Source organism: Mus musculus, chromosome 4 (assembly GCF_000001635.26).
Source record: "Mus musculus strain C57BL/6J chromosome 4, GRCm38.p6 C57BL/6J".
Classification (NCBI taxonomy): Eukaryota; Metazoa; Chordata; class Mammalia; order Rodentia; family Muridae; genus Mus; species Mus musculus.
In genome coordinates this window covers 92,468,710-92,612,888 of record NC_000070.6, presented here as the reverse complement: position 1 = coordinate 92,612,888, position 144,179 = coordinate 92,468,710, and the positions used below count along the sequence as shown (strand labels likewise).

The window sequence follows — 144,179 nt, the reverse complement described above, 5'->3', positions numbered from 1 at the left end:
ATCTGACAGGCTTTTTATGAAGCAGGAATTATGATGGACTTGCTTTTCTTGTCTTGTCAGAGCTTGGCAGTAAAAGTAAACTTCCCTGCATCTGTTTGACTTTCTGGACAGCATTTTGTCTGTAGATGAATTTAGGGCATTTTCTTTGCCCAGTGGCTATCTTGCCACAATTGAAGGAACTCTATATGGAGGTTTTTAGAAACTCATATCTTCTTTCAAATTTAATTGGGTGATGGCAGGAGCTGATATTTCTCAGCATTACAAATTTTATTAAATTAATAAAAACAACTTTAAATGCCATATTCTGAGAGGCTCTGTGGTTCTTGAAGACCATCTATCTATTTATAGTATATTTGAACAAGCAGACATTGCCTGTTTCTAGCTATTTATTATCTATTCAACCTAAGATGTATATCTTTGTAATAATCTAGACTAGTATCTGACCTGATTATGAGATTGACTGTCTGACCAGTAAATTTGCATTTCTCAACCATCCCTAACAGTTTACAGTAGCACTTGTTAAAAGGAATGGGATTAAACATTTCATTTTCAAATGAGCTGCAAAGCAGAACCTTTATACAAGAATTTAAAGAGTATATATATATTATATTGTAACAAAATTAAACTTAGATTTTATGTCAATATACAAATATTCATACTAATGAAAATCCTAAACCTATATTAATGTATAATAATCCCTATTGATGTAAACAAAAATAACCTATTTGAGAATATTGATAGCTCTAAATAGAATAGATTCAATTATCTACACTTTTATTCTGTTATTTCTATATGATAATTCTATACTTATCCACTTTTCTTCTCAACTCCTCTTTATCTAAATTAGGAGGAAAGACAGAGAAAGGGAAAGGAAAGAAAAAAAATCCTAAGTCTAAGTAAGCTCCCATTTTGGTTCTTCCCTGACTAAGACCATAACAATTTGTTACATTCTCCTAATGACAACAATCTAATACCCATTGAGTGACCAAAAATCAACTATCCAATCTCTTGGTAATGGAGCATAGTTGTGTTGCTTTGTTTTGTTTTGTTGTTGTTTTTTAATAATTGCTTCCTGCTGATTTTGAACATTCCTTTTTAGGGACTCAAAGAAATATGAAAAATAGTCTTAAGAAAACTAGTGCTAGCATTTGTTCTCTAATCACTACATACTGGGAAAGATTAGGCTTAAATCAAGCTTCGACTGGATCAGTTTGCAAGGTTTGAACTTCTGTGTCAGCAGCCCTCCCTGAAGTTATTCTGGAAGCATGTCTCCTGAGAAATGGTATTCAAGCAGTCTGAGGCAGGATCAGGTGTCCCAACATTCCTAAGGGTAGATCTTGTCCACGCCGCTTTCTTTGTTTGAATTTCCTGTGTGCATATCAGATACCACAATTATTCTATATTTCTATAAAGACATTTTTATAGAGTGTACAATGTTCATAGATCCAATAAAGATGATTTTGTACTCTTTGATTTGAGCAGGTGAAAGGCATCTCCCTTTCTTTAAAAGTTAGTTTGGATATAGAGTCTAGGTTAGCATCTGTAGTTTTTGGAAGATTGCAAGGTGTCTCTCCAGGCTCTTCTAGCTTTTAGAGTCTCGATTCAGAAGTTAGTTATATTTCCGATAATTCTGCTTTGTATGTTACTTGCCTTTTTCCCTTGCTGCTTTTAATATTCTTTCTTTGTGCTGTAGATGTTGTGTTTTGGATAGTATGTGGTAGGAGTCTTTTCTCTTCTGGTCCAGTCTAACTGGTGTTCTCTAACCTTCTTGTATGCTTATAGGCATCACTTCCTTTAGGTTGAAAGTTTGCTTCAATGATTTTATTCAAAATATATCTGAGCCTTGGAGCTGGAACTCATCATCTTCTATTCCTATTATTCTTAGGTTAGGTCTTTTGGTGGTATCCCTCATTTCCTGGATGTGTTGTGTCAAGAAGTTTTTAGCTTTAACATTTCCTCTGACTGATATATCAATTTTTTCTGTTGTCTCTTCTATGACTTAGATTCTCTCTTTCATCTCCTACATTGTGTTGGTGATGCTTACATCTCTTGTTCTTCGTCTCTTCCCTAGGATTTCCATCTCTAGCTTTACCTCAGTTTGTGTTTTCTTTATTAATTCTATTTCTACTTTAAGTTCTTGCATGGTTTTATTTATTTCCTTCAACTATTTAATATATCTTCCTGTATATCTTTAAAAGATTTGTTTCCTCTTTCAAGATGTCTACCTGTTTTATTTATTTTTTCTGTATTTTAATAGATTTTTTCATGTACTATTTAAAATCTACTTTTCTTCTTTTTCTTCCTTCTTCTTCTTCTTCTTCTTCTTCTTCTTCTTCTTCTTCTTCTTCTTCTTCTTCTTCTTCTTCTTCTTCTTCTTCTTCTTTTCTCCTCCTTCTCCTTCTCTTTCTCCTTCTTCTCTGGCTCCTTCTACTTCATTTAAGATCCAGCCTTTCATTGCCTCCCTTCTATGTTGCCCCCTCCCACAGTCCCTCACAGCCTTCAACCTCCTCTCTGTCTCTAAAAAGATGCCCCCCCACATCAGGCCTTCTCCCTCCCTGGGGCCTCAAGTATTTCAAGGATTAGGCACATCTTCATTAAAGACAGAAGAGGCAGTCTCCTGCTATATATAAGTCTGGGGTCCAGGACCTGCTCTTGTATGCTGTCTGATTGGTTGCTCAGTGTCTGGAAGCTCTCAGGGGTATTGGTTAGTTGAAACTGCTGGAGCTAGGATCACTGCCATAGACAAACTCTTATCCAAACTAATCAAAAGAAAGACAGACAGTGTCCAAATTAGCAAAATTAGAAATGAAAAGGGAGATATAACAATAGATACTGAGGAAATTCAAATAATCATTATGTCTTCCTTAAAAGCCTCTAATTCACAAAATTGGAAAATCTTAATGAAATGGATAATTTTGTATGCAGATACAACTTACCAAAGCTAAACAAGTATCAGGTAAACTATTTAAACATCCCTATAAACCCTAAATAAACTGAAGCACTCATTAGATCTTTCAAACAATAGAAGCCTAGAGTTTAGTGCAGAGTTTCAATGATTGACTAATATCTATACTCTTTAAACTATTTCACAAAATAGAAATAGAAAGAAAATTGCCAAACTTATTCTACAAAGTGACAGTTACCCTGATACTTAAACCACAAAAAGACTCAAAAAAGAAAGAGAACTTCAGGCCAGCTTAGCTTATGAACACTGATGCAAAAATATTCAACAAAATACTTGCAAAACTGAGTCCTGGAAGACATCCAAAACATCATCCATCATGATCAAGTAGGCTTCATCTGAGGGAAGCAGGGATATTTCAATATATGGAAATCCTTCCATGTAGTCCACCATATAAACAACTGAAAGAAAAAAATAATCTCATAGATGTTGAAAAGCGTTTGACAATCTAATATCCCTTTATGTAAAACCTATTAGAGATATCAGAGATATAGGTAGGGCACATACTTAAACATAATCAAAGCAATATACAGCAAGCCAAAAGCCAACATCAAGCTAAATGGGGAGACACTTAAACTTATTATACTAAAATCCTCTGTCTATTAAATATAGCACTCAAATTTCTAATCAGAGAAATAAGACAACAAAAGGAGATCAAGGGTGTACGAATTGGAAAGAAAAAAGTTAAGGTATCACTATTTATGCATGGTATGATATTATACATAAGCAACCCCCAAATTCTACCAGAGAACTTCTAAAGCTGATAAAAACCTTCAATAAAGTGTCTGGACATAAAACTAACTGAAAGAAATCAGTAGACCTCCTTTATACAAATGATAAATGGGCCAAGAAAGAAATTAGGAACAAAACACACTTTATAATAGCCACAAATAATAAAAAAAAAGTATCTTGGTGTAACTCTAACCAAGAAAGTGAAAGATCTTTGTGACAAGAACTTCAAGTCCTTTAAGAAAGAAATCTAAGAATGTATTAGGAGATAGAAAGATTCCCTATACTCTTGGATAGGGAGGAGTAGCATAATGAAAATGGCTGTCTTACCAAAAGCAATCTACAGATTCAGTGCAATCCCCATCAAAATTACAGCATAATTTTTATAGACCTTGAAAGAACAATTCTCAACTTCATGTGGAAAAATAATAAAGCAAGTTAGCCCCAAACAATCCTGAACAATAAAAGAACTCTGGCCTCCCATTACCATTCCTGACCTCAAGCTGTACTACAGAGCAAGAGTATTAAACGCTGTATGGTATCAGTTCAGAAACAGGCATGTTGATCAATGGAATCAAATTGAAGATCCAAAAATGAACCCACATATTTACAGACACTTGATTTTTTTTATTTTTATAAAGAAGTCAAAACCATATAATGGAAAATAGAAAGCATCTTTTACAAATGGTACTGGTCTCACAGGATAACTATATGTAGAAGAAAGAAAATAGATACATATTTATCACTGTGCACAAAACTCAAGTCAATGTGGATCAAGGACCCCAACACAAAAAGGATACACTCAATATTGTATAAGAAGAATTGGGGAAATAGTCTTGAATGTATTGGTACAGGAGTCAATTTTCTGAACAGAATATCATTCTGTAAGGCCAAGAATACTGTCAACAGGAGAAAATGGCAGACTACACACTGGAAAAGTGTCTTCAGGACTATTATCCAAAATTTATAAAGAATTACAGAAGGTAGAGACCAATGACCCAAATAATCCAATTAAAAAATGTTGCACAGAGATAAACAGAGAATTATCAACAGAATAATCACTAATGTCTGAGGGATACTTAAAGAAATGTTCAAAGTCCTTAGTTATCAGGGAAATTCAAATCAAAACAACTCTGAGATTTCACCTCATACAAGTCAGAATAGCTAAGATCAAAAACTCAACTGCTAGCACACACTAGCACACGGAGGGCCAGGGGAACACTCCTCTGTTGCTGGTGGGAATATAAACTTGTACAACCACTTCAGAAATCAATTTGGTAGTTTCTCAGAAAATTAGGAATAGTTCTATCTGAAGACCAGTCTGTACTGATCCTGAGCATATACCAAAAAGATGCTGAACCATCCTACAAAGACGCTTGCTCAACTATGTTCATAGCAGCTTCATTCTTAATTGTCAGAAACTGGAAACAATCTAGATGTCCCTCAGCTGACGAATGGATTAAAAAATAGTGGTACATCTACACAATGGAATACTATTTTACTAATAAAAACAAAGACACCATGAATTTTCTAGGCAAATGACTTGACCTTGAGATCATCCTGAGTGAAATAATCTGGTCTGAAAATGACATGCTGGCATGTATTCCCTTTTATGTGGGTATTAGCCATAAAATATAGGGTGCCCATGCTACATTCTATAGACCCAAAGAACATAAATAATAAGTAAGGCACAACAGAGGATGTTTGAATCTCACTTAGAAGGAGGAATAAAATAGTCATAAGAGAAAGATAGAGGAAGGGAACTGAGTGGAAAAGTGAATGGGAAGGAGAATGGGGTTTTTAGGGCTGGATATAGGAAGGGACAGGAGGGATGGCCAAATGTCCATGAGAATAATGTAAATCAGCAACTGATGAGGGTGGTGAGTTAGGGGAATCTCTAATAAGAGACAGAAACCTTTCTAAAATTCATTGTATCTTAGCACTTGTGCTATTTGTCTCATAATTTTGGAAAATATAAAGTCAACAAAGCACATTTGAACCATCTTTAGGAGATAACATATCTTCCTTTTATTCTATGAACATTTCCTTCAAAGTCCTGTTATGTCATTCAATGGTACTTTAATATACGACTATAGCCTATACTCAGAAGAGGCTTTATGCCATAAAGTCCATAAAAGTATTGTATTTTTGTCGGGTCAGATTGACCTTGGTGGGGACAGAATGGCATGTTTCCTATCTGTGAGACAGGGCCAGCGGCATGGACCTCCATGAGTGTGAGTGGCTGTTGTGGGTCTAGGGCTTGTCTGTATAATAATGTACACATTTTACATTATTCTTTGAAGAAATGTCCTTCCTGCTAACTTTAATGACTCCATGATAATCAGAGACAGCATGAATTCAGGAGGTGAAGGTGTGGTTAATGTTTCAGCCCAATGGTGAACTCTCGGACCTTCAGGACAGTCTTTAAGGCTGTGGATAAGAACTCTAAATTCATGAGTTAAAAAATATTTAAATTCTCAACTATGCAAAACACATGGATACAATATGAATTATGAAAGCCTTCAAGAATCTCAAGGAACAGAAGCAAAATGAGCTTGCAACTTGTCAGCAAACAAGTCAGAAAGATACTAAGCAAGGAGATAAAGAGCTTTAGGGAGTGATGACTGCTGGAGATCCCATCCAGCTAAGATTTTGTTTGTACTTACAAAAGGAGGCAGATTCCTGTGTTCAGGGTAGGCCTGGAACAGAGCAAAGTCAGGACCAGGTGTGGTAGAAATGGTAATTTCAGGACTGGTTCCCACTCAGCAAGTTTATAGTCTGTGATCAACAGAGGCATCCAGATCTCTGAATTCTTTTGCAAATTTAAAAGCAAATGTGTGCTTGCTATTTCCTAAGAATTAAGGGACAAGGGTCACAGAATGCTGATTCATACTACAATGAAAAGGGAATCTGAAACAAATGACTGGATTGATATGTAGAACAAAAGGCTAGGCTTATGATCCACAAAAGATGAACTATCCAGATAATTTTTCAGAATACGAGGAGAGAACGGCTTGGAGAGCTCTCTTTGAGCATGAGAGAGACAGAGAGAGAGACACAGAGAGAGACAGAGAGAGAGACAGAGAGAGAGACAGAGAGAAAAAGAGATAGACACAGACACAGAGACACAGACACACAGAGACAGAGACACAGAGACAGAGACACTGAGACACAGAGAGACAGAGACACAGAGAGAGACAGAGACAGAGACAGAGACAGAGACAGAGACAGAGACAGAGACAGAGACAGAGACAAAGACAAAGACAAAGACAGAATGAGCTTGATCTAGAGGTCTCCCAAGAAAGCAATTCAGAGAGAAAGCAGAACAGAGAAAAGGCAGACTGGAAATCAGTCTCAAGCAGAATATAAACCACCAAAAAGGGCCCACAATTGTTTCTCTGCTCCCAGGCACCCACTCCTCAGAATGCCTCTCTAAGCCAAAGGTGGTCCTGGCATATTTTAGTGGACATATATGTCTGAACATCATTAGTTTTAATCTGTAAAGGCATCTACAATATATCCATCATCTCTAATAAATGTGCAATCTCAGAACCACACCTCCTCAGATCTTAAGTCAAAAGCCCATTCGAACTTTGAATTTCTATCAATTTTATGATATATCAACATGTGTACATATCTCAATTCTTTAAACTCTAAAAAATAGTACATATAATCCACTCTTTTGCATTTTAACTAAGTATCAATAAGCAGAATCTGATTTATTAATTAATATACTGTATCGCTATGGTTTTCCATTCTAATTCTGTGGATCTTTTTCATCTGGAACCCCCTTTTCTGCTGTTGTAGGTTCCAGATTCTCTCATCTCTGTTCTATGGTCTATAATCTAGCATCTAATTTCTCATTCTCTTTCTTTATTTTAATTTTATTTTCATTTACTTTAAAATTTATATAAAATTATAATAATTATTTTATGGTGGTAAGTATATCTAGATTCTTCATAATCTAGATGGCTTGTGTCTCCCTTTTTAATAGAGGACAGAAGTTTGTCTGGCATGCCCCTAACCCTCAGTACAGTTGTCCTGGGAAGTATTGAGGGTAGATGCAGTATATTGAGAAAGCATAGTCTGAGAGACCATATTGAAGCCTCAGCTCTAACCCCTGTGGGTTTTGTTGAATGGGAGCAGATTCTTTTAATAATGTGTGCCTCTGATTACTAGAAATTTTCTTTTTCCTTGGATTATGTCTAATACAATGTTTGGGTTTTAACATTTCTATATTAACTTCAAAAACATTTTAACATTATTTGTGAGATCTCTTAAAAAAGAACATCTTCGCCAGGCTTTGGTGTCGCACACCCTTAATCCCAGCTCTTGGGAGGCAGAGGCAGGTGGATTTCTGAGTTTGAGGCCAGCCTGGTCTACAGAGTGAGTTCCAGGACAGCCATGGCTATACAGAGAAATCCTGTCTCTAAAAACCAACCAAACAAACAAACATAAAAGAAGCTCTTCATTGGAGCATTGGGAGATAATGTAGTTTGAAGATACTCAGAAAAATTGAACTAACTTTGAAATAGAAGGGCAGAATCAATATTCTTCTAGTCCTCTTAGATTTGTTTCTATACTTTTTGTTTCCCAGTGTCTTCTGCCTTTTTTGGATTGTTTTCATCCTTTTGTAGAAATGGATTGAAATCATAATCAATGTATACAAAATGCAAATAAATATGCTCACCTAAAAACAGGGCAATGTATTTAGAAACAGCATAAGTTCAATAGTCACAAGATAAAAAAAATGCATATATACATAAAATTTTGCATGTATGTATAAGGTTTCCTATTATGAACAACTAGGTATTAATTACTATAAATTCTGTATTTTACAGCCAACATTTAGAACAAAGTTGAAGTTTATGTGTTAGAACATGAAAATAGGAATATAGGTGACATTTTCTCATATATGCTGAATAGTTACATCATTGAAAAATATGCATTATCTGAACTCTACAAAAATGTGGGCCATTCATAAGTTGTGCTCTAGGGTTTATGTTGACTGTCCAGTAGTATAAAGTACTACCTGATGCTAAGAGACTTTTTCTTCTGTAATTTAACATGAGAGGGAAATGTCCCATCGTGAAGATAGAATTTTAAAATTGATTTTTCAAAATATTGCCTTAAAGACAAATTCTAGCTTTTAAATTAGTTGGCTTAATAATTGCTTAGTTTGGCTTGATCTTTTGTATACAATTATAGTAAGTGCTTTCTCTTAACAAAATACCTGGATATTTGAGGACAAGTGAGATGGCTGCCAAACCTGATGGCCTAGGTTATATCTTATTAATGTTGATCTCTTTATTTATACAAAACAGAGAAAAAGAGGTATTTTGGATCATTTCTCAATTTAATCTTTTAGCATAATATATTAGTATTTGAGAAAATACTGGAAAATCACTTTGGATGGGCTAGATACTAGTGACATTAACATTTATTTTACAATGCTTTTGGTTTCTGTACTGAAAACATAGCTTATTCCCTTTGGAAAAGTGATTTTTAGTTGTGGAACTTATTGTCAGGTTGAAAATGTGTCTGATAGACAGAAAAGACGTGCAAAACGTAGAAAGCAAGAAAAGCATGTCTTAAAACACTCTTCATCATTTCCTTGCTGAGACTAGCAATTCTAGGACAAGGGAAGTGAGTCTGGAATGGAGTTGACAAATATATAATGGCTCCTCAGTTCTCACCATTCCATTTCGCAGGACCCAGAATCAGGCTTATTTTTGAGAATGAATCACTTGAAAGAAGGCCATCAGCTAAGAAGCTTAAACTTACAATTCTCAGCAAGGAAAGAAACACAGGCCATGGTGTCAAACCTAACACTGTAACTTAAAGCAAACTTACCTTCAAATTACACCCATAGGTTTAAAATTTGAAAGAGGTTTTGCTTCCTTTAATTTTTTGTTTGTTTGTTTGTTAGCTTTTAATGTAACTGGTAACACTAAAATATATTTATATACAGAACAATTTTGTTAACATTGCTTTTAATGAAACACTCCAAAAGCTATGTCCCATTCACCTGTTTCCCATCACATTGCCCAATGGCAGAGAAACAAATGCCTAGTACCTCTGGGACTAACCTTGTCTAGAAGGAACAGAAATATAAACACAGAAGGGTTTTTTTTTTAATATAAAAAGAAAAAACGTACTATGTGACCTTTATATTTTCTCTGAGGTCCTTCAGATGTGGCCTCATGGGTATACTTTTCTCCTATTACTGCAACTGACCAATTATAAGTCAGGTATGATGTAGAACAAACTAGACCTAGGCCATGGTAATGGTAGATCATTTGAATATGTTAACTATAGCATAGTAGAAAGAGTTAAGGATCATGTGAATATAGCTAGGGTATCTTTAAACTTTTATATGTAAAAGCCTTTAAGACCTGGGACTTGTGTTCCATTTCCTCAGAGCTGGGACCACATTTGTTTCATTCTGAGTAACGTAACATAGACCCAGAAAAGACAAATATGGTTTCTCTCATGTATGGATAGTAGCATCGAATCTTTCTACATGTGTCTTATTTGTATGTGTGTGTGTGTGTGTGTGTGTGTGTGTGTGTGTGTGTGTGTGTGTGTGTGTGTGTATGTACACTGATATGTACATATATATGTGTGTATACACTACCATGAAAATACATGGTCATCCACATTCATTTCTGCTTTATTCACTACACACACACACACACACACACACACACACACACACACACACACACACACACAAACACATTCTAAGTTAAACAGAATTATCCTACAACACGTTTACAATGCCCCTATTTCACACCCAAAGTTAACAGATTAAAAAATCTTAACACCATATATAAGATATTTTGGGGAGTTTTGAGCCAGTGAGTATATATTCTCTCTAAACTATAAAGATGATTTCAATTGCTGTTGATTAGGCTCCAGAATTTTATGGTGAGACCATATCAGTGAAGATACCATATTCTCAAATCATGGAATGCTATAAAATTAAGCTTTTATGACCCAAAAGATTTATTTTATTTGGATTGCTCTTTTAGGGCTGTAACATGGATGAAAACAACTAGAGAAGAAATGCCATCTTCAGTAATACTCAGCTATAAATTCTTTAATGTACCAATAATGATCAGCCTGGATAGACATGCTTACTTGTCCAATAGTGGCACCAACATCATGCAAGTGACCGTCTACTTTCTTTTCTGAATTGGGAAAGAATCATGTCGCATCCACCCTGACCAGCAGGAAAGACACAACACCACATTGTCCTTCTTCAAGCAGGTTTATTTAATTTTGTAGAACTGATAGTCATCTAGGCAAATACATATAAATACTAAAGTAAACATAATGGCAATAGTTTACATAAGACTAGTACACAGACAAATGTGAGGAAATGTGAGGTCACTCTTGTGTAGGTTTTGAGCAGAGAAAGATAACTAACCACAACTCATGTAAGTACAGGCAAACCTAATTAAACATAGATGTTTACACACACACACACACACACACACACACACACACACACACACATACACCCACATGACATGAAAATAGGAGGAGAGTTTTCATAAGAAGTATTTTGTGGGACATGGAAGGGAATAGAAGAACACAATGCAGGGAGAAAATGTGTGTATTTGTGTGTGTGTGTGTGTGTGTGTCTGTGTGTTAATAACATGTAATAACTTTTATAAATTAGTGATAAATGTTAAAAGAAAACCTGCAAATAAACATCAAACAGAAATAAAGTGAAGAAAATGAACATTTCACTTGCCAAAGAGTCCATCAAAATTGATTATTACCTTTTTCATTTGCCTAGTTTAAAATCTTTAAGAATCTTCACTCACAAATGTGCTTCAATTCTTCTTAATGAACATCACTGAAACAGGAGTCATCAGCCTTTACAGCTATCAGCCCTAGTCACTGAATTGTTAAAATAGCCAGATGATGAAAGTCTGTCTATAGGCAATGCTGGAAATATTTAGTGTAGTCTGGGTTAAGGTAATGATTGTTATAATGATTGGAAAAGTTCCAAAATGAGATTCACTGTCTAGCCAGAGAACAGACACATTTGGAGAGTGTTTCTTATATCAGGGCAGAGGCAGAGTGTTTCCTACATTCTGAAAATCCAAATTGTATTTTCTTTTTTTTTTTTTTTTTTACATTTTTTTTAAAGATTTATTTATTTATTATATGTAAGTACACTGTAGCTGTCTTCAGACACGCCAGAAGAGGGCGTCAGATTTCATTACAGATGGTTGTGAGCCACCATGTGGTTGCTGGGATTTGAACTCTGGACCTTCGGAAGAGCAGTCGGGTGCTCTTACCCACTGAGCCATCTCACCAGCCAAATTGTATTTTCTCTTATGATACTCACACAGATAAGCATCTTTGTTGAAATAGTAGCAAACATTATCAATGCTTTGTAGACTTGCTTACTACTAGGTACTATGATTCTTTGTTGGGAAATGTACATAGAGTATAAAGATGGGATTATATTCAAATATACTTAAAAGGGGGAATTCTCAAAAAAACTAATAATAATTTTACCATATGACTTGACTATACCACGTATCCCTCACTAATCTACACATCCTATTACATAGAAACTTGTTCTGCCATGTACATTGCTAATCTATCCACAATAGCAAGTAAATGGATACAACCTATGAGTTCCAACTGATGAATGATTAAAATGTAGCAATATACCTAATGGGATTATATTAAGCTATAAAGAATTTATAAAATTACCAATATTATACTGAGTGAGGTAATCCAGAGAGACAATTATCACATGTTCTCTCTTATTTTAGCTCCTAGCTCTAAAGTTTTACTTTAGATTATATAAACTGACATAACTGTAGAAGTCAGAAAATGAGAGAGGGAGAGAGCAGGAGCTCTCATTCATAGAGATGGACTGGTTCTATTTTGTTTTAAGTTTCTGTGTAAAACAAAGTGAAAGCACCTTTTGACAGAAAAAGTTTATTTCATCTTACAAATTATAGTATCTCACTGAAAGAAGACAAGATAATAACTCAAGGCCAGAGCTCAATGTGGATAGTAAAGCAAAGGACATGTAGGAGAAGACTTGCTTCTTGAGAATCTTGCTCTGGTACCTTTCTCTAAAACCCGGGACCCATAGCCAAGGATCGCATGACCCACACAATAGGATTGTCCACACTACACCAATCATTAATCAAAAAATGCCCACAAATGTACCTACAGATCTTCCATTCCTCAATTAAATTGCTTTTTTCTATCTAACTATTGTTTGAGTAAAATTGAAATAAAATATTATCCAAACAACATGGAGATGCAAAGGGAGAGGGGAGAAGGAGAAATTAATATAACTAAACCATAAGGGAACACATAAGCATGTGAGTAATTCAGGAAGATTTTAGTGAATATGTAAAGAGCAGATGAAATCCTATGTGAATGTGTATTGTTGATATGGCCATGGACCAATGTCTAATACCTATTGGAATAGCCAAGCTTTCTCCATATGGACTAGCTCAGAAAAGTAGCAAAACCTCCCTCTGTTTGAGTGCAAATAAATACAATGTGTCCAGAAACTATTAACTGCAGTTTCTCCCTCTCAGATACTTACACTCTAACTGCATGCATAAAGTTCCTACTGGGTCTAGATACACTTACTCTATGCTCTCTATAATACCCAAGTTAAGACTATGTTTGCCACACTAGTTGATATTTCTCTATCAGAGTGTGTTGGGCCCATATAATCTTAACATTTCTGTGCATGGGTCTATCTTAACTTCATTACTTTCTGAATCTATTGAAATCAGGAACACAAACTTCACAGGTCATGGTGATATTATATTTATTGAAATACTTATTATATGTATGTGTATACACACACACACACACACACACACACACACACACACACACAGTTTAAAGGCAGTAATGCAACAAAGGTTTTAATGCTGTTTCCAAGAACTATAGACTACTTAGGATAAATTTAAGTACAAAAAAAAAAAAAAAAAAGCAGAGAAATGTCTTTTCTAGTTGCTGGTGAGGATTTTCCCTGGTTTCCTGTGAGAAGTTGAAGTTAAACCCTATTATCCTCTTAGCCATACACTTAAGACATACAACTTAGATGAATTGAGTTGGATATTGTGTGGTGGCCTTCTTCTTGAAAACTGGATCTGATAGTACGCATAGTTTCTGTTTAAGCTGCCAAAGGAGTAAAGCAACCAGTAGTATCCTACAAAACAATACATTGCAGTGGTGATATTTTTAATCTTATGAGTAACAGGCAGCTCTCTAGACCTAATATTTCCTCAGTGGGAAGAAATTTGTGCCCCGTACTGCAAACTGAGGCAACATAGGTACATGGTGGCAGAGAGGTGAGATAGTGTCTAAAGGGGTCTCTAACCTCAGAGGAAGAACAACAATATCAACCAACCAGACTTCCCAGAGCTCCCAGGGACTAAACCACCCACCAAAGAGTACCCATGGAGAGATCCATGACTCCAGCTGCACAGATAGCAGAGAAATGCCTTGTCGGGCTCAATGGGAGGAGAGGCCCTTGGTCCTGTGAAGACTCAATGCCCCAGTGTAGGGGAATGCCAGGGCAACGAGGTTGACATGAGTGGGTGGGTGGGGGAACACCCTCACAGAAGCAAAAGGAGGGGGTATGGAATAGGGGGTTTTCAGGGAAGGGGAATCAGTAAAGGGGATAAGAGTTGAAATGTAAATAAAGAAAAATATTGACTAAATAAAAGAAATATGTCATGAAATAACTTTTGTTTAATTACAATATGTTTTGTAGTCAATAATACTTTAGAATCTTGTCAATAATTACCATTAATGTATTACATTTACCAATGATAAAGATATATCAAGATAGTGATGAAGAAAATAATAGAGTTATGACAAGTGTTTCAACAACTGTGTTGAAATGCTGATCTGATTTAGAATCTATATGTATGTCTTTTACAGTAAAATGCTATCTGATATTTCTTGGAAGTTCTGTAGGATACTAGCAATATATCAGTATATGTTCATTCAAAAAAAATTCTCCCTAAGTAATGCATTTCTGGAACTTGTTAGATGGAATGAATATCAATAGAAAACAACAAAAATATCTTTACCTTTCATGTATTTATACTGCCCAATTAAAACCTAAGCATGAATGTCATAATTCCTTCTTTGGACGGAACAAAGTACATGCCATGTTCCATAGCTACTACATTGAAATATAATTTCAACATAACAAAGAACAGTTCCAAACTAGCAACTTTTCAACCAGGCTGCTCGGTTGTTTTCTGTCCATTCACTCTGTTTAAATCTATGGGAACTATCTTGTCCCATGACTTCAAATGACCTATATGTAATATGAAAGCAATATTTACTTATCTCCACGTCTACTCTAGGAGAATCTAAACTAGGACATTCAGTGTATCAAATTGTTTTAGTAAAAGATAAATAAAGCCTCTGTAAGAACCCAGGTCCTGTGAAAACACTTCACATCTACCAGATTCTATACACTTACATCAAAGTAGCTGATATCCCTACAACAATTCTGCCAAATAATTTAATATATATATATATATGAGGAATTCACTACACAGAGAGGGGACATATGTTTACATTTACATGATTCCAAAATGGTGTTTCTGGAATTTTAATCCTAAAGTTTTTATTTAAATATTTTAAGGAACATTAATAAATTAGGTTAACTCATTTATGGATGAATTAGACAATTAATGAGCCTTACAATCACAGAGCACACAGGCCAATGAGACAGATGAGCAAATTACACAGAATGAAAGTCAGTAAGAAGCAAAAGACATAATAATAATAATAATAATAATAATAATAATAATAATAATAATACAACTTAGGACAAGTTGCCAATACTTTGCTCAGAACTTTCATATATATATATTACCATATACAAGTAATTATTTGTTTTTTTTTATCTTTTACATTGTTTCTGAATATCAAGATAAATTCTTTTCTTATTATTCTATCACGATCTCTAAATTTATCCCTTACCCACAAATAATCTTTCTGGTTGCCCCTGCCCTAGGTTTTAACAACTTAAGGAAGACTGTATCATCCATACCCTTACCAGTAGCCAATCTTATTCTGTGCCCTTCAACTGCTTTCTCAGAGCTCAGTTTCCAGATTTCATCCTAACTTTGAAACTTCTTTGTGCCTTTACTTACATATATCTAATGTTTTCACTCTGAATACAATTTTCCTTTGAATTTTCATTTTATATTTATTTACATAGAAAAACATGTTTTTTGGCTCCTTTTAAAAAGACCTCTGAGATACTCTAGCTAAGGCTAGTTTAACTGCATAGCCAGGATCTCTAATATATGCACGTATATAATCATTGTAGTAATACACTACCAGGATTTTACATAATTTTATATTCCAAGGTGTACATCAATAAATTAGAAACATACATACAGTTTACTTAGCACACTGTATTTTCCTAAGATATAACTTCCAGAAAATAAATACCTACTAAGCAGGTATAAGTAGATGGGTGATGCACTATGCTACATACTTTCAATAAATCTCTATAAAATAGAACATATTCATTAATATGGAACATGAAATCTTCTCTTATTTCTTGTCAGCTCATTACATGAAGTAGGTATGTTAACGGTTTCCAAATTCAGGTGAACCTTAGAGATAGATTCACATGCCCAAATACTCAATCATTATCAATTTTGTTTGCATATTCCTTCTTATTTATTAACCTTTAAATTTTTACACTGGTATACTATTAAAGAGTAATCATACAAAGTAAATCTTCTCAAAGTTATATTTTTCTCTGATTGCTTTCTTTTTTGTATCTCCCTATGCTCACTTCTTTCTCATGTCTCCTTCCCCTGTAGCCTTGCTATCAATAATAGAGAAGGATTCACTTGAATCACAGACCAATTTTGATTGATGTTCTCAATGAAATAAATATACGTTTATATTTATAGGACATTATATATCTGTTACACACACATACAAACACACACACATACACACCACACAAATCGCAAATAACTTTTCATTAAAATGAGTTTTTAAGACATAACTGGAACATCAGTGTTATTCTCTATAACTTTTAACCCAGTAACTATTAAGTAGGTTTTCTGGAAATACTTCAGAAACATCACTTTAATTGTATATGATAAAAATTTATTGCCAATATGGTAATAAAAGTTATTAAGAGTAAGAGTTAGTAAGAGTAAATATTAAGTAATTAACCAGTAAATGAAATTAGGGTGCATCCCTCTTAAAATGTATTTTAACTATTGGGAGTGGTGGATGAACATTTTGATTTGTGTATACAGGAGTCCATGTGCTCACAAAGTCCAGAAGAGCATTGTCAGGTCCCCAAGAGCTACAGACACATGGCATATACACTGTGTGGATGCAGGGAACAAAACCCAGGTCCTTGTAAGAGCAGCAAAATCATTCAAATCTTGTGCCATCTCTCTAGCTCTCTGCTAGAAATCTCACTGTAAACTTTCTGCTCTGAGGAGCAGGATTGAAAGTGGTAATCTAAACGAAACAACTTTATCAATATGGAGATGACTCATCAAATAATTACTTTCATTGTACTATTGTTATTGTGATAGGAGCATCAGAAGAAATAAGGAGGAATGACTATGTATATTCTAAACAGTTTTGCATTCAGCTCCATGCAAGAAGTTTTTGATTAATAAATACAATTTTTTTGCAGATTCTTAAACTACATGCTAAGTTTTTTTTAATAATACAAGAATAGCATATAAAACAAGGGTCATATGAAATTTCATTGTACTATTGTTATTGTGGTAGGGGCATCAGAATAAATAAGGAGGAATGACTATGTATATTCTAAACAGTTTTGCATTCAGCTCCACGCAAGAAGTTTTTGATTAATAAATACAAATTTTTTTCAGATTCTTAAACTACATGCTAAGTTTTTTTTTAATAATACAAGAATAGCATATTAAACAAGGGTCATATGAAATTATGGGATTCTTTTGTCTTCAGTTGATATATTTGCCTAACAGTTCTTGATGACTTTATTTATAATAAAAGTTCTGAAAACACTGCGAAATCTAAATCTCACAAACATCTCATTCCAACTAAGCATATATCCTCTTTTTCTCTAAGCTATGAAACAGTTCAGTGATTCAGATCATGTTCTTATCATTAATAGAGGGAATTGCTTTGGCATATAGCTAAAAAAAATTAAGACAAAAAAGTCTTTTTCAAGTTACGCTTTTCTCTGGAGTAATTTAATACTTAGTCACAATATGACAGGTCCTTAATTTTTTCATGTGTGAAAAAAGTCTCATTCTGAGCACAAAAATTACAGATTTCATTTTTAAAAAAGAACGAAGCCTCTGAAAGCATATCAATATCATTATACTTCCAGAAATTATGATGGCAGGATGTATACAAATTAAATAAATTACAGTGATGGCTAAATAAATATAGTTAACTATTTTTAATAGAAAATCTACATCTATATCAAAGGTGAACAATGTTTAAACACTATTTCATTGAAAATATAATGATGAGGGAAATATCATGTCCAAGACAAAAATGTGAGAAAATACCAGGAAGGGCAGCTATTTTGAGACTAACATGAGGCATTTTTAACTGAATCAGTAGAGGAAAATTCCAGGTAAATCTTCATAAAATGGCAGACACCGAACTTAAAGAGTTTCCTAAATCATAAAATGCTTGCTCTCTGCCTGATGAAGCAGGTAATGCTGGTTTGATTTAGTTGTTCAATTCTAAGCATAGCCATAGATTTCACTATGGATTTCAACAGAATATTTTAAGTCATTTTGCTCATATTGTTTCAGATTTGTCCATCTTTTACAGCTGTCCCTTGTGTGGAATTTCTTGAGCCACTGAAGCTAAGAATTCCTGTTGAAATCTGTAGTGAGAGATTATTGTCATAATTTTCTGAAATTCATGCAATGAAGAAAATGTTCTTATGGGAAGGTCAGAGAAACTTCTCTAAGGACTTTTTTTTTCATGTGAATATGAAGTAGGAAGGTCCCCCTTGCTCTTTTTATTTAGCTATGCAGAGGCTATCTCTCCCTGCTGACCTGACACAGACCCAGCCAACACCATCCATAATGAAAATCAATGCCACCAAGTCACTAAACAATTACTCTGTCTTTAAAATGCACAAGTCTTCAAAAACAAGGATTTGGAGACTGATTAATTTGTCTTTTGTCTTGGAGTTTGCACTAGTTGCATTATTTAAGAAGTCCTGTGCCCTCGAACACTAAAACAGGATTAGGGTTTTGAGAATCATGGACCCCCATGAAAGGCAGTTTCTGACATAGCAAAAGGCAACTAAAAGTTTTGTTCTGTATCTATAATACTCAGGCAATTGTGCTTCAATTGAAAGACAACCCATTCTTGGAAATGTATCTGTATGCATGATTCTATCAGAATAATGAATTTTAACCCTTGTTGATTTTTTTTAAACAATCGTGTCTACACTACTGCATGACTATGTTTAATATTACCACAATGTTAATAATGTATGGGTATTCATATCCACTCTTTCACTTATTTCATTTGAAGAGTACAGACAAGTATTTTAAATCATTAATCTATTGCTTTCAATTCTTAACTCTTACATAATTATTTGATTAGTTACATTAATGTTCAGAAAAAAATGCCCAAGGCTCTGTTTTTCTTTCTGCATAAAACATTTAAATTAGTGAAATTATTTTGTCAGAAAAAATGCATATGTAGCATAGGCTGAGATGATGAATTTCCCTGAAAACAGAGATCAGAAAATAGATCTCAAAGGAGTCACTGGCAAAAATTTCTGCATGTAGTGAGGTAAGAAACCGCAGGAGGAAGACAGAGTGATTTTAGAGGTAAATCAGTATGTCTGTATTGGTGAAATATACAGATAATGTTATTGGAAAATGCAGGAGTATTTTTCCAGGTTTCTAAATATCAATTTGAATGATACAATTCTCTTATATTTGTTAATATAAAATTTAATTGTATTGCAGCTGATTCTTGCCCTACGGATGAATTCACACTCTGAAATTGTGTTTTATAGTGAATAAATAAGTTCAGAATAAATGATCAGTCTTGTTTGCCTAAGATGGAATAAGTATTTATATCATCTTTGTTTTGAACAAACATGTGTGGAAAAGGAAAAGATAACATACTTAGAGACTTGCCTCTATACTCACACCTCAAATAAATTGTTGGAAAGTTGGCAATAGCTTGTCTTTAAGCATCTTCAGTTTTAGAAAGAATCTTTCAATTTTAGTTAGCACTTTGAAATATTTTCCTGATTTCTGATGCTATGCAAGATTTCTAAGTGTATACAAGGTATCTTGTCACACTGGGAGATCAATCACTGACATTTTTGATACTTGTTCAGAAAAAAAATTAAACATATAATAACACTTATATCACTCTTAAAGCAGCCCATTGTTATTGGTGTTTATAGATAATCTGATAATTCGAATTAATAGATAAGCATAGTCATTATTAGACAGCTAAAATTAACTTAAGGTCACATACTCTTTAAGTAGCAAAGTCTACAAGTATATGTGTCATGACTCTTTGATATTAATTTATATTAGCTGTGTTACCACTGGATTTCAAACACTTGTGGAAAAACAAAAATTAAAAAACAAACAAACAAACAAACAAAACATTTACTTTGTTACTTCTCTGAGACTTGTTGATTCCAGCAGAGAATTATAAGGAATGAATACCCAGTAAGACAAGCTAACCAATGGGAGTGGGGGCGATCATCTCTACAAAAGACGCATAATTTGAGTGTTGCTAGTATTTCATCCCTACCACTCCTGTCTGGAACTGAAAACAAGTACTGTCTGCAGAACATGTTTCATCTTATAGTTATAGATTAGACCGTGAAAACATCACATTCTCATGTAAGATGCAGAAGATAAGTGGTCATGGAAGACAGACATGTGCTCTACATTTGTGGTAGCTGATGCCAGACTTTGGGTTCACAGTAGATTTTTGATTTATTCACTTATTTTGACTGCCTGGGCAATGGCTTTTAAAGATAAAAAAGCACATGGTGGTTTATAATATTTGAAGTACATTCAACAGTAATTACTTAAAGAAATCCTTGTGAAAATTATTTGTAGACTGCGGATTTGATATTGCTTCTGGAGACCAAGTCGCAAGCAAGATTCTCTAACCTTGTTTCCTAAAAACTTCCAATGGTTCTGGAACTCTTTGCTGTTCTTTCTTGAAATTCTTTCTCTGTAGATAATAGTCATTTCTAGGAGCTAAATCTCCTGTTGCACAGATCATGAGAAATGTTAATTTAATAACTTTCTTCCTATGTCCTTATTATGTATTTGTGCAATTAAGCAATAACTGATCAAAAATACTTCTAGATGTAAATTTATCCTAAAGTTTGTAATATACCTATGTTCTAGATTGCTTTACCCCAAGTGACCAGATATATTAGTGAAAATAAAACATGGTGAGAATATGTGTTGGTTAGATCCCTTATCTTGGAGTTGTAGCCAAAAGAATTTTTATCTAAGTTTTCCCCAGAATAATGTATGGCATTCTAATATTTCATGGTGACATATTGAATTGAATAAATATTTTAAAAACTTTAAAAAACAAATTTAACTTATGAATTTCTGTGCTCAGCTAACTGATGTCTGGCTTTTCCAGTACTACATTATGTACTTCCAGATCCAATGTACTTTTATGTACACTTGACTTAATGTAAATTTTTGGGCCTACCACACAATTCAACATAGAGTAGATAAAAGTTTAATGTGTGAATGTCTAAATAAATACATTAAAATAAATAAATAAATAGCCTTAACTTTTCTGTGCTTTTTAGAACATGCAGTTGGATTATGTAAAATTAAAGTAAAAGAAAATAAGCAGAAATTTTTAGTGTTATCAAGAAATTTCTTTGTGATTTTATAAGGATAAATTCCTACTTCAGGAATGAAAACTGTAGTATTTATGTGATTTCTAGTATATTTGCTTTTTAATGTTTATCAAAGACAAATCATGAAATAGATTTTGAAAAATATTAATTCAATATGTTAAATCTTATTTTCTCATTTTTCTTTTACTTCTTTTCTATGTTTATGTATTTGTTGTATGTTTGGTGTGTGTGTGTCTGTGTGTATGTGTGTGAGTGCGTGAGCATGCACATATGTTTTGTGTGGTATGTGTGTTTTATATGCTGTGTTGTATTTTGTGTGTGGGTAGTGAACTCATTGTGCATGGTGGGGTGTATATGTATACTGTATAGTATCTTGTATGTGGTATATGTAGCAAGCATCTATATATGGTAAATTTGTGCTACGTACATTATGTGTTATGTTTTAATTGGATGTATATACCATGTGTGCTGTTTTTATGGTGTGTGTTTGTGGTTGTGTGAGGTGGTGAGTGTAATAAATATAATGTTTTGTGTGTCTGAGGGATGTGGAGAATGTTAAGAGTTATTTTTATGTTTTCCTGTGTGACCATAAATGGAAACAGAAGGTTGATAACCACTATTACTTTCCTTTTTTTTTTTTTTTCATTTTACTTATCTATGTTTACAGTCCAGGATTTATTCCCTTCCTGATCTACCATCTGACTGCTCCACATCCCATACCTCCTCCCCTCTTGTCTTCATAAGGATGTCTCCACCCTCCATGACCCACTCCACCAGATCTCCATACACCGTAAGTCCTCTAGTATCTTGAGGGGTAGGTCCATCTTACCTGACTAGTCAGTTCTCTCCCTTATTTTTGAGATAAGTTCTTTCATGAACCTATAACTCATGGATTCCTATAGGATTCATAGACAAGCTCCCAGAATATATACTCCTGGTGCCAGGATTACATCTATAGACCACCACACAGAATTAGCTATGATTTTGCATGAGTGCTAAGCACTTGAATTCAGGTCCTCGTGATTGTACACCAAGTGCTGTAACCATAGAGCCATCTTCTCAGCCCAATAACTTTGAAATCTTCTTATAATTTATATAGGAATCCTGTCTTACTTTCTAATTTGTAGGTATGTTTTAGGTAATTACTCAAAAGGTACACAATTATAAACATGAAGTATTAATTTTTACTTAACTTTTTGTAATATATTGTCACAATATATTGTAAAACAATTCCAAGCTAACAAAAGAAATTAAGAAAATTAGATACTTAGCCATAATAAAGCAAGAATTATGTGACTACATGTGCATGTGTGTGGTGTGTGTGTGTGTGTGTGTGTGTGTGTGTGTGTGTGTGTGTGTGTGTGTTTGTGATTGAATGCATGTGATAATAGTGGACTTGTGCATAAAAACGTAGGGGAGTCATGGACATTTTATTATCTAGGTACTTAATTGAAGAGTCTTATACATGAAGAATACCAGGAGCCAAACAGTGAAACTAAAGAATCCCTTACTGCATTTATTTCTTAAATACTTTAAATATCGTAGTTGTGGTATATTAAATATGATAAGTAGGTATAACTTACTCTATTGCATTGAACTGAAGAGCAAATCTCAAAGAAATGAACAGGCCATGCATTAAATTTGTGTAGAAAATTTCATAGCATTTTTATGAGATTTCACAGATCCCTTCTGTATTAGTTAGTGTTCTCTAGAGTCACAGAACTTATGGGTAGTCTCTATATAGTAAAGGAATTTGTTGATGACTTACACTCTGCAGCAGTCCAACTCCCAACAATGGTCAACAACAGCTGTGAATGGAAGGAAGTCTAAGGATCTAACAGTTGCTCAGTCCTACATGGCAAGCAGGCAAAGGAGAGAGAGAGAGAGAGTCTTCCTTCTTCCAATGCCCTTATGTAGGTCTCCAGCAGAAGGTGTAGCCCATATTAAAAGTGTGTAACACCACACCTTTAATCCCAGATGACCTTGAACTCAGAGATCTCCCTGTCTTAATCTTCTGGAATTCATAGCCACTATGCCGCAAGACTTCCATATCAAGATCCAGGTCAGAAACTTCTATCTCCCATCCTCCAGATTTGGATCACTGGTGAGCCTTCCAATTCTGGATTGTAGTTCATTTCAGAAATAGTCAAGATGATGACCAGGAATAGCCACTACACCTTATTTTTCTACATCATTCTCTTTTTAAATGACAGTGAATGGGATTTGTAGAATAGTTATAAAAATTCATGTAGTCATACCAATTTACTCCATCTATTTCTTTTTTTCTGAGCCCCCAATTTCTGATTTTATTTTATTTTTAATTTTTTTATAAGCCAAATGTGGTCAAGAAAGAAAATATCTTTGGCATTGTTACTTATTGCTAATGTATGTAGCAATGGTCATAGAATATGTAAATGCAAAGAGAAGAAAGAAAAAATTAACACAACATAGAAAAGACATCTTAACAAACAATGGATGAATCTCTTTCCACATTGATTATCCATAAAAATTTTGAGATAAAACCAAAAATCAGGTCTAAGAAAGAGCATGAAGCACATTTAAAAATAAATTAGATTAATATATAGTCATCTAAACTGGGAGAAAATGCTCTTTTTTCACTAATTGAAATATGCATAATAAAAGCCAAGGCTATAGACTAATGATGTAAAATAGTCTGAATATTACGGCAAATAGTTTAAATAGTTCAGAAAATTCTTCTTGTAAAAAAGTATAACTTTTGAAAAATATTCACTCCCTGTAAAGTACCATCCTTAAATTCAGTAATTAGTATTGAAAACACAAGTATCCCATCAGTATTTTGAAGTGAGCATTTATAATAGCTGTTTATTTACAGTACCAAGTTCAAATAGGTCTCTTTTTTTTCTGAAATAAGTTTTAATCAGTATTAAAATCTCCATATCTCAAGGCACCATGTTTACTATTGAAGACACACACACAATTGATACACACACACACACACACACACACACACACACACACACACACACACACACACATATATATATATATATATATATATATATATATATATATATATATATATATATTATGTTTCAGTTTACAGTGACAGAAGGTTATACACACATTTCAAGTCATTCTAATTTATGGTACAGATTCCTTTCTCATTTCTGTCTTTCATTTTTTATTGAAAATAGATTCTGCTGTCATATAATACATCCTGACCACAATTTTCTCTTCCTCTACTAGGTCTCTCCCACTGTCCCTCTTCCTCAGATCCACTACCCTTCTTGTTTCCCTTCAAAAAGGAGTAGGCCTCCAAGAGAAAACCACCAAACACAGCAAAACACAGACTCCTTTCTTAACAGAAATATTATAGGTAAGAAGGTATTTAATCCCACTGAGAAGTAGAAATGGCTTTCAGGGGAAATAATGCACAAACTGAGGGATGAATTTACTCTGTAGTACCTACCACCAACAAAAACTAATATAAACAAACCTTTCTAAAACACAAATATTTTACTAATTATTCAATAATTTAAAGAACTATTTTGTTGGTGGTCATTTTGCTCATTTTCCTTATTGGCAATAATTTAATAATTTTAGAGAAATCATCTTCCAAAACATTTAATAAGAGGATCAGTGTCAATTTCAAAACATGAACTAAATCATTGTAAAATCTCTAATAATCCAGCTGCCATGTCAGTCCACATAATATTGTCCTTCCAATGAAAAAATCATTTGAATCATCAATGTCCACCATGACAATGTGATCCATGCAGCTTTGAACTGATCCAGCATTCCTGTAGCTATGCCTGTGAAAATTTACTATCTCAGTTAGTGGTCCAGTACTGGATAGTAATTATTATGTTAACCACATATGAACATTGCCAGTGCCAATGATCAAGTTTGGTATTTTTAACAATATATATTTCTTTAAGTTTTATTTTAATTACTTCTTATTAAGAAATAAGAATATCTTTATTATTTTACTGCTTTAATTTTCAGTTTTAAATGATATTATGTCTTAACTACTAAATAACAGTAATTCCAGTGACAGAATTGGTCAATTCCAGGAAAGGAATTGGTGACTTTCTTCTGATTTATCCTAGCTTTGCTTTCTTTTCTTTCTGTCTTTCTTTCTTTCTCTCTTTCTTTCTTTCTTTCTTTCTTTCTTTCTTTCTTTCTTTCTTTCTTTCTTTCTTTCTTTCTTTCCTTCTCTCTCTCTCTCTCTCTCTCTCTCTCTCTCTCTCTCTCTCTCTCTTTCTCTTTCTTTCTTTCAAGCTCCTTTCTTGGATTGTTTTTGTGACAAAACAGAAGCACACAGAACATATGCCACTAAACATGATGTGGAAAAGAGATGAAAATCATTTATATTAATGGTTGACTGGTTGACACATTAACAACATTCATGAGAAACCTGACTCTGGAGGCCACAGCTAGTCTGTGTTCTATCAAACACTACTCAAAACATTCATACTCTGAAGCACATCCTAGATCAAATAAATGGGATCATGTAAATATCAGAGAGGTGATTTCTGATCATTTGACATTTTTATATTATCATGTCTGGTATTAAAATAAATTTGCAACCAGTTTTGGAAATGAACTTAATCGCTATTAGCCTATTTCAGTTCCACTGATACATCAGCAGAGCCAAAACTATTCTGTTTACCCAACAGGAAGAGAGTCAGGCTTCTGCTTACAGCACTTGTCTGTGTCCTCTGCTTCATGGTAAGAGCTGGCAGATGTGACAGACAGTGCTACACAGATGGGAGCCACTTATTTCTCCACGGCTGACATCTTTCAAATGTAAAGCTGTCATTCTATGCCAGGAGCAGGATTACTACTAAAATTAATATACTGAATGATATGTATAACAGAGGGTTTTGTTTTAGAGTAAATGGCATTTCTGAATCACAAAAATATAGGTATTAAAAAAGTTCATATAATAAAGTATCCATAAAATTTGAACAAGCATCAATCTTATCTAATAAAACTATTATAAACCTGGTATATCCTCTTGCTAAAAGGTAAAATATTCTGTTACAGTAATATATAACCAAAATTACTAATGAATGCTTGTAAATACTGCATACAGATCTTCAAAAAAATTATAGTTGTATTACTGAAAAGAATGCCCTTACTTTCACTTTATAAATTCATGTTTTGCTGAAGTTGATATTGAATACAAGTTACCCTCAAATACAATTAAACATAAGATGGAAAATTGAGTACCAAATGTCCTAAATGGTCCATAATTGCACAACTGACTTGGTGTTAAGTGTTAACAATAGATAATCTCTTGCTATTCAATGTACCAAGGACTATTACCCATTCATATAGAATTTTCAATCCTTAGATAATATTCTTTCTTTGCCAATTATTCATTATGCTCCTCATGCTCTTTATGATTTATTCTGTATTTTATTATGACTTGATATCTTATGGCTTGGGAGTGTATGGAGGGCCAGGTCATTTCTAGGTTGATGAATTTATTGTTATCAGATAACTTGCTGGAAACATCAAGTCAGATGTTTGAACCTGATCCTTAGTGTGTCAGGTAAGAGTTCAAAAGATGAAAGGTTGGAACTAGTATGACATGGATGAGAGATATGATTTAATGAGAAGCCCTTAGTTAATTACTTGTCACATCTAGGTAAAGGCTTAAGGTCACTCCATGGGAACCCTGCATACTCGTGAGAATGGCTTGTTGCAAAAGCAAGGCTGACACTGAATTGCTGCTCCCTGACTTCCTGTTTTACCATGTGGCTTCATCTTTCTGTTGTGACATCTGCCTTCAGCCCTATAGTGTGTTCTAAAATATTTTCATCAAAGTATGTGAAAACATTGAATGTTATTATGTAAAATCATATTATGGGCAATCATATTATGGAAATTATCACACCGCAGTGATAACCAATAAATCTTATAGGGGAAAATTAGATATCTATTAATGAGGAAATATTTGGGTTTTGACTTTGAAAGTGGGATCCACATTTACTTTGCAAATATTATGGCAACTTGAAGTCCCTGATAGAATGCAACACAGAAGAATCTCATAAAGGTTGCTTTTCCCTCCTTCCCTCCTTCCCTCCTTCCCTCCTTCCTTCCTTCCCTCCTTCCCTCCCTCCCTCTCTCTCTTCCCCCTTCCCTTCCCTTCCCTTCCCTTCCCTTCCCTTCCCTTCCCTTCCCTTCCCTTCCCTTCCCCTCCATTCCCTTTTCTCTTCTCTTCTTCTTCCTCTTCTCTTCTCTTCTCTTCTCTTCTCTTCTCTTCTCTTCTCTTCTCTTCTCTTCTCTTCTCTTCTCTTCTTCCTCTTCTCTTCATCTCCTCTCCTCTCCTCTCCCTTCTCCTCTCCTCCCCTCTTCCCTCTCCTTCCTCCCCTCCCCTCCCCTCCCCTCTCCTCCCCTCTTCCCTCTCCTTCCTCCCCTCCCCTCCCCTCTCCTCCTCCTCCTCCTCTTCCTCCTCCTCCTCCTCCTCCTCCTCCTCCTCCTCCTCTTCTTCTTCTTCTTCTTCTTCTTCTTCTTCTCTCTCTCTCTCTCTCTCTCTCTCTCTCTCTCTCTCTCTCTCTTTTTGTTCTTCTATTTAGGATATCAAACCCAGTATCTAGGAATTGAAAAGCAAGCACTCTATGTCTGGGTTATCTCAGATTTTTTTCATTATTTCACATTTCTGATGATAGCTTTGCACTTTCTATTTAAGTCAGTCTGGCTTTGAGATGCATATTTGGCTTTCTGTCTTTCTTTCTTTCTTTCTTTCTTTCTTTCTCTCTCTCTCTCTCTCTCTCTCTCTCTCTCTCTCTTTCTTTCTTTCTTTCTTTCTTTCTTTCTTTCTTTCTTTCTTATTTCTTTTGTTTGTTTTTGTCCTGCCTTAAACTGCCAAGTAGTAGGATTTGAGGATTGAAGAAACAGGTGTTTGGTTTGGTTTAGTTTGGTTTTGAGACAGGTTTTCTCTGTATAGCCCTGGCTTTCCTGGAACTCATTTTGTAGAACAGCCTGGCCTCGAACTCAGAAATCCACCTGCTTCTGCCTCCTGAGTGCTGGGATTAAAAGCATGTGCCACCACACCCAGATTTTTTAATTTTTTTTTTAAACAGTTTTAGCTACGATGTACTCTTTTGAAAAAAAAACACCTTTATTTTAGGTATAATAAAGGGTTTAGTATCCATTTTATTCTTTTCTAAAAATCATGTTTTACAGTTTCATACCAAATATAACCAGCAGCAATTAGAAAATCCAGAATCATGGCCTTCTGTATCTTCTTGGCTTCTCCAAGAAGCAGTGCACTTAGTAAACAAAGTTAAAACACCTGTGCTTCACATGGAAAAAGTATTGGCATCAACCTTTTATAAATGTGTGTTATTGAGAACTGCTGTAGCTAAATGTCTTCACCAACATTGGACCCTAAAATCCCCTGTAAATATACCTGTATGTGGTGATGGTTTAGAGGTGTTGTTAAATCCACTTCCATCAATCCATTAATGATCTCATAGAAAAGCTTGGAGGAATCAGTCTCCTCTACTATGTTCCTTTGCCTTGTAAAGCTCCAGCCTTCAACTTTTATTTGTCTTTCTATTTCTTAGTTTTTGCCATGTGCAAAGGGCCTTATAAAATGGCAGGCACTGTCAGGTTTGGAATTCTCAGAATCTACTGTGCACTGAGATAAATATCTTTCTTTATTATGTTATTCAGTCTCAAGTACACAAATGAACTAATATAAAATCATGTGTACTTTACACTATATTTTGATGTGAGTCTGAAACTGATAAAAAAATAAATGTATTAACTAAAATGTTAATATGACTCTTAGTTAGTTTAGTTTGGGAAGTAAAAACCACTAGAAAAATTTGAATATTGAGGAACTATTTCTTTAGGCTATATAATTTTAAAAATTATATTAGTTGAAATATGTATATATCACACACTAAGAGAAAGATCTTTTCCATAAGGGAAACATGTTGAAATACTCTTTTATCTGCTGAAGTGTTGTTTAATCTACAAACGTTTTTCTAATAGTTTTATAACTGAAATATAATTAATTACTTGTGTGTAGACATGAACGTAACAAAAATATGTTACATAAATAGGTGACAAATAGATGTTTTACTCCATATACAATCTAATAATATTTGATTACACTATTATCAAAGAAATGCCACAAGAATCAAATTGGAAATACCAAGATATGTGGCCCTGAGATGTGTCCCTCTTACTGCATATGAGCAGTTTCATGAAGTTATTTACTTTGACTTCATGTCCAGCTGCTCATGTGTGTGTGAAACAATGTCTCATAAAATAAGAGTGGTTAGTTTATAAATATTCATTGTGCAAGAGTACCTACTTACACTCATTTCCATAAAGTAGAGCCTTACTTGTTATCTGTGTTAAACCTTTGCTAGAAATGTTGTCTCTTTGACTGGGACACAGCTCAAGTCTTCCTTGGCTCTGAAAGCTGCAAACTTTGAGTCATTTGTCATTTTTACCAATTAAAATGAGGAGGTTTTCCAAATTAAAAGGGCTGCCACCCTTTAAGTGCATGTTTAATAATTCATGCAAGAAACAGGACTATGCCTTCCCTGCTGGAATGAACAAATTTCCTCAGAGATAGCTTTAGTGTTATGTCCACATAATGCTCTAGGATTGCAGTCTAAATCATATGAGAATAACCGCATTAGAATTACCATGATACATCATTCGAATGCACAGGCCTACACTATAATGTTGCTGTTGGAGCAATCTAATAAAACGAGTGGGTCTCAGAACTAGAAGTGTGTGAGAATGGCCTTGAAGACGGCCAAGATAAACATTGTTAGAGAGGGAGAGGTATTTGCTGTGGATTCGTAACTATACAACACATGGCCATTCTAAGAAATACATAGAAATAATCTGCAACTGCAAGAAAAGATTGATCATATATATATTAGTTTTTGTCTATACAATGGAATTTAATTCAAAAGTCTTGGAATACTGAAAGCATATCATTTTGCACTTAATGCAATTGGCCTTCTTTCATTTGAATCAGAAATGAGTAAGATGTAGCATCTCTTCATATTTGGCTGGAACGGATGGCAGGTTGTAAGAGGATGGTCCATCTTCTGCGGTTATAAAAGATTTTCTTTTCTTTTTTTTCTTTTTATTATTTTTTAATTAGGTATTTTCCTCATTTACATTTCCAATGCTATCCCAAAAGTCTCCCACACTCTCCCCCCCCAACACACACTCTCCTAACCACCTACTCTCACTTTTTAGCCCTGGCGTTCCCCTGTACTGGGGCATATAAAGTTTGCATGTCCAATGGGTCTCTCTTTCCAGTGAAGGCCGACTAGGCCATTTTTTGATACATATGCAGCTAGAGACAAGAGCTCCGGGGTACTGGTTAGTTCATAATGTTGTTCCACCTATAGGGTTGCAGATCCCTTTAGCTCCTTGGGTAATTTCTCTAGCTCCTCCATTGAAGGCCCTGTGATCCATCCAATAGCTGACTGTGAGTATCCACTTATGTGTTTGCTAGGCCCCTCGCATAGTCTCACAAGAGACAGCTATATCAGGGTCCTTTCAGCAAAATCTTGATAGTGTAGGCAATCTTGCTCACAGGGAATATCTGTTCACAGGAAATGCTTACAAGTACACAATTGAACTGTTATAGAAGAAGACAAAGACAAAAGGATTCTATGTTGTTAAAGAGGAAACATTAAACAAAGTTTTTTGTTTTTACCCTGGAAAAGTAGATCAAGACTTTTCTCACATGTATGTGACATGAATGCTTGAGTTATTAAAATGTGTAGCTCTTTGTACTATGACTTTCAGACAAGTTCCTCAATATCTGATTTAGCTCATTCTCAACAGTTCCATTTGAAATTTTAGAAAATAATGTGCCTATATGTCATTATTTAATATTGAAAGCACTTACATAAGCACCCCCCAAGTTGTCATTTTTTTAAAAGTCACGTTTTGCTATCATTTCTTCTAAAACTTTCAATGTCAGATCTCTTTCTCCAATCTATTTATTTTAAAACTAGCTCTAGAAAAATTCTGAACTTTCTGTTTTCTTTAGAATGAAAAATCCCACTCAACTTCTCTGTCTTTCCTGGCAAGGTGTTTTTCACTTTCAGATCTGGTCCTTTCCGTTCAGAACACTCATTCTCACACTGCCTATTAGACAACTACTTGTCCTTCATTCTGTATAGATATAATTAAACTTGGGATCCATTTTCTCATTTAGAACATTAAAATTAGGTTCACCAGGTATTCATCCTCAAAGCTCCGATGAAACTTTTCTAGTTTCACTAGCCACAATGGTGTTTCAATATACTAGGGTTTTTTTTTTCCTCAGTTTGGTCTAAAAACTCTATTAACATTTAAGGGAAGATTGGAAAATGTGTTGTGGTATGCCCAGAGTTTAGAAAAATACTCATTACATAAGGAAGATAATTACTAAGCAACAAACAGTAATAAAACTGCATATTGTCAGTAGTTGCAACAAAAAAAAATTATTTTGTGTACATTTTCCCCAAATTTTGGCCAGTTACAACAACTCTCCATTCATGGATGAAAGCGCTGCGAGAACCATCTTGTCTCCAATACTTTAGAGGTATGGGATGTGGAACAGTAGGAGGGTGGATCAGGGTGCGGGTGAGGGGGGGGAATAAAATATGGAGTGTAAGAAATAAATTAATGTAAAATAAAAAAGAAATTCTTAGACCTATTTATCAATTATTTGCTTACTGTAATTAAATGTCTAGTCTAATGAAACCGTAAAACATTTCACCAGTGCTAGTTATGAGAAGCCCATTCTTTTCTTCAAGCAGAACTTAGAACTTCCCAAGAAGTCTCCATGTGCTCCAAGTTTGTCTCATAGCACACCATGATTTGGAATGTACTAAAACCTATTTTCTTCTCCATTGTTGACAGCTTTCAGCTGCTTTTGAACACTCTAGGTCTGAATACTTTAAAGTTGATTCCCTTGTTAGATACAGGGATGTTGGGATAGTTGTGTCCATTCTGTATTTAAAGAGAAATGTTTTATTGAGAAATTCTAAGTATTCCTTCAATGTAAAGAGCTCACTCATAGACCTCACCTCATGTTCTTATGGATTCAAATCCCCCGAGGGCTGAGCATCACTGTAGGATCTTCTGCACAATTGATTGCCTTGATACTCATCTAATTATCTCACATATTTAGCAACCTCTGGTTCTTAGGAAATAGTCCAGCTTCATCTTAGATTTCAACTCTATTATCAATCTTTCTGGTGAAGGATGGGTATGAGGAATAAAGACATATAAGAGTTACCTTGTTCTCAATAATTCTAATATTTCTGAATCATCATATCCATGTGTATACCTCACTGTGAAGGAGAGGCTTGAATATTATATGATGAGTGCTTAGTTTCTGCCTGATAATTTGGTAGGATGTTCTTTTTCAACTCATTTGGATATATGATATCTATTGTGTTTGTTTATTATGGTAGCATAAAAGCATATATAATATTATTATATTTTTTCTTCTAAAGACACTAGGATTTTTAGCAAAGGGAATTCAAAATCTGCACTTGATATTGTTTGTTGTGAATATGTATCAGGTCTATAAATTAAGCAGGGTACCTAGGAATCCTGCATGTGGCTTGGTATATAGGGATGCTTTAATGGAATTACAGAAAATATATGGAAGGAAATTTTCAGCAAAGTTCAGCATATTGAATAGACAAAATCAATCTACCATAATTAACAATTCCAAGCTTTGCATTGAAACAGTAACTAGATATAACACATAGTCTAAAGATAAAATCATTAATAAAAATTAGTCCTTAAAATTTCGTTTTTTTTCATTCATTTCAAGTTAACTTAATGCAATGAGACTGCAATTACAACTGCATTTTTATGTAACTAAGTTTTATAGTAGAAACCCTGTTTGTTTATTTGTTTTGTAAATAATGATCACTTTTGATGTATCATTAAAATTTAGTTGAAAAATTCTAAGAATTGTTTTAATAATTACTCTCTTATTTAAAGTTTAAAGAGAAAATATTTTTACAATAAAATTATTAAAATATTTTATTGTCTTTATGTATAAGTTAGTATTCGGTTTAAACAAAAAAAAATTGAAGTACAACAGGAGAGGGGAGAGCGACATTAGTTCTCACGGTCCAGGTTCAACTGGGTCTCCCCCCAAAATTATATTTCGTTCCTCAGATAGTAAGGTCCTTTTATCATTACCATTAATTTAAAACATTTCTGTTTACATTTAATCACTACATGTACTGTTCTTAGTGGGGATGTTCAAAAGTCACTTAATTTTCTTTTAGCATATTTTAATATGAAATTCCAAAAAATCTGAATGTTTTACTACAAGCATGCATATGAATGAAAACAGACACTTGAATTCTAACTCATTTGTTCTGCAAAGCAATAGAAGTCACCACATAAGGAACTACAGAGTTAGTGTGGGTTTCTTTTCTCCCGAAAATTTTAGCTGACAACATAAGGTGAAGAAAAAGTCCTAGTAATTCCCAGGTACAATATCTATGAAATATGATTTGAAATAAATGTTTGATCGGGCTTTCTTAAAAATTAAATCCCCTTTGATAAACAAAAATCATGCTAAAGTAACTAATAATTAATATTTCCTATATTTCCAAGTATCTAATATCAAGCTTTTAAAATATGCTCTCATCTGTCAACATTGTGTGGCCTCTTCATCCTCTGGGAAAATGGTATTTTACATTCATAGTTTGTTCAACACATCTCTCCACATCATTTTTATTCCTTGTTTCATTGTTGAAGGTATCTGTTGAGTATTCGACTCTCATCATTCAAACACACACACTTCTGCATGTATAATAAGTATAAGCCGACTGCTAACATGTTTGATTTACAAATATCTTCAGCAGGCCTCGAGGTATCACAGAAAACATTCCCCCTCCATGCTTCTGCCCTTTCATTACTCATAACTTAATGGAGAAAACAGATTGATCTGTTGTCTGACAATTTGTCATCCTCTGCAGGCTGCTGGTGTCAATCAGGGCTAGGGGACAGACATTCATCAGAACAACCTGAACCTTGTCATTAAAAGTGGATGTGAACTTCCTGTGAAGGTGATATGAAATCAGAAGAGGAAGAGAAAGGGCAGCAAACAGGAGGCCCGCAAGGCCACTTCAATGTAACTCTAGCTACTGAAGGAAGGCAGCAGTCTTTTGTTCAAATCCATGATTCTAGAGGAAAAAAGAAAGAAAGAGAGAGAGAGAGAGAGAGAGAGAGAGAGAGAGAGAGAGAGAGAGAGAGAGAGAGAAATGATGTTTGAGATCTGTGTAATGAGTAACAACATCATTACTTCACCAGGCTAGATGAAGAGGCAAATGAATTATATTTCTAAATTTATTGTTTGGACACTCAGCTAGCATTCAGTGTTGAGGATGAAACAGCACAACTATAAAACTATATATACACCAGGGGAAAGAGGCAGGAGAATTGTTGGTATTTGTCTGAGATGTATTCTTCTCAGACAAGAAAATGCCATTTTATAAGCATATTTTTATTTTTATTGGGTATGTTAATAAGCCCAATCATTTTTCGGTTTTGATAGTCAATAAAATTGTAAGTTCATGGTGCGACAAGCATGTGACATCTGTTAGAAAGAAAAAATTACTGTCATAGAAAAGGTTGCTCACAGCCATCCATTGGACTGAGCACAGGGTCCCTAATGAAGGAGCTAGAAAAAGGACCCAAGGAGCTGAAGGCGTTTACAGTCCCACAGGAGAAACAACAATATGAACTAACCAGTACCCCCAGAGATCACAGGTACTAAACCACCAACCAAAGAATTTACATGGTGGGACTTATGGCTCCAGATGCATATGTAGCAAGAATGGCCTAGTGGGTCATCAATTGGAGGGGAGGCCCTTTGTTCTGTGAAAGCTCTAAGCCCCAGTGTGGGGGAATGCAAGGGCCAGGAAGTGGAAGTGTGTGGGTTGGTGAGCAGGGGGACAGGGTAGGACATAGGGAGGGGGACTTTCTGAGGGGAAATCAGGAAAGGGGCTAACATTTGAAATGTAAATAAAGAAAATATCTAATAAAAAAAGAAAAGGATGACAGAGAAGTCTCTTGCAGCATTTTTATGAAAACAATAAATGAAAATATACTATATTTTGACCAATTTTAAAGAGAAAAATGAATTTAGAACACTGATAAAATAAAAATTCAGATTTTATATTAATTTAATTTCAGTTATAGGTATCATACTTTAAAAGTCTATTGGAATGATTACTCTAAAATTCAAGAAGAATGGCAGTTTAAAGAAATTCAAAGGTTTCTATTATTACTTTATTTATAATTAGGAAAAAACTAAAATAACACTAAGCAGAAGCTTTACTTTGACCGTATTAAGAAAATAATCTCTCTGTGTAGGTATATACTAAAATATAGTTTTGTACTATAAAAATGATGAATGTTTAAGGGCTAAAGAATCTTTTTTTATTAATGCAGGAAGCCAATTAATATGACTTTCAGTAATTGTTACTTCTTGCACCAGGCTGAACCTAAGTTCAGTACAGACCTTAACGAGTAAGAAGAATAGCATGTGAGCAACAGGAAAATTCAGTCTCAGTGGCCTGCATGCATGCTAAAAATACAAAATTCAAGAACTTGTTTCTTTCCAGGATCTCCACTATTTTTTTTACATCCTCCATATTTTGATTGAATCGGAGACCTAACATGTCTCCCAAATGACAGTCTGTCCTGTACCTGGATGTAAGCTATGTATTTGTATAGGATGCCTCATTAAAATTTCTCAATCACCATTGGCAATCCTTCTATTGGCAGAAAGGAAGAATCCTGGTCCTACTCTGGATGTTCAGAATTGTATATGAGTAAAATTAATAATATATGTGAGGATATTCAGTGTGATTCAGTTAAATCTAATTATGTGTAACTCTGAATATGCTTATATAGATTAGGTAATCAGCAAAATCATTATCTAAATATGACTCATGGTTGTGTATATAGGTGACTACATTTTGTGTTAGGAATGGCCTCCTAATAAACTACCACATTCTATTTGTGGCTTAATAAGCATGCTAGAGAATATCATAGGTTGTTTATTTTCTCCCTAAAAGACTTTTTAAAAAAAATATAACTTTGATGTAGTCAACACAATTGGTAAGAAATGTATAAAACAATACATTTAATAATAAATTCTTTATCACTAATTTATTACCATCCATGGGTTGAGCCTGGATAATGGTTCACAATCCTACATATATAAAAGTGCTTTTGTTGATGTCTACCTGTCAAAACTTAGTAGACAACTCTGGGCCTCTGAAACACAAACCCACTGGGAATTATTTAATTTTCATCCATTCTTTTCTTCTTTTTCTTCCTGTCTGGAGATGTAACTACTTCCTTCTTCATTTATTCTGACCATAAGGATCCACTCTTGGAAGTGTACAAAACAAGAGGGCTACTAAACTAGATATTGACCCTTCAAGATTATGAAACAAATACTGCTCTCTTCACCTCAGAACTGAGATTTCAGGTTTTTGTTCAGATATCTGAAACACACTAACACAGACCCCAGGAAGAATCGCAATGTTAATTTTGAGGATTGTAGACAATCATTTTTATGTGGCATAAATGCAGACTAATCTTGTGTGGTTGTTTCCATCCTTGATATTTTCCTAGAATCCATTGTCGCTACTACTTACTTGGTTTGTTTGTTTTTTTTTTTTTTTTCTATATTTATTTAAAAAGGCATGCCATAATTTGACCTGATTAATTGAAAACTGCTTTTGTTTTTCAAATTTTCAGATTTCACAGTCAATTCATAATCTATGTACTCAGGGCAAATGTCTGTGACGTCAGCATGTGATATTTGATGCATATTTACATCTGTGTCTCTGCTCATGACCTACTCCCTGAAGCAAATTACAAAATCTAAAATTTCCAATTCCCCCAAGTGATCACTAAAACTCTAACTTCCGTTCCTCTATGTCTTGGAGCTGGCCATGAGGACCAGAAAACAGTTTTATTTCAGACGGCTCCCTTTCCCTTTCTGGGAGGAAGAGATTTTGAACAGAACCCAAGAAGAATCTCAACATATAGGTCTTACTTTCTTTCTTGACCTAGTCTTTTAACATTATCTATTAATATTTCAACATGTTTTTTTTCTGTTTCATTTATTCCACTTCAGTGATGTCCTTCCTCATAATAACCCCATAGAATAGAAGTCAGGGCACTCCAGGGAAATGAAAGGTAGAAGTTGCTGAAAAGTAATGTTTTTAGTGGTGACATGGAAGTTTATTCATCTTTGTACATAGCTAAGCTAATAGCTTCATCTCTATAGTTTGTAATATCCATTAATTTTTCTAAAAGTGGAGGTCAATGTTTTTTGCTGGATTCGGTGAGTCACTCAAAAAAAATTCTTGAATCCACTCAGAGGACTATCAAAGTATTTATTCATAGCCAGTTGGTCAGAAACATACGTAGAACCATTATTTAGGTGCCATTATTGCTGATTTGACATCTAACATGGCAAGGATGCAGAATTGTAGAGTGAAATTTTAACTGTAAGATTAATGTCATCTCTAAATATGGTACTAGACTGATTGGATTAGAAAGCCCAGATGCTGTCCACATTTTATATACCACTTGATTAATGCATGACTCACTGATGGTGATTAAATTATGGGTCATAGAAACAGAGTTTCTGGGCACTCAGAGAGTCATGATCACAACCTGAGCATCTATATTCCATATTATGTTTTGTTCTCTGAGCAATTTCCTAACAATATGCCCACAAGCAAGAAAGTGTTTTAGAAGTATTTTGACACAAATTTTTCACTTTTTTTTATTACATTTTTAAATACCACCCCCTCCCCTTCTTCTCAAGATCAGGGAGGCCTCCCATTTATATCAACCAGCCTTGGCATATTAAGTTGCAGTAAGTCTAGGCTTGTCTTCTTCTACTGAGGCTGGAAACATAGCCCAATTAAGGGAAAGGGATCCAAAGGCAGACAATGTAGTGAAAGACAGCCCTTGCTTCTGCTGTTCTACATAAAGACCCAGCTGCACAACTGTTACATGTGTGCAGAGGGCCTAGGTGTATCCACACATGCTCTTTTGTTTGCACTTTAGTCTCTATGAGTTCCTATGCCCAGATTAATTGATTCTTCACATTTTCTTGTGTTCTTGACCCATTTGACTCCCACAGTCTTTCCTCCCCCTCTAACAGGATTCCTCACACTCCACTTAATGATTGTCTCTGGGCTTCTGCATCAGTTTTCATCAGTTACTACGTGAAGCCTCTCTGATAGCATTTATGGTAGGCTACCATATGCACATATAGCAGAATAACATCTATAGTGTCAAGTGTATGGCTCCAGTCTTAGCATGGGTCTCAAGTTGGACCAGTCATTGTTTGGCCCTTCTCACAAAATCTGTTCCATCTTTTACCCGATGCATACCTTATAGGCATTTGTGCATCTAAGGTTTTATGGGTTGGTTGGTGGCCTAATCACTCCATTTTAAGTCTTACCTATTTACAAGAGGTGGGTGGTTCAAATTCCATATCCCACATTGCTAGGAGCCTTTGCTAGGGTCACCTTTATAGTTTTCTGGGAGTTTCCATTGTTCTAAGTTTCTATCTTATCCCAGAGAAACCCCTTCAATCCAGTTGTCACACACTGTATATTCTTCCACCGTCTTCCACCATGTCATCCTTCCTGTTCCAAGCCCCACTCACTTTCTCATCCAGTCCCTCCTCCCATCTGCACCTGATTTAACCTTTTCCCTTTTTCATTGAAATTATTGAATTCTCTCTTTGTCCCATTTTTACTTAGCTCCTTTGGGTATGAGGTTTTTGTTTATTTTATTTTCTATTGGTTATTTTATTTATTTTCATTTCCCAAGTTACTCTCTGAAAACATCCTCCCCCACCCCTTCCACCTGCTTCTATGAGGGTGCTCCCCCACCCACCCACCCACTCACTCACACCTGCCTCACCATCCTAGCATTCCCCTATGTTATGTCAGAAGACTTCATAGGACCAACGGCCTCCCCTACCATTGATTCCAAATAAGGCCATTCTCTGCTTATATATGCAGCTGTAGCCATGGGTCCCTCCTATGTCCTCTTTGGTTGGTGGTTTAGTCCCTGAGAGCTCTGTACTTGAAAGATCATGTTAAACTTTTCTTCCTTGCTTGTGCTATGTGTTCAACAATATTCTCTTACCTGTACAAGGGTTTTGTTTCTCTTGACTGAATTTTCACTGTACTTCATCTAACTTTTTTCTCATATATCTAAAACATGCTTTACTAATTCTCATTTGAAATAATCATAACCAACAAGGAAAACAGCCAAAGACGGCTTTGGTCCTCCCCCATCTGCTAGCCACTGGGAAATTTCCTGATCCAGGCGACCTTAAACTACATCAATAATTGTGTTGAATGATGACCATTCTGTCTTGCCACCCTCATCCCCCCACATAAACCTTGATTTCCATTACAATATCTAAATATTCACAGGAAGATGTCTACCTAATTTATAAATACAAATGTCATCAGATTATTTTCAACTTTCCTCCATTTATTTCAACTGGAAAATATGGACTGTCCAATATCTTCTTCTAGGAGAACCCTGTAGAACTCTGGCTTCTTTGGGTGGCTTCTCAGAGAGAAACTATGTCCACATATATTTGTGTTCAAAAGCTTCAGCTCTCTTCTTCCTCTCTAGGTATAGTCACTTAGGAGCCGAAGACTTCAAATGATAGCTCTCAAAATTTTATCTCCAGATATATTTATTTTGATATGACTTCCAGGTGTCAATTATCAAATGCAACACTTCATTTGACTTAAATGTTTACCTTTCCTTTCAAACTTAGTATAACCAAACATACAATTTGCAAATTCTTCTTTCCAAACACATTCTTTTCATAGTATTCACAGTTCTGAAAAGGACAGCCTCTTTACTACAATTTCTAAGTCAACTACATTTGGGAATATGATCATTTTTTTCATATCCAAATCCCAAATATCCTTTCCCTGAATTATTATTTCTGTCTCTGTCATATATATATGACATATATATATATGTATATATATGTATGTATGTATATATGTACATATATGTGTGTATGCTTGTGTGTATAAGTATATATCTATGTATAAGTATAAATCTATATCTACATCTATATTTGTATCTATACTCTTCTTATGTGTCATTCTGAATATGATCATCTACAGGTAGATACTGTTTTTGGTTCCTGCTTATTTTCTGTCTTTATATTTGTTGTCTAAATATTCATGTTGCCAGAGTGTATACATGTTCCTAACTAAGACCTAAATAACCTAACTAAGACCTAAATCATCACCTTTTTCCTGCCTTTTTTTCGATAAGTTTTCTGCTGTTTTTCTCCTCTGCTTTGTTCAGATACCCAGTCTCTTTACCAGCAAGAGCTTCCTAAGACTTCTTCTTTGACAACCACATATCATTTCAGATTTGGCCTCTTACATTTTTCTATGATGCAGAGATCTAAGAAATAACTTTCTTTTTTGATTCTAAGACTCTTGGCAATATTGTATAATCAAGAAAATAAACTTTGCATTTCTTCCTATAATTCTGGCACTCAAATTTTAGCACTGTATGTAATAGTGAAATAATAAATTACTGAGTGTGTAAGGAGCTGAAGATATTTTTACCATGTTGCTTGAAGGACTTGCCTTTTTTAGTGTTTTGAATACATTGCCTCTCACTCTTTGTGTGCGTGTGTGTGCACATGCACATGTGTATGGTACACACATGTTTATTTCTATGTGAATGTAGGTACACACATGTGCCACAAAAATGAGCACAGACATCAGAAGACAACGCTGGGTATAGGGTTCCAACCTTCAACTTTGTGTCTCTCATGTTAACTGCTGGGTACCAGGATATCAAGTTTTTGTAAGTGTTTCTGTCTCTACATTTTATTTCCTTCTGGGAGAGGAATATAATTACAAACAATGAATTTCTACTTCATCAAGATTTGATATATGTTTACCATCCAAACTCAGGGTGTCAACCTTGTATAGAAAGCACTTTACCAAATAAATTGCCTTTCTTGTTCCTTATAAAATCTTTTTAAAATATGGCGTTGTAGATATTTCCATCACCTCTAAGACACAGTTTTCTACTTTCCCACTTTTCTTGGAGAAATTCTTCTGTTTCTTCTTCTTAATCAACCGAAGGAAATTTCTTTCTTCACCTTATACTGAAATTTAACTCTTACATTTCTAATCAATGATTTTCATTCATCCTGAATCACAAATGAGCATATGTTACTCTTTAATAAACATTTTGAGGTTTGACGATAAAATCAAATTGTCTCTTCAGAGAAACCGTATCTAAATCTTCATACTTTTAGAGGTTTTCTCTAACATTAGAAAGTATAATTCCACCAGGATATTATTACTGCTAGAGTAGTATGCAAAATTTAGGATAAGTAATTTGGTGCATGGTGTTATGCTTATACTAGAAACTCAACTGATTATTTATTCTATGTATACTTGTATCCATATCAACTAGGTTGTGTTCAATTTCAGATCTACTGGAAAAACATAGTCAAATACTACTTTATAGTGCTCTTAGTATATAACGTGAGAAAAGTGAAACAGTCATTTTATAACAAATAGCATATTTTTGGTAGCCAATTTGCTGGGTTCCCCTCCCCCCAAATGTTTCAAGAGAAAAAGCACCCACCTTGTAATGTCCCAACAACTCTTGTCTCAAATTGATATTAAGGAGAAATACTTGAAGAGGAGTCACCTTCTTCTACTTTCTATTTGTATCAGCAGATTCTAACACCAAACAATCTTTGAAAGAAAGTCAAGGCATGAAAATCATGAATTCAAGGGCGTTTCCACTACACAATTTGTTTAAGCCCATCCTGGGCAACAAAAAGACAAAAATTGAGCTGTGTGTGTGTGTGTGTGTGTGTGTGTGTGTGTGTGTGTGTGTCTGTCTGTCTGCCTTCCTGCCTGTCTATCTGCCTGCCTGCCTACTTCACTATTTATGTACCTGGCTATCTACCTAGCTCTCTCCCTCTTCCCTTCCCCTCCCTTCAACCCTCCCCCCTTCCTGGTTAACTAGCTATTATGTATCATACCTTTTATGTAGCAATCAACTCTATCTCAAAATAGCTGGTAACTGTTAGCTAAATACCATCTGTCTATCTTTAAAAAAAAAAAAAAAAAAAAAAACAAATGTTAAAGTTTAGGCAAATATAACTCATTTACATCACAGTTTCACTTTGCCAGTAATATTATGCTTACACTTATACTGTAATTCCATCAAATTCTTTCTTTCGTAATTGAATAAATTCCTATTTATATTTCTTGTAAGACAGTGCATTTGATGATAAATATATATATCAAGAATTGGCATTAATTAATGGGTTTCTAAGTATGTTCATGCCTCTGTTAAAATGCCTACACTATTCTATGGTATGTTATGAATGCATCTCCATCTCTGTACTTCAGCATACCCAAGCTCCCTGACTCCTAAAATCTGAATCTAAATTTCTTCAATAAAACTTCAAAGAACTATATGTGCTTTCCTCTATATATTATTTTTAAATTGTGCTATTAATATCATATATGTGCAGGATGTTTGTAAGAGCACACATGTATCACAGAATATAACTTTATAGACTCAGGTCTATCTTTATAACTTTATTTGCATTCCAGGGCTTGAAATTCGGACATGTGATTCATACATAAGTGCTTTCAACCACAGAGCCATGTCCCTTGGCCAGATAGCTATTTTATCATAACTTTTATAGAGAGATTTCTCATGTAACTGTGAACTCTGAGGATGGGGAAATATACCCTGTGGGAAGCCACATGTGCCGTTGCAGGGTGGCGCTGGCTACCATTGCCCACCACGCATACATAGGCAGTAAAGTTTTTTGCCAAGATGAGATTTTGAGAATTAACCAATCAGATGAGAGACAAGTTAACCAATCAGATGAGAGACAAGTTAACCAATCAGAAGAGAGAAAAGTTAACCAATCAGATGAGAGAGAAGTTAACCAATCAGATGAGAGACATGTTAACCAATCAGATGTGAGACATGCAAATGAGGGGGTAAGCATAACCTATGCATAACCAATCCAGGTGTGAGACACTGCTCTCCTAGGCCCATATAAGCAGCACCAGTTCTGGGCTTGGGGTCTCTTCGCCTTTGCAATCAAGCTGATGTATCCTGTTGCAGCGTTGTTCTTGCTGGCGAGTCGGGCACATGCAAGAATAACCAATACTTATTTTTATATCTGGAGCCTCATATAGTAGTATAAAAATATTTAAAGGACCTTGATACAGCTGTCTCTTGTGAGAATAGGCCGGGGCCTAGCAAACACAGAAGTGGATGCTCACTGTCAACTAGTGGATGGATCACAGGGCCCCCAATGGAGGACCTAGAGAAAGTATCCAAGGAGCTAAAGAGATCTGCAACCCTGTAGGTGCAACAACATTATGAACTAACCAGTACCCCGGAGCTCTTGACTCTAGCTGCATATGTATTAAAAGATGGCCTAGTCGGCCATCACTGGAAAGAGAGGCCCATTGGACAAGCAAACTTTATATGCCCCAGTACAGGGGAATGCCAGGGCCAAATAATGGGAATGGGTGGGTAGGGAAGTGGGGGGGAGGGTATGGGGGACTTTTGGGATAGCATTCTAAATGTAATTGAGGAAAATACGTAATAATAAAAAATACTTTAAAAATATTTAATGGATATTATTAAAATGGTTCTTTGAACTAACAAATGATAGAGTATTGTATCATGTGCTCTAAATCTCGTCAGAAAATTGTCTCCAACAAATCAGCAAGGATGTATAATTAATCACTTTGGACAATCAGTCAAAACAAAACCCAACCTTCAAAATTTGACAAAAAGTCTTCAAATTATGAAGAGTGTAATCTTCAAAACAGGGTCGCAGTAGAAGAGAAAAACCAAATTTTAATACCCTGAAACATGAATCACAGCAATTTATGAGCATTTGTTTAACATAAACATGCTTTAGTAATATCAGAGTGAAAACTCATAATTCAGACGAGTTTTTATTTAAAGAAAAGGACATGACTGTCACTGTCTTAAGCATATATGATGAATGTACACTTTTGAGCAATTTACACATGATAAACCTAAATAAAGATGATTTAAAAGTGCTTGTAAAAACCATGCTTATTCTCACCCATATGATTTACAACAACAAGTATATATTCAGAATTTGTTTTTCTAAGACAGTCTATCAATACCCAAGTGATTACCATGGGGAAAGAGAGAGAAACCTACATAGTACTAAGGAAAGTGTGCTTACCATGAACTTCCTAAATTTTCTTACTCTTTAGAATTTTACTTAGGTTCATTAGAAGTACCTGCACTTGTCCTCATATAGTGATATGTATGCCATTTGTGACATGAGCTACTTAATCAATTTATTTTCTTCTTTACCAATCTTAACTCTTTTTTTTGTCTTTTTAAAGGGCAGCTTTGATGTTACTGACATCTCATATGGTAAATTATTAGCATGATTTATTGGAAAGTTGATAATTTAATGCCCTTGACTGAGGCTGTATTTTGATAATAAGTCAGTGAACTTTTAATATTTACTCAAAAAAAAAAATAAAAAAGAAGGAAAGAGAATAATTTAGTACAGCATATTGGAATGTTAAAACTATTTCAAGGAAGATTAATAACATCTAGATGATAGTTATTTTCTCCCTTTGCAAGGAAACACATTATCCATTCCATAACCATTGATTGCCTTCTGAGCAGTGCCCTTGATTGCCAGTGTATTGTTCAGGATTTGATACTAATCTGTTAGATCTCGGTAAGGAGGAATCTCACCTCATCTGACATAGTGTAAGAAACGAAAAAACTTTCTGCAGCTGAGAAATTATCCATATTCGCAAAGTGACAATTTTGAAGTCCTGGTCTCTTTTGAATGTCTTTGATATCAGAAATAAGAGGAATATTCTGGAATAAAAAATAAATGAATTTGTCTTCTTGGCCAAGAGAAAAACAGAAGACAAAGTATGAGATCTGACTTGCCCTTTTCAAATCAAACATACTGTGTTTCTTTGGTTTCACTTGAAATTTCTTCTACCTATTTCCTGGAATCACAAATGCCATCCAGGTGTGTGTGTGTGTGTGTGTGTGTCTGTGTGTGTGTGTGTGTGTGTGTGTGTGTGTGTGTGTGTGATTTATTTTTTTGATTATTATATTCTAATCTATCATCAACAGCAGCATTTGCGTACTTTGGATCATATATATATATATGTATATATATGTATATATATGTGTGTGTATGCTAATATCACATATACATATATGTAGAGAGAGAGAGAGAGTGTGTGTGTGGTGTGTCTGTATAGGTATATAGAATCTTGGTCCTCTTTGCAATTACACAAAGGCATTATAATACTATACTATTTTAGATTTTCTAAATATTCAACATAATATGAACTAAGGTTATAGAACTCTAGGCAATTAAATAACATGAATATAGCATGTAAAATATAAATTAAATTAATAGGATTAACCTATTACTCTACTAAAAGAGCATAAGAATCAATGAATTTTATTATAATGTTAAGCACATATATGAGCAAACTTCTCCCATGACAGAGAAGCATCTTGCAGTAGATGGAAATTTTCACAAAGACCCTCAAAACGATAACATACAGACAATGAGATGTTGGAGCAATCAGCCCTTAATGGGCTGTCTTCATCAAAGTCCTCTTCTAAATGTTCCAGGGTCTATGAGGAAAGGAAGCAGATGGCTGTAAGAACCAGATGTAGTAGATGACTCAGAGTGAACAAAGTCTTGTAGACACAAGTGAAGCCAATGTGAACTCATATCAAAAGTGACTGTACAGATTCACTGTACATGCAAGACCTGTACAGATGCACGTCAGACAGGGTAGGTCGCAGCACTCAACAAAGAAAGTGGAAATGTGTTTGTCCCTATAACCCCGAAACTACTTGCCATTGATGCCAGAAAGAAAACAGAAAAATCAGTACTTTCCAATGGGATTTGGCTGAAACTATCCCATTAGAACTAAGGCATGTTAGTACCCTTGCGGGGTGGGGGTGGTTTCTGCTTCACTTAGGATAGGCATGTGAGGGAAAACCGGAAGGAGATAAAGGAGATGTTGATGTTATTGGGATGTAAGGTGAATAAATAATTTTTTTAATTGCAGAAAAATAATATTTTAAACATAGGTGTGTTATCATATATTTTCTCTGCATATTACAAACTCACATTACCAGTTATATTTAAAAGCTATTGTCATATCCCAATGTTTTCCTATTTTTCCCAATATTTTTTCCTATTTCTTTGATAGAGCCTCAAGATATAGTTCAGACTAGCTTTGAATCTATGATGATTCCATCTCACATCCCCAAATTCTTGCATTATAGGCATACATCAACACAATTAGCTCTTTGGGTTTAATTATCTCCACGGATCTTTCTGACTCCTTCCCAACACAGAGCATCTTTCTTGCAGTTCCATTTTAACCCCAAGATGCAGGAATACTAAACACCTTTTCCTGAGGAGAGCCTGCACAGTATTGTTCCTGTTCAATGCCTCAAACTCAAGTTTGCTGACCTTACGTGGGCAGCATGAATCACAGCTGCTCCATTGCTATTGGCAGTGATTGATAGCAAGGGGGATGGGAGTGATTAAAGAGCATATGATGTGTTTGTTTGCATCTTGAGTGACTGCTATAGAGTATATGCAATCAAAGGCATGGTACATTAAATAAATCAAACGGCCCCATAAATCAGCACAACCTGCCAAGAGGAGCAGTGGGTGCTTACATTGCAGCAGGGCTGCATGTCAGGCCTTGGGCAAGCTGTTACCTCCAGGGTGAAGTTGTCAAAGCTGGAGCTCAAAGAATGAGGAAAGGCTGCCCTTTCAAAAATTTGGTTGGGAAGCTTAAACATAAGAACAATATTTTAACATTTGTGCAAGAATGTGGAGTTGGTGGCATTTGTTTAGTTATATTGTCATATTGTACTCTCCCAGCAATTTCATAAAATATTATTTACAGTTGTATAAAATAAAAGTGCATAGAGGAAGGCCTTGTAGCTTTGAAGATTCCATCTGACCTGCCTATATTTTTATACTCTTTTTTTCTATTCATATCAAGTCATAAAAGATAATGTTTTTTCCCCTTAATACCATATAGCACACTTACATTAGATCCCTTAAGACTCTTGGAGTGATGAGTTAGTGTAGATGGACAAATTAGAATCTCAGAACTATTATGAAATGCAATACTTAACTTAAACGTGAATTTAAAACATCATGAGGTTATAAGTTATATTGAAAATTAAGATAAAAGAAGGTTTGAATTATTACAATGTGAAACTATAGTGGAAGTAATAAGATTAAAACTTTAAGACATTCTTATGCTCTCACCTCTTATTCTTATATCTAGATCTCCTTTCTCCCCTCCTTTCCCCCTCTCTCCATGTAGCCATGGCTGGCCTCTCTCTTTCTACCTTCTCTCTTTCTCTCTGCCTTTCTACAATAAAACTCTAAAACCATTAAACAACAACAACAACAACTTTAAGATAACCACAGGTTGCAAAGACCACCTGTAAGTGTAATAGGTTCACATGAAAAAATAAAGATCAGATGGCTTTTCCTTCAGCCTCTGCTCCATTTATTTATTTATTTATTTATTTATTTATTTATTTATTTATCCTTGCATACCCTTTAGACTGGGACAATTCTGGGTTAAAAAAATTTTGACCGTCCCACCATGGGATCAGTTCCATCTGCAGACACCAAACCCCAACACTATTGTTGATGCCAAGATGTGCTTACAGACAGGACCCTGCTGGTATGGTTGTCCTCTGAGAGGCTGTGCCAGGACCTAAGACAGATGCAAATACTCACAGTCAACCATTGGACTGAGTTTGGCCACCCCAGTAGCAGTTAGGGGACTGGCTGAAGCAACTGAAGGGGATTGCAACCCCATAGGTAGAACAATACTATCAATTAACCAGATCCCTCAGAGCTCCCAGGGACTAAATCACCAACCAAAGAATGAGACTACATATGCCAGTCCATGGCTCCTGCTAAGTATGTAGCAGAGGATTGCCTAATCTGGTATCAGTGGGAGGAGGAGCACTTGGTCCTGTAGAGGTTTGATGCCCCCAGAGAAGAGTGAGCTAGAGGGATGATGCTGGAGTAGGTGGAGGAGCACCCCCTTAGAGGCAAAGAGGAGGGGGATGGGGTGGGAAGTTCATGGAGGGGAGACTGTTAAGGAAGATAATATTTGAAATGTAAACAAAATGATTAATAAAAACAATAAATTTTGGACAAACAATGACAAACAGTGAAGTAGTTAATTACAGAATATAATTTAAAATGACTGCTAAGGAATTTCCCCACATTCTAATACATTGTAAATATCCTCACTGGTCTGCAATGATTTAGCAATGAGCATTAGAATATGTTTCATGTTTTTTAGCACTGTTTTTCCACAAACTTATCAAAATTCTTAAGTTTTTTATTATAGTAAATTAATGAGATTAGAGATTAGTTTGCATATTGATTTGGTTATCCATGATATGACTCCTCAATATTTTAAAACTGTAAAGTAATTTTAATAGACTTCATAGTATTTTCAGATTGACAATAAAAGGTAGAGGGAAGTACACATATATCTTACACTGATCATCGCTGTACGTAAGTACACTTTATCAGTATCCTCCACCATATCTATACTTTGTCTCAATTGAGGAATGTACAATAATAATTGCCACCCTAAGTAGATATTTCATGTTAAGTTCTATGCTTAACATTATACATTCTATAGGCAGACAAGTTTATAATAATAGGTAGAACATTCCATCTTCTATAGTCATAACAAAATATCCAAGACTGGATATTTTATAATAAAAACAAGTTTACTTAGTTTAGTTCACAGTTTTAGAGAACAAATGTCCAAACCTGGACTTCTCTCAAGGCCTTGTATCTATGTGTCTGGTGAAGGCCTTTTTTTTTTTTTAAACATATGGGATGATTTCAGATGGGTATGCAAAAAGGCATAAATCAGATGTCAAGGCCAGTGGTCATAGGAGTTGTTCTTGTTTGCTAATAACTCATTCTTGGAGGAACACAATGGGATCTCATAGGTTCCAATTAGAATCCATGAGAACTAATACCTTCTGAAGCCAGTGAACAAATGAAATGATTAAATTGTAAACAAATAAAATAATTAATAAAACACTTGGCCAATCTCTTAAAGTCCCATTATCACTTAACAGCACTGCACCTGTCCACAAAGTCCCATCATGTGATGTTGAAGACACCATTAATTCATATCTAATCCAGAACGGGATATATCCAACCATAACAGTGTCATGAGATTATTTTATATATGCATAGAAGTTGCATCAGTGTGAAAATGCAAATCTCAGCTCTTGACAATCAGTGGCTATTTTGATTTTCCCTATTCTTTGTCTTTCTAAGCCATCATGTGCTAGGGGTTATACCACATATACATCATTAGGATACTTCTTATATGTATTAAGTTCCCATAATTTCTTTTTGTGCTTTTTGTATCTTCAAAGTTAATTTATTCAGAAATATTTTCTCATTGCTCTATGGTCTGTACACTTACTAATTGAAATGCATTTTGTTTGCTTAACTTGCTTTGGCAAAATATAGTAAATCTGGTTAGATGTCCATTTGGAGAATTTTATGTAGTTCTAAGATTTCAGCTCATTTGTTATAATACTTTTCAAGTAATATAACTTTTGTTGGGGGAATTCATATTAGTTTTGAAGCCAAAAAATATACCAAGTATGAAGTATAAAGAAAGCCATACGACTTGTGTCATACAAATTCCAGATTCATGAAGATAGCAATGTGCTATTGCAAAATACTTTTGATTCATTGTTACCAATTTACCTTACTAAACGAGAATAATTCCTAACTGCATTTTAAATATTTATATTTATTACCATAGATGTATCTTCTGAGATCTTCTTCGATTTATCTCTTCAGAGACTTGAAGTTCTTGTCATACAAATCTTTCACTTGCTTAGAGTCACAAGAAGGTATTTTATATTATTTGTGAGTATAATGAAGGGTGTTTGTCCCTAATTTTTTTCTCAGCCTGTTCATCCTTTGTGTAGAGAAAGGCCACTGATTTGTTTGAGTTAATTTTATAATCCAGCTACTTGGTGGAATTTTGGGTTCACTTATGTATACTATCATATCATCTGCAAATAGTGATATTTTGACTTCTTCCTTTCCAATTTATATCCCTTTAATCTCTTTTTGTTGTCTAATTGCTCTGGCTAGGACTTCAAGTACTATATTGAATAGGTAGAGTGAGAGTGGGCAGCCTTGTCCAGACCCTGATTTTAGTGGGGATTGCTTCAAGTTTCTCTCCATTTACTTTGATGTTGGCTAGTGGTTTGCTATATATCGTTTTAATTATGTTTAGGAATGGGTCTTGAATTCCTGATCTTTCCAAGACTTTTATCATAAAGGGTGTTGGATTTTGTCAAATGCTTTCTTGGCATCTAATGAAATGATCATGTGTTTTCTTTTTTTTTCCTTGGAGTTTGTTTATATAGTGGACTACATTGATAGATTTCCATATGTTGAACTATCCCTGCATCCCTGGGATGAAGCCTACTTGATCATGATGGATGCTTGTTTTGATTTATCCTTGGATTCTGTTTGAGATAATTTTATTGAGTATTCTTGCATCAATATTCATAAGGAAAACTGGTTTGAAGTATTCTTTCTTTGTTGGGTCTTTGTGTGGTTTAGGTATCAGAGTAATTGTGGCTTCATAGAACGAATTGGATAGAGAACCTTTTGTTTCTGTTTTGTGGAATAGTTTGAAGAGTATTGGAATTAGGTCTTCTTTGAAGGTCTCATAGAACTCTGCACTAAACCCATCTGGTACAAGGCTTTATTCATTGGGAGACTATTAATGACTTTCTATTTCTTTAGGGAATATGGGACTGTTTAGATCATTAATCTGATCCTGATTTAAATTTGGTACCTGGTATCTGTCTAGAAAATTGCCCATTTCATCCAGCTTTTCCAGTTTTGTTGTGTATAGGCGTTTGCAGTAGGATCTGATAACTTTTTGGGTTTCCTCAGACTCTGCTGTTATGTCTTCTATTTCAATTCTGATTTTGTTACATTCCTCACCAAAGTTAATTCTCTTTGCAACAGATGGACATTATTACAGAAACAATTGGTCACTGTGCTCTGCAGAGAACTAGTGATCACAGGGATACCTAAGCCAAACTGCTACAACATAACTTTTGTACCTAAGTTTTGGAAACATCATGGAAGAGGAAAAGATAACACTTTTAAGAGGCAGATGACCATGAAATCTACTATGAGCATGTATCTCTGAGTCATGTCGAGGAAGCTTTACCCATGATAACTTAACAAGATAGTGGCTTCAACAAGATCAGAAGTGATAAATTAATACACACTAACATGAAAGAGGGGAATCTCACAAGGCTCCACCCATTGAAGAAGAACTGCAAGAAAACAATGGATATTGAGAACAAAAGTGGTCATACTCAGGGATGAGAGAATTAACATGTTATCTAATACCTAATGATCAGCCCTTAAATCATATGCCTAGAGGTAACAGGTAATAGACTTGGTAGCTTGTATACATTTAACAACAGGTAGATCAACCGAGGCTTGATTTGGAGATGACCACAGAAGGATGGATAGGAACATTAGAGGGCAGAAAGCAAAGGCAAAGTCCTGTAATTATATTTAAATTTTAAAATAATATGGCAAATATTTTTTAAAGCCTTAAAATAGAGTTATCTTCTGAATATATGAATTTGTTTTATCATTTTGACATTTAAACTCAAAAGCATTAATTAAGCATATATTAAATACATATGTTTGCATAAAACATAGTTTAAAATATCCAATATTTTATCAAAGTGTGGAATGTTTGTTGCAGTAAACACTTTGCTATTTTAATAGAATTTGTATTTTAGACCTAAAGTTGTTTATATCTTTATTTAATATCAAGAAGAACAGTATTTGTGTATACACATGTGAGCATATACCCGCGTGCTTATATACATATGTGCAATATAAACACAAATATAGCTATATGCAAAATATATATATAATTAATAAAATGTTGATAAATAGTAAATTTATAGTATACATCTCAAAAGTTTACTCAAGAATCTGTTTAAAATACCTTCAAACAAAGCAATCACTTTTCATTTAAAGTAAACAGCAGCAGCTGAAGCTGTTGATTCTCGGCTTGACTAATTGCCTGTCAGTCTACCATTCACTGCTCAAAACAGATGAGGCACTGGCATAAGAAAAGAGATTGTGCTTTGTTCTGACATATATCTCAGAAGCTGCTATTATTTAAAATCAAAAATCATTTTTAATCATTGTAAAACATTATTTTTAAGTTAATACTGAATTTACTCTGTAAAAAAAAAAAAAAACACATTTATGGTGACTATAAATAATTGTAAGTGGAATGTAGCAAGATTTCCAGTCCTAATGAATTTGTGCTTTGAAAGAAGTGTAAATTTAGACTGTGGATGTTTGAAATTTTCAAACATACATGCACATGTGAGAATGAATGGCAACCATGTTTAGATGATTTCTTCAATGAGTCCTCTCACCTTCCCTTGACTGAAAGTATCTGGATTCCCTAATAGTCCCTAAGAACAGACACTAAAACTGTAATTATCAGGAAACAATGGAGAAATTAATGGAACACTTCAGGAGGTCAAATATGGGGTAAACAACCTGTGAAAGTTCAAACAAAAAACCATATAGAATATAATGCTATCAATTTCTTCTATTTCAACAACTAGCAAAATGCAATATAAATTATATTTCACTATATGAAGTAGATTTTAGTGTCATATTTCTTTAATTTCAATGTCTATGACAACTTTTTCTAGCATAGAAGCATGGCAGCCATTGAATACAGCCATTGTATGTTATTATCTAACTCACTTGGTGTTTTGCTATTGTAGTTAGAGTGGGATTTAAAATTAAAATATGTGTTAATATTTTGCCATGGTTCTGTAGAATCTCAAACTTAATTAAGAGCACAAAATAAAAACTGTATGTGTGTATAATAAAATCTCTATGTGAATATTCACATATAAAATATAGAGGATGTGAGGTCTAAAGACTACAAAAGAGAGAAAAAAACAACTCAAATTATGCAGCTAACTCAAGAAGTTTCTTCTTTCAATGAAGATATTGAAGAAAGCTACAATAAATTAATAGGGGTTGGCAGAAACATAATTAGAAATGTACTCACAAAGATGAGGTAGCTTGAGCTACATAAGCAAAAGACTAAGACAATTTTCAGAGCAGAGTAAAGTGTATTGCCTTATAGGGTGAGTCATTCATCATATAATATATATATATATATATATATATATATATATATATATATATATATATATATACCTCTTGGTAGACAGGCTATATATTAGTTCTGCAACCTAAAGCAACCATTTGGACATTGGGAGTTCTGAAACGGAGATTCATTTATGTAGTCCCATAAGGGAAAATGACACCATCAAATATAAGGTGGTCACAGTAAAAGTTGCTGCCTCGTGGAGGAAGGATGCACATACACAACACAGTGTCCACTACTTCTGGGCCATAGTCTTTCTGGGGTAGTGGACCATGAGAGGAAGTTTGGTAAGGTCAAGCTAAGGCCTGAAATCTCAGGGACCCTGAAGGGAAGTTAGGAGATGTGCCAGCTCCTCTCACCAGGCTGCTGTCACATAGCCACAGCCCCCCAGTGAGAATTGTGGCCATCAATCACATAGGGGCAGCACTCACAAGTCCCTACTCCTGTAGATGAGGTAATCCAAGTCAAATGAATGGGAAGCACCTGCTGTCAGACCAAATCCACTCCAAAACTGTATATAAGATACTACCCAGAAGGAATAAAGGTGTGTGAAAATTACTCTGTCATTTAAGAACGTCACAAGAGCTGTAACACTTCCTGGTAAGAGTACACGCTTCCAAATTTCTGCTACCAGAATTTCCCCAGCACTCCTTTAGGAAGCCATTCCTATTCCAACTCAGTGAGGCTTGAGTGGCTGCCAGAGCAGTGGTAACAGTGGTAGTGGCAATAGCTGCCTGCTTGCGCCCTTTCTGCTTTGCTTGAACTAACATGATGGCCTGGGCCAGAGGGCTGCACAGATAGCCTCTGATACACAGATCAACAGGTTTCTCAAATTCTTAATGAAGAAAAATTAACAATGCAACTTAGGTATTATAGTGAGTATTATGGGAATTAAAATTAACAGAAGATGAATTAGAAACACTAGAAAACATTGATATGTGTTTTACTATAGTCTATAAGATTATTATATTTTTCAATATTTTTTGACAAATGTTCATGTACTATGACTTTAAAACTACATACAACAGTATACCAAATCTAGCTAGATTAGCTTGGTCTATGAATTTCTACTTTCTTAATCAGATGGTTTCTACTTCATTAGAATTATTTTATGACTAGTTATTAGAGGATGTTGTTTACCCTCACATTTTTTTCAGTTTGTTCTAAATAATGGTCACCATGGTCAAGTGTTTTAAATGCTAACTTGTGAAGCCAACTTTGCATCCACTTTTATTTCTTTATTACCTTGAAAAATTTGTCAGTGGAAAGATAAAGTGATATCATCACTCAGTAAGATATTTTCATATGAGATGAAAAAATACTTCAGTTACTTGATATCATGCCTTAACCTTTCAGAATTCTACATGATGTGTAAATATGATACAAGCTCTATAAATAAGCATACTGCAATTACATGTTTCTATACTGCATGATTTACCATTAGGTGCAGTCTTACTTAGGAAATGGACCCAGTAATATCATTTAATATATTGGATTTCACTCTTGAGAGAGACATCAGTGGCAGGAATAGAAAAGAAAGGCACGAAATTCCATTAGCTTGGTCTCTTTCATGATGAATATTTGTGAAGTTATTAATTGAATATTGTTTGTCCCCTGTAGATTTTGGAGTATTATTATAAATAGACAATACACAAATTCTATGGGCCATATGAGATGTCATATAGAAACCTCCTACCCTAGAAGTCTGTGTGTGTGTGTGTGTGTGTGTGTGTGTGTGTGTGTATGTATGTATGTATGTATGTATGTATTTATATATCTACAGATATCCATGAGCAAAAAAACACCTAAATTAAATCACTAAATAACAGAGAGACAGAGCCCATACTAGAGATCTCTCACCATTAAATGACACCTCAAGTGTCAGGAACATGTTACATCTCATTGTGTCATTGGCCAAAGGGTTTTAAACTTATTCCAGCAACTCAAACTATAGCCAAGTCTATTGCTTCTATATCTGAATGCCTACACATTGCATAGAATACAGAGATTCTGAGCTGCTGTCTAACTAGAGCCTTCATTCCTTATTGAAAGTGTTCATAGTATTTGAAAGTATCTTACATACTATGAGAAAAGAAAAGCAATCAACTCAGCTAGCTTTGATCTACAGTGGTACACTTTCTCATTTATATGCTGGTAGAATAAATGCTTAAAAGATGTGGGAATAATCCATCATAATAATTGGATTTAAGCCACACTCCATAAGATGGAACCCATGCCTGACACATGATGAGTGGCCTAGAACCTGTAAATAGCTATGCATGTATCTAGCAAAAAACCAAAAAGGGTTGTTCTGCTAACAAAATGTAGCCTTGAATTGATGCCTGGAAACATGCTCTTCTATCCATAGATCAGAATCTTGCATAGCTATCATCAAAGAATCTTCCTCCTGTAATAGATATGAACAAGTAGATACATATACTGGACACTAAACAGAGAATAAGTTACTCTGGAAAGCCTAGTCCTAAATAGAAAGTCCCTATCAAATCTTCCTCCTTGGGACTCAGAGAACATTGCAAAGAAAAGAAAAAGACTGATAGAGCAGGATATGATGGATGACATAAAGGAAACACTGCCTTTCAAACACAACAGGATTGACAGAAACTGATAAAATGCACAGGACTAATATAGACGAGGTACTTGCTCTGAGAAGGGAAAATGGACATGATCTCTCATCCCTAACCAAGAAGCCATTTCTAAGTGACAATTGCTCTCCAAGGAACTCTTAATTTTCTCACATATAATCTCAATGAATATACATTTTTTTGGTCTGATTGTTTTCTAAATATAGAAAGGAAAAAGTCTTGGAATTTCATGGGTAAGGAGGTTAGGGCAATTTTGGAAGAAATGAAGAAGGAAAAACTGTGATAAGAATATATAGTAAGTATATAGTAAAAATATTTTCAATAAAAATACAATTTTATATAAATATTTTAAATAAATAATGATTTCACAACAAGTTCACTTATTCACTAGGTCATAAGGAAATGTTGCCTGTTTCTGAAGTTTGAAAAGTTTCAATTTATGCTTCAATCAATCAAATAGCAGCAGTGACATAGTATTCTCACCTGTTTTTTCTTTTTTTTTCTCACCAGGACTAAACTATGCATAGGCTTTGTGCTGAGTATTATGAGACGATTGTTATTAATCCTGATTTTTATTATCAAAATCCAAATATATTGAGAACGGCAAAGGAAAAAGAAGCATGGATATCAGCTACTCTCTTCCTAGATAACAATAAAGTGGGAGAAGACAATGGCAAATAAGTCATATAGTGACATTTTTAGATGCTGATTATAGATTAAGCATTGTTAGTTCTAAATTCAATTAGACATAGTCTTGGGGTTGGCCACCAGCTTAGTCATTTGATCCCATTAGCAAAGGGTGCTGCTGCTTCCTCTTTGGAGCTGTGATTCACTCAGGGCATCACGAGATGAGTACATTGATATTTCAGGAATACTCTGCTGATTAATTGTCAAGAGGGGAACTCCAGCTCATATGGAAGGATTGAGTTCTCATTTGACCACAGAAAGAAAATGCTCAATGATGCAGAGAAAAGTCAAAGCAAACTTTGACCCCAGGAATGCTGTTATACAGTGACTCATTTATATTACACACAATTTAAAACACTATTTTTATCTCCAACTTTGTTTTTTGAAAAGTTCTGGTAATATTTCTTTTAGATTGGGGTTACTGCACTACTGAAGAATCAAATAAAAAAGTACATTAACGATAAATTCTATAAATGATTCAATAGTGGTAACATCAGTAAGGAACACTTGACTAATTTTACATTTCAAAAGAATAAAAATGATTATGTGATCATGCAGAGAAGTACAAATTACATAATAGAAGTCTTCAATAAATGCTGGACTGTCTACAAAATTTGTTGCACATACATAAACATTTTAGTAAATCACTGTAAATCTTTATAAAGTTCACAATAAACAAAAGTATCTTTAAAAATCATTTCAGGAACTGAAGAAATTGCTCATGATTAAGAACAAGCTAGATCCAGAGGATCTGCATTTTGCTCCCAGTCCCAATGTTAGGAAGCTTATATCAATTGGAAGCATAGCTCCAGCTCCAGGGGATTTTATGCTTTCTTTTCATTTCTCAGTTTCCTGCACATATATGATTACACACACCCACCCACCCACCCACCCCCCCACACACACATGCACACACACACACACACACTATATGTATATTATGTATATGTATATGTATATGTATATGATGTATATGTATACACACACACATGAAAAACCAATGGTAAAATTATTATAGTTGGCTTTTATACAAAGAAAAAAATCCGTCTCTCAGGGAGTTAATTTTCAGAATACCATTTGAAAATACCTTAACTGCTAGCCTATTTCAGACTGCTCTGGTAGAAGTCATATCCCTTCAGTACTAGACAAGTTGCTCTATGATGTAAATATAAGTGCATAAATATAGCTATGCAGAAGGAAGTCAAAATATTACTTTTTGCAGATGATATGATAGTATATATAAGTGACCCTAAAAATTCCACCAGAGAACTCCTAAACCTGATAAACAGCTTCGGTGAAGTAGCTGGATATAAAATAAACTCAAACAAGTCAATGGCCTTTCTCTACACAAAGAATAAACAGGCTGAGAAAGAAATTAGGGAAACAACACCCTTCTCAATAGCCACAAATAATATAAAATATCTCGGTGTGACTCTAACTAAGGAAGTGAAAGATCTGTATGATAAAAACTTCAAGTCTTTGAAGAAAGAAATTAAAGAAGATCTCAGAAGATGGAAAGATCTCCCATGCTCATGGATTGGCAGGATCAACATTGTAAAAATGGCTATCTTGCCAAAAGCAATCTACAGATTCAATGCAATCCCCATCAAAATTCCAACTCAATTCTTCAACGAATTAGAAGGAGCAATTTGCAAATTCATCTGGAATAACAAAAAACCTAGGATAGCAAAAACTCTTCTCAAGGATAAAAGAACCTCTGGTGGAATCACCATGCCTGACCTAAATCTTTACTACAGAGCAATTGTGGTAAAAACTGCATGGTACTGGTATAGAGACAGACAAATAGACCAATGGAATAGTATTGAAGACCCAGAAATGAACCCACACACCTATGGTCACTTGATCTTCGACAAGGGAGCTAAAACCATCCAGTGGAAGAAAGACAGCATTTTCAACAATTGGTGCTGGCACAACTGGTTGTTATCATGTAGAAGAATGCGAATTGATCCATACTTATCTCCTTGTACTAAGGTCAAATCTAAGTGGATCAAAGAACTTCACATAAAACCAGAGACACTGAAACTTATAGAGGAGAAAGTGGGGAAAAGCCTTGAAGATATGGGCACAGGGGGAAAATTCCTGAACAGAACAGCAATGGCTTGTGCTGTAAGATCGAGAATTGACAAATGGGACCTAATGAAACTCCAAAGTTTCTGCAAGGCAAAAGACACCGTCAATAAGACAAAAAGACCACCAACAGATTGGGAAAGGATCTTTACCTATCCTAAATCAGATAGGGGACTAATATCCAACATATATAAAGAACTCAAGAAGGTGGACTTCAGAAAATCAAATAACCCCATTAAAAAATGGGGCTCAGAACTGAACAAAGAATTCTCACCTGAGGAATACCGAATGGCAGAGAAGCACCTGAAAAAATGTTCAACATCCTTAATCATCAGGGAAATGCAAATCAAAACAACCCTGAGATTCCACCTCACACCAGTCAGAATGGCTAAGATCAAAAATTCAGGTGACAGCAGATTCTGGCGAGGATGTGGAGAAAGAGAAACACTCCTCCAAGGTTGGTGGGATTGCAGGCTTGTACAACCACTCTGGAAATCCGTCTGGCGGTTCCTCAGAAAATTGGACATAGTACTACCGGAGGATCCAGCAATACCTCTCCTGGGCATATATCCAGAAGATGCCCCAACTGGTAAGAAGGACACATGCTCCACTATGTTCATAGCAGCCTTATTTATAATAGCCAGAAGCTGGAAAGAACCCAGATGCCCCTCAACAGAGGAATGTATACAGAAAATGTGGTACATCTACACAATGGAGTACTACTCAGCCATTAAAAAGAATGAATTTATGAAATTCCTAGCCAAATGGATGGACCTGGAGGGCATCATCCTGAGTGAGGTAACACATTCACAAAGGAAGTCACACAATATGTACTCACTGATAAGTGGATATTAGCCCAAAACCTAGGATACCCAAGATATAAGATACAATTTCCTAAACACATGAAACTCAAGAAAAATGAAGACTGAAGCGTGGACACTATGCCCCTCCTTAGAAGTGGGAACAAAACACCCTTGGACGGAGTTACAGAGACAAAGTTTGGAGCTGAGATGAAAGGATGGACCATGTAGAGACTGCCATATCCAGGGATCCACCCCATAATCAGCATCCAAAGGCTGACACCATTGCATACACTAGCAAGATTTTATCGAAAGGACCCAGATGTAGCTGTCTCTTGTGAGACTATGCCGGGGCCTAGCAAACACAGAAGTGGATGCTCACAGTCAGGTAATGGATGGATCACAGGGCTCCCAATGGAGGAGCTAGAGAAAGTACCCAAGGAGCTAAAGGGATCTGCAACACTATAGGTGGATCAACATTATGAACTAACCAGTACCCCGGAGCTCTTGGCTCTAGCTGCATATGTATCAAAAGATGGCCTAGTCGGTCATCACTGGAAAGAGAGGCCCATTGGACACGCAAACTTTATATGCCCCAGAACAGGGGAACGCCAGGGCCAAAAAGGGGGAGTGGGTGGGTAGGGGAGTGGTGGTGGGTGGGTATGGGGGACTTTTGGTATAGCATTGGAAATGTAAATGAGCTAAATACCTAATAAAAAATGAAAAAAAAATAGTAAATTGCAACTGATCTTTGTGAAACATGCCTGCAACCAGTTCACCACCATTAAGCAGCAATATTTTTGGAAGATGTGATTTTATATGTTTTAATATGTAGGTGTGTGTATGTGTGATACAAATGGAAATATAGCATATTGTAATAAATTCATGTGTTTGTGAATATGTTTGCCTGTGTTCACTTAAATGTATAGAGGCCAGAAATGAACACATGTGACCTTCCTCATGTCATTAGTAAATCTTCATCTTGTTTGTTGAGACATGATGAATCTCTGTCCTAGGAATTTACTACTTTAACTGAATAAGTTGTGTATCAAGTTCTGGAATTCTTTCTAGCTCAATTTCCCCAGCATTGTTACAGTCATGAGCCACCATGCCTTGATTTTTAAATAGGGACCCATGCTGAATTCCTCAGGTTAAAAACTCAAGTCCTTAGGTTATAATATCAAGCACCCCAGTTTAGCAAATTATAAAACATTAGGAGAAAATAATTTTGCTACATCTAGAAAAATGTTGGTAATAAATATTAAAGTCAATGATACTGAAATATACAATACAACAAGCAATAAAACAATGAATAAAAAGTATGTCTGTTTAAAATACATAAAACTTGCCAATATATAGCTTGACTAACAACGGGTAGAAGTTACCCAAAGCAAACAATATCAGAAATGCTGTTCACATTTACAGCTCATGTAATTATAAAATGGTAGTAAAATAGTGCTAGAAGCAAATTTAAGTGCAATTCTTGATGACTTAGATAAAATGATCAAATTGCTTTAAAAATATAAAATTCAGACAAGTGACATAGAAAACTTTATTTCTTATACCAATGTAAAAATTAAATCAGCAAATTTAGACAAGTATCAACTTACAATGCATCTCTTAAATTTTTCTAAACATCTAGAGATAAAATAGTGCATGTTTGTAATATCTTTTGAGAAATGATAGTTAAAGTATTTCATAACATATTCCAAGTGGTCGGTCATATTATCATAACCAAATAAACACAAAGAAATGAAAAATCTTATTCTTGTGACTAAGGATACAAACATTGTGAACAAAAGAGAAAAGTTAGCCCAGTATAATGCAATAAAACTAATAAATCACCCGGGCAGTGGTGGTACAAGCTTTTAATCCCAGCACTTGGGAGGCAGAGGCAGATGGATTTCTGAGTTCAAGGCCAGCCTGGTCTACAGAGTGAGTTCCAGGACAGCCAGGGCTACGCAGAGAAACACTGTCTCGAAAAACAAACAAACAAACAAACAAACAAAAAAAAAGAATTCAACCTGATTCAACTTTCACACATGAAACCACTCAAGACTTGCAACAGTGTACTAAAATGTAAACATACAAATAAATTTACCCCTGCATGAGCTGCATAATGCCAAGGCAACAGAGTAGACACATATCAGCACAAACAAACAAATAATGAAACAAATAAAAATATAGTAGCATTTAAAAGCAAACAAAAATTTGATTGCATGAATGTATACAGAAAACTATTTGGCAATCCCAAGCTCACATTTACCATACCATTTTAAAATGGTTTTAGATGGGGTTACTTAGTCTTCATAGTGAACTTTTATCAGATATGTGGCTGATGTATCTCCTTAGCAAAGTAGGTAGCATGCAGTCTCATAAATGGTTTTGATAATATAACTCACTTGGAAGAAACTGGAAATTTTGTCCATGAATCACATTCAATGAAGGGATACCTTCACTTATCACTTTGATTAAATCTTTAACTATAATAAGTGTTAAGACTAAGCACTGAAAGATTAAATGATTGAAATGGAAGATATACACCATTACCAATTTACAAATGACATGAGCAAGGTACTAGAAAGCCTCAGAAAATCTACAATAAATATATAATTCAATCAGTAGAAGGGAAAAAAGGAAGAGAATTATGGAAGAAAAACTAAGATAATACAACAAAGTCACCTAAAGTAAAAAAAATCATAGGGTACAAGGTCAATGTAAAAATTTTATTGCTTTCATCTGAAATTAGAAACAGAAATTACACTTAACATAAATGCATACAATTTAAGGCACATGCAAAGGATTTAGGGAATCTATAGAGTAGGTATCAAGAAACTATAAATGTCATGTAAAAATAAACAAAATTAAATGCAGCAGTTCCAGTTTAAACTTTAGTATTTTAAATACTGTTAATAACTCTATTTATTATACAATGACTGGCATGCTTCACACTTTATATATACAACCAGAAGACAGGCTTAAGGACTGTGAAACTCTGTGGTTTGGTAAGGACAAAACTAACATAATCATGATTCTACAGCATGTATAGCCTCCGGGTGTTACAAATTCTTCACTTCATTTTCTGAGATGCACTCTGAACCTTAAAGATGGTGGGATATATGTGCAGTTCCAGGCTGGGCAGTCAAACAGCACTTAGTCTCAAACATTGCATAACATCCTGTATCTCTATTCACTTAAATACATGGAAACTTCTTCTGGTCATGATTAGGAATACTACATGCCCATGTACAAAAACATAAATATTTATAAGGCAGCATGTTTCCACGACAAATTAACTAAACAAAAATAGTAAATGCCTCTAAGGCTTAATGCCTCTAAGATTCATCACTCTTGAGATTCTGACTAGATTCTAAGTGCCAGACATGAATTTCCAGTTGAAGAATGGGCCTCAAATCCAGCCAGAGTGATGTTTTCTTTACAATTGTTTTACTATGTGAATATTTCTTATCTGGCAGAATGGTATCATATATACTTTATGTTACTCACAGTTTGTTAAAGTCCTGATTGTCAATCATGAGACAGGAAAAGAACATGTATTGCATTCGGGGTTTCTGGGACTTCCATGAATAATAATTCATAAGAGGTTATTTCACACCTATGATTGAGATTTTTGTTTAGTATCTCTTGGCTTTCATTGGCACTATTATATAATCATCAAGAATGTTTGCCATCACCTCCTGTATCCAGGCAGGAAGCCTAGTGGAGTGGTAGAGACAAAAACCTACCCACAAAATATTTATACATATAACCTGCAAAAATAAAATTCTATCACATATATATGTCAGTCAAATTTCCAAGACTGTTTTTCACAAACACAATTATATTTAAAATTTACATGGAAAAACGTAAGATCTAAAATAGCCATGGCTATTCTGAACAAGATGAATACTGTAACAGGTATGACTATAACTGATTTCAAATTATATTATACAAACTTACTAATAAAAACATCATGGTTCCATCACAGAAATAGATATACAAATTAAGGGAATAGAATTAAGGATCCAGATATAAGCCTAAAATTATCTGAAATCAAATTTTTATTAAGATACCAAAAAATAAATGACACTAGAGAAAAGACAGCAGCATCAACGAATAATGCTAAGAAACCTGAGTTTCCTCCAAATGGATCAAGGACACATATCTCATGATATTCAAATGAAGGTTGTAGATTATTATGCTAATAAATATATCCTTCTCTGTTTGCAAGTGTGTTCTAAGAGTAAGTGATCCTCTGACTGAATTTTATTAAACTTGTTCAATCATGACTAATACAAATAAGACTAGCTGGTCAAATGTTGTGAGCCTCATGGATAAAAACTAATACCAACACTAGGATCCTTGACATTTGATTATTCAGTAAGAGTAATCAGCTTTCCTACATGCCTTCATAACAAGTGTATTCTAGTAAATGGGATCAGAAGTAACATGATGAAAGTCTTTGAAGTCTATCTGTGCACAAGGAAGATAGGAACATCAACTGACAGGAGTTCCCAATTTCTTTTGGTTTTTGTTTTTTTAATGACTCGTTGAACACAGTCCAGCCTGCAATCCAAAGCACCTGAAAGCAAATTAGAAAACTGTGTCAATCACATGGGAATTAATTTTTAAAATCTCAGCACTATCCTTAGTAAATTGATGGATTTATTGAGCTTGCCTTCAAAAAGTTGACCTTGTTTGTGCTCAAAAACTATCTAACTAATCAAGCTTAGTCAGAAAGAAAGAGAAGTCCCATTAATAATCTGGCATGAGGCATTGTTTCAATGGGGCCATCCATTCCAATTCATGCTGAAAGAATCAGAAATGCTCAGACCTGTAGTATTTTCATTAGTTGGTCATTATTTCAGGTAGTCTTGCTGACAAAGAAAAATCTTTACCTGTTTTATTTTATGGCTTCTGAATTCTCTTTCAGCCAGATGGGTACTTACCTAATTGCAAAACAGATTGTGTCTGTGTCTACAAAGCAAATTCAATTGGAGACTTGAACATTAATCTCCAGGCCATATGTGAATGTTGTCCTAAGTAAATATGACAATAGCACACAGTCATCACTGCATGCTATTTATATAATGACAGAAGTCCATCTCTATTGATTCAGATATGCATAACTGGTTTTCGAAGTGGTGTTAGGTTACTGATGTCAGAGTCATCATGTACCATGTTAAAGGCACACCCCAGTCCCCAATTTTTCTTTCAAATTCTACACTATCAGAATTGCTGAAGTAGAACTAAAGATCATGTGACATTTTAACAGTCTTCTATACATTCCCATAAACAATAAAGGCTGAAAATGAAGTTCCTCATAAAATCTTGTTTCAAGAAGAGCTTGTTATTTATCATTCCTGAATGTAGATGGAAGGTACAAAAGAGATTACAGTCTCTCCATCTGTATATACACATTAAATAGTTCTTAACAACAATAGAGAAAACAGTAAGACACAAATAATCTGGGGTTCCTTGTTTTTGCCATGCAGAGTGTATTTTGAAATGTCTGTGGACTTGATTGTCAAGATTTGATGGGCTGTTAGGAAAGAAGGAATGGAGCATGTGTCCTTATTACAAGTCGGAACATGTTCTGGGTATATGCCCAGAAGAGGTATTGCTGGAACTTCCCACAGTACTATGTCCAATTTTCTGAGGAACAGCCAAACTGATTTCCAGAGTGGTTGTAACTGCTAGCAATCCCACCAGCAACTGAGGAGTGTTCCTTTTTCTCCAAATCCTCGCCAACATCTGCAGTCACCTGAAATTTTGATCTTAGCCATTCTGACTGCTGTGAGGTAGAATGTCAGGGTTGTTTTGATTTGCATCTCCCTGATGATTAAGGATGTTGACCATTTTTTTTTCAGGTGCTTCTCAGCTTCGGTATTCCTCAGTTGAGAATTCTTTGTTTAGCTCTGTACCCCATTTTTAATAGGGTTATTTGATTTTCTGGAGTCAGATTTATTTATAATAACCAGAAGCTGGAAAGAACCCAGATGCCCCTCAACAGAGAAATGGATACAGAAAATGTGGTACATTTACACAATGGAGTACTACTCAGCTATTAAAAACAATGAATTTATGAAATTCTTAGGCAAATGCATGGATCTGGAGGATATCATCCTGAGTGAGGTAACCCAATCACAAATAAAAAACCACACATGATATGCACTCACTGATTAGTGAATATTAGCCCAGAAACTTAGAATATCCAAGATACAATTTGCAAAACACATGAAACTCAAGGAGAAGGAAGACCAAAATGTGGAAACTTCATTCCTTCTTAGAATGGGGAACAAAATACCCAAGGAAGGGAAGTATAAAGGGGAAATGATATAATATTAAAAAATAAAAAAGACAAATGAACAAAAGAAAATTATATAAAACAGCAATAGACTGATGTAATATTTTTGTGGCATTTTGGGTTCAAAGTACAATAAAAATTTTCCAGTATGATTAAAATAAGTGTATCTCAATGGTAAAATTCCAAATTCTTTTAAATTGAAAGTGACAAAATCTCAAGTAGTACTGAGGAAAAACTAATAATTTTGTATTATCAATAATTTTTTATTTATTCTCAGATATATTGTCAGAGTATGAAACTGTAATTAGCTCAAATTTAGAAAAGAGGTATTAGAATATAAGAAAAGACTAATTTTTACTATTGTTTGAAAAATAACATAAAACATAAAAATATTGTAGCATGAAATATATTAATGGCTATTAAAGGTTTATGTGTATCCCCAGGTAAATATATATGTATATGCAGACAGACACATTCATATGTACATATCTATATGACTTTTTGTGAAAGAAAAAATTGTAAATAATTTAGCCCAAAATATTGCCATTTGTTAATGTTCTATCTTAGGTCTTTCTCATTTTTTATTATCAAGGAGTGTTCTGTATGTATAAATTAATGTGGATAGTTAGCTTACAGACCTGACTTAGTAAATTAAGTTGTGATGCACAGTAAAATATGGGATATCTGCTTCAGTAGAGAATCCATAATAAGTAATGGTATTTAGACACCATGTTAACAGAATAAATCCTTATCAACTTATATAGTTAATGCAAATTTACCATGTTATGTTATGCTTTTTATCTACGATCTTTTATAGTTGCAAAATTTAAGTTACATCATAAATTCTGTTAAAAATATTCAGATAAATCCTATAAACTTCTGACCTCGGACATTTGCAACCTTGTATGTCTTGTCAGTATTTGTGGTTCAACAATAACAAACTAGATGTTTGTTATATGTTTCTGGTTACTACATGCCTACCAATTTGCATATACTAATTGTAGTTAATTTTTGGTTTGTTTATTTTCTTAGACGATTCAGAAATATTTGTCAAACTATACTTAAATTTTTAATATATATTATCCTTTTGCATGTGTGTCTGTGTGGAAGAATATACACATGAGTACAGAAACCCAAAGAGTCCAGAAATGTGTATTGGATGGCCTGGAGTTGCAGGTCGTTACAAGTGATTGTGAGTAATTTAACATAGTTGCTTGGAGCAGACCTAAATACTGCAGGAACAAACTCATGTACTGAACTAACTAGGAAATAATAATTATTAATAATAAAAATCTTCCTATAGTACTTTTAAAAGAAGTCCCCAAATCTCTTATGTTTCCTCATTTTAGCTTATAACACTTTCTATCTTCATTTTGACTTTAATTTTTTTTTAATTTAACAAAATAGGCTTTGGTTACTTTCAGAGCATTTCTATATTCTTAGACCAAAAGTTAGAACCACGGGACAACCATATATAATTTCTTCCTTAAGGCAGCAAACTTTTGCACAGATATTTCTTATTTCCATTCTCAAAGGACAACGAGGTTGAACACTACATAAAAACTATGCATAACTCTTACACCAGTTTGATAGAACCCAAAGCATGATTGAATACAATTAATGCCTGAGATGATCCCAATTGCCTACAGATCTCAGTGATGTGTCTTCTGAAAGGCTCAAAAAAAAAAAGAAGCATTATTTTTGAACTTGAATACTTAGAAGGTCATCCAACATTCTATGAAATGGAAATATTCAACAGGTGCTTGGAATTCTCCATTTGAGGAAGGCATATACTGTGGCCATGCCTAGATGCCAACCAAATACCTATTATATTAGTTGTATAGTCATTCCATAGTTTGATATAATTTTGTCATAAAACACCTACACTGAGAAAAGAGAAGAGGACCAGGCATGTTTTCCAAACTATGTAGTAGAGCACAGTATGAAAATAATAATCATGTAACTTAATAGTGATATAAAATAATGGAAGCAAAGAAGTTTTTCTGATGAGAATTTAATCTATACAACTAAACCTAATGATCTATTTAAATGCTGTGAGAAGTCACTTTCTTCTTAGTTCAAGCAAAATTTCTTATGAATATCAGTTAAGTAATTAATTAGATATAAAAGGAAAATGTTTATTTTTGTAAATTTCAATAATTTTCTTGAAAATAGAATATTCTTATGAAAAATTGGAGACTCGTGATCTAATAACTAAATAAAATATCATTCGACTATTGCATTATTTAATAGTGAGGTGCATGTAACAATGCTAATATAAAATATAGAAATTTAAACAATACCTAATACAAAGAAATATATACATAAAATAGAAAACTCATGTGTAGAATTTAGTGAATGAAGCAGAAAGCACTCCAGTTCTTCCAAGCCTGAAAGATTTCATGTCTGTGTTTAACTTTTCCACAAGTAGTTGTTGCAGTTCTCGATCTCTGAGACTGTGTAACTAATTGTCTCAGTCAACCACAGCTGTGTGGGTAGTCCTCCAGTGCTTACTGAGAAAACAATATGGACTGTCATGTGTACTCTTGAGTTTCTCTCAAATGCTTCCAAAGAATAATGGCCTCTCATATTCTTCTACCCTTAAAATCTCTTGCCAGCACCTCTCACTTTTAAATCTCTTACTTGGATTTGCTGAGAAAATGAATTTTGGGAAGTGTAGCTCTCAGGATCTCTGAGGTCCTTATGTAGAATAGTGCAGCACTAAACTGACAATCCAGCAGAGAAACATGATGTGACACTAATCAAAACTTTCCGGATAACAGAATTGTAGTGGAGAAGAGTGTTTTTACTTCCATTCTTATTCCTCTGTTTCCAATTCTTTCACAGGAAGTGTTATTGATACTATCAGAAATGATGTATAGTTTTTACTGAATAGAATATTTCAAACTGGGTACTGAAGACAATTTTGGATCCTTTCTTGTTAAAATGAAACATGTGGACATCTCAGAGGTATCTTGTATACTTCCTGGGGGAAATGTATCTGTGCTAATTCATTAGAAGACAGATTTTGTTGCTATGACAAAAGGCCTTAAATAGGATAATGATAAAGGAGCAAAACCCCATTCTAGCCATAGGGTTGTAGGTCTAAAGGTATAGAGCAGGCACCAGTTCTGTTCTTGGTCACTTCATAACTTGATACAAATTGTGAAGCAAAACAAACAGAATATTAAGCAAAAGATTGCATCTAAATCCAGGGCAGAACAGGAGAGGGGAATGGGAAAATGGGGCTGGGGCTTTAAATAGAAAATGGGTTTGCATGGTGTTCCCTCAAATAGAAAGTTTCTTTCCAAAACTGTCACATTTTCTCCAAGATAAGAGGAGCCTCGGGTAAAATAAATACTAGGAATATTTGAGGAACCCCCCCCACACACACACACACACCTAACAGCAAACAAGAGGAGAGGGAGGGAGATTCTGACCACCCAGACTTCAGTAAAAGGCAATTTATACTGTGGAACAGATTCCTTTGTCAGTAATTCCTCTGAATACTTTCATTAAACTCTTCTGTAAAGATCCTTATTGTAAGACTCAGTGTCAGGAGCAGGGGCAGCATGCATTTTATGTGCTGTTCTTGAAAGTCACAAAAGAAAATTTAAGAGATGTGAATGTAGTTGGTGGAAGTATCATGCACCACGTGTACATATGAAATTGCTTTTGAATAATTGTGCACCTTTATGCACTGTGAACTGCTAATGTATTAAGTAAGTGCCAGGATACTGGGCATCATGAACAAATAATGAGATTTTAGGTGAGGACTCTGAATATGCTTATTTACCCGTTTACAATTTCTGATTATTCACCTATAATGTAAAGGTGTTTGATTACATGTTTTGAAATTTTCCTTCCAGCTCTGTCAGGCTGTGTTTCCTTGAATACATTACAGCCAGTTCATGGACAAAATGCCAAACTTGGAAATGTTATCTCCAGTCCCCTACCAGGCATACTACTATCATCTTTCTGCTCTATTGCCCTTAGGCACCATCCCAAAACATCTCTACTTGGGATTTTTCCAACCTTCTTCTCTTAGTCAGAGTTCATCAGCTCAGTGTCTCTTCCATATCTAATATGATGCATAATATGTGCTGCTGTGATGGTGGGAGCTAATGAGGTAGCAGCTTGCCAGATGGCAGATTTGCATTTTAACAGGGGCCTTCTGGAAACAATGCCTTAGTACAAAGGAGTGTTTTAATTGGTGTGAGTGTTATCAAACAAGGTAGGCCTTCTGAGGAGAAAAACCACAGTTAATGAAATATAAGCCAATCAGTTTGCCAAGCTGAAACTATTTCTATTTTAGATACACAGTGCATTGCCAAAGATACATTTTAAGATGTTATTAAGGTGTTTGAGTCACCTCTTAAGTGAAAATATTTCCTTTGCTTGAAATTCTCATGTGTTCATGCAAACAGTAGACTCAAATATTGAAATAAATATCACACAGAATAAGATACTGAGCAAAATCTAAAGTAACTGTCAACCATTAGACCTATCAGCTTCTGCAGAAAAAGTTGTTCATTACACACTGCCATACACTTTGGTGAACAGACTAAGTTAAAATAAAAACTGATATGCCACTTTAAAATTTGATGCAAAATTAAGACTACTGCAATGGAAACTGGATTAAAAATCCTGAACATGGAGCTGATTGCTAGCACATAAATTTAGCACATATATGAATCTAAGTCAGCTAGTGGTAGATATCTTAAAATATTGCAATGAAAGTCAATTTCTGAGGATTTTGCATACAAAATTCCCAAAGTATGACTGATATATGCACTATAGTATTACTGTGTCTAAGATAAAAGGAGAGGAGAGGAGAGGAGAGGAGAGGAGAGGAGAGGAGAGGAGAGGAGAGGAGAGGAGTCAAAGAGAAGGGAAGAGTGTGAACTTGGCAGGTGTGTGCAAGTAGAATTGTAAAGAAGAATTAATCAATTGGAATGGTAGGTAATGTCAGAGTTTTTTGGGTGGTAGTAAATATTAATTTATTGCATTGTGTACACATTTGAAATTGTCATAACTTTTAAAAAAGAAAGTTTAACTTTAAGGATGAAAAGAGACACAAAATAAATAAATAAATAAATAAATAAATAAATAAATAAATAAGTAAATAAATAAATAAAACAGACTTCTCATATCTCCTCTCCTCTTATTTCCGCTAATCTCTTCCCCTTCTGTTCCCTCCCCTCCCCTCACTTGCTTTTGGTTTACCTTCATATATTTTTTAAATTTGCCTATTTATTCACTTTACATTCCAATATTAGACCCCCTTTCCTTTTGTACCCCTCAAACAGATCCTACCCCAGTTCCTTCCTATTCTTCTTCTTTGAGAAGTGGAAGCCTGCTCCAGGTATCATCATCCCCATTTTAATCACTGCAAGATTAGGCACATCCTCTCCTTTTCTTTTCGTTTTGTTGCAGGTCTTGAGCAGGTAGCCGTGGGTACTGTGGTTTCATGATTACAGTAGACATACCATATTTACAAGACTGAATTTTGAAACATACTCTCCATCTTCAGGCTCCCACAGATCTGTAAGCCCATCGTTTTCAATAACCCCTGATCTGTGCAGGACATGATATAGATGTCTTTGCTCAGGACTGATACTAAATTATCTCATATTCTCGGTGTTTTGAGCAGTTGTTTTGATTATCACATATAGCCAAAAGAAGTTTCTCTAAATCTAAGAGTTTCAGCAATGAACAGATATATGGACAAGTTTTGATAACTATAAAGTAAAAATTCCTTCCTTATACCATATAGTCTATTAATTATAGTATTATTTGATAACTAGAAGGAGATATAGATGATAGAAGACTTTAAATAGATCAATCAATAGATAGATAGATAGATAGATAGATAGATAGATAGATAGATAGATAGAGTGGAGTATGTGTCCGTGTGTCCCTGTGTGTGTGTGTGTGTGTGTGTGTGTCTGTGTGTGTGTGTGTGTGTGTGTGTGTGTGTGTGTGTGTGAGAGAGAGAGAGAGAGAGAGAGAGAGAGAGAGAGAGAGAGAGGTATTTAATATAAATAAAATAGTGTGTTCTGACGTAGGTAAAGAAAACTCCGAGAATGACTCACATGGAATAAATTAAAGCTTGTTTTCAGGGCGATTCAGATCCATTCTATCTTCTCCATACATTTTCCCCATCATATATTACACCCGGATCAAAGTTTTCCCTCTGTCCTCCCTCCTAGTCTGCCCCTGCCATTATTTCTCTACTACAGACCTAGTCCTCCTCCATTTCCCTTCAGAGAAGGGAAGGTTTCCTGGGTCTATCAACCAAACATAGCTTATCAAGTTGCAAGGTTCTTTTCTTTAAAAAGATATTTCTAATTAAAATATATTTCAATCATTTTCCCTTCTCTCTCTCTCTTTCTCCCTCTAGAACTTCCAAGCTACCCTGTCTCCAGTGCATCCCATACCATCTTTCAAGTTAACAGCCTTTTTTCTTTGATTACCACTCTTGTGCACACACACACACACACACACACACACACACACACACACGGGGGGGTGTTGAGAGAGGGAGAGAGAAAGAGAGAGGGGGAGAGAGAAAGAAAAAGAAAGATACATGAATATATATATATATATATATATATATATATATATATATCATGATGAATCTGTTTTTATTGTTTTAGTTCTTGTGATTTCAGAACTGACAACTGCATTAGATAGTTTACAAGGGGATTTATATCTTCCATAGCCCTGGGAGAAGCTACTTACTAGTTTTTACCAATCAAACTCCATGAGTATGAAGACTTGCCCCATCATCTCACAGGCATAGAATATTTTCAGAATATATGAATTCTGCCCCCCAGTCAATTATGTTTTGAATTAAACTATATTAGTTTATTAATTTGTTTCATAAATATAAGTTGAGTTCACTAAGTCATCACTATATAAGCTGTGTTTAGTAATTTATTTTGATAAATCTTGAAAATGAGCTCTAATACAGGGCATGAGTAATTCCAAACTTTTAGCCCAAGAACCTTCCTTATACTCTAGCCATTTTTCTTGTGTAGCCCATTTCTCTTTTGCCCCTTTCCTCAGTTGTCTTTCATCTGTAATCCTGGAAGCCTAACTCCAGAGCCATAAGCCATGAATCTCTTTCATGCTTAAGCCAATATTCTTCATAAGTCTCTTTCTTTTGTCCCTGATCTTACCCAAATTCTTCTATATCTGAAAGTCCATGAGCCAATTTTCTGACATGGGATTGTGAAACCTCTTCCTTCTGGCATACTTTTGTAATGGCTAAATATTAGAACTGTGATCTGCAACTATAATTCCCTGATCCAATTAAATAGCACATCCATCAGTTTTACTTGGCCTACGTCAGAATGTACATTTCTTATACTGGCCTATCTAAAGAAGGTCAGATTAGAGACATTTTGGTTCTGGGACCCAGCTGAGAGTATTCTGCACAGGTCCCAGACATCCGGCCACTTGCCAGGCCAGAGGAAAGGGGTCCGCCCAGCACGGGAGCTCTTTGACTGAGCATCTGCAGCAGACATCTTGGCTCTGGGATCCCACCGAGTGTATTCTGCACAGGTGAGAGTACGGAATACAGAAGCTAAAAGCTTCTGGGAAAGGCAGGAGCCACAGGGCTTCTAAGGAACCCCCATTTTCAGGCCACGGACAGCTGGCAACTTTCCCGACCAGAGGATAGAGATCTGCCTGGCCCAGGAGCACTTTGCCTGAGCATCTGCAGCAGACATCTTGGCTCCAGTACCCCGCTGAGTGTATTCTGTACAGGTGAGAGTACGGAATAGAGAAGCTAAAAGCTTCTGGGACAGTAGGGAGCCACAGAGCTTCTAAGGCAGCCCCCTTTTCCGGCCCCAGACAACTGGCGACTTTCCCGGGTAAGAGGATAGGGTTCCGCCCCTGCTGGGAGCTCTTGGCCTGAGCATCTGCTGCAGACATCTTGGTTCCAGGACTCCTCCAAAAGTATTCTGCCCAGTGAGAGTGTAGAATACAGAAGCTAACAGCTTCTGGGACAGGCCAAAGCAACTCAGCTTCGGGTCAGGTCCTGTTTTGAGCCTTCGTCTTCAGACGGGAGGGAGGTCCTAAGGCCAGATATCTGTGCACCTTTCCTGTAAGAAGGGACCTTGCCTGTAGAGAGTGCTCTGACCACTGAAACTCAGAGGAGAGAGCTAGTCTCCCAGGTCTGCTGATAGAGGGTAACAGAATCACCTGAGAAACAAGCTCTAACCAGATACAACTATAACAACTAGCTCCAGAGAATACCAGATGGCGAAAGGCAAACATAAGAATCCTACTAACAGAAATCAAGACCACTCACCATCATCAGAACGCAGCACTCCCACCCCACCTAGTCCTGGGCACCCCAACACAACAGAAAAGCTAGACCCGGATTTAAAAGTATATCTCATGATGATGATAGAGGACATCAAGAAAGACTTTAATAACTCACTTAAAGAAATACAGGAGAACACGGCTAAAGAGTTACAAGTCCTTAAAGAAAAACAGGGAAACACAACCAAACAGGTAGAAGTCCTTAAAGAAAAACAGGAAAACACAACCAACCAGGTGATGGAAATGAACAAAACCATACTAGACCTAAAAAGGGAAGTGGACAAAATAAGGATAATCCAAAGTGAGGCAACGCTGGAGATAGAAACCCTAGGAAAAAAATCTGGAACCATAGATGCCAGCATCAGCAACAGAATACAAGAGATGGAAGAGAGAATCTCAGGTGCAGAAGATTCCATAGTGAACATCGGCACAACAATCAAAGAAAATACAAAACGCAAATGGATCCTAACTCAAAACATCCAGGAATTAAGGACACAATGAGAAGACCAAACCTACGGATAATAGGAGTTGATGAGAATGAAGAATTTCAACTCAAAGGGCTAGCAAATATCTTCAACAAAATTATAGAAGAAAACTTCCCAAACCTAAAGAAAGAACATACAAGAACATACAAGAAGCCTACAGAACTCCAAATAGACTGGACCAGAAAAGAAATTCCTCCCGACACATAATAATCAGAACAACAAATGCACTAAATATAGAATATTAAAAGCAGTAAGGGAGAAAGGTCAAGTAACATATAAAGGCAGGCCTATCAGAATTACACCACACTTTTCATCAGAGACTATGAAAGCCAGAAGAACCTGGACAGATGTTATACAGACACTAAGAGAACACAAATGCCAGCCCAGGATACTATACCCGGCCAAACTCTCAATTACTATAGATAAAGAAACCAAAGTATGCCACGAGAAAACCAAATTCACACATTATCTTTCCACAAATCCAGCACTTCAAAGGAAAATAACAGAAAAAAAAAAAAAAACAATACTAGGACAGAAATCACGCCCTAGAAAAAGAAGAAAGTAATCCCTCAACAAACCAAAAGGAAGACAGCCACAAGAACACAATGCCAACTGTAGCAACAAAAATAAAAGGAAGCAGCAATTACTTTTTCTTAATATCTCTTAATATAAATGGACTCAATTCCCCAATAAAAAGACATAGACTAACAGACTGGCTACACAAACAGGACCCAACAATCTGCTGCTTACAGGAAACCCATCTCAGGGAAAAAGACAGAAATTATCTCAGAGTGAAAGGCTGGAAAACAATTTTCCAAACAAATGGTCTGAAGAAACAAGCTGGAGTAGCCATTCTAATATCGAATAAAATCAACTTCTAACCCAAAGTTATCAAAAAAGACAAGGAGGGACACTTCATACTCATCACAGGTAAAATCCTCCAAGAGGAACTCTCAATTCTGTATATCTACACTCCAAATGCAAGGGCAGCCACATCCATTAAAGACACTTTAGTAAAGCTCAAAGCACACATTGCACCTCACACAATAATAGTGGGAGACTTCAACACACCACTTTCAACAATGGAATTGTTCCACAATTGATCGTGGAAACAGAACCTAAACAGGGACACAGTGAAACTAACAGAAGTTATGAAACAAATGGACTTAACAAATATCTACAGAACATTTTATCCTAAAACAAAAGGTTATACCTTCTTCTCAGCACCTCTCGGGACCTTCTCCAAAATTGACCATATAATTGGTCACAAAACAGGCCTCAACAGATGCCAAAATATTGAAATTGTCCCATGCATCAAATCAGACCACCATGGACTAAGGCTGATCTTCAATAACAACATAAATAATGGAAAGCCAACATTCACGTGGAAACTGAACAACACTCTTCTCAATGATACCTTGGTCAAGGAATGAATAAAGAAAGAAATTAAAGACTTTTTAAAAATTTAATGAAAATGAAGCCACAACATACCCAAACCTATGGGACACAATGAAAGCATTTCTAAGAGGGAAACTCATGGTGCTCAGTGCCTCCAAAAAGAAACTAGAGAGAGCACACACTAGCAGCTTGACAACACATCTAAAAGCTCTAGAAAAAAGGAAGCAAATTCACTCAAGAGGATTAGATGGCAGGAAATAATCAAACTCAGTGGTAAAATCAACCAAGTGGAAACAAGAAGAACTATTCAAAGAATTAACCAAAAGCGCAGCTTGTTCTTTGAGAAAATCAACAAGATAGATAAACCCTTAGCTAGACTCAATAGAGGGCACAAGGACAACATCCTAATTAACAAAATCAGAAATGAAAAGGGAGACATAACAACAGATCCTGAAGAAATCCAAAACACCATCAGATCCTTCTACAAAAGGCTATACTCAACAAAACTGGAAAACCTGGATGGAATCTACAAATTTCTAGACAGACACCAGGTACCAAAGTTAAATCAGGATCAAGTTAACGATGTAAACAGTCCCATATCCCCTAAAGAAATAGAAGCAGTCATTAATAGTCTCCCAGCCAAAAAAAGCCCTGGACCAGATGGGTTTAGTGCAGAGTTCTACCAGAACTTCAAAGAAGATCTAATTCCAGTTCTGCACAAACTATTCCACAAAATAGAAGTAGAAGGAACTCTACCCAACTCATTCTATGAAACCACAATTACTCTGATACTAAACCACAGAAAGATCCAAAAAAGATAGAGAACATCAGACCAATTTCCCTTACGAATATAGATGCAAAAATCCTCAATAAAATTCTTACTAATTGAATCCGAGAACACATTAAAGCAATTATCCATCCTGACAAAGTAGGTTTTATTCCAGGGATGCAGGGATGGTTTAATATATGGAAATCCAACAACGTAATCCATTATATAAACAAACTCAAAGACAAAAACCACATGATCATCTCGTTAGATGCAGAAAAGGCAATTGACAAGATCCAACACCCATTCATGATAAAAGTCTTGGAAAGATCAGGAATTCAAGGCCCATACCTAACCATGATAAAAGCAATCTACAGCAAACCAGTAGCCAACATCAAAGTAAATGGTGAGAAGCTTGAAGCAATCCCACTAAAATCAAGGACTAGACAAGGCTGTCCACTCTCTCTATACCTATTCAACATTGTACTTGAAGTCCTAGCCAGAGCAATTCGACAACAAAAGGAGATCAAGGCGATACAAATTGGAAAAGATGAAGTCAAAATATCACTTTTTGCAGATGATTTGATAGTATATATAAGTGACCCAAAAATTTCCACCAGAGAACTCCTAAACCTGATAAACAGCTTCAATGAAGCAGCTGGATATATAATTAACTCAAACAATTCAATGGCCTTTCTCTACACAAAGAATAAACAGGCTGAGAAAGAAATTAGGGAAACAACACCCTTGTCAATAGTCACAAATAATATAAAATATCTTTGTGTGACTCTAACTAAGGAAGTGAAAGATCTGTATGATAAAAACTAAAAGTCTCTGAAGAAAGAAATTAAAGATGGTCTCAGAAGATGGAAAGATCTCCCATGCTCATGGTTTGGCAGGATCAACATTGTAAAAATGGCTATCTTGCCAAAAGCAATCTACAGATTCAATGCAATCCCCATCACAATTCCAACTCAATTCTTCAACGAATTAGAAAGAGCAATCTGCAAATTCATCTGGAATAACAAAAAACCTAGGATAGCAAAAACTCTTCTCAAGGATAAAAGAACCTCTGGTGGAATCACCATGCCTGACCTAAATCTTTACTACAGAGCAATTGTGATAAAAACTGCATGGTACTGGTCTAGCAACAGACAAGTAGACCGATGAAATAGAATCGAAGACCCAGAAATGAACCCACAAACTTATGGTCACTTGATCTTTGACAAGGGAGCTAAAACCATCCAGTGGAAGAAAGACAGCATTTTCAACAAATGATGCTGGCACAACTGGTTGTTATCATGTAGAAGAATGTGAATTGATCCATTCCTATCTCCTTGTACTAAGGTCAAATCTAAGTGGATCAAGGAACTTCACATAAAACCTGAGACACTGAAACTTATAGAGGAGAAAGTGGGGAAAAGCATTGACGATATGGGCACAGGGGAAACATTCCTGAATAGAACAGCAATGGCTTGCGCTTTAAGATCGAGAATTGACAAATAGGACCTCATGAAACTGCAAAGTTTCTGCAAGGTAAAAGAAACCGTCAATAAGACAAAAAGACCACCAACAGATTGGGAAAGTATTTTTACCTATCCTAAATCAGATAGGGGACTAATATCCAATATATATAAAGACCTCAAGAAGGTGGACTCCAGAAAATCAAATAACCCCATTAAAAAATGGGGCTCAGAACTGAACAAAGAATTCTCACCTGAGGAATACGGAATGGCAGAGAAGAACCTGAAAAAATGTTCAACATCCTTAATCATCAGATAAATGCAAATCAAAACAACCCTGAGATTCTACCTCACACCAGTCAGAATGGCTAATATCAAAACTTCAGGTGACAGCAGATGCTGGCAAGGATGTGGAGAAAGAGGAACACTCCTCCATTGTTGGTGGGATTGCAAGCTTGTACACCCAGTCTGGAAATCAGTCTGGCAGTTCCTTAGACAGGCAAGTTTTATATGCCCCAGTACAGGGGAAAGCCAGGGCCAAAAAATGGGAAAGGGTGGGTAGGGGAGTGTGTGTGGGGGGAGGGGGGGAACTTTTGGGATAGCATTGGAAATGTAATTGAGGAAAATACGTAATAAAAAAAAAGTTAAAAAAAAAAAAGAAAGAAAAAAAAATTGGACATTATACTACCGGAGGATCCAGCAATACCTCTCCTGGGCATATATACTGAAGATGTCCCAACCGGTAAGAAGGACACGTGCTCCACTATGTTCAAAGCAGCCTTATTTATAATAGCCAGAAGCTGGAAAGAACCCAGATGCCCCTCAACAGAGGAATGGATACAGATAATGTTGTACATTTACACAATGGAGTACTACTCAGCTATTAAAAAGAATGAATTTATGAAATTCCTAGCCCAATGGATGGACCTGGAGGACATCATCCTGAGTGAGGTAACCCAATCACAAAGGAACTCGCACATTATGTACTCATTGATAAATGGATTTTAGCCCAAAACTTAGGATACCCAAGATATAAGATAAAATTTGCTAAATGCATGAAACTCAAGAAGAATGAAGACCAAAGTGTGGACACTGTGCCCCTTCTTAGAATAGGAAACAAAACACCCATGGAAGGAGTTACAGAGACAAAGTTTAGAGCTGAGATGAAAGGATGGATCATATAGAGACTGCCATATCCAGGGATCCATCCCATAATCAGCTTCCAAACGCTGACACCATTGCATACACTAGCAAGATTTTGCTGAAAGTACCCAGATATAGCTGTCTCTTGTGAGACTATGCCAGGGCCTAGCAAACACAGAAGTGGATGCTCACAGTCAGCTATTGGATGGATCACAGGGCTCCCAATGGAGGAGCTAGATAAAGTACCCAAGGAGCTAAAGGGATCTGCAACCCTATAGGTGGAACAACATTATGAACTAACCAGTACCCCGGAGTTCTTGACTCTAGCTGCATATGTACCAAAAGATTGTCTAGTCGGCCTTAACTGGAAAGAGAGACCCATTGGACACTCAAACTTAATATGCCCCAGTACAGGGGAACGCCAGGGCCAGAAAATGGGGATGGGTGGGTAGGGAAGAGGTGGGGACGGTATGGGGGACTTTTGGGATAGCATTGCAAATGTCATTGAGGAAAATACGTAATAAAAAGAAAGAAAGAAAGAAAGAAAGAAAGAAAGAAAGAAAGAAAGAAAGAAAGAAAGAAAGAAAGAAAGAAAGAAAGATAGAAAGATAGGAAGATAGAAAGAAAGAAAGGCATAGCATTCAAACCAAAAAAAAAAAAAAAAAAAAAAGAAAGAAAGAAAAGAAAAAAACAAAGGTCAGATTACCACATTAGACACACAACCAAAGACAGAAGTCCACATATATTGGTCAAGTCACTACAACAATGAAAAATCTCCAAACATACTATTTTCAATAAAATCCACTACCTCTATATAAGCACTCCCCGATGAAAACTACCTTCATGGGCACCAGAAACATAGACTTTAAAGGGACAATCATAAACTTTATCACAGAACTTAATAAATTTAAAGAAAAACAAGTAGAAATCTTAAGGAAGATAATGACTTAATAATGATGCCTAAGAAAATACAAATACACACCTGAGTAAAATAGCAAAGAGAATCAGAGATTTGAAAAATCTTTGAATTACAAAGATAAAAGACAGAAAAGAATCCATGATAGGTTACATAGACTGAATATTTTAACAGCATTGTAAAGAAAACAGTAAGCAAATGGGACACAATATAGACCCAAAAGACACACACTCCTCAATATATCATACTCCAACACTAAATATATAGACCAAAGAAAAACATATTGAAAGCTGCAAGAAAATAAAACACATGTCATATATAAAGAAAAGCCATCAAAATAATACCTATGTATATTTTTCTGGAATTTCTAAAAGCTAGAAGAGCCTGAAAAAAAATATATTAAAAGACATGGACTGCTAACCTAGACTACTGTACTGGAGAAACTATCTGGCATAGGTGAAGGAGAAAGAAAAATGTTTCCATGATTCAAACACCCTTTAAAAATGTATTCCCAGACACAACCACAATGTAGGGTGTTGGTCTGGTGATGTCTGTATTCAGTTGCAAAATGCTGTACCCGAGTGTCTGTTTGCCCATGATGGGGAGATAGATCATCAGGTACACCACATTCGCTTTGTAACATTGTTCCCTAAGTTAATTGGTCAATAAAAGGCTAAAGCCTGTGACTGAGCAGTAGATAAGAGGTTGGTGGGTTTCTATTTTCCTAGCTGAGGGTCTCAGATAGAGAAAGGGAAGCAGCCAATTGAGAGGAGATGGACCATGAGTCCATTTCCAGAAGAAACAGCAAGTAACAAGAGATATATGGCTGGGATGTATTAAGTTAAATTAAAACTAAAATATACTCAATCTATACATACAATTTGTAAATAAAAATACCTTGGTTGTGTGTCCTTTATATGGGCTACCCAGAAATTATAATTCCTTTTACCAAACAAATACTGGAAGCAAAATGTCAAATGGAGGAGAGGTATAAGTATGGCAAAGTGACTCCAAAAGGAAAAATGCAACTGTTAACTTTGTTCAGTGCTACCCCCTTCCAATGAATAATAGGTAATACAGTAAGTCCTGGATGTATAAGGTACTGAGAATCAGTGATAGACAAGTGCCTAATCTTCACCCAGATGTTTATACTAACCACGTAGAAGTTCAAGAAACATTAGGAAAGAAAAGCAAATTAATTTAAGAACCAGAATATAGGAATCAGCCTGAAAAATATTGTCTTCCAGGCAAGGCACACCCATTGCAATCATGAGCTCACAAAATCTAAAATTTCTTATTCAGTCTACACAAGAATTAGACTGTCAACACTAAGGCCTGGATGGAAAAGGGACTCACTAGCTTCTAACTCTTAATGAAGTAGAATGAGGTAGAAAAGGTAAATTGTTACATAATAAGCTTTATAATTAATAATAATTACTATTATTATTATTACTATTTTACTTAGTGCACTGTTTGTACTGCCAAACAATGGGCCCTTGCCCTTAATAAGCTGCTAGATCCCAAATAGACTTCTGTAGAGTGTTGCTTGGTTGCCCACCTATCCTTGAGATTTTAGAGTATAAAATTAGAATACAAACCAGACCCAGTCATCAAATCCCCGAGGAACTCTCCTGACTTTTACTCATCAGTGACATCACTTCAATTCCAAACACATAGATGTTAGAGTGCTTATTCCAGAAATATTTCTGCAACAATAGAATTAGAAAGTAGAATAATCATTGCTGTCCAATATATAGCAACCCATTACCTTGTCAGACTGCCTGGATGCATCTAACCCAGTGCTCATACAAGTAACTATGATTAAAATAATCGTGTCATAACACAAAATTAAAATCATGGATCTGATGAAGAAAAGATATAGGGAAAGTAACCAAAATATATTATACACATATATGAAATTGTACCTCAGGGCAGACTTGGCCCAAAACTGTTAGTAAATACTGGATATCATCAAGCCTGGGTCTGTCAAAGTATCATGTTTTTGCCTCTATATGTTTGATAAAATCTCCACCAAGGCACTTTCTCACAGTATGATTATTGTATCGTGCTTTACACAAAAGAAAGGAAAGTTGGTAGGCTGTAAATTCTTTGGTTTGATCAAAGTGGCAGGTCCATATTAGTTCTAATCTATTGCCCTGACACTTATTGAAACTGGGTGAGTCTGTTGACTGAAGAAGTTTGTGACATTGTTGAATATGGTGATTGCTTTCATTTGTATAACATTAATTTCAAAACATAGTAGATTTCAAAGTATAATGATCACTTTCTTCTTTATTAACATTTAGTAACAATAGAATTACCAACAGCAGTTGTTTTATCAAGTTCAGAAAACATTTTTTGAGAACAAGCATTGGTGGCACATCAAAAACATCATGTTTCATATTGTGTTGAAAAAGAAAAAAAACAGAGAGAAAAGTACAAAGAATCTGAGTGATTAGGACAAGAAAGCATCAACTGTATAACTGCTGTCAGTACAATTCATAATTTTTAAGAAGTTCTGACTGCATAGAATAAGAGTTTATTGCTAAAGCAAAATGAATTTTAGCCAGATCTATGTTCAATGTTCTTTAAACTGCAACAGAGTAAACATCTTTAATATTCTGCCATAATGCATCATTTATGTATCAATGTCATTCCAAGCTCTTCTGCACCATTAGACAGTTTCTGACAATATTCCATAATGTGATAGTTGCAGTTAAAAAAAAAAGGTTGTCTGATTGAGTTATATTATTTTGCTATAGAACCAAACATGGAATTAGTAGAACTAGAATTCAATGATATGCCTTTCAGAAGTATGATGAGGCTTTGCAAACTGCTGAATTTTGGTATAGAGAAATATTTTAAGCAACAGTCTCTGAAATTGGCTCAATAAATATGTGTAATTAATATGATATCCCCAAACATAAACTAGGACAGAACAACTCAACACAGGCAAATTCCTACTGCGTACAACTGATAATGAGCTTAACTTACTGACTTATATTTTGAATCAGCAGGTTGTACATGAAGGAAATGAGGCATATAAATATTAAGTTGAATAATATGACTGGAATTCTGATGTAGAAAATTTACCCATAGATACTGCATTATCCTGCTTCTTAGTGCCCAGATAATTTATGTAGTTTCATGTTGAGATTTGGAAATATTTTACTTTTGCAATATATTATCATGGTACAGTTCTCATTTGGAAATATTTTTAAACAAGTATATAGTTACATAACATATGTAGAGTTTAATAAGTACTTTCAATGTTGAGATGTTCAGTGTAGATGAGCAGAGGGTGATACAGCAGTCAGTACAATAGCATTTTACAGCAGACCTAAGGCTGTAATGAAATAATCAAAATAAAACAAGAATTAGGAAGCAAGATATGAACAATCTCCATATCTAGCAAGTTATAAATCTAGCCAGAATATCCGTGTGCCTTGCTTGAAACATAGAACTGTTCTTCATTTTTCAAATGGACTTGTTCCACATGATAGGTGAGTTCTCCAACAGCAGCATGCTCTGTGGAAGTTTCAAGTTTTTTTTCTACCACTTGAGTAGTTCTGGTAAATTTGGGAAAGTTTTTTTTTTTTATTTTTAGTTATTTTGAGGTATACAACAGATCATTAACAATAGAAGCAGCTGTTATGAATGTTAGTCATGTTAAAGCCCTTTAGTCAAATCTAGAGTACAGAGAGCCTCTAGGGTGTAATGATAATTTGCCATTGCCCAGTTCATTAATCTGAGAATTCTGAAATATTTTATACTGTTTTACTCAATATTTGTCTTTTATTAATAATAGTTGTATTTTTCTATCTTATTATTCAGCTTTTTCTTATGTACTTTTGGAATATCTTCTGGCTTGAGGGAGACAATTAATAAAGTGATTAATGAACAAACTAATTAAAACTTGCAATATTTTATTAATAAGATAATTTGTAACCAACTTGAATTTCATAAAAATCATTATTGGAGTGTAATAACTTGTGCTTTCTTCAGCTAATATGTAAAAGTGGAACCTTCAGCTAACATCTCCTAATCAAGTAATGAAATGGGGACCTTATTATTATTTCTCCTTTTCTTTCTCCAGACCACAGTGGAGATTTATTCAACCAGTAAGACACAATGATTTAATGAGTATTTTAGCTCACTATGAGTTTAATGACTACATATCTACTTTCAAATTAAATAAACAAAAACATTTTCTCCTTTTCATCAAGTTTGCATATATTGAATGTATTGAGCCATATGCTATACTATAAATTATATAGAATAATAAAATGCTTTTGTTTTTATAGTCTTTGATGCCTATAAATAAAATATGCTAATATGAGATGCATTATAAAAATAAAGCTTTTTGTTACTATTTGTTCGGGAATAAATTATTTAAAAAGTGGAAATTGTCTGTATATAGACTACTTTTGATATACTTCCCTTCTAGGAACACATGGGTTCCTAGACTGCAGGAGCATTCCAGTGAAACATTTATAATTTACTTTGATCACTTGAACCTGACAGTATTTGAAAATAAACGTATTTTGTTACAGTACTCAAACACCTGAAAAAATAAAAATAACACTCCTTCATTATTCCTTATTTATCTCCATTCTCATACACATGCCATAGAGTTCTAGGAGAATATTTATGAACTCTTTATGTGTAAAATTTTGTTTCATAAACATATTCTTTCTTTCCTCCCTCATCTTTTACCTCTGTTTTGTTTCTCTTCCTTTCTTCTTATCTTTCATTTGTTGTTTCATTCCTCTTTGTTGGGACTCTTTTAGAATTACACCAAAATAATTTTGATAAAACACGAAGAGATTGAGAGTTATTTGGCATTGATAATATCAAAAATCAAAAAAAAAACACCTTAGAAAATTCATGATGGAAGCAATGATCCACCTCTTTAACTCTTACTGTGGACGTATTCATTGCATAGGAAACAAAACATAGCACCTGTCATGAACAAATTTGGAACTATTTATGAGACTTGAGAAGAAACAGAAATCTAGCAACACAACACTGGATTTTGGTGAGCTATTACTTGCCTTGTGGAAAAAATAGCAGAGCTATTTTGACTGACTGGGGAACTGATGAAAAGAGCAGGTGTACTTTTGTACTATTTAATGTGGCAACTATGGAAATATACTTCATAAACCCACATGGAACAGGGATCAAAGTCCCCACTTTGTCTCCACAGGACAGACCCACTTCCACTTTCTGAACCTAAAAATAGGGTTCACATAAGTTTCATGGTTGAAGTGATCATTGGATTATATATTATATAATATATATTATATATTATATGATTATTGGATCATAGTGATTATTTAGCATATTTTAAACCATTTTGCCTAGTAGGATCACCATAACCTACATAAAACATTCTTAAAATTGTTTCAGGATATTCCTACCCATTTTTTTTTATTTTTCTTTCTTCTGTATAAGGTTTTCTATTTTTCATATTTTATTGGATATTTTATTTATTGATATTTCAAATGTTATCCCCATTTCCAGTTTCCCCTCGAGAAATCCCCTATTCCATCTTTTCTCCCCCTACTTCTATGCTCACTCAACTATCCACTCAATCCCACCTCCCTGCCCTGGAATTCCCCTATACTATGGCATGGAGTCTTTCCAGGACCAAGGGCCTCTCCTTCTCTTGATGTTCAACAAGGCCATCATCTGCAATATACGCACTAGATCCATGGGTCCCCTCATTTGTAACCTTTGGTTGGTGGTTCAATGTACATGGTGGTTAAATTTTGTCTATTTTTCTTTTCTTCTCCTCTCTCTCTCTCTCTCTCTCTCACTCTCTCTCTCTCTTTTGTTTGTTTGTGTTGTTTTTTGAGACAGGGTTTCTCTGTATAGCTCTGGCTGTCCTGGAACTTACTTTGTAGACCAGGCTGGCCTTGAACTCAGAAATCTGCCTGCCTCTGCCTCCCGAGTGTTGGGATTAAAGGCGTGTGCCACCATGCCTGGCTCCTTTCTCTTAATAGCTGTAAACCCTATCATTTTATATCCAGAAAACTGCATTTTGAAAGACACTAAAAAATTAGGTTATGTCATTCTATATGTTTGTTATATAAAAACATACACATATTAGTTGTATGTTTCAAATTATAATTTGTATAATTGGAAGCTATAATTACTATTATTGTTAATTATTCCTTAGGTTTTGAATATTTTGGCATATATAAAATACTAAAACCATTTAAATGGTTACTTTGTAGTAGGCTCACTCTATAACTTAATAATTCATGGTAAAATTGATTGTCAAGATGACCCTGTTCTCTAGTGACTAATTTTTGGATAACTCAATAAATGAATGGATAATACCTGCTTTCATTTGGGTCTCTAAAGTATCCCTGATTCTTGAATATATAATATTTCTAACTTTTTAGTAACCTTATGAGCTATACTCAGTTTAGTCTAGGAACTTGATTTTTTATCAAAAAATAAAAGGTCAAAGACTTGAAAGTTGAAGACTCATGAACACTATAATATTCTTTATTGAGAAGAGAAATGTAAATAAAGACAACAGCCAATATAAAAATAACAAGAAGAAAAAATACATCTATATCCTTGGTTTGGCCTTAAATGGCATTGAAACACCAGCAAGTGAATGGCTGGCTTAATATGGCAGTATTCATACCAAGCTTCATTCTTTACATTTTATCTTGTAAGTTTTGGACTTTTAGAAACTGATACTCTTTTTTTTTTTCCTTTTTGCCTAGTTTTTTTTTTCTTTTCTAACAGAAATGTTTACACACCCCTGTCTTATCACAGTTGTTGGGGACTATCTAAGGTATTTCACAGACTCACAACTAGACAGCAATCTCCTAAGAATATAGTATCTTTTCACCATCACCCACAATAAATAAGACATTGAGTTAAACTTTGAAGATGATTCTGAAATTAGGTACATCACTTAGACTATTAGATGGAATTAGCATATTGATATTTGAGGACATGAATGGAGTGCTATGAAGCACAGAAATCAGATACAGTTTCTGGAAATTGTTCTTCCACATCCAGGCTTAGTTGATGAGTTGCCCATGAATTTTGACACTTTTATCCTTCTAAAAAAAACTAATTTCTTTGTTTGGCCTAATATGTTTTAAATTGCTGAGCACATTCTATATGTAACATTAGCAAAACTTGAAGGATAGCATCATGATGCTAGTAACACTAGAAGTCTTGTTTTAAGCATCCAAAAAGTATGGAGGACATAAATTGAACAGCTAACTATTTCATGATAATAAAATCAGATGACCCCCTTCTAGCAGGTCCTTACTGCCAGGACACACTACTAGCTAATCTGCTATCCTGAAGACACAACATTCTGAGTCATCCCAGGAGATCCATTGCACTCAGAGCATCTGATCAGAACCATCCCGAAGTCCCACAGCTGTCACTGAGGGTCCAGTGGACTCAGGACCCATCTCCCACCAAAATCTCTGCCGGCCTAACTCCCCTTCCTCTCAGGCCAGTCCTTTCTGCAGAGACAGACAGCAGGCTACTGTGCTTCCCTGAAGACACAACAGCCTGAGTCACTCCCAAGAGATCCTTTTAGGGCAACAGCCTGAAGGTATCCAAGGAAATCCACTTCACACAGGGTAATTGACCAATTGATCACCAACTTGTCTGTTTCCCTGAAGACACCACAGCTTGAAAGCATCCCAGATGTCCCTTTACAAACAGGGCAACCAGGCAACCACAATCTGAAAATCTCGCAGGTGCTCTGCTGCATACAGGACAACTGACCCAACATACTGAAATCCTCCCTGGAGCTTTGATACACATAGAGAAACAGAAACTACAGTCTGTAGGCCCCCCCTGGAGAAGAGCTTCACAAAGGAAAACAACTTAACTGCTTGATCCTCTGAAGACCCAACAGTCTGAAGGCATCCCAGGAGATCTACTGCAGCCAATGTAACAGATTATTGCGTCCCGCTCGACCGTCAAGAAAGACGCAACAAACCAGAATCTTCCGCGGCAAGAGCTTTATTGCTTGTTTCTCAGGAAGATCCCAAACTGGGAAAATGGCGCTGCTTATATAACCCGCAGCGTGACGTTTCAGCACCTGATATGGCGTGACAGCTCCCGATTCGTTGCTTGCCCATCACCCCACTATTACACCCCGAGAATGGGAGTGACTAGGAGTGAATTCACTCTTGCACCTGCGTACAGGACTTGTTTACTAGTTAGGCACAGCGGAGGCCCGCGCCATCTTATAATGGCGATTGCTCGCGGCACACATGGCTCTCCTCAGAGATTACTGGCGGCACACATGTGATTGCTCGCAGCACGTACCGGCTCTCCACAACAGATCAGTAGCTTCTCTGCACCTCTGAGGACCCCACAGTTGGAAGACCAGCTACAGCCTGGGCCACAGGCCTGCAAGGAGACATGAAGCAACCCAAGGACCAAAAAGGCAGATTTCAGACAGAGTCACCCAGACGCAAACAACAAAGATAATCAGATGGTAAGAGGCAAGCTCAAGACCATAAACAACATAAGGCAATGTATGTGAGCATCATCAGAAATGAGTTCTCCCCCTACAGCAAGCACAGAATACTTACCAGCACACCTGAAAATCAGGAAGTTGACCTAAAATCCTATCTCATAAAGATAATAGAGACCTTTAAGGAAAATGTAAATAACTCACTGATAGAAATACAGGAAAACACAGGTAAATAGATAAAAGCCCTTAAAAGGGCAACAATTAAGTCTATTAAAGAAATACAGGAAAACACAATCAAACGGGTAAAATAATTCAATAAAGATATAACGTGGAAGTAGAAACAATAAAGAAAACACAAATGGAGGCAAACTTGGAAATGGAAAACCCAGGAAAAAGGTCAGGAATTAGAGATGTAAGTATCAACAACAGAATAAGAATACAAGAGATAGAAGACAGAATCTCAGGTATAGAATATACCTTAGAAGAGATTGACACAACTGTCAAATAAAATTCAAAATATAAAATGTTCTTAACCTAAAACCCAGACAATTCAGGACACAATGGAAAGACCAAATCTAAGAATAGAAGAAATGAAGATTCCCAACTCAAAGGACTTGAAAATATCTGCAACAAAATCATAGAAGAAAACCTCCACAAACTTAAGAAGATGGCTATAGATGTACAAGAAGCCTATAGTACACCAAATAAATGGGACCAGAAAAGAAATCCTATTGTCTCATAATAATCAAAAACTAAATGTACAGAATAAGAAAAAAATATTAAAAGCTGCAAGGGAAAAGGGCCAAGTAACATACAAAGGTAGACCTATCAGAATTACGCCAGACTTCTCAAAAGACAAACAACCAGAAGAGCTTGGTCAGAAGTCATGCAGACTCTAAGAGAACAAAAATGCCAGCCCAGTATCCCAGTTTTACTTGGATACTATTCCCAGTAAAACTCTCAATCAAAATAGATGGAGAAACCAAAATATTCCAGGACAAAAGCAACTTCAGACGGTATCAATCTCCCAACCCAGCCCTATAAAGGATTCTAGAAGGAAAACTCCAACACACTTAGGGTATATAAACCAAAGAAAAAAAAAGATATTAATCATTTCACAACAAAGCCAAAAGCAGAGAACCACATGCACATAAAGCCACTTAAAAAATATATAACAGGAACTAATAATCATCTGCCTTTAATATCTCTCATCTATGTTCTATAATAAATGTAAATGGACTCAACTCACCTATAAAAATGTAAATGGACTCAACTCACCTATAAAAAGACATTTTGCTGCATACAAGAAACACACAGAAATAAAAAAGAAAGACACTATCTTGGAGAACAAGGCTGGAAAAAGATCTCCCAAGCAAATGGTCCAAAGAAACAAGCTGGAATTGCCATCCTAATATCCAATAAAATAGACTTTCAACCAAAAGTTTTCAAGAGCAGTAAGAAAGGACACTTCATATTCTTCAAAGGGAAAATCCACCAAGAGAAAGTCTCAATTGTGAACATCTATGCCCCAAATGCAACGAAATAGGAACAAAGAGAACAATGCAGAGAATCAACCAAACCAAAAGCTGGTTCCCTGAGAGAATCAACAAATAGATAAACCCATAGCCAAACTAACTAAAGGGCCCAGATACAGTATTCAAATAAACAAAATTAGAAATGAATAGGGAGACATGACAACAGACTGATGAAATTCAAGACATAATCACATCCTAATACAAAAGCCTATACTCAATAAAACTGGAAAATCTAGATGAAATAGATGGTTTTCTAGATTGATACCACATACCAAAGTTAAATCAAGAGCAGGTAAACTATCTAAACAGACCCATATCCTATAAGGAAATAGAAGTCATCAAAAACCTTCCAATATAAAAAAACACAGGGCCAGAAGGATTTGGTGGAGAATTCTACCAGACCTTCAAAGAAGACCTAATACCAAAATTCCTCAAAGTATTCCATAAAATAGAAACAGAAGGAATACTACCTAATTAATTCTATGAAACCAGTTACTCTGATACCTAAACTACACAAGGAAGCAATGCAAAAAGAGAACTTCAGACCAATCTTGCTTATTAATATCTATTAAAAAATACTCAATAAAATTCTTGCAAACCTAGTCCAAGAACACATCAAAGCTATCATTCACCATGATCAAGTAGGCTCAATCTTAGCATGCAAGGTTCAATATATGAAAATCTATTAACATAATCCACTATATAAACAAGCTCAAAGGAAAAAAAATCACATGATTATCTCTTTAGATGCTAAAAAATCAATTGACAAAATACAACACCCCATCATGTTAAAATTTTTGAAGACATCAGAAACTCAAGGCCCATACATAAACATATTAAAAACAATATACAGCACACCAACAGCCAATATCAATTTAAATTGAGAGATACTTGAAGCAATACCAGTAAAACCAGGGACAAGACAAGGATTCCCATGCTCCCCATGTGTGTTCAATATACTATGGGAACTTCTGGCTAGAACAATAAGACAAGAAAAGTAGATCAAGGGGAATGCAAATTGGCAAAGAAGAAGTCCAGGTATCAGTATTTGCAGATGATAGGATAGTATACATAAATGACCCCTAAACTTCTACCAGAAAATTTTTGCAGATGATAAACAACTTCAGCAAAGTGACTGGATATCAAATCAACTCAAATAAATCAGTAGCCTTCTTTATATACATGATAATCTGGTTGAGACTGAAATTTGAGAAATTACAATAGTCACAAATAATATAAGATATCTTGGGACAACTCTACCCAAACATGTGAAAGATCTGTATAACAAGAACTTCAACTCACTGAAGAAAGAAATCAAAGACTACCTCATAAAATGGATAGAACTTCCATGCTCATAGATTGGTACAATTAACATAGTAAAAATGGTCATCCTACCAAAAGCAATCTACAGATTTAATGCAATCCCCATCAAAATCTCAATACAATTCTTCAAAGATTGGGAAGGAGCCATTCTCAAATTCATCTGGGAAAAAAAAGCCCAGAAGAGCAAAAACAATTCTTAACAATAAACAAACTTCTGAGGAATCACCATCTCTGACCTCAAGCTGTACCGCAGAGTAATAGTGATAAATCAGCATGGTATTGGTACTGAGACACACAGGTTGATCTATGGAATAAAATTGAAGACCTAAAAATAAAACAACACACCAACAGACATTTGATCTTTGACAAAGTCAAAAAATACAATGAAGAAAAAAAAAAAGCACCTTCAATAAATGGTACTGGTCTAGCTAGCAGTCTATATGTAGAAAAATGAAAATGATACATATTTGTCACAATTGCACAAAGCTCAAGTACAAGTGGATCAAGAACCTCAATATAAAACTGGACACACTGAATGTAATAAAAGAGAAAGTGAGAAAGAGCCTCAAACTCAGTGGCACAGGGAGAAAATCCCAAACAGAATTTCAATGACTCATGCTCTAAGATTAAGAATTGATAAATGGTACCAAATTAAACTGAAACCCTTCTGTAAGGCAAGAACATAGTTAATAGGGCAAACCAGCAACATAAAGATTGGAAAAAAATCTTCACTAACCCCACATCCAATACAGGGCTAATATCCAAAATATATAAAGAACTCAAGTAGCTAACCAAAAAAACTAAACAACCCAATTATAATATGAGGTATAGAGCAAAATAGAGAATTCACAGCAGAGGAATCTTGAAGGCCTGATAAGCAATTAATGAAATGTTCAAAGTCCTTAGTGATGAGAGATATGCAATTTAAAATGACTTGAGATTCAATCTTACACCAATATGAATGACTATAATCAAAAACTCAGGTAACATCACATGCTGTTGAGGACATGGAAAAAGAGGAACACTCCTTCATTGCTGGTGAGATTGCAAACTGGTACAACCACTCTGGAAATAAATCTGGAATTTTCTCAGAAAATTTGAAATAGATCTACGTATATAGACACATCTATACCACTCTTGGCCATATACAAAAAAGATGCCCCACCATGCTGCAGGGACTCATATTCCACTATGTCTATAGGGACATTATTTGTGATAAGCAGAAGCTGCAAATAACCCAGTGTCCCACAGTGGAAGAATGGATACAGAAAATGTGGTTCATTTACAGAATGTAATACTACTCAGCTATTAAAAAGGAAGACATCCTGAGTTTTACAGGCAAATGAATGGAACTAAAAAATCTCATCCTGAGGGAGGTGACTCAGACCCAAAAGGTCATGTGTGATGATTTTCTAGGAATAAATTGATTATAAAGGTCAACATGATCTCCATTTGATGATCCTAACACATTGCAAAGAAAACAAAACAAAACTAACTTAAGTATAAGGTGGACTGCAAAGTAAAACACTTTGGAAATCAACCTGGTGGTTCCTCGGAAAATTGGAAATAGTTTTACCTGAAGACTCATCTTTTCTACTACTGGGCATATATGCAAAAATGCTTCAACATATAACAAGGACACATGTTCCACTATGTTTATAGCAGCCTTATTTATAATATCCAAAAGGTGGAAACAACCCAGATATCCCTCAACAGAAGAATGGATACAGATAATGTGGTACATTTACACAATGGAGTACTACTCAGCTATCAAAAACAATGACTTCATGAAATATGAAGTCAGCTCTTAATGATCTATTGCTATACACATAGCTCAGTTTATTACTCATCTAACCAGAGAAGCTTGTTCACATAATGTTGATAATGCAGCAAGTTTAGAGTTAATGACTCTTTCTTCAGTAGTACATAAATAAATTAGTAAAAACCCTGATAAAAATTTGGTTTCCTAAAGAAATATGTTAAAAATGTTTACTTTTCTAAAACCCTATATACTAGGGTCACTATATAAGTTTGTAAATTTTGGTTATAATAAGGAATACCACTAATGTTTTCTCCCATGGTAAGAATGGAAATAAAATATAATATAAATATATAAATAAATAAATATATATATATATTTATAAATATAAAAATAAATATTTATATTTATAAATTTATATTTATAAATATATAAATAAATAAATATAAATATAAATATAATATAAAAATACAATAACCCTACTATTATAAATAGTTAAACATTTAAGACTATAAATATATTATAACAATATAGAAACCAAATATAAATCCTTCTATCCAGAGTTTTAAGACATTAGAAAATTTACCATTTATATATGACTTGGAGGGAGAGGAAAGAATTTTAGAAGGACTTCTTCAGTTCAATTGGAAAGTACAAATACTGCTTAGGCATGGCTTGGGGCTACATCACATCTCTGTCTCTGGAGATGCCTCTTCCACAGCTTAAAAGACTATTTTTCTGAAATATCATGTTGTTTAATATCCCCCAAATCTTCACTTTCTATTTCTCTGAAAACTGTGAGAGTTTTAAAAAATATTTCCAAATATCAAAGACTATTCATTCTCCAAAATATCTTCAGTAAGTCATCAAAATTCTTCCCTGTAGTTTTTTTAGTTTATATTTGTTTTTCACCACAACTGTTTTAGTTGTAAGTTTTACATCTCAAACCATGCAAACAGAAAATAGTGAAAGTTGACTTCCAGGACGGAACTACATATTACACTGACAGGCTAGACTTCTAAACCTATTGTTCTATTACCGTATAATTATTGGTAAGGTTGGGTAAGTGATAGCTTGTTGAATAAAATAGAAAATTCATTTTGTTTTAATTGAGAAAATAAATTAATTCTATGAGAATAATGATTTACATTGCTGATTGTGGCTTTTGCTACCATATTTTGATCTTGTAATTTTCCTTATTATCTACTCCTGATTAATTATTAGAAATATGCCTGCAAGGAAGTAAAAAAAAAAAAGAAATCATGGATCAGTAAATTCAACGTATATTCAAATTCCATACTACTGCTTATTTAATAGTGTGTTTTTCCTCTTATACCATGGAATGACATATCATATGTACGATGCACTTTATGGGTATAGTTTCCTGTATTATACAGGAATATAATGTTTAGGTAATATAATTCTTCTGATTTATTGACAACTATAAGATCTTAATAGAAACAATGAAATGAGCTTTAAGCAAATTAATTATAATTATGAATATAATGCATGTTAATCATAATCTGATTGATGAGTTTATAATGGTAGATAATATTCTACAGATGTATTGATATAGTTCTGGTAGGACAGTAGATGATGTGATAACATCACAAGTTTTGCAGGGTAACCAGCAGACAAATTTAGTTCACTGCTATTGTTCAATATTTGATATAAAGTTATTATTTTTAATATACTTTTCATAAACACTCACTCAGGAAACTTATGTGGTACTACTGTGTAAAGTTTGATCAGTGAACTCTTCCGAAATAGACCTTGGGATGAACTCGGGGACACTCCCATGGTCCCCAGAGGACTCTCCACTCCCCAGGCACCCTAGCATGTCCAGGACATTAGGATCACTGGTGAGTGGAACAAAACATCTGTTCTGATACAATCAGGAGGGTCTGGGGACAGCAGGAACAGCACATAGGAACCCTGCCCAACCAGTGACACAGGGTCCTTCAAGTCAGTACTGGTCTATCTATGTTTCGAACTCAGTGAACAACAACAGGATCCCCAGAGAAGGTACCACTTCCCGGTGTTCTAATATGCCCAAGATCTTAGGATCCCGGGATCCCAGGATCCCAGGATATCAGGAGCTTGGTCACAAGAGGATCTCAGGGTCTCAGAAGAAGACACACCCAGAATCTCAGAATCACAAGATCACAGAGAAAGCAGGACTCTGAGGACTTCTTTTTTTTAATTTTTTATTTTATTTTATTTTAATTAGGTATTTTTTCATTTACATTTCCAATGATATCCCCAAATTCCCCCATACCCTCCCTCCCACACTCCCCTACCCACCCACTTCCACTTCTTGGCCCTGACGTTCCCCTGTACTGAGGCATATAAAGTTTGCAAGACCAATGGGCCTCTCTTTCCACTGATGGCTGACTAGGCCAACTTCTGATACATATGCAGCTAGAGACACAAGCTCCAGGGGATAATGGTTAGTTCATATTGTTGTTCCACCTATAGGGTTGCAGACCCCTTTAGCTCCTTGGGTACTTTCTCTAGCTCCTCCACTGGGGGCCCCTGGTATCCATTCAATAGATGACTGTGAGCATACACTTCTGTGTTTGCTAGGCCCGACATAGCCTCACAAGAGAAAGCTATATCAGGGTCCTTTCAGCAAAATCTTGCTAATGTGTGCAATGGTGTCAACGTTTGGAGGCTGATTATGGGATGGATCCCCAGGTATGGCAGTCTCTAGATGGTCCATCCTTTCGTCTCAGCTCCAAACTTTGTCTCTGTAACTCCTTCCATGGGTGTTTTGTTCCCAATTCTAAGAAGGGGCAAAGTGTCCACACTTTGGTCTTTCTGAGGACTTCTGACTAAACCAGGATTACAGGAAGGACAGGTTCCAATCATATGTATTGAGGAAAAGGAGCACTTGAGATAATCAGATGGCAAGAGGCATGCATAAGAACAGAAGCAAAAGAAACCAAGGGTACTTGGCACAATCAGAACCCAAATCTCCCACCATAGTAAGTCTTGTATACACTATCACACCAGAAATGCAAGATATGCATCTAAAGTCACTTCTCATGATGATGATGGAAGACTATATGGACATAAATAACTCCCTTAGAGAAATACTGGAGAGGACAGGAAAACAGGTAGAAGCCCTAAATGAGAAAACACAAAAATCCCTTAAAGAATTACAGAAAAACACATCCAAACAGGGGAAAAAATTGAACAAAACCATCCAGGATCTAAAAATGGAAGTAGAAACAATAAAGAAATCAGCAAGGGAGACAACTCTGGAGATAGAAAACCTAGGAAAGAAGTGAGAAGCCATAGATGCAAGTATCACCAACAGAATACAAGACATAGAAGAGAGAATCTCAGGTGCAGAAGATTCCATAGAAAACATTGACACAACAATCAAAGAAAATGTGAAATGAAGAAAGATCCTAGTCCAAAATATCCAGGAAATCCAGTACACAATTAGAAGACCAAACCTAAGGATAATAGGTATAGAAGAGAAGGAAGATTTCCAACTTAAAGGGCCAGTAAAACTCTTCAGCAAAATTACAGAACAAAAATTCTCTACCTTAAAGCAAGAGATGCCCATGAAGATACAAGAAGCCTGCAGAACTCCAAATAATTTGGACCAGAAAAGAAATTCCTTCTGTCACATAATAATCAAAACACCAAAATGCACAAAACAAAGAATACTAAAAGCAATCAGGGAAAAGGGGTCAAGTAACGTATAAAGGCAGACCTATCAGAATTACTCCAGACTTCTCACCAGAGTCTATGAAAGTCAGAAGATCCTGGTCAGATGTTATACAGACATTAAGAGAACACAAATACCCGCCCAGGCTACTATACCCAGCAAAACTCTCAATTACCATAGATGGAGAAACCAAGATATTCCATAACAAAACCAAATTTACACAATATCTTTCCACAAATCCAGCCCTTCAAATGATAATAAAGGGAAAACTCCAACACCAGGAGGGAAACTATGCTCTAGAAAAAACAAGAAAGTAACATTTCAACAATGGACTCAATTTCCCAATAAAAAGTCATAGACTAATAAGGAAACCTACCTCAGTGACAAACACAGACACTACCTCAGAGCAAAAGGTTGGAAAATATTTTCTAAGCAAATTGTCCCAACAAACAAGCTGAAGAAGCCATCCTAATATTGAATAATCTTGACTTTCAACCTAAAGGTATTAAAAAAAAGATAAGGAGGGACACTTCATACTCATCAAAGATAAATTTTACCAAGATGAACTCTAGATTCTGAACATCTATGCTCCATGTGCAAGGGCACCCACATCCAGTAAGTAACTTTAGTAAAGCTCAAAACACACATTGCAAGGCACACAATAATAATGGAAGACTTCACCACCCCATGGTCATCAATGGACAGATAATAGAAACAGAAACTAAACAGAGAGACAGTGAAACTAATAGAAGTTATGAAACAAATGGATTTAACAGATATCTACAGAACATTTTATCCTAAAACAAAAGGATATATACCTTCTTCTCATCACCTCATGGTACCTACTCAAAAACTGAGCATATAATCTGCCACAAAACAGTCCTCAACAAATACAAAAATATTAAAATAATCCCATGCATCCTATCAGAGCAACACAGATTAATCCTGAACTTCCATAACAACATAAATAATAGAGAGCCCACATATACATGGTGGCTGAACAACACTCTACTAAATGATAACTTGCTCAAGGAAGAAATAAAGAAATTAAAGAGTTTTTAGAGTTTAATGAAAATGAAGCCACAACATACCCAAGATTATTGGAAACAAAGTAAGCAGTCCAGAAAGGAAAATGAATAGCTCTGTGTGACTCCATAAAGAAACTAGAGAGAGCACACACTAGCAGCTTTACAACACATCTAAAAGCTCTAGAACAAAAGGAGCAAATTCACCAAAGAGGAGTAGATGGCAGGAAATAATCAAACTCAGTGCTGAAATCAACCAAGTAGAAACAAAAAGAACTATACAAAGAATCAACCAAACCAGGAGCTGGTACTTTGAGAAAATCAACACTATAGATAAACTAGTAGCCAGACTATCTAAGGACACAGGGACAGTATTCTTTTTTTTTTCCATTTTTTATTAGGTATTTAACTCATTTACATTTCCAATGCTATACCAAAAGTCCCCCATATCCACCCACCCCCACTCCCCTGCCCACCCACTCCCCCTTTTTGGCCCTGGTATTCCCCTGTACTGGGGCATATAAAGTTTGCAAGTCCAATGGGCCTCTCTTTCCAGTGATGGCCGACTAGGCCACCTTTTGATATATATGCAGCTAGAGTCAAGAGCTCCGGGGTACTGGTTAGCTCATAATGTTGTTCCACCTATAGGGTTGCAGATCCCTTTAGCTCCTTGGCTACTTTCTCTAGCTCCTCCATTGGGAGCCCTATGATCCATCCATTAGCTGACTGTGAGCATCCACTTCTGTGTTTGCTGGGCCCCGGCATAGTCTCACAAGAGACAGCTACATCTGCGTCCTTTCAATAAAATCTTGCTAGTGTATGCAATGGTGTCAGCGTTTGGATGCTGATTATGGGGTGGATCCCTGGCTATGGCAGTCTCTACATGGTCCATCCTTTCATCTCAGCTCCAAACTCCGTCTCTGTAACTCCTTCCATGGGTGTTTTGTTCCCAAATCTAAGGAGGGGCATAGTGTCCACACTTCAGTCTTCATTCTCCTTGAGTTTCATGTGTTTAGCAAATTATATCTTATATCTTGGGTATCCTAGGTTTGGGGCTAATATCCACTTATCAGTGAATACATATTGTGTGAGTTTCTTTGTGAATGTGTTACCTCACTCAGGATGATGCCCTCCAGGTACATCCATTGGGCTAGGAATTTCATAAATTCATTCTTTTTAATAGCTGAGTAGTACTCCATTGTGTAGATGTACCACGTTTTCTGTATCCATTTCTCTGTTGAGGGGCATCTAGGTTCTTTCCAGCTTCTGGCTATTATAAATAAGGCTGCTATGAACATAGTGGAGCATGTGTCCTTCTTACCTGTTAGGGCATCTTCTGGATATATGCCCAGGAGAGGTATTGCTGGATCCTCCGGTAGTACTATGTCCAGTTTTCTGAGGAACCGCCAGACTGATTTCCAGAGTGGTTGTACAAGCCTGCACTCCCACCAACAATGGAGGAATGTTCCTCTTTCTCCACATCCTCGCCAGCATCTGCTGTCACCTGAATTTTTGATCTTAGCCATTCTGACTGGTGTGAGGTGGAATCTCAGGGTTGTTTTGATTTGCATTTCCCTGATGATTAAGGATGTTGAACATTTTTTCAAGTGCTTCTCTGCCATTCGGTATTCCTCAGGTGAGAATTCTTTGTTCAGTTCTGAGCCCCATTTTTTAATGGGGTTATTTGATTTTCTGAAGTCCACCTTCTTGAGTTCTTTATATATGTTGGATATTAGTCCCCTATCTGATTTAGGATAGGTAAAGATCCTTTCCCAATCTGTTGGTGGTCTTTTTGTCTTATTGACAGTGTCTTTTGCCTTGCAGAAACTTTGGAGTTTCATTAGGTCCCATTTGTCGATTCTCGATCTTACAGCACAAGCCATTGCTGTTCTGTTCAGGAATTTTTCCCCTGTGCCCATATCTTCAAGGCTTTTCCCCACTTTCTCCTCTATAAGTTTCAGTGTCTCTGGTTTTATGTGAAGTTCCTTGATCCACTTAGATTTGACCTTAGTACAAGGAGATAAGTATGGATCGATTCACATTCTTCTACACGATAACAACCAGTTGTGCCAGCACCAATTGTTGAAAATGCTGTCTTTCTTCCACTGGATGGTTTTAGCTCCCTTGTCGAAGATCAAGTGACCATAGGTGTGTGGGTTCATTTCTGGGTCTTCAATTCTATTCCATTGGTCTACTTGTCTGTCTCTATACCAGTACCATGCAGTTTTTATCACAATTGCTCTGTAGTAAAGCTTTAGGTCTGGCATGGTGATTCCGCCAGAAGTTCTTTTATCCTTGAGAAGACTTTTTGCTATCCTAGGTTTTTTGTTATTCCAGACAAATTTGCAAATTGCTCCTTCCAATTCGTTGAAGAATTGAGTTGGAATTTTGATGGGGATTGCATTGAATCTGTAGATTGCTTTTGGCAAGATAGCCATTTTTACAATGTTGATCCTGCCAATCCATGAGCATGGGAGATCTTTCCATCTTCTGAGATCTTCTTTAATTTCTTTCTTCAGAGATTTGAAGTTTTTATCATACAGATCTTTCACCTCCTTAGTTAGAGTCACGCCAAGATATTTTATATTATTTGTGACTATTGAGAAGGGTGTTGTTTCCCTAATTTCTTTCTCAGCCTGTTTATTCTTTGTATAGAGAAAGGCCATTGACTTGTTTGAGTTTATTTTATATCCAGCTACTTCACCGAAGCTGTTTATCAGGTTTAGGAGTTCTCTGGTAGAATTTTTAGGGTCACTTATATATACTATCATATCATCTGCAAAAAGTGATATTTTGACTTCCTCTTTTCCAATTTGTATCCCCTTGATCTCCTTTTGTTGTCGAATTGCTCTGGCTAATACTTCAAGTACTAAGTTGAAAAGGTAGGGAGAGAGTGGGCAGCCTTGTCTAGTCCCTGATTTTAGTGGGATTGCTTCCAGCTTCTCTCCATTTACTTTGATGTTGGCTACTGGTTTGCTGTAGATTGCTTTTATCATGTTTAGGTATGGGCCTTGAATTCCTGATCTTTCCAAAACTTTTATCATGAATGGGTGTTGGATCTTGTCAAATGCTTTTTCTGCATCTAACGAGATGATCATGTGGTTTTTGTCTTTGAGTTTGTTTATATAATGGATTACATTGATGGATTTTCGTATATTAAACCATCCCTGCATCCCTGGAATAAAACCTACTTGGTCAGGATGGATGATTGCTTTAATGTGTTCTTGGATTCGGTTAGCGAGAATTTTATTGAGGATTTTTGCATCGATATTCATAAGAGAAATTGGTCTGAAGTTCTCTATCTTTGTTGGATCTTTCTGTGGTTTAGGTATCAGAGTAATAGTGGCTTCATAAAATGAGTTGGGTAGAGTACCTTCTACTTCTATTTTGTGAAATAGTTTGTGCAGAATTGGAATTAGATCTTCTTTGAAGGTCTGATAGAACTCTGCACTAAACCCATCTGGTCCTGGGCTTTTTTTGGTTGGGAGACTATTAATAACTGCTTCTATTTCTTTAGGTGATATGGGACTGTTTAGATGGTCAACTTGATCCTGATTCAACTTTGGTACCTGGTATCTGTCCAGAAATTTGTCCATTTCGTCCAGGTTTTCCAGTTTTGTTGAGTATAGCCTTTTGTAGAAGGATCTGATGGTGTTTTGGATTTCTTCAGGATATGTTGTTATGTCTCCCTTTTCATTTCTGATTTTGTTAATTAGGATTTTGTCCCTGTGCCCTTTAGTGAGTCTAGCTAAGGGTTTATCTATCTTGTTGATTTTCTCAAAGAACCAACTCCTCGTTTGGTTAATTCTTTGAATAGTTCTTCTTGTTTCCACTTGGTTGATTTCACCCCTGAGTTTGATTATTTCCTGCCGTCTACTCCTCTTGGGTGAATTTGCTTCCTTTTTTTCTAGGGCTTTTAGATGTGTTGTCAAGCTGCTAGTATGTGCTGTCTCCCGTTTCTTCTTGGAGGCACTCAGCGCTATGAGTTTCCCTCTTAGAAATGCTTTCATTGTATCCCATAGGTTTGGGTACGTTGTGGCTTCATTTTCATTAAACTCTAAAAAGTCTTTAATTTCTTTCTTTATTCCTTCCTTGACCAAGGTATCATTGAGAAGAGTGTTATTCAGTTTCCACGTGAATGTTGGCTTTCCATTATTTATGTTGTTATTGAAGATCAGTCTTAGGCCATGGTGGTCTGATAGGATACATGGGACAATTTCAATATTTTTGTATCTATTGAGACCTGTTTTGTGACCAATTATATGGTCAATTTTAGAGAAGGTCCCGTGAGGTGCTGAGAAGTAGGTATATCCTTTTGTTTTAGGATAAAATGTTCTGTAGATATCTGTCAGGTCCATTTGTTTCATAACTTCTGTTAGTTTCACTGTGTCCCTGTTTAGTTTCTGTTTCCACGATCTGTCCTTTGAAGAAAGTGGTGTGTTGAAGTCTCCCACTATTATTGTGTGAGGTGCAATGTATGCTTTGAGCTTTACTAAAGTGTCTCTAATGAATGTGGCTGCCCTTGCATTTGGTGCGTAGATATTCAGAATTGAGAGTTCCTCTTGGAGGATTTAACCTTTGATGAGTATGAAGTGTCCCTCCTTGTCTTTTTTGATAACTTTGGGTTGGAAGTCGATTTTATCCGATATTAAAATGGCTACTCCAGCTTGTTTCTTCAGTCCATTTGCTTGGAAAATTGTTTTCCAGCCTTTCACTCTGAGGTAGTGTCTGTCTTTTTCCCTGAGATGGGTTTCCTGTAAGCAGCAGAATGTTGGGTCCTGTTTGTGTAGCCAGTCTGTTAGTCTATGTCTTTTTATTGGGGAATTGAGTCCATTGATATTAAGAGATATTAAGGAAAAGTAATTGTTGCTCCCTTTTATTTTTGTTGTTAGAGTTGGCATTCTGTTCTTGTGGCTGTCTTATTTTTGGTTTGTTGAATGATTACTTTCTTGGTTGTTCTAGGGCGTGATTTCCGTCCTTGTATTGCTTCTTTTCTGTTATTATCCTTTGAAGGGCTGGATTCGTGGAAAGATATTGTGTGAACTTGGTTTTGTCGTGGAATACTTTGGTTTCTCCGTCTATGGTAATTGAGAGTTTGGCCGGGTATAGTAGCCTGGGCTGGCATTTGTGTTCTCTTAGTGTCTGTATAACATCTGTCCAGGCTCTTCTGGCTTTCATAGTCTCTGGTGAAAAGTCTGGTGTAATTCTGATAGGCCTTCCTTTATATGTTACTTGACCTTTCTCCCTTACTGCTTTTAATATTCTATCTTTATTTAGTGCATTTGTTGTTCTGATTATTATGTGTCGGGAGGAATTTCTTTTCTGGTCCAGTCTATTTGGAGTTCTGTATGCTTCTTGTATGATCATGGGCATCTCTTTTTTTATGTTTGGGAAGTTTTCTTCTATTATTTTGTTGAAGATATTAGCTGGCCCTTTAAGTTGAAAATCTTCATTCTCATCAATTCCTATTATCCGTAGGTTTGGTCTTCTCATTGTGTCCTGGATTACCTGGATGTTTTGAGTTAGGATCCTTTTGCATTTTGTATTTTCTTTGACTGTTGTGTCGATGTTCTCTATGGAATCTTCTGCACCTGAGATTCTCTCTTCCATTTCTTGTATTCTGTTGCTGATGCTCGCATCTATGGTTCCAGATCTCTTTCCTAGGTTTTCTATCTCCAGCGTTGCCTCGCTTTGGGTTTTCTTTATTGTGTCTACTTCCCCTTTTAGTTCTAGTATGGTTTTGTTCATTTCCATCACCTGTTTGGCTGTGTTTTCCTGCTTTTCTTTAAGAGCCTGTAACTCTTTAGCAGTGCTCTCCTGTAAATCTTTAAGTGACTTATGAAAGTCCTTCTTGATGTCCTCTATCATCATCATGAGAAATGTTTTTAAATCTGGGTCTAGATTTTCGGTTGTGTTGGGGTGCCCAGGACTAGGTGGGGTGGGAGTGCTGCGTTCTGATGATGGTGAGTGGTCTTGATTTCTGTTAGTAGGATTCTTACGTTTGCCTTTCGCCATCTGGTAATCTCTGAAGCTAGCTGTTTTAGTTGTCACTGTTAAGAGCTTGTTCTTCAGGTGACTCTGTTAGCCTCTATGAGCAGACCTGGAGGGTAGCACTCTCCTTAGTTTCAGTGGGCAGAGTATTCTCTGCAGGCAAGCTCTCTTCTTGCAAGGCAGGTACCCAGATATCTGGTGTTCGAACCAGACTCCTGGCAGAAGTTGTGTTCCACTCACTAGAGGTCTTAGGATCACGTGTGGAATCCTGTGTGGGCCCTTGCGGGTGTCAGGCGACTCAGCTGGCAAGGTAGCCGGGGCTCGAGTGGAGTGGAAGGGGTTTGTGCCCCAGATCAAGCCCTGGTAGCCTGCTTCCCTATGTACCACAGTCTCAAGTTCCACGTGATTGGATTGGGGTAGGCGCTGTGTTCCACTCATCAGAGGTCTTAGGGTCCCGTGGGGAGTCCCGTGTGGACCCTTGCGGGTGTTGGGCAAGACTCTGCTGGCAAGGTAGCCCGGGGCTCGAGTCTCGAGTCGAGCGGAAGGGACTTGTGCCCCAGATCAGGCCCGGGTAGCCTGCTTCCCTATGTACCGCAGTCTCAAGTTCCGCGCGATTGGATTGGGGCAGGCACTGTGATCCACTCACCAGAGGTCTTAGGGTCCCATGGGGAGTCCTGTGTCCAGGGACAGTATTCTAATTAACAATATCAGAATTGAAAAGGGGGATATAACAACAGAATCTGAGGAAATCCGAAAACTCATGAGATCCTACTACAAAAGTCCATACTCAACAAAACTGGAAAACCTGGATGAAATGGACAATTTTATAAACAGATGCCAGGTATCTAAGTTAAATAAGAATCAAATTAACACTCTAAACAGTTTCATATCACCTAAAGAAATAGAAACAGTTATTAATAGTCTCCCAACAATAACAACAACAACAACAACAACAACAACAACAAAAAGGCAAGGACCAGTTGGGTTTAGTGCAGAGTTCTATTAAAAGACCTAATTCCAATACTCCTCAAACTTTTCCACAACATAGAAACAGACGGTACTCTACCCAACTCATTCTATGAAGCCACAATTACTCTGATACCTAAACCACACAAAGACCCAACAAAGAAAGAGTACTTCAGACCAATTTTCTTTATGAATATCAATGCAAAAATATTCAATAAAATACTCTCAAACAGAATCCAAGAAAACAACAAAATGATCAATCATGATCAAGTAAGCTTCTTCCCAGTGATGTAGGGGTGGTTCAATATATGGAATTCCATCAAAAACATCCATTATATAAATAAACTCAAGACCAAAACTATATGATCATCTCATTAGATACTGAGAAAGCATTTGACAAAAATCCAATACCCATTCATAATAAAAGTCTTAGAAAGATCAGGAATTCAAGGCCCATACTGAAACATAATAAAAGCAATATACAGCAAACCAGTAGCCAACATTAAACTAAATGGAGAGAAACTTAAAGTAATCCCACTAAAGTCATGGCCTAGACAAGGCTGCCCACTCTCCCCCTACCTATTCAACATAGTACTTGAAATCCTAGCCAGAGCAATCAGACAACAAAAAGGAGATCAAAGGAATACAAATTGGAAAGGAAGAAATTAAAATATCACTATTTGCAGATGATATGATAGTATACATAAATGACCCCCAAAAATCCACCAGAGAACTGCTAAACCTGATAAACAACTTCAGTGAAGGAGCTGCATACAAAATTAACTTAAACAAATCAGTGGCCTTTCTCTACACAAAGGATAAACAGGATGAGAAAGAAATTAGGGAAACAACACCCTTCACATTAGTCACAAATAATATAAAATATCTTGGTGTGACCCTAACTAAGGAAGTTAAAGATCTATATGATAAGAACTTCAAGTCTCTGAAGAAAGAATTCAAGAAAGATCTCAGAAGATAAAAAGATCTCCCATACTCATGGATTGTCAGGATTAATATAGTAAAAATGGCTATCTTGCTGTAAGCAACCTACAGGTTCAATGCAATCCCCATCAAAATTCCAACTCAATTCTTCACAGAGTTATAAAGGGCAACTTGCAAAATCATCTGGAATAACAAAAAACCTAGGATAGCAAAAACTATTCTCAACAATAAAAGAACCTCTGTTGAAATTACCATCCTTGACCTCAAGCTGTACTTCAGAGCAATTTTGAAAAAAAAAATTGCTTGGTACTGGTACATTAACAGACAGGTAGATGAATGGAATAGAATTGAAGACCCAGAAATGAACCCACACACCTATGGTCACTTGATCTTTGACAAAGGAGCTAAAATGATCCAGTGGGGGGTACGACAACATTTTCAGCAAATGGTGCTGGCACAACTGGCGGTTAGCTTGTATAAGAATGAGAATTTATCCATTTTTATCTCCTTGTACAAAGCTCAAGTCTAAGTGGATCAAGGAACTCCACATAAAGCCAAAGACACTGAAACTTCTAGAAGAGAAAGTAGAGAAGAGCCTCGAAGATATGAGCACAGAGGGAAAATTCCTGAACAGAACACCAGTGGCTTGTGCTGTAAGATCAAGAATCAACAAATGGGACCTCATAAAATTGTAATGGTTCTCTAAGGCAAAGGACACAGTCAATAAGACAAAATGACAAACAACTGATTGGGAGAAGTTCTTTACCAATCCTAAATTCAATAGGGGGCAAATATCCAATATAAATAAAGAACTCAAGTAGCTGGACTCCAGAAAACCAAATAACCCTACTGAAAATATGGGGTACAGAAGTAAACAAAGAAATCTCAACTGAGTAATACCAAATGGCTGAGAAGCACCTAAAAATGTGCAACATCCTTAATTATCATAAAAATCCAAATCAAAACAACCCTGAGATTACACCTCACACCAATCAGAATGCCTAAGATCAAAAACTCAGGTGACTTCAGATGCTGGCAAGGATGTAGAGAAAGAGGAACCCTCATCCATTGCTGGTGGGATTGCAAGCTGATACCACCACACTAGAAATCAGTTTGGTGGTCCCTCAGAAAATTGGAAATAGTTGTACCAGAAGATCCAGCATTACCACTCCTGGGCATATACGCAGAAGATGCACCAACTTGTAATAAGGACACATGGTCCACTATGTTCATAGCAGCCTCATTTATAATAGCCAGAAGCTGCAAAGAACCCAGATGTCCCTCAACAGAGGAATGGATACAGAAAATGTGCTACATTTACACAATGGAGTACTATGTAGCTACTAAAAACAATTAATTTATGAAATTCATAGAGAAATGGATGGATCTGGAGGATATCATCCTAAGTGAGGTAACCCAATCACAAAAGAACACACATGATATCCACTCACTGATAAATGGATATTAGCCCTGAAGCTCAGAATACCCAAGATACAATTTGCAAAGCACATAAACTCAAGAAGAAGGAATATCAAAGTGTGGATACTTCGATCTTTCTTAGAAGGGGGAACAAAATAGCCATGGAAGTAATTACAAAGATAAACTTTGGAGCAGAGACTGAAGGAATGACCATGCAGAGACTGTCCCACCTGGGGATCTATCCCATAAACAACCACCAATCCTAGACACTATTGAAGAAGCAAACAAGATTTTGCTGACAGGAGCCTGATATAGATGTCTCCTATATGAGAGGCTTTGCCAATGCCTGGCAAATACATAAGTTGGCTTACAGTCATCCATTGGACCGAGCACAGGGTCCCCAATGAAGGAGCTAGAGAAAGGACCCAAGGAGCTGAAGGGGTTTTCAGCCCCATAGGAGGAACAGCAATATGAACTAATCATACCCCCAGAGCTCCCTGGGACTAAATCACCAGTCAAAGAAAACACATGGTGGGATTCATGGCTCTAACTGAATATGTAGCAGAGGCTCACCTAGTCGGTCATCAATGGGATGAGAGGCCCTTGGTCCTTTGAATGTTCTATGCCTCAGTATAGGAGAATGCCAGGGCCAGGAAGCAGGAGTGTGTGTGTTGAGAAGCAGAGGTAGTGGGAGGGGATTGGGGATTTTCAGAGGGGTAACTAAGAAAGGGGATAATAACATTTGAAATGTAAATAAAAAATATATCAAAAAAATCTTCCAAAATACATTATCATGCTTTTAAAAGTTTTACCTCACTAAAATTTGTCAAGCGTGTTAAACTGGTATTTTAAAATTCTTTAATATATGAGGAACTCTTCATACTACACACACAAAAAAACATTATTTTGTGCAATATGGTTTTAAAATTTATCTTCATTCTATGTGCTTGGGTGTTTTGCCTACATATATGCTGTGTACCACACAGAGATATGGTGTCTACGGAACCAGTATAGAATGCAGGATCATCTGGAATTGAGTTAAAATTTTTATCAGCTGAAATGTGGATGCTGGTAATTAGAACCATGTCCTCTGGATGAATAATCATTCACCACAGCACCATAGCTCCATGGGAAAATATTTAATTTTAAGAAGGGAATCACACAAATTATACTGTATGGTAAAATATTTCTAAAGAGTTGGCTGTTTTTGTTATTATATGTCTTGTAAGGGTTCTTGTCATTAATTATAATAAAACCAAGAGTGTCTTAGACAGCATCTTTCTACAGTATCCACAATTGGATTCAATGCTAGTTGTAAGTCTAATGAGAGTGATAAATGTCATTAGGGAAAAAGCAGAGAACTTTGATCTTAAACAATAGTAGAACTTCACTGTTGAATAAAGTCTGAAAAAGTCCAGTAATATAAACTCCAATCTCCTTCTGCATTGATATGCAAAGCAAAAGCTAAGTTCAAACCAAAATAATTGCATAAACATCTGAGCATATACTGAGGATATGTGCCACGTCAAGCCCAATGAAGAATTGTTCTTATCCACATAATCAATGCTGTTTATAAATTTGAGGAACATCCTTAAGAATTTATAAAACATACCAGGTTTCATCCTGAGACACACAAAAGTATTTTATTAGTGTAAGTAACTATAAGTAATTAGTTTCATGCTTATAGTGATGAGTAAAAAAAAAAATCTCACCAGTAAGAGTGGACTATGTTAAGCCCTACTGAGCATACTTTATGGCACAGGTGATAAAGAATGACAGTGTTTCACTAGCCACCACACTCTTACCATTTCCAAGAAGGTTTTAAGACACTTTATGATGGGGATCTGTGTATAATATGGCTGACATAAATAAATTCAAATAAAATTTATGAGGCAAATCGACTAGCCAGAGGAATTTATTGTTATAATACTTTATATTCTATATTTTGAGTGTCCTGGCACCCAGAGCAAAACAAGAATTAATGAATAGGATAAGAATGCAAACTTGTTCTAGAGGGAAAAGGTGTTTCCCTTGATGTGAGGTTCTCTGAAGGGTATGCTCAAGGTCTTTCTAACTGGGAACATTAACTAATGTACAGAAACAATGTTCTAAGAATTGTTTTATAGTTGATGCAATAGCCACCTACACATGGCTGTTCATTGTGTCAATCCTCAATAAAATCCAAGGACATGACTTTGAAGAACATCACCTGATCCTATTACATTTTTATGTCTGGATTCAAACATCATTCTCCAATTTTTTTTGAAAGAGCCAAATGCAAGATCATTCCCCTTAAGATATAACTCAAAATAGTTCTCTCCACACAGAATTTACTAACCTGGGCTCATAGGTGCTCACAGAGACTGAATAGACAACTAGGGAGCTTGCATGTGACTGAATTAGGCTCACTGCATATATGTTCCATCTTCTTGTGAAACTTCTAAGAGTGTGGGCAAGGGCAAGACTCTTTTATCTTATTTTGAGATCTCATTATTCATAAAGGATTGCCCCATTCAGCCTTAATATAAGAGGAAGTGTCTAGTTTTACTGCAACTTGATATGCCATGTTTGGTTGATATCCTTGGGAGGTCAGCCTGCTAGTGAAGATAAACAGAGGAGTAATCTATAGAAGGGAGGCAGAGAGGAAGCTAGATGTTTCTGGGTGGAGAAGAGGGAGGGGAATAAAAAGTCAGAGTGTTAAAGAATAATAAAATTTTAAAAGATATATTAGAAATTTGATATTGCATAATTTTATATTATGACACGGTTGCATTCTTTATATGTAGAACACATGTAGAGTTTTAATACAGGATAACTACACGTACTGCAGTAGCACTTGCTGCATTTTCATGGCTCCATTTAGTAGGAAGGTGAATATAGAAATAATGGTAAAACATCAGATCCTGGTTAAGTTCATGAACAATGAAATGGATGACAGCATTTTTGGGTGGGGGCCAGTGCTGAGTAGGGAGGGCACCCACAGCAAGATCAGAGTGTTGTGGTCAATTTCATTAGCTAAAACAATAGTTCTTGGCATTCATATCAACTGGAAATTAAAAGAACTGTATGGAAGGGTGGTGGGAGGAGCAGTAAGAGAAAGAAGCAACCACTGCTTAACTAAGGTAAGTCTGAGTCTGCCTTCAAAAGCTTAAAGAGCAATTTAGTTAATATTTCACATTTCCAGGTCTGTCCTTTTGTAGAGTTTGCCTATGGAAACTCTAGTGATATTTGCTGGAAGTACCCTGTAGGAAGATCTGAGAAGCATTCAATTCCTGATAAAGATTGGCTGTACAGGAATATTTTTTTCTTCAGTTTTTGGCTGTTTACAAGCTTAGGCCACCCTGTGTTCTGTGTTCCATTTTGGCCTTCTCTGATTTATCCTGAAAATGTATGTAATTTTGTGAATCATATCATATATTGAAGCTTAAATAGGAAGCATTTAAAGTTTGTATTAAGTAAATATTCTATACAAAAATAAGTATATTGGTTGTATCAGTGAGTCCTGAGATGTGAGAGTGAAAAATTATAGCTAATTTGAGTGACCAGTTTAGAACCAAGATATGATCCTTCCTACATTCCTTGGTACAGTTTTACATTTTGTCTATGACAGAAGGTTACTACAAACAAGGAGTAAATTTCAAGCAATTGAATTGCGAATTGCAAGACGACTGTAGAGTATATACACACACACACACACAGAGAGAGAGAGAGAGAGAGAGAGAGAGAGAGAGAGAGAGAGAGAGAGAGAGAGAGAGAGAGAGAGAGATTTTGGTGTCATAAAGACCCAGTGGCAACACATTATATTATTGGACTTAGAAGATGATTATTTTCAGTCCATGTGAATGTTCAGGTAAACTGATAAGTAAGAGAAAGGAAACTTTTCAAGTTTCTGTAGTGAAACTGGTGCCATGTAGAGACCCTGGTGTGTGGCTACTCACAAAAATTGGCCTGATGCTATATTAAATTTGGCTTCCTGTGTGTGTTACCCATAATTTGTGATGAGGCAGGCAACACATTAAACAACTGAAAAATATAGAGACTTTCCCATCAAGATTAGCATGCAAGCATACCCTTCCTGTGGGTATCCTCCTCTTCCTTAGAATTATCAACATCTTAACAGCTAGGGTTAGGGGAAGCTAGGGTCAGGGCTTGTCCCTCCCTGGGTATGACTTCCAGGGTTCACCTTAGTGAGACAGATGAACTTTATTTGGGGGTGAACTAGGGCTCTGTAGGTCGTGGGGAGTGAGTAGGGATTTCCAGGGTGGGTGTACATTACCACCTAGGGCTGCGGTGCTGGAAACACCTCATTTACATTAAGAGGAATGCCAATAACATACTAGGCATGTTCTTATATGGAAAGAGGAAGTTGAACCTGTAATCTTGGCCCATGAGGTTTTTGAGGCTACAGGAGAAAAGAGCTGATTGATTATAACACAGCACCTAATTATCGTATGGTGAGAAAGGCAGAGAGGTCCTTATGTGTTGAATCACGCAGCCTTTGCAGGAACCTTTGTACAGGGCCATCCTCTAGCTAAGATCAGGCAGAGGAAAGGAAGCCCCACTGACAAAGTGAGTCCTGCATTTTGTGACGAGCACAGAGAGCTTATCCAGATATGATGGACTGCTATCTTAATAGCAGGGTCCTCCAACACTTCTCACACCTTCCCCCGAAAACATACACTTATCTTTCTCATACTCTCATTGCTACACTTCTGAGAAGACAGCATAATAACCCTATTCCAATTCTACTCTGATTTGATTTATAATATAGATGCATCACGAGTGATTTACTACATGTTTTTCTTCTCTTATTTCTACCATTCTCTGACAGGTGAAAGAGATGGAGTCTGTCAGCATGTAATATTTGAGAGGTCAGACTAAGACAGTGAAGAATTCATTCTTCTGGCAAATATATAACAAGACAGAATGGAATTTTCATTGTCCCTAGTAGACAGCTCTATAGTGCAACATATTAGACACTTTCAAAAGAGGTGTGGAAGAAATCAGATAGGTGGGGAAGAAAGCTTTTCCAAAAGAATAGGCATCTTACTATCAAGTATATAAAGAGAATAAAGTATGAAGGTTATTTTAGAGAAAACAAGTATAATGTAGATAATTAGTATTGGCCTTTCTCTATGGACATGGATATATTGTATATAAATAAAAATCAACATATTTACAGGCTTATGCATTAAAAAACTACATGACAAAAATAATGATAAGGGAGGCTCATGAGGGAGTCAGGATACAAATCAGACTTTTGAGAATCAGCTCGCTCCTAAATTCTGCTCCCGTCATTTTGAACATCATGACAAAAACAAATTTGTATTCCATTATAAGATCTGCAGAATACAAGGAAATTGCAAACCAAAGCAAGCATTCAAATAAACGCAGACATTTCTAAGAAAATATGAGTGAAAAGTTTCTTTAAAGTTGGACACCCTTTTGAAGGAATACAAGGCATGTTCTGAACTATATCTGAGATGTAACTGTAGCACAGCCGCATATTTTTCCAGCATCTGTCAAAGGACTAATCAGGTGGTATTAACCTGTGGTAGAGTGGATACTGCAGAAATTTTGATTTTTTTTTTTTTTTTTTTGAGAAAAGTTTCAAGTATTATCTTGGGAAGAAGTATTTTGGTTCATTGTGTCTTTTTTTTTTAAAATATTTTTATTAGGTATTTTCCTCATTTACATTTCCAATGCTATCCCAAAAGTCCCCCATACCCTCCCACCAACTCCCCTACCCACCCACTCCCACTTTTTGGCCCTGGCGTTCCCCTGTACTGGGGCATATACAGTTTGCGTGTCCAATGGGCCTCTCTTTCCAGTGATGGCCGACTAGGCCATCTTTTGATACATATGCAGCTAGAGTCAAGAGCTCCTGGGTACTGGTTAGTTCATAATGTTGTTGCACCTATAGGGTTGCAGATCCCTTTAGCTCCTTGGGTACTTTCTCTAGCTCCTCCATTGGGGGCCCTGAGATTCATCCAATAGCTGACTGTGAGCATCCACTTCTGTGTTTGCTAGGCCCCGGCATAGTCTCACAAGAGACAGCCAAATCTGGGTCCTTTCAGCAAAATCTTGGTAGTGTATGCAATGGTGTCAGCATTTGGAAGCTAATTATGGGATGGATCCCTGGATATGGCAGTCTCTAGATGGTCCATCCTTTCGTCAAAGCTCCAAACTTTGTCTCTGTAACTCCCTCCATGGGTGTTTTGTTCTCAATTGTAAGAAGGGGCAAAGTGTGCACACTTTGGTCTTCATTCTTCTCGAGTTTCATGCGTTTAGCAAATTGCATCTTATATCTTAGGTATCCTAAGTTTCTGGGCTAATATCCACTTATCAGTGAGTACATATCGTGTGAGTTCCTTCGTGAGTTGGTTACCTCACTCAGGATGATGCCCTCCAGGTCCATCCATTTGCCTAGGAATTTCATAAAATCATTTATTTTAATAGCTGATTAGTACTCCATTGTGTAAATGTACCACATTTTCTCTATTTATTCCTCTGTTGAGAGAGATCTGGGTTCTTTCCAGCTTCTGGATATTAGTGTAGCATCTATTAAAAGATAGAACAATTATGTCTGCCAGTGCAAAGAAAGTTGATTTGGTTCTAAACATGTATCATGTACCTAGGAAAAATGTTTCTTTCTCATTGAGTATCTCTGTAAATTTCTACATTATATTGTCAATGCATTAGTCTTGACACATTTCATATAATTTCATAGTAAGCATAACCTATTTGCTTTATAATCATAAGAGCATTTGTAGAGGTCCTTCAACAGTGAATATTTTTTCACCTATTCCTAGCCTCAATCTTGCTGAACTCCAGAACTTAAAGACCTTCTTAAGTCTCCTTTTTTTTTTTTTTTAGGCTTTTTTTTCTCTTCTTCTTCTTCTTCTTCTTCTTCTTCTTCTTCTTCTTCTTCTTCTTCTTCTTCTTCTTCTTCTTCTTCTTCTTCTTCTTTTTTAATTAGGTATTTTCCTCGTTTACATTTTCAATGCTATCCCAAAGGTCCCCCATACCCACCCCCCCCCCAATCCCCTACCCACCCACTCCCCCTTTTTGGCCCTGGCGTTCCCCTGTACTGGGACATATAAAGTTTGCAAGTCCAATGGGCCTCTCTTTGCAGTGATGGCCGACTAGGCCATCTTTTGATACATATGCAGCTAAAGACAAGAGCTCCAAGGTACTGGTTAGTTCATATTGTTGTTCTACCTATAGGGTTGCAGTTCCCTTTAGCTCCTCCATTGGGGGCCGTGTGACCCATCCAATAGCTGACTGTGATCATCCACTTCTGTGTTTGCTAGGCCCCGACAAAGTCTCACAAGAGACAGCTATATCTGGGTCCTTTCAGCAAAATCTTGCTAGTGTATGCAATGGTGTCAGCATTTGGAAGCTGATTATGCGATGGATCCCTGCATATGGCAATCACTAGATGGTCCATCTTTACACAATGGAATACTACTCATCCTGAGTGAGGTAACCCAATCACAAAGGAACTCACACAATATGTACTCACTGATAAGTGGATATTAGCCCAGAAACTTAGGATACCCAAGATATAAGATACAACTTGCCAAACGCATGAAATTCAAGAAGAACAAAGACCAAAATGTGGACACTTTACCCTTTCTTAGAAATGGGAACAAAACACCCATGGAAGGATTTACAGAGACAAAATTTGGAGCTGTGACAAAAGTTTCCTTTCTTTTACTCTATACAAAACACAGCTTGGCAACCATGGAACCTTTCTTTCCTAGTGAGTTAACCAATGATAGGAATAGGACAACATCAAGTACTCCCCATCTTAATAGAGAATCCCTCAGAACTATTGATGTGGTTTATAGTGATCCAACATTTGTCATTGACAGAGAAGGAGGCAATTTCAGAGACACCAGTGGAGGCCAGCAAAAGTCTGAGCTGCAGTGATAGGTATTATGTTTATTTGGACTAACAGAGCTCTTCGGTTTGATTTCACATACTGACATCCAGCGTTGCTTTCAGTTCTCCATCATGGGAGTAAGCAATGGACTGCAGGAATGCATTGAGCAGCAGATGAGCACTACAGGTCCTCTTCCTAGGGGAATATAGTAACTTGTGCCACACAGGAAGAGAGGAAGAAGGGCCAGTAGATAATGACAAAGAAAATGGTCTTCAAGGAAAGGTAGGGCATGCTGGATAATTATTTTCTCCTCCTAACAGCGTTCTGTGTTTGTGATTTTAATTTCTTTCAATTGTATAAGCACTTAGAATGTGGTTTTAAACACATGAATATTTAATGAATATTACCTAAAGAATCATGCCGTGTTTTGTATTTTGTTTACTTTGTAATTGGTTACTTTGTTCTTCATCCTTAAGTATTACTCTAAGGTATACCTTTGTACAACATACTTACTGATGTTAGAGAAGACACTTTAAGAACTAGGTTGGAGCTATGATTAGCAATACTATAGTTTCCATGAACACGTTTACTCTTACCATTTACCATTCATTAAGCATATGATATGACAGAAATACTAGAATAGAAAACATATGTATATTAAAATTAACTTACTAGCCCTCCATTGCTTTCCAAAACAGTTTACCAACTTACTTCATAGGTTGATCAGTCTTAATTATTGACTTGACTGGATTTAGGCTCACCATGAAATTGTTGATTTGGGTTTTGCAGAATGACTTTTGTAACTACATTGTAAACATACACCATACACATTTTTTAATGATTAAAAACAAACTCCATTTTCCTCGATGCAAACTACATAGGCATTTTCAGAAACATTCTTATTTCACATTCAATGACTAGACATCAAATTTTATTATTTTTTTTCTAATAAAACTGGAGAAAAATCATTGTCATTTCTGTTTTACTTTACATAAAGCTATAATAATGTTGAGAGAGTTTATAAATCATCTAATTGCATTGTGACTGACAACAGTTTCTTTGTCCAGCAATGGGAAAAAAATCTAAGAGGAACCCTTTCTAACAGGGCTTGATCGATCCATACCTGGACACTGGAGCATGGGTGTACAAGCCCCACATTGATTAGCTCAGCTTGGGGCAACAGAACAGGCCTGACTTGCAGCTCTGCCTCCTTTATTCTCAGCATCTGCTGGTTTCCTGGACAAGAACTCTGATGATTTCCCTTTTGTTGCATTGTTTTCTGTGAGGTCAGCCAAACCATCCTGCTGTCACAATCTCTATTGGAACCCTAGGACCAAAAAAGAGAACTAGACATCTTTGAACATGGAGGCTGTGTGTTTACAGAAGCACCACACTGTTGACTGGTGGACTGATTTACTACACGGATGAGAAAGTGGTGTATAGGAAAAAGTGATTTGAAGGGAAGGTATTTTTCTATTGGCAAGTCCCGAGGACACTTACATACCCTCTTCACACAGTGCTTGTGAACTCAGTAAATTGAAAAGAAATTTCTGGATTCTTCGACATATTTTTTTTCTTTAGCTCCTAGTGTTTCTATCTAAGAATAAAATGATTAGAGCATTTTCACACTGTATGGTCCTGAAGACCTTTCCCTACTTATCTAATTATTTGGAGCTTTTAAATTGGCACACGCTGAAGGAATAAGAAGCTTATGTCTGGCTTCTATACCCCTGCCCTTCATTAGTATATTATTTCCTCTGAAGCCATAGAAATCATGAATTTCCTAACCTGGTAAATGACTTGGTTCAACTTATTAAGAATACAAAATCTAGAAGTATAAAATTGTTCAGAGTTAATTTTGAGTAATTCCTGATTTAATAATGATTTAAATGATATTAAATGTTTGACTGCTTGGGTGACAGCAATATTGACACTGTTGCATTTTCTAAGTCACAGGATGAGCTAAATTTACATGGTTTGATTCATTCTCGAGTTTTCACAGAAATTCCCTTTTAAAAGATTCTGTTTCCACAAACTTTATAGCTCATTCCTTCATTCATCAAGCTTGTATTATGCATATTTAAACACGTGCATATGTATTTCTTTCCTTGCTCACTTCATGGACCTCTAGCTGCATTATAGTGATATCTCTGTCTTCTCTGTACATGTACCCTCCACCTCGTCTCTCTTCTGTAACTATTACCCAGATGGAGGACCCAGAGTCATGACTTTTGTACTAAAAACATAAGCAAACCACCACAAGAGAAGGAGCATGTATTTGTTGGTGGTTCTAAGATTTTTCTCATGGAAGAAGGTAATGGTTTTTGTATTATGAAGAACACATAAAGACTGAGTAGACTCACGATGATCCTTCACAGTTTTAATAATGTTGAATTCAGATTGTCCTGCTTACCAGAGGAAGACAAAGGCAAAGAGGAGACAGATATAAAATGGGAAAGGCACATAGACCTTAGCCATATTTTTTTCTAACTTTAGAATTCTCCAAGGACTGATCATTTTGATGTTGGTATTCTGAATGTAGAAGGCATGGTGTTTTAGAATTTTCTGCCAAGTCTGATGTCATCTAACTGTCCAATGTAAACTATATGGAAAGAACAATGAACAGACAAGACGGATCAGGATACTTATGCTGACTATCCTCATGAGAGAGAGAAAGAGACAGACAGACAGACAGACAGACAGACAGATAGACAGACAGACAGAGAGACAGAGATTCTATGAAAATTGTCAGGTGTGGGATATTCACCCCAGAAACAGAAGAAGGCAATTATATGAGACTGAGGACCAGGTAACCAGCCATGTGGCATGACAGAGTAAAATATATGGATAATTAAGATATGAGCTAGTTAGGGAATAGTGGCAAAGCCATTAGCCTCAGCATTTATTCACATACAAGAATTCTCAGAGTCAATATTTCTGGGAACAAATTGAGCAGGTGGAAAAACATGAAGTTACAGAGAGATTTTACTACAAACCTCAAAATTCTAGAGAAAGAATTTGAATCATGTCTAGACAAAAGGAGATGAGGATGAAATAAAATGTTACTTACTGTGAAGAACAAAGAGATTCTTGCTTTCAAAGGCTTAGTGTTCCTTTTCCAGAATGGAACTTTAAATTTGCATGACAACATCTGTAATTGGAAGCCTAACTTGCAAATAAGAGCTGCCTTCCAGCTTAATGTCCATGAAAACCAAATTCAATCTGTGGAAAGAAAACTCAGTGGAGATGTCTTAAAATGTATACAAGCGTGTTAGTGTTACAAAACTTTTGTGCATGGTTTGTAAAATATTCATGAAAAGAAAGTAATTCATGCTAAGTTGATTGCAAAGTTATGAGTAGTTTCCACAGTGAACCACGGACTGTTTTAGTTGGGAAAAAATGAAAAAGAATAAATTTCTGTACCTTTGGTTAGTAGGAGACAAAGAAAGTAATGGTTTAAGCCTAAGGGTGAGGTGAAGTGTTGGACAGAGGACTACAGCGCTCCTGACTTCAGACTAGCAGGTATCTCCTCATGTTACTAGGACAGGTGCCAAGGCAAATTGCTATGCTGAGTGGAACCTAAGGCCTGGACAGTTTTACCCAGTGCTCTCCTTAAAATCATTTTGCCACTTTTTTTTTTTTTTTTTTTTTTTGGAGTAAACTACTGAATATAACTCTTTACTTCCTGAAAGATACTTGTGGGAATTGTTGTATGGCTTAATGGAAGAAAAGGGCTCATTTGAGAATTAGAGTTTTCTAGACTATCCTAGACTAGCCTTGACTCCAAGATATCTGACAGATTAAGTCTGACCTCATGTACATATAAACAAAAAGAAAGGTACCAGTGGAAGTCAAGAAAGGTGTTTGTTTTATAACTAAATCAGGGAGATAAGGGGATTAGTGTCTTCAGCCTCTCTTCAGAAGTATAGGCATGAGCTCTACCAATGCTAAAACTCTTGCTCTGTGTTTAACTAATTAAAATAAATCCAGGAAGGAAATTCTGCTACCCACCCCAATGGTCTACTTTCCCGAGTAAAAGACACACACACACACACCACCTTTATGTATTAATATTCCTTAAACAACACAGTAGCTGGGCTACTTTCTAAACTCCACTCGACTAATCCACCACCTTCCAGCAATCCTGTGGTATTACTTACTAAACTCTATTCTTTCTTGGTTGCTCTGGACCCAGAGGGCTGACAAACTGAGCTTCACTCTGGGCCACGTTCTCCTGACTCCTTCACAAGGCAACCATGCCTCTCTGTCCTGTACTATTCTCAGGCATGTCATCCCATCTCTCCTCCATACTCTACACTACTCTGGATCTGGGTCTCCCTCCTTTCTCCTCTTTCCAGGTCCCATCCCCAAACCCATTTCTGTCTGTCCTTCTAGCTATTGGCTGTTGGCATTTTTATTTACCAATCAGAATCAACTGGGGGTAGGTTACCAAAAGCTACATGCAAACATTCATGTAAGTATTTGTGTGGGGACACAAATTAACATTAGAACATAAGTAGCATTAAGCCAAATCCATTAGAGCTCTCATCTCAAAGGGAATAAAATTTTATTCTAGAGCTATTTTTTACAGATCATATTGTAACCATTAGGCCTTCTCTATGTCCTCATTTCTTCCTGAATAATGACAAGAAAGCTTATCTGTTTATGAATTTCTTCCTAACTCTTAGCCTACACTTTTTCCCAAGCAGCAGATAAAACAATCACCCCATTTATAGTAGTTTACATACTGAAACATGGCTGATTACTTCTCCTTAGTTTCATATGTCCAACTTCCGCTGTGTCTCAGTGGTGAAACTCTCACCCCCAATTCTTTCCCAGAGTTCCATTCTCTCTCTATATTGAATGTCCTTACTTCTATTGTATCTTTTCCGATAGGTCATAGGATTTTTATTGGTCTGTACATCAGAGAGGAATTTACAGCAGGATGGGGAGTCCTTTGTATATACCCAATGACACTCTTAACTTATGAGTTGGTGGCACCAATGGATCTGCTAGGTCAATAGATTCAAAAAGTTTTAGTCACTAGATAGTAGTCTGAAACAGGAGTGGACATTGAATGGCTAGCCCTGCGGATTAAATTTATGACAAGATAAGGTTATAAGAGGGTATTCTATGCCTCCAGTGTCTCAAACTCTTGACAGTATTGAACTTCTAATCAGTTAACCAGTCTCTGCAGATACTGCTTACTTTCAATAGTTTTCACTCACAGCCACTATGTTAAGATCCAAATGGTACAACCACTGTGGAAATTAGTCTGGTGGTTCCTCAGAAAATTGAACATAGTAGTACCTGAGGACTCAACTATAATATTCCTGGGCATAACCCAAAAGATGGTCCAACATATAACAAGGACACATGTTCCACTATGTTCATAGCAGCCTTATTTATAATAGCCAGAAACTCAAAAGAACCCAGATGTCCCTCAACTGAGGAATGGATACAGAAAATGGAGTACTACTCCATTTACACAGTGGAGCACTACTCAGCTATTCAAAACAATGACTTCATGAAATTCACAGGCAAATGGATGGAACTAGAAAATATCATGTTGAGTAAGGTAATCTACACCCAAAAGGATATACATAGTATGTTCTCACTGATAAGTATATATTAGCCCCAAAGGTCAGAATACTCATGATTCAACTCAAAGATCACATAAAACTCAAGAAGAAGGAAGACCAAATTGTAGAGGCTTCAGTCCTTTTCAGAAAGGGAAATATAATAATAACAGGAGGTAGAGGGTGGAAGGGATTTGGGAGGAATAAAGGAAGTAGAGGATAAAAAAGGGGAAGGATTAGGTATGGGAGGAGATGGGGATGATAGAGTCAGGAAATTGAGCAGAGGTATGTGGCGATGGGGGCTGAGGAACTGGAGATAGCCACTAGAAAGTCCCAGATGCCAGGAAAGCAAAAAGCTCCCAGGACACAACTGGGATGACAATACCTGAAATTCCCAACAAAGGGGAGGGAAAACATGTAGAGACCATATTCAGAGTTTAGACAAGGCCCCTGGATGAGGGATGAGGCTACCTGCTAACCTCCAAATTTTTAACTTAGAATTGCTCCTGTCTAAAGGAAATATGGGAACAAAGTATGGATCAGAGACTGAAGAAAAGTCAGTCTAGAGAAATGGGGATCCATCCCATATACAGACAACAATCCCAAACACTATTGCTAATGCCAAAAACTGCTTGCTGACAGTAACCTGCTATAGCTGTCTCCTGAGAGCTCTGCCAGAGCCTGTAAAAAACAGAGGTTGAAGCTAGTAGCCAACCATTAGGCTGAGCAAAGACATCCCAAAAAGAGGAGTTAGGGAGAGGACTAAAGGAGTTGAAGAGGTTTGCAATCCCATAGGAAGAACAACAATATCAACCAACCAGACCCCGAGAACTTCCAGGGACTAAACCACAAACCAAAGAGTAAACAGTGTAAGGGAATGCCAGGGTGGTGAGGTGGTGAGAGTGGGTGGGTGAGTGGACAAGCACTCTCATAGAAGCAGGAGGATGGGGGATGAAATAGGGAGTGTGCGGAGGGGAAATGGGAGACTGGATAACGTTTGAAATGTAAATAAATAAAATATCAAAAAAAAAAAGATCAGAATCGAGAGATGTGTGGACTGTGGAGCTGCATTATTGCATCATTAATAATCTTGATTATATTATGATCTCCTTGAAATATATAAAATTATTCAAACAAGCAGTATTACCTAACCAGAAAGGTGGTATCTTAGGGGCAGTATTAACTGGACTCACAAGATCTCTATCCTTCTTTAAAATACAACGTGAATGCAGAGGCAAGGAGATGAGTATAAACAAAGGCAAAGATGTCAAGATTTGTATTTTGGCTTTTGTTTAATCACTGATCATTTTCAGGTGCAAATGAAGAGTCACTTTTTGTAGCAAAAGCAGCTTCTAGTTCCTCATTACACTCATGTTGTGCATTTTAAGAGGTATTCATAGTCTATGTTTACCGACTCTTTATGCATATTAAAGTTTCTTCTCTGCCAGGACATAAATAATATTCAAATAAGACTACCATAGTCAAGATAAATTAATTCCCAAACAAAGGAGGGGATTAGAGAAGATGAGGGAATGAAAACAGCAGAAAAGACATTATTATGAAAAAATGTAGAGTAACTGACCAGACAGGCAAAGCTCAAGGGACTTCCTGCCTCTTGTCTTTTGTTATGACGAATGATGGTTGAATAGCTTTGTAGAAAATACTGAGAAATATCAGAGAAATTGATTCACAAGTGAAATTGCCCATCTAATCTCCTAGGTCATTTTATTTGCTTATTTTTGTTGTGTTGTGCCAGTCTATTTTGTGAACCTAATATATCAACTTAGAAAATTATTTTTTAATTGGACTGTAGGCAAGTCTGTAGGATATTTTTTGACTAGTGTTTGATTTGGGAAGGATTTGTCCACTATGTGTGAAGTCATCCCTAGGAAAGTGGTCTTAGGTTATAGTGGAAAGCAAAACAAGTAAGCCACTAGAAGAAGGCCAGTAAGTAGTGTTTGTCCATAGTTCCTGCCTTTGTTACTATTGTAGTTCCTACACTAACTTCACTCAATGAGAGACTGTGATATGGCTATGTAAATAAAAGAACCCTCTTTTGTGTTTTTTATAATGTTTCATCACAGCAAACTAAGCCAAACTAGGACACTTTTTTTTTTCCTGTAAGGAGTATAAAATGCGTTCAGAGTAAAAAGCTCTAGGAATATCCTCCAGGATCTATCTCCACATACTCAGATACTGCTGCCAGATTCTATTCTACATAGCACTGTTATCTAGCTCTGGTATTGTAGCTTGATTATTCCTCTTGTTGTGGAATTAAAATTTTCTGAAAAATTCTTTTCTATGTGATTATGCTGAAATGTTAACTTTTTATATAAATCAAGAATATATTCCTTTACTTCATTTTTTTCTGTTCGATGTGGGTATGCTATCATATTTTCTTGAGCTATTCTAATATTTCAGTCATTTTCATTACTCCTTTTGGAGTTGATATACAATGTTCATGCTAGTAGCATTCACACAGATGTATATTTGAGATATTTGTATGCATTTACTCTTCAATGAAACTCATGTAACTGTCTGATGACCTGCTCTTCCCAGATGTTCACCACGTTGTTTCCTCTCTATTTATGAAACTTCTGTTCATTCTTCAACCTTTCATTGTAGTCTGAAAATTAAAAAATGTCCTTTTGAAAATCCTGTTTGTACTCTAACTATGAAGTAATCTGTTTCCTTTGTCAACCCTTAAACAGGAAAAACGAATGAACAGAGCATCACATCACGATACAATTGCAACAACTGAACCTGCCTGGCTCATAGTCAGAGTGAACATTGTTAGGTGATTGTGAAATAATATCTCTAGCCTTGAGAAATTTATATTATGAAATGGTTTCCTTATCAGAGAGGTTAATGAAGATGTCAGCAAATGAGATGAGCTTTGCCAAACGTGGTCATTTTCAATCCTACATAACTCAGAAAGTGCCAATCATGATGTTAATCTTATCAGCACCTTAGAAGGAAGGCTCAGATATGAACATGTTTTGTGCTCTATTAGAAAACATTGAAAAGATAGTTATTCACAAAATCCATATAATCTATATAACAGGAAAAACACCTCTTTTTAAAAATATTATATAATTCAATACAAAGATGTATATGCATGGGGCCAGAAATAATTTTGAATCACAAATTTAGGTTGTGACATATTTGAAACATGCTTCAACTATCCTGACACAGTCAACAGCTGAATGAGTAAAGTTTAGTAACTAACAAAATCACAGAACACACATACACACACACACACACACACACACACACACACACAAGCAAATTTTGGTATCGCTTGACTAGTTCAATGGCTGGGCCTTTTTTTTTTTTCAATTTTTTTCTATTTTTTATTAGATATTTTCTTCATTTACATTTCAAATGCTACCCTGAAAGTCCCCTATAACCTCCCTTTGCCCTGCTCCACTACCCACCCACTTCTACTTCTTGGCCCTGGCATTCCCCTGTATTAGAGCATATGAAGTTTGCAATACCAAAACGCCTCTCTTCCCAATGATGGCTGACTAGGCCAACTTTTGCTACATGTGCAGCTAGAGGCACGAGCTCTGGGGGGTACTGGTTAGTTCATATTGTAGTTCCACCTATAGAGCTACAGACCCCTTCAGCTCCTTCGGTACTTTCTCTAGCTCCTCCATTGGGGGCCCTGTGTTCCATCCAATAGAAGACTGTGAGCATCCACTTCTGTATTTGCCAGGCACTGGCCTAACCTCACACAAGACAGCTATATCAGGGTCTTTTCAGCAAAATCTTGCTGGCATATGCAATAGTGTCTGCATTTGATGGCTGATTATGAGATGGATGCCCGGGTGGGGTAGTTTCTGGATGGTCCATCCTTTCATCTTAGCTCCAAACTTTGTCTCTGTAACTTTTGTTCCCTATTCTAAGGAGGAATGAAGTATCCACAAGTTGGTCTTCCTTCTTCTTGATTTTCTTGTGTTTTGCAAATTGTATCTTGGGTAGTCTAAGTTTCTGGGCTAATATCCACTTATCAGTGAGTGCATACCAAGTGACTTCTTTTGTTATTGGGTTACCTCACTCAGGATGATATCCTCCAGATACATCCATTTGTCCAAGAATTTCATAAATTCATTGTTTTTAATAGCTGAGTAGTACTCCGTTTTTTAAATGTTATCACATTTCTGTATCCATTCCTCTGCTGAGGGGCATCTGAGTTCTTTCCAGCTTAATCCTCCCTCTTGCTACCAAACATTTTCCCTTCCGATTTCCCTGAGTCAATTTGCTAATTCAACATTTCATCTCTACTACCCCAGACCTAATTCCTCTAGGAATTAGAAGTAAACCCCTAAAGCCACTTCCCTGCATTCTTATAGGCCAGGAGGCCTTTAAATTTCATCTTTCTACTTCCCCATCATGGTGATTCATCTCTCTCCTGGCCCCTCTCCTGTGCAATATAAGTCTTGCCTGTTTTCTGCCCATCCATTGGATCTATGCCAATTTTTTATTATCAATTAAAACCAGCTGGGGACAGGGACCCTCAGATTTGAAAGTGTGGCTTTTTGGGAGCCCTTATAAAATAAACCATTAGAATCAATTCCCAACAGCATGTGTGTGTGTGTGTGTGTGTGTGTGTGTGTGTGTGTGTGTGTATACATATGTGTGTATATGCATGTGAACTCCAGAAACTCATATCAAATAGCTTATTTCATTGTTCTTCTAGTTTTTGCTTGTGTTTTATTTGGGGCAGCATCCATTACTAAACTTGGAGGTAAACAATTATCAATACTCTCTGGCAGCAAATCTCTGAGATACCTTATCTCTGCCTCTCTTCTGCTTGGATTACAGGCATGTGTCATCTGTGGCTGCCTTTACATGTGTACTGAGAATGCAGAGTTGGGTATTCATGCTGTCATGACAAGTACTTTGTTGACAGGCACAACTACTCAGCTCATCTATTTAAATTTTAATACATGAATCTATTTAACAATTTCATTGTGAAATTATTTATCATTTAATTTAACTTTGGGAAAGGCAGCCATATAAACTCAGCGTGCTATTGCTTCTTAGCTATGGTCAATGGGTCTGTTACCACACTATCTCATAAGTAGAGCCAATGTTTTCATTAAAAATTTTATTGGGAAACTAGACTATCATCTTACTTTAATTAGCATTCTCCTAAACTTTGGCACAGGATACAGTTACCTAGAACTTGGAGGAAATAATTCTTGGACCCTGTACTCATAATACTTGAACCAATAGATGTTCTATGTGGACCAAGGCCTGTGTGTGATTGTATACCCATACATAGGGTCTAGTTGAATACATAATATTTGCATATTTCTCAGGTTCATTATGCTATCCCTGACAAGATGTTACTAATAATTAAAAGACAGCTCTGTGCTTATTTGTGAATATAATATTCATATACTGTCTTAGTTTGTGTTTTTTTGTTCTGAAGAGACACTGTAATCAAAGCAACTCTTGTAAAGGGCAATATTTAATTAGGGATATCTTACAGGTTAGAGATTCAGTCCATTATCATCAAGGTGGGAGCTTTGCAGCACCCAGGCAGTCATGGCACAGAAAAGCTGAGAGCTCTACATTTTGGTCCAAAGGCAAACAGAAGAAGACAGTCTTTCAAGCAGCTATGTGGAGGATCACAAAACCCATCCCCACAATGACACACTTCCTCCAATAAGGCCATACCTACTCTAACAAGGCTACATCTTCTAGTAATGGCACTTCCTGGGCCAGACTTATAACTATGGATACACATGAATCCTGTTTTCCTTGTTTTTCTGATTCCTAATCCTAGTTATCCATAATATAATTCCTGATTAGCTGATTTGAAACATAAATCCTCATTCTAGATTCTGCTAAAAAACAAAGAAACAAAAAACAACTTGACTAATAGAAACATGTTTATAAAGAAACTGACACTCCATAAAGTTTCTTATCAAAACAGAGTTTAATGATTGCCTATGAGTTATTCCTTATAAACAAAAGGCACTCAAGAATTGCTTTATAAAGGATGAAAATACAAAGCAGAGTAGAAAGTTGAAAGCTGAAAAGATCTTTAAATAAGAGAAATATTTTAATAAACATCAGAAAAAAGAAATAAGACTTTATCTTCAGTAAGTAAAAGAGATTGTGAGATTTGTATCCATGAAACAATGAAAGAAAAGCAAATAGAATAAACAGAGTAAACTGTCACATGATTCCTGAAATTTTGGGTTCTACAATTGTGGGTTAAAATGGTGTCTTGTGTCAGGTCCCCCACAAGGCTAGGGCTGCTTGTGGAGGGTGATACCGGAAGTTTGACTGTGTGTACCCTATGCCACAGCTGGGCAGGTTTCTGGCTGAGAAGCTGCAGAACCAAACTCTGGGAGTGGGGAGGGACAGTCTGAGGTCCCAGTGAGTCCTGGGTTCCTGGGCCATAAGAAGGCCATGGACAGCAGATTCTTACTCTTGGGCACCACAGATATGTCTGGGTGCTGTGGAAGATCTGAGAACAGAGTGAGGACCCTCTGGTGGACTCTAACCTTGAGCTGAAGAGCAGGAGAGGAGAGCTCCAGCTGGTTCTCCTGGGGAGGAAAGTGTCTCTGGCTTGCTCTGTGGTTGGCTTGGCTTGGTGGCAACCATGTCTGAGAGCTCATGTTAGATGTGGCTCCTTAGAGGAAGACCTGCTCCATTGCTTCAGCACAGCGGATCCTGATGAGAAGAGACAGTCCAAGGTTTTAAGGCATTTATTGTCATGGGGGAGAGTTGTAATAGTGAAACCTCACCCTATTTTCTCAGGTGGGCCTGATGTTAAATACCTTATGCATGGAGGAGTGTCTGGGAAGGGGAGCTAAATGGATAGTAGAGGTAGAGAAAGGCAGAGAGAGGGAGAGAGTGGAGAAGCAGAGGCAGGTCATGACCAGGTGGAAAGGGGGAGGAGGGAATGCAGAGAGGGGGGGAGCAAGAGAGCAAGAGAGCAAGAGAGAAAGAGGCAAGAGTAAGAGAGGGAGGAGGGGCAAGCAAACCCTTTTATAGTGGGCCAGGCCTACCTGGCTGTTGCCTAGTAACTGTGGGGAGGAGCATACCTGGCTGTTGCCAGCTAACTGTAGGAGTGGAGTCCAGACAGAATCCCAGGGGCTTGGGGCATTGCCCCACATAACTGATGGCCACCGAATTATGGAGAGCTGAGGCCTCATGTCGGGACCCTGGTGTCTAGGAGCATGGCAGACAAACTTCTTCTGATCCTTGCAGGAACACCTGCTGGGTCTCCAGGTTTAAAACTAGCTGGACCAGAAAACAGGCTGCCTTTAACAGTTCCACATACAATGATTTAAAGGACTGATTCTGTCTGTTTGAAGTTAGCAGGAATTTCAGAATCATTTAAGAAATGAGCCTTAAGGAGAATTGAGCTATTTACTCCACATGTATTTTCATATAGGCAGTGAGATGATGGAGCTCACTCAGCCTATGTGCCTTTTAGAACAGAGCAAGTTAAATACTAAAGAAAACCCAAACATGCTCTGAAAAATCCAATTTTATTCACAGCTAGGAAAACAATCTTACCAGAATGCTACACTGATGACACATATCAGAGTGATGGTATATATGTGTGAAATTATGTCATTGTCTGATGACAAAACGTCACAAAACTTTTGACATCCTTTTATATTCTGCCCCAGTCAAGTATATAGTGTAATCTCTTGTAGCTTTTGTCATATCAACTGCCAGTGGGCATCATGAGTGTATTTTATGGTGTGTAATTTCTTTCAAAGAATCACTGCCACAATTGGGTGAATTACTATCTATGTATGTATTTGATATAATAAATTATTTGATAAATTTTATTTCCTTTATAATGGTGTGCTATATAAAGAAATATTTGCCTTATTATGTTTGCCTACTCTATTATAATTTTAAACTCGAAAGATATGAGAAATTGTTTAGCTATGTATGTAATAAAAGATTATAGTATACTTTTACACAGCAGGACATATACAAGCTATAAAATATTTTTCATAAATAACCACACAGTAATAGAAAGGACAATTTAAACAAGCAGTGTAAACTTGATCTAAATTATACTTTTGACATTTTATATTTCATACCTATATTTTGAATTATGATATATGGAAATTTTCATGCAAACCTAGTATAATCCTAATATATACATTTTATAAAAATTACAAATCTGTAAAACTGAAGTGATATGCATTTTGATGTTGAATATAACTTTAAAGTAATTATGAAGGTTACAAGAAGAAGTAAAATAGCAGAATAGAATTAGAACTTATATTACTATTAACTTGAAAAGTAATGGCTGAGGGTATGTGAGAGCATGACAATGGCTTTGCTAATTCCTTCTACAAACATGCCCATTAATATGTCTCATGCAGAAATTACATGATTTCACTTTTGATGGAAAATTATAGTTTGAAAAATAATAGATTTAAGTGAACTATTTCGATACCATCTGTATAAAATTAAGTACCAAGTTATTATTAAACCAAGTTTTTCTATCATTTTTCTGTAATCTGTTAATCATATATCAGGTATTATCTATCTATCTATCTATCTATCTATCTATCTATCTATCTATCTATCTATCTATCATCTATCTATCTATTTCTATCTATCTATTTCTGTTATATCACCTATTTATCATTCTATCTATCATCTATCTATAATCTATATAACTACTTATTTAATCACATATCTACCATTTATTGTTTATCCAATGATTTATGCTTTCCTTCATCCTTTTTTACTTCTTACTTATCTTTCAGTCATTATATCATGTATTTTATCATTATCATGACAATTTTATTATTCTATTTGTCATTGTTTTCTGTATTAATTAAAAATATTTGTAATGCATAAAAATGTTGACTACATCAAGTCTTCATTGGACTAGAAACATTTTTTTGGTTAATCTTCTAACTTTTTAAAACCTAAAATGTATATCTAGTTATCTTTTCAAGATTTTAAGAGATTCATTAAGACAGTTGTAAAGCGTGCTTATTTGTAGATTTACATTTCTAACCTAGATGGAATTTTTATTGAGGAACAGTCTTTGTTAACACTGAGAACTAGTGAAGTACTTGTCTCATAATTATGTGTACCTGAGTTCAAATGGCAAAACCCTACATAAAAATCCACTATGGTAATGTGCATTTATATTCTCAGAAGTGGTAGGATGGAGCACTTGGACTAGAGAGGTGCTTTTGGAGCTTACTAGCCAGAGCCAGCCTCACCTCCTGGGGAATCTTCAAGCCTCATACATCATACAGGCACATACACAAACACATACACAAACACACACACGCATACACCTATATACACACATGCATACACATGTACATACACATGCAAACAATTTAGAAAAAAAATGCTAAGCACTTCCCAGGAAATCTAAAGAAGCAATGGATTATCCAAGGATATTCATAATAAATACTTCAAATTTTATTTAAAAAAAACCTATAAATCATTGATATCAAGATGTGAATCTAGGATGTCCCCAAAGGAGGCAGAAAATATGTATTTCATAATCAATATTCACTAAAACTATGCGCTAGAAATTCATCAAGAGCTATATTAGTAAATTCTTATTAGCCCTTTGTTCTAGTAAATGTTGATTATTCTACTCTAATCTCTTAGGTAGTGGTGGGTATGGCAAAAAGTTTCTTGCTACCTGCCCTGATGATCTTGGCTCTCAAATGAAAGGCACGCACACACACACACACACACACACACACGCACGCACACACACACACACACACACACACACACACACACACACATACCAGCCTTATATTTAATATGCCTTAAACAGCTCAATGGCTAAGCACTTCCAAACCTCCTTGAGGCTGATACATTCTCCCCTCTGATATTCCTGAATTATTACTTACTAAAACCTATATTCCATATCAGCTGTCCCAGACCCATCTCAACTCTCTCATGTTGACTGTCTCTCTCTGTTCTCAGAATTGATCTTTCTGTTTCCCCAGAATGGAGGTTCTAAACCTCCTTCCCTCTGTTCCCTTACCAGGGAGATCTAAAATCTTGCCTCTATCTCTTCGCTCAACCATTGGATGCTGGCAATTTCATTTACCATTTAGAAACAACTGGGGGCAAGGACATCTAGTGTCTTACATGCATTCTTAGGCAAATTTGAGGGGAACATAATTAACATAATACAAGCACTCAATCAATCCACAATACTTTGTAATTTCTGAATTTCAACAATAAACACTATTTTGTAATAAGGAGAGATTATATAAGCTAAATAAAAGACGTAATATTTAATTAGTCTTTCCTTTTTTATGAATTGTGTAGTTGAATTTAGCTACATGTGAGTTTTTTCTTCCATTCTTCTCCAGCCCTTTTTCTTCCAACCTTTCAACCCTCTAATGTTAAAAAGGAGAGAAAAACAAAACAACAACAAAAAGGATAGAGAGGAAAGGGAAAGCATCACTAAATAAAGTCGGGAGTCAGAAAGACAATGACATCAGAGTTCGACTACTTTGTTCTGATTACGGGCATTGAGTTCCTTGGGGCAAGTTTGATCACTGCCGTCAAGATATCTAATATCTTGTTGTTGTCGTTTTTATTTGTGTTTAGCTACTTAACAAATCACTATCAACAACAAACAACAACAATCACAAAGAAAACAACCCACCAAACTTCCTATTGGGGTTTTAACATTTATGTGCCCTCTGGAAAGTTGCCAGAATTGCAGAAACTATCTACAGCAGGCAAAGGTATGCTTTTGCTAATAACATAAATTATATGTCAGCTGCTGCAATGCAGTCCTATATTCCCACAACTGGGATTAAAGTGAAAACACAGTCTTATAATATTTCTTTGTCTTTTAAAAAATGAAACAGAATTTTTCCTACAAATTGGTTTAAATTTTTGAAACATTAATAGTTGTAAATTGTTATTATGAAAAAAGTGAGAATTTTCCAAAATTTATTTGGGTTTTCTAGGTCAAGAGTTGAAAGAAAGTAATGATAGCTCTGTGCTAGGCACTCTTACACTGACAATGGTTCTATCTCTGAGGTGTCAATGTTTGTAGACCTCGCTTTCATCCATCTGGTACTTAATGCAAGCATCAGACAAGTAGGGGAACTTGTTGAAATGCTTGAGAGCAAATTCAGCACTACAATAAAATGAACATAGAGAGACATAAATATGAAATATTGAATACATAATTCATTATGTAGTGTAAGAATAAAAAATAGGTCTCATTCATAATTTAAATTTTTTAGTTACAGGTCAAATCTCCACATATTTGTGCCAAATAGGAATGGGTCTTATCTCATCACACCCCTACACAGGAACATTCCATCTTAAATCAATGCAACCAGTGGTACTGTAGTGTGGTTGAAAAAAAAAATTAAAGTCAAATTAAAAAATAATAATAATAAAGAAAGAAAGAAAAGGAAACTAATAGTTGAGGCAGATATTGAGGAACAAAACAAAGTTAAATGATAATGTAGATTTTTCAGCAGATATTTTAAAAGTAGTGTGTAAGGAAATTAAAGAGGTAGAAATAAATTTTCCAGAATCATGTAAGGCTAACACTTTTGAAACAGTATTTTACCATGAAAGGCTTTCTTTAAATCGCTACATTTGGCTACTATAAACAAATTTCAGCATTGTTTCCAGAAAACATTTTAAAAATACACAATGTTATCTCAAACAATTAACAATGAAATGAAGATTTTATTGATAGTAGGATTTTTGTTTGTTTTTAGAAGATATCTAATGTATAATAAAAAGGCTGACATTGTATCTGCTAAGTAATCAGTCGGTTGTATTTGTAAACTTAGCTTCTTCTTTACTGTTATTCTTATAACAGTAACTAACTAAACTTAAGTTAAAATATTGAGCTAGATAATTTGAGATGCCTATATAGATGTTGTTGACATAAAAGGTCTAGGAAAGTTTGTGAGGTTTTTCTGAAGAAATCAGCATTTTCATTAGTGGGCAGATTAGCAAAATATGGTCTTGATATGGGACAGTACTTCATAAGTTGGCATATTGTATCAGACAGTATGTAGAAGAGAACAAATTTTAAAGAAGGTCTAATTGTTATAATTGTTACATAATATATCATCTCCCAGGAATAAGGATAGGGCCTGCAGGTCTTACCAGTAATACATGCTGTAGCTTTACAAGTCTTACAATGGGTTAAGTTCTCCTTTGCCCAACTTTGAAGTTGCTAGCAAGCTATGCTACCTTCATAACAAAGTCTAAGTCCTTCTTTAATTACAACTTTTCTTTGCTAGTGCCTTTCTGTCACTGACTCCTGACATGTGGGCTGGGTCACATGATATAGAACTGCTCTTCTCCAATAAACCCATAATAGCAAGGAATTGTTTTGTTTTGCTGAAACTGGGGGAATTCTCTCTCCCTTTAGGATCTTGCCCCCATGCTGTCCTTGATACCTATGGTATGATACTATAACTCTCTATGAAGTTATGAGAAGCAAAGGTGATTGAAGACTTTTCCCACTCAGTATTAATACCACACTATATCTGTAAGCAATGACTTTCTTACCAAAGTTCAAATTTGAAACTAATGGGTCCATTTCTTTCCTGTTTGTTACACATGTTACATAGGGCATGATGCTATGGTGCTAATAAAAGTCTTTTGAAATGTAATTCATTCTGGGTTTCATTCTACAAGTCAGTAACACCTTTCTTTTATAAAAATGTATAATAAATATATGTTAGCCATTAGTACATGCTATATTGCAACAAAAATTATTTTATATGAATCTATGTACTAGAAAATACTATTAACAAAAATTCTTATAATCATATCTATTCTTGAGTTATTGGGGAAATGATTTTATGTTTAATCAATAAATGGGTATTTAACAATGTTGATGGTTAGTTATGTCTATTATGTCATTTTTCTTTCTAGTGATCCACTCAGTGGGGATCAATTATTATCTGTTATTTAACAAGCATTATGTTTTATACAGAGGGGATACAGGAATGCATAAAGAAAATAGTTACAAATGTTATCTATATTAATGACAAAATCACATTTCTAACACTAAGTCCATTCTGCATGCTCATTTGTAACAAGAATACCACATGTTGATATATATATATATATATATATATATATATATATATATATATATATTCACTTTTCTTTTATCTTTCCCTATATATAGATAAGACATACATGCATGTCATATCTCATATATATGTGTATAATTATGTATGAATATGTGTATGTGTAATCCAATTCCCCTGACTTCTAGGCTAGGACATTTGGACCAATTTTCCACTGTGATAACACTGGAGAGTTAGAACAAATATGCAACAGAAACTTGGGAATCTGGAAGGTACTGACAATATTATGCTGTATGCTTCACAGATTCAAAAATAAATAAATGAATAGTTATTTTGTATGCCTTGGTGTCCAGTGTTCATATGGTAGCTTTCAAAGTTTGAGTTTATGATAGTACACAGGCCTTTAAGAAGAAAAACTGGGGAGACATGGAGAGAGGGAGATGAGTGGTATCAGAGAGAGTCAGCCAACTATAAGGAAAATCAATGCAAGGATGTGCTACACTGTAAGGAAAAATTTTATATGAGTATTAAGATGAAAATAAATCTAACCAGTTTTTGAAATGGTCCCTTTGGTACTTCAGTGTTAGTGATTCTAAAAGCAAACTAATGATTCCATCTGGAAAACACTGAAGGTGCTCTACATACTAGTACATCATTATTCTACTATGAGTTAATTCTTTACCTAAAACCAAGTAAGTATGGGCATGTCATTAGTATGATTTTTTTTCCTTTTTGCTAAATCATAAAGGTATTTGTACCAAGGGATTTTTAGAAACAAATTCTTTTTTAATCTCAAATTCCTGATTTTTATCTTTTTAAACTTTCTTTTATTTTTTGAGATTATAATATTATTATATCATCTATATTTTCCTTTTCCTCCCTATAGATCTTTCAATATGCCCTCCCTTGCTCACCTTAAAATTCAAAACCTCTTATTTTATTAATTATTGATTTGTCTATACATTCATTCATACATACATACACAGAAAAACATAAATTCCTAATACATAGATACCACTGGCTCAGTTAATGTTACATTATTTGAACATATATTTTCAAGTTTGACAATCTGATATTGGATGGTGAATTGCCATACTCTTCCCTGGTGAGGACTACTTCACACACAACCTCTCTCTTAGCATTCCTTACTTATCTGTGCATCTATAGAAGTGCTAATGCTTCCTGAGCTTTGCCCAAAATCTGTGTTAGCATTATTCTTGTTCTTGTGCAGCTTAGGCCTAAGCAGTCCTAATGGTGAGATTTAGTGGGTATAGCTTCTGACATTCCTAGGAGACATTGTCTTTCAACAAATATTGATTTCTATAGCTTTTATAATCTTTCTTGCTCCTCTGTTTCAATAATACCTGCACTTTAGGTGCACAAGTGTATTGTATATTTATTCTTTTGGACTTAAATGATATATACAAGTATATATAACTTATGTATGTTATGGGTAGTTTTATATGGGAGTTAGTAGTATGATTCCATATTACTCACATCTGAATATTTGGAGATAAGAGCCCCTGATGAGATCAAATATGTAACATTTATCCTTTTTCACTCAGCAATGATCTTTTCTACTTCTATACACTTGAGTGCAAATTTTATGATTTAATTTTTCTTTACTCGTGAGTAGTATTTCATAAAGTATATGTACCATATTTATATTACTAATTCATTGGTTGTAGAAATAGGTTCTATTATCTTCTTATTGTGACTAGAACCATAATAGACATATATGAGGGAGTTTCTATCAAATAATATGTACAGCTTTTTTTGTTTCTTAGCATTTGCCTAGGTGTGGTATAATTTGATCATATACTACATTTACTTTTAGCTTATTGAGAATTTGTCACAATGATTTCCATGGCATCTCTGTGAGTTTGGAATTCAAACAACTGTGAGTGAGCACTCATTTCCTTTTCCCCATGTCTCACTGCAAATGTACCACTAGGACAAAATATTTAAATAGCCTTGGTTTAGTAGAATAGATATGCATTATAATTTGTAGTAAGTGACTTATATCTCAGTTCATCTACTTCATGTTTTTTTTAATTTTTAAATCTTTTTCTACTCCAGATTTTATTTCCCCCCAGTCTACTCTTTGATGGTTCCCCATCCCATACCTCCTTCCCATCCCCTGTCTTCACAAAGAAGTCCCCACCTCACCATCCCTCACCCCACCAGACCTCTAAACACCCTGTCTTGAGGGTTAGGTACATCTTCTCTGACTGAACCCAGACCCTGCTGTATATGTGTTGGGGGTGTCATGTCTGCTGGTGTATACGGCCTGGTTGGTAGTCCAGTGTCTGAGAGATCTCAGGAATCCAGAGATCTCAGAAGAGACTGCTGATATGCCTACGGGGTTGCCTTCCTCCTCAGCTTCTTCTAGCTTTTTCCTAATTCATGCACAGGGGTCAGCAGCTTCTGTCCATTGTTTGGGTACAAATATCTACATCCGACTCTTTCAGCTGCTTGTTGGATCTTTCAGAAAGGCAGTCATGATAGGTCTCTTTTTTTATTTTTTATTATATATATATATATATATATATATATATATATATATATATATATATATATTACATATTTTCCTCAATGACATTTCCAATGCTATCCCAAAAGTCCCCCATACCCTACCCCCAACTTCCCTACCCACACATTCTCATTTTTTTGGTCCTGGCATTCCCCTGTACTGGGGCATATAAAGTTTGTGTGTCCTATGGGCCTCTCTTTCCAGTGATGGCCGACTAGGCCATCTTTTGATACATATGTAGCTAGAGTCAAGAGCTCCGGGGTACTGGTTAGTTCATAATGTTGTTGCACCTACAGGGTTGCAGATCTCTTTAGTTCCTTGGATACTTTCTATAGCTCCTCCATTGGGGGCCCTGTGATCCATCCAATAGCTGACTGTGAGCATCCACTTATGTGTTTGCTAGGCCCCTGCCTAGTCTCACAAGAGACAGCTATATCTGGGTCCTTTCAGCAAAATCTTGCTAGTGTATGCAGTGGTGTCAGCGTTTGGAAGCTGATTATGGGATGGATCCCTATAGGTCTCTTTTTAAGAGTGATCCATAGCCTCAGTAATAGTGTCAGGCCTTGGGGGCCTTGCTTTGAGTGGGATCCCACTATGGGCTTGTTGCTGGACCTCCTTTTCCTCAGGATCCTCTCCATTTCTGTTCCAGCAGATCTTTCAGAAAGGAAAAATTCTGGGTCAGAGTTTTGACTGTGAGTTGATAACCCCATCCCTCACTTGATTCCCTGTCTTTCTGCTGGAGATGGAATCTACAAGTTCCCTTTCCACACTTTAGGGTGTTTCATCTAAGGTCCATCCCTTTGAACCCTGATAGTCTCTCCTCTCCCAGGTCTCTGGTGTATGCTGGAGGATCCCCCCCCCCACCTCATTCCTCCAGAGGTTTCCTATTTCCATTCTTTCTGCTGGCCCTCAGGGCTTCAGTCCTTTTTGCCCACCCAAATACCAGATCATGTTCCCCTCTTCCCCACTCTTACTCATATTCTTATGAGTAATATTTCTGGGTCTTCAGGTAGATCTATTTCCAATTTTCTGTGGAACCTCTGGATTGGTTTGCAGAGTGGTTTTAACAGTTTACAATCCCACCAGCAATGGAGGAGTGTTCCTTTTTAGGTATGGATCTTGAATTCCTGATCTCTCCAATACTTTTAAAATGAAGGGGTGCTGCTATATTTTCAAATACTTTTATGCATCTAAGGAGGTGATCATGCAATATTTTTTTCTTTGAGTTTATTTATATAGTGGGTTATGATAATGGATTTTCATATATTGAACCAACCTTGCATCCCTGGAATGAGGCCTACTTGATAGTGGTGATTGATGGTTTTGATGTGTTCTTGGATTCTGTTTGCAAAAATTTTATTGAGTATTTTTTTATTGATATTCATAAGTGAGATTGGTCTAAAGTTCTCTTTTTTGATTGCATCCTTGTGTGGTTTAGGTGTCAGAGTAATTGTGGCTTCATAGAATGAATTAGGCAGTTTTCCTTCAGTTTCTATTTTGTAGAATAGTTTGAGGAATATTGGTATTAGGTCTTTTTTGAGAGTCTGGTAGAATTCTCCACTAAATCCAACTGTCCCTGTGTATTTTTTGGCTGGGAGGATTTTAGTGACTTCTATTTTCTTATGGGATATGAGCCTGTTTAGATAATATATCTGCTCTTGATTTAACTTTGGAGATATCTGTCTAGAAAACTATCCATTTCATCTAGATTTTCAAGTTTTGTTCAATATAGTCTTTTGTAGTAGGATCTGATGATGTTTTGAATTTCCTGTTTCTGTTGTTATGTAACTTGAAAAAGTTGTTAGTGTAAAATCTCTCCAGTTTCTTTACCAGAGCACTTAGTGCTATGAATTTTCCTCTTAGCACTGCTTTTATTGTTTCCCATAAGTTTGGGTATGATGTGTCAACATTTTCATTAAATTACAGGAGGTTTTTATTTCTTTATTTATTTCTTCCCTGACCAAGTTATCATTGAGTAGAGAGTTGTTCAGTTTCCACGTGTATATAGGCTTTGTGTTATTTTTACTTACTGAAGATCAGCCATAGGCTATGATGATCTGATAGGATAAATGGGATTATTTCAATCTTCTTGTATCTGTTGAGGGCTGTTTTGTGACCAATTTTATGATCAATTTTGGAGAAAGTACTATGAGGTGCTGAGAAGAGGGTGTATTCTTTTGTTTTAGGGTGAAATGTACTGTAGACGTGTGTTAAATCCATTTGGTTTATAATCTTTATTAGTTTCACTGTGTTGATATTTGGTTTCTGTTTCCATAATCTGTCCATTCATGAGAGTGGGGTGTTGAGGACTTCCACTATTACTGTGTGGGGTTCATTATGTGTTTTGAGCTTTAGTAAAGTTTGTTTTATGAATGTGGGTACACTTGAATTTGGTGCAGAGATGTTCAGAATTGAGACTTTCTCTTGATTGGTTTCCCTTTGATGAATATGAATTGTCCATTCTCATCACACTTGATAACCTTTGGTTGAAAGTCTATTTTATTGAATTTTAGCATGGCAACTCCACCTTGTTTCTAGGGACCGTTTGCTTGGAAGAGCTTCTTCCAGCCCTTTACTCTGAGATAATATCTGTCTTTGTTATTTATCTGTGGTTTTTATTTAACTATTTGCTTATTTGTAAGCCATACAGCTTATGGAAGCAAAACTTATACATCTCCCTAATCATTCAGGAATCATGTAACAAGGCTGAATTTTTTCCAGTAATCAATATGGCATAGTCACTGGATGGACATCCTCATGGGATGTGGTGGATGCTTTTGAGAATGCCCATGTTTCTCCTGGACATCTTACTAAACACATTCTGGGATGCCTTAAAGATCAAAATATTTCAGGGATTCCCCAGACCACCATTAAATTCCCTTTACATAGAAGAGACTCATTTTCTCAAACTGCTGATGTAGGAACTGTACCTGTCTCCTGACTCCAGCCCTGGCACATCTTTCCCATTCTCTCTCAGAAAGATGAGTACAGTCTGGTCCAGCACCCTGGAACACCCAGTGATACCCAGGAGCTTGTTAGATAGCAGAATCTTTTGTGGTTCCTATTTTCTGAGTAAGAATTTATTTTATTTTATTTTTTATTTTTTACTGTTTTCCACTTTTTCCTTCTTTTTTCCCTGTTATTTTATATTTTCTTTATTTGCATTTCAAATGTTATCCCCTTTCCAGGTCTTCCCTCAAGAAACCGCCTATCCCATCCCCCTTGGCCGTACCTCTATGAGGGTGCTCCTCTACCATCCACACACCCCTGCCTTCCAGCCCTGGCATTCTCCTAAACTGGGGCATCAACAGCACTCTACCACCACCCAGGCTCAAGGTCCATTCCTCACACTGATTCCAATAAGGCCATGTTCTGCAACATATGTGGCCAAGCCATGGGTCTCTCCATGTGCACTATTTGGTTGTTGGTCTATTTCCAGAATCTCCAAGGTGGGAGTGGGGGAAGGGGTCTGGCCAGTTGACACTGTTGCTTCCCCCCGCCCCCAATAGGGCTGCAAACTTCCTCAGCTCCTTCAGTCCCTTCTCCAACTCCTCCATTGGGGACCCCACGCTCTGTCTAATGGTTGACTCTGAGCATCCACCTCTGTATTTGTCAGTCTCTGGCAGAGTCTCTCGGGACGTAGTCATATCAGGCTCCTGTCAGCAAGACCTTACCGGCATCCACAATGATGTGTGGATTTGGTGGCTGTATATGGGATGGATCCTCAGGTGGGGCAATCTTTCAATGGCCTTTCCTTTAGTCTCTGTTCACAGTTTGTGTCCATATTTCCTCCTGTGAGTATTTTGTTCCCCCTTCTAAGAAGCACTGAAGCATCCACACTTTGGTCTTCCATCTTCTTGAGCTTCATATGGTGTGTGAATTGCATCTTGGGTATTCTGAGCTTTTGGGCTTATACCCACTTATCAGTGAGTATATACCATGTGCATTCTTTTGTGACTGGGATACCTCACTCATGATGATATTTTCTAGTTCCATTCATCTGCCTGTGAATTTCATGAAGACATTGTTTTGAATAGTTGATTAGTATTTCATTGTGTTAATGTACCATATTTTATGAATCCATTCCTCTGCTGAGGGACATCTGGCTAGTTTCTAGCATCTGGCTATTATACATTATTCTTATATTTTGTCTTTTCATTGTGTCCTGAATTTCCTGAATGTTTTTGCATTTTGAATTTTCTTTGCCTGTTGTGTCAATCTTTTCTGTTATCTTCTATATCTGAGATTCTTTCTTCTATCTCTTGCATTCTGTCGGTGATGCTTACATCTGTAATTCCAGACCTCTTTCATAGGTTTTCCATTTCTAGGGTTGCCTGCATTTGTGTTTTCTTTATTGTTTCTACTTCCACTTTAAGTCTTAGACCACTTTGTTCAATTCCTTCACCTGCTTGATTGGGTTTTCCTGTACTCTTTAAGAGATTTATTTGTTTCTTCTTTAAGGGTTTTTACCTGTTTACCTGTGTTTTCCTGTATATCTTTATACAGAAAATACAGGAGTTACTTATATCCTCTTTAAAGGACTGTATTAATCTTCATAGAATTTTAAGTCAGGTTCCTGATTTTCAGGTATGTTGGTGTTACCAAGGACTGCTGTGAGTGAGAACTGGATTCTGATGATGCCAAAGTATAATGGCTTCTATTGCTTAAGTTCTTGCACTTGTCTCTCTCCATCTGCTTATCCCTAGTGTTAGCTAGTCTGGGTGTCTCTACCTGATGCCTGCCTCTTGTGTTCCTGGGGTGCTACAGGTCTCCTTGTAGGACTGTGTCCCCGGCTGTTGCAGAAGTCCTGTGAGGACTTCAGATTTGGGGATCTTCAAAGGAGCAGAGAAGCTGTGGATTTGTTACCCTTCTGTAGCAGATATCCTGAGAGGTCTTCAGACAGTTGACTCTTTAGAGGAGCAGTCAAGCTGTTGCCCTGCATTTAGCTGGTCTCCTGGGGGCCCTTCAGACTGTGGGGTCTGTTGTCTGTTGTGCACCACAGCAGTTGCCCTGCATGCAGCGGACCTCCTGGAAGCCTTGGACTGTGGTGTTTTCAAAGAAGTAGACAAGCTAGTGCTCTGCCCCAGCAGAAGTTGCTGGCCAGAAGGGCTAATATAATATTCTTATATATTCGAGGGTATAGTTCAAAATACAGAAACTACTTCTCTTATAACTTTTTACTTAATGGCAAATCTCACACACACACACACACACACACACACTTATGCAATTATGTAGACTGAGATGTATTTTAGGATGAAACAATAAATTACTAAGTCGATTAATAAAACTCCACAGTCTAAGTGTGAAACATAAAACATTTCACAACTCATTATCAAATGGAGTGGTTGTTTTTTCACTTGAGTTTGAAAATAATTTATGAGGACTTTTCAAATAATTCTAAGTGACATCATTGATACGTTATATATATTAGAGGAATTGCAATCTAATGTAGCAGATAAAATCAAAGGTAAACAATCTGAAGAGCATTTTGATGAGGCATACATTTGCATGTTTCCCACTTCACAAATAGATCCCAAGGCATAAAATTTGTCCAACAAAATGAATGTAGTCTAAATAAATTGCATATTAGTGCATATTTAAAAGTGAAATTGACCGATTTTATCCATTTATAGGTTTTAAAAAGTTGTTACATGGTGAATTTCAAATTACTATTCGAATATCTTCAAAATGCAACTTTTCTGCATGATAAAGTAACAACAGGAACCAAGGACTAATGCAATCTCTCCAGGACATCAACCATAAAGATCATATATATGTAAATCCTGCTGAAAACACAGTCTTTGTTCTTCAGAGAATTTTCTGTACCTGCAATTTAACATTTAAAATTTCCATACAGTATATTTTAAGTGATTTTAAAAAGTGTGAGCTAGTACATTCAAATAGGTTTTGGAAAGACTATCTAATTTTTTTTAAATAAAAATTCATGATCATCTATGTTTAGAGTATGACACACTTTATACTAAATGGTGCTATTAGTGATTGACACACACATGTACACACATACTTCTTAAATGAATTTCTGAATTGGGAGGTATAAAAAGATTAACACACATACAAATAAGTAAATGAGAAAATTCAGAAAAAATCAATTTTACAACAGCAAATATATTATGATAAATCTAATATTTTTAAGATAAATCTAAAATATTATTTTATTTTATTAAGACAAATCTAATGTTTTTGTTTGTTTTTTAGTATAGGATAGAATTTATTCAGGTCTTGTGGAGGGGAGTTAAGTTTGTAGTAGAGCAGAGAAAGGTAGAGAGAAGGAGAGAGTAGAGAAGTAGAGGCCGGCCATGACCATGTGGAGGGTGGGGGTAAAGGGAATGGGGAGAGAGAGGGGGAGCATGATGCAAGAGAGAGAGGCAAGAGGGCAAGAGAACATAATTCTAATGTTTAAATTTCATATTCTTTGCAATTTGGAAGATTCAGAGCAGTGCCTTATTTCACTCAAATCAGGAGTTAAAGAGAACACATTTTGTGTTAAATAAGGCACATTTACATATCCCACACTTATTATAAATGCATAATATTTACTATAAATGTACATTAACCAGAATCCCAAGGGAAGAAAAGACCATGTAGTTTGTCTAATTGAATGACTTACAAGGTATCTGATTAATTAGTGAGCCATATTTTTCTTGGTTGTCCTTTAGGAATATTTTAGGGAGAGTCTATGTGAACGCATTGACTGAGGAAATCAGATTGTCCTTCCAAGGTAGAAAGGAACATTCATTCCTGTGGAAAGCCAATGAGAACTATGTCTCAATGAGGAAGAATTCACGGTGCTCTGAGATGGCATCTTCTTATTTTCTGCACTCAGACTAGAACAACACTATTGAATCTCCTGTTCTTTGGTTACTAATAATATTTCATAAGACTTTATAGCCTCTACAATCAGCTGTGTAAATTCCATATGAATATGGGTTTGATCATGCATCAACAAATGAAA

The 144,179-nt window shown here is 36.0% G+C and overlaps 1 long non-coding RNA gene across 2 annotated transcripts; it reads right to left on the bottom strand.

Annotated features, from left to right (window-relative positions):
• Nucleotides 1-64,062: 64,062 nt before the first annotated feature.
• Nucleotides 64,063-128,276, bottom strand: Gm12637. 2 transcript variants are annotated; one of them, XR_001784542.1, is made up of 5 exons: nt 128,122-128,276; nt 117,142-117,345; nt 84,280-84,361; nt 82,614-82,721; nt 64,063-64,785 (listed from the first exon to the last, which is right to left on the bottom strand). It is a non-coding gene; the product is annotated as a predicted gene 12637 (long non-coding RNA). The 2 variants fall into 2 exon arrangements; XR_001784541.1 differs by lacking the exon at nt 82,614-82,721.
• Nucleotides 128,277-144,179: the final 15,903 nt, after the last annotated feature.